Source organism: Amborella trichopoda, chromosome 13 (assembly GCF_054954075.1).
Source record: "Amborella trichopoda isolate Santa Cruz 75 chromosome 13, AtrichopodaSantaCruz75HAP2 v2.0, whole genome shotgun sequence".
Taxonomy (NCBI): domain Eukaryota; kingdom Viridiplantae; phylum Streptophyta; class Magnoliopsida; order Amborellales; family Amborellaceae; genus Amborella; species Amborella trichopoda.
Window position 1 is genome coordinate 13,656,422 of NC_142348.1, and position 144,179 is coordinate 13,800,600.

Here is a 144,179-nt window from a genome sequence, read left to right on the forward strand (position 1 = left end):
TGAGTCGTTGATCACCATTACACTGACCGTTTCCTCTGGGAGGTCAGAGCTAGGTGACGCAGCGGATTGCCGAGGCAAGCGAGTCATGCGTGGCAAGTCAAGTCAGTTTGAAGGGGCTTAGCTTGCCTCGACTGGACTCGAGCTTTGGATGTCGATCTTGTCAGGACCGGTTCTTATAGTCTTGGGACCATGACTTCTGAGCAGTGATGACCGAGCAATACTCTTGGACCTATTCAGGTTCTGAAGTTTGGAGAGGGAAAAAGGGATTACGAGGCAGGAGGTCATCGAGAGCGGTGACCTCAACTGCCTTGGAGGCTTCCCTGGTCAGGATTTGCAAGCCTCTTTTCTGCTTAATCCTGAGGCGGCTATGGAACTCATTCCATAATCGAGCCTAAGACCTGGACTGACCTGCCTTCATTGAACATGCAAAGGTTGTGTCTATGAGCTGGAGCAGGGAGTGGGGCCCAAGGACAGAGGGAAGCTTGGGTTTCTGCCTTGGAGGCTGGAGGCCTCTGTTTGACATCAGGCTATTACCCCGAATTCCTTTGTGGGGTCGAGGTGCACGGCTGACCCGAGGCTGGCTCAAGATGGCACTCTTAAGAAAGACGTTTGAGTACCACGGCTCAGGGTTCTTGCCTGACGTCAAAAGAGCGATAGAGGAAGGAGCTGGTTCATGACTCCGCTTGAGTCTGGATCTGAGAGGGACCTGCAAAGGTGGTGCATGTGCACCTTTAGGGTTAGCTGTCTGAGTGACTTGGGGGTCGACCCAAGCCCAGTCAATGGGTTCGACCTGAGGAGGCCGAGACCCACGAGCTTGTGTCTGTGAGGGACGAGGCAGAAGCCCATCTCTCACAGGGTGAAGCGTATGTGTTGGGAGGGTAGACAGAGTGGTCGACCCTCATGTGCTCGAGGTGGTGTAGAGCTAGCGTTGCCTCGGGCTGTAGAAAGCTAATGCATGGCACATGTCGGGTTCGTCACGAGAAGGCCTAGCCCTAGATGCGAGCTCAAGGAAACGTGAGCGTTGCCCCAAAATGTGGCTCGAGCGGATAGACCATGAGCCTTTGAGTGTGTGTGAGGGGTGACGACCTTAGGACCTCCTCCTCTGTGTACCGACCCTCCAAGTGTGGAGGCTCGGAGTGGTGAAGGAGCATAGGGGGTTGCCTTACGACAAACCTCAAGAGCGATGACAACTCACTTGCCTTTCGCGGGAATGGACAGGGCAGCCTTCCGGCATACCTCAACAATATAACTAGTAGGATATTTGCCAGTAGCAAGGTGCGTGGCAGCAGAAGTGCTACCCATGCAAGGGGCCTTGGTGGAGAGTCCACCACGGCGAGAAAGCAGGGAGGTAGGGACCTTTAAGTGCCCTCTCACAGCGATCCAAGTGAGAACCTGAGATCCGGACCGTGAGTCCTGACTCAGAAGGAGGGTGGGGAAGGAGGCTTGAGTAGCTCGCTTCCTCGAAACAGCCACAAGTGCGGGGATTAGGAAGTCCCTGACTCGGATGAACAGGTTGAGCAACCCAGATGCCATATAAAATAATGCAGGAAGTAAAAGAGGATACTGATCAAATAAGAGCGAACCGACTAAGGGGTAGAAAGTCCCCGGTGGAGTCGTCAAGCTGGTTAGGTGTCTCGATCTCGCCTTTCAGATCTAGATAATTTGGCGGTACATATCTCGGGTTTCTAGTGAACCTGGGATTTGAGATCGCTCTCTCATAACCTTGCTTGAGGGCAAGGGCAGGTATACCAACCGATAAGAAAGGAATTTTAGGTGGGTTCGGGACTTCCTCAGGCTGGCTCGGGTGGGTGCTCTCTTAGATCATGAAGGAAGCCCCCTAACTGCTTTAGTTGGTTCGGAATCGCCTCCCTTGACCTGCAATTCTCTTGTTTTCTACACAACACTTCTATGGTTAATTTGCAAGACAAGTGGGTCAAAGGACCCACCCTTGTCTTAGGGCAATGCACGTTCATATGAGAATGTGATGAAGTGCAAGGTGTAATTAAAGATAGAAAAGAGGAGAGAACTTGACGGAGGGGAGAGACTAGCATGACGGTCGAAAAGTTACTGACTCGTAGTGGTAACAAGACGGGCATGGTTCACATGACCAGCACAGCGGCAATACTACTCGAAACCGAAGTCGATGTGGCAATGCTAGACTAGGTCTACCCTCAGTCAAATGAGAAGATAAAATGATGAAGAGAAGAGAGTGAGACGGCAGACGGAGGAAGAATTCAGACGGCAATGGGCATCGCCATTGGCATCATGAGAAGACACTGTGTCCCTTGAGGATGGCGATGACTTTTAGTAAGGCTCGCGACGATAGCTACCCATGAGCCACACCGCACCACATGAGAGACCCGTAGAGAGCAATGAGCATTGCCATTGGCGTCATGAGGAGGCAACATGTCCCTTACGAACGGTGATGGCTCCTAACGAGGCGCACGATGATAACTTCTCATAGGTTACGCAGCGATTACCTCTCATAGAGCCCACGTCGATGGGCGTAGGGAAGCACAGAAGAGGATGGCGTGCGGCTACTGGTATTGCCTCGACCCTTTGCTGACGGCGATGGGCATCACCGCCTGCAATGGTCACGTGACAAGGTGAAGCCCCTACAGACAACAATAGGCTTCCCTGCCCGCGTTCCTCCCTGAGGCACTTAGGATACGTCTGCAGACGGCAATGAGCAGCACCGTCTATAAGACTCGCTAAAGAGATAGAATAGAGGAAGAAAGAGGCACGTGCATAGAGTTGTCATTGCTATGCGTGACGTGTGAGACTACCAGAGAGGCATGCACGGCACTGCCACTACAGTGCATGGCCTTTGAGGAGAGCTCCGATGGGGAAGAAGAAGAAGAAAGAGGAGAAGAGAGAGAATAAAGGAAAAAGAAGAGAGAGAAGAACTACCTTGACCCTAAGGGTACCGGTCCAAAAGTTTCTATCACCTTACTCTTTCTCCAAACGTGACACAATAATGGGAAGAAAGAGAAACTGTATTCAATAAAAACTCTCTTTTGCAAGGTTAGGGATCCTGTGTGTGCGCTTGTTGTGCGTACAATGATGGTACGTATATATATAATTTGCCCCAAACATAGGTGGATGATCAAAAGTAACCCTAATTACTGGAAATTAAGAATAAATTGAATTAAAAGAAATCATAAAATAAGGTGTAAAATGATAGATTTGCCCCTTTTGAATAATTCGTGGAATTCCAGAACAATCCCTATGTTGCCCTAGAACTTACAGGATTTTGCATGGATGATCCGGGGTCGTTCTGATGCCCAGTTGATCATAAGATGATTATTTTCTTGTAAGGCTCGGCATGGCGATCGATTTGATACCGACTTCGAGCCATGGATCGTGTTTTGAGTGCATGATCATGTGACTTGAAATTTGAATGGATATTGAAACTTTTGATCGATAGTGTACTCATTCCTGATGCTTTTCGGTGATTTCTTCACTAGATTACACTTAACATACTGTTACAATCGCGGGGCAACAAATACAACTTGATTTCGTTCCCGAACAAAGATTTTGTAACTTTGGAGTTTTGGCTGCAATCAGGAATTTTGGCTACGGAATTTGCTGTCGCTTCGTCGGCTTCGTGTGCAAAATCTAACCTTTCATCGTGTACAGGGTTCGGGTCAGTGATAGCCCGAGACCTTACGCACACAATGGAATTAGTCTCACGTTGATATGGCTCATGAGCTGTATGATTCGGCTACTCAAGCAAGGCACGATGGTGCTGAATTTCCTGTACTTTCTTCACGGATCAGCAACTCTCTCTAGCTTTTCTTCCCGCTCTGGTGTCGTCACGGGGTGTACCACATATCGAATTGCTCGTCTTGATTAGACGAACATGCTCACCAAATTTGAGCGCTATCTGAATTGGGACGGGTGTGATATGAATATAAAAATTCATTGTTCGTGATTGTCCCATCAATTGTATGGAGTTGCAGGGTGGCCACACGGGAATAATAAGCGGCTTCTCATGTTTTACTCTTTTGCCTATAACTTCTTCTTGGAGTGTTCGTTTGAGCTGAAATTTAACCCCTGTTAGTTTTCAACCATGCCGAATTTAATGGTGGTGGTCTCACAAAAATTTGAGACACCGAAAATGTAGCTCTAGTTATAAAGTCCATTTCAGGGTGTTGGAGGCTGATTCTGCTGGAACTGTTTCTCAGTCTGCACTGCCTTAGACATGTCGGATTGCGACGAAACTTGGCAGGAGACTCTTGATAAACCTCATGAAGATCTTGGCCGATTCTAGGGCTATTTTGAGACTGTCCGAGTTTCCACTGGCCCCATGATGATGAAAAATATCTTCCAACATATAATATCATATTACTACTAATAAAATATTATTAGCATATTGTTTAAAAATAATAAGAATATTATTATTATTTATTATAATAATTATAAAAAAGATTATAATCGCTATAATAATAATCATATAATAATAATATTAATATTATAATAATCATATAATATTAATATTAATATTAATATTATAATAATCATATAATATTATTATTAATATTAATATTATAATAATCATATAATAATAATAATAATAATTTCTATAATAATAACATATTGGTTGATCAGAAATGTGTTAGAAAATATATTTATGATATTATGACTCCATATTCGATAATTAAACTAGAAAAGTAACACAACTGGGGCCAAATTCGCCCTTAAATTTCATATTATGGAAACAAAATGGTTTTTATATATATATTGGGTAAGTGAGGAGTTTCGAGAACTTCCAATTATTACTGCAATTTATGTCAACCCAATATACAGGGTCAAACACTATTGATTTGGGTCTTGAAGCATTCACATATCTAAAAAGAAAATATGCAGATAAATGAAGAATATCAGTACCAAGGGGCGTATGGGGCCCGTATACCTGACTATACGTAGGGGTATTATCTACGGATATGCTCCTTCTCAAATGGCGGCTTCAAGTGAGTCAAATAATTAACAACTTTCTCTCTCTTTGATGACGATTTCTACACTCACATAGTAGAAGATAGCGCTTTCGGGGCTTATCTTCTTATTGCAAGTGCAAGTACTTAGTGATGTACAACGTCACTTTCGTCTCTCTCTCTCTCTCTCTCTCTCTCTCTCTCTCTCTCTCTCTCTCTCTATATCACGCATACGGATGGAAATGTTAAGGGGTGTGTATGGATTCAAGGATCAGTTCTTCTCTCACTGAGAAGTGGGGTTTAAATAGGTTTCCAGATATAATGAGGATGAAGGTTCATGGTACTTATCCGAATCGTTGACCACAACAATCATTTCTCATGAGTTGGTTCAATATGATAAGCACATACCCATGTTAGAATTTAAAAACATCTCCAGGTGGTTCTAATGATAAGCTCTATCCCAATATGAACTCGATTGTATCCTGATATTTGAATTTGAACATGTAACTGTCGGGATCCTTTGAGATATTCAAGGAGAAAATCAAGGGAAGTAGTTATTCTAAACCATCATCAGCCAGATTACATAATGATTCCAACATGTCTGAGTATTTTCAATGCCGTTCTTCGATGAAGAATCCTTTCACCGTGAAATTGTGATAGAGGACACAAAAACAAATATAATGGTTTAAACCTCACGTAAAATGGATCACTGATGAAGGAGATATGGCCCATAAAAGTGAATCCATTTCTGCTGCTGAGTGCAACAATAGATCTGAGGATTGCAAGCACAATCGCTCTTAGTATAGGGAATTAAAGATCCTAGGAGTATGATAGTTTTGTAGAGGGACTATGACATACATCTCCATAAAATTTGAGCTCAAAACTCTTCATATATTAAGAGAAATTATGCAATGGCAACCAATCTTCTGCACAATTTTAGCTCAAGACTCTTCATATACAGTTGATAGGGAATTGAGTTAGAAATCTAATAATCTAGGTCCCATGAAAATACTCCTTGTAGATTGGGATAAATCTTGAAATTAGTATATGGAGGTCATCTTAACTATTTGCCTAACAGACAATGTATAGGGGTATGGCTGCTGATAGATATGGTTGAGGGGTCATACCTTCTCTAAATGACTTGAAACTTTGGGAAGAGGTATTCAATACCTTAAATATGATTTCCCTAGAGTTTTGGATCAATATCCAAAAGATTGTGTTTGGGGTCATCAGTCAAAGAATATCATGGCCGTTGAAGAATTATGAATGATGAGCCAAATAATGTCCAATTTGTATAATTCTTAGCATAAGAGGCTTTATATATATATATATATATATATATATATATATATATATATATATATATATATATATATTGAGCAATGATTTCATGCAACCGTTGTATAGTAATATGATGCAACAATCTTAAAAAACTATCTTATGGTCATTTACACTCTTTTCATTTTAATGAACAATCACAAAAAAAGAAAAAAATGAAAACACAACCTAGAAAGTAATTTTTTTAGCCCAATTAACATAGGCCGTTCATTTTGGTGAGATGCTTAGATCTAGGCCTTAGAAGGATTTTTTTCATTTTCAATTTTTTTGGATGGCTTTATCATCATTAGATGAACACTGTTAAAAAAGAAAAAAATGATTTTGAGTTTATAAAGGCTAAGATCTTGAAATTCACAAAATGAATGGTCTAGATTTGTTTTTGAGGGGACTCATTTTGACTATATCTAAGGTTCAAATTGAACCTTTCTTTTTGGCGGGATTGATTATTGAGATGAAGAGACAGTGTGTACAAAATTTGGGGTGATACAAATACCACAAACATGATTTCTAGAAGTGACGTTGGATTATACTATGATACAATCGTTGCATTGGATCATTGCTCTCTCTCTCTCTCTATCTCTCTCTCTCTCTCTTTATCTATATATATATATATATATATATATATATATATATATATTAAGGAAACACCTCAATGCGATCTATCAAACACCCGTTCTTGATTGACGACAGATTCAAAGTTGTATTGTTATGTATCTGAACTCTTCCAATATCATGTGGAAAGGTAGATTAGGGCCTTAGAGATACATGTCCCAGAGCATGTCTCAATAAATTGAGATGGTTGGGCAATCTTTTGCGACCGGCCGTCAGCCGATACTCATGTTTAACCGATGATGGGTTTATTGTTATTTCATACCATATTCAAACTCTTCCAATATTGTGTGGAAAAACATATAATGGTCTCGGGATATATAACCCAGAGCTTGTCTCAAATTAAGATGGCTTAGTAACCTTTGCGATCATTAGTCGTTAGCCAAGATACACGAATTGACCGACGACTATGACTCTCAAGACATATAAGAGCCTTTATATGATGAGTTTTAGGCTCACCATACTTCACTATCATACCAGGAGCATGCCTTGCAAACAAATTCCAAGGATTATGTCGATTGGTCTTGTATAATGACTCACTTTCTACCCAAATGTATAGGCTTGACGTCTGTTCCATGCTCATTCTGTCCATTACACCTTAGAGTTTATTTACATATTTTTCCAAGTGTATTTAGCCTAATATTATGACTAAAAATAATCCTAAAATATAGTAATAATAATATTACAATAATATAGCAATAATAATGGTTATAATAATTATAATAATAATAATAATAATAATAATAATAATAATAATAATAATAATGATGATGATCTTATTATACTATACTAATATTGTTATGGCCGTTTATCCTAAGTTGAGTCCGATGTTTCCAAAAGCCTTTGCTATTAGGAGATGTTTGAATGCATATGTTTCGTGAAATGTAATGTTGGAATGAAGGAATCTGACCTTTGCAAGTATGGATATTATATTGAACTTGTTGAAAAACAAATATTCAGTTTTCGCTTCAAATTTTGGTTTTTGCTGGATATATTAAGACAGACTCGGCAATTTTGAAATGTCGCCATTTATTCAGTACTAAAAAGGATCTAAATGATTCTTAAGTAGAATAATCACAATATTGATAATGGTTGTTTTTTTAAAAATAATGACAATGAAAATTTTTGAATTTCCTGAAGATATATCTTCTAGGCAATCCACATAGTGAAGATGCATCTTTCAGGTCTCTGTGAGAAGTTATCTAAATAGCATACACCCATTTTCTAGAAAATGCCAATTCCAGGATATGCATTTGCTTAGGATTCCTATTTTTAGGGAACAAAACAAGGCCTAATGGAAAAAAAAAATTCATAATACTTTTAGTACGATGGATGAACAATATTTCTTGCTATGGTCCCAAACATACAATGTCTAAATCCAACCGGGTCAGTCGTATAAGATGGTATCAAAAATCTTATGATGGTTTGAAAATCTATTTTTTGTCCCTATTTCTAAAATTTAAAAAATAGTATGGGTCAAATATCTTCCATCTCAAAATAGCAGTGTTTAGAAAATCCCCAGAATCGGAATCGAAAACCATTTTGGGAGATTTAGATCCCCTAATACATGGGGATCCAGCCGAGTCCCTTAAAACTGGCATGTTCGCACTGTTTTTTCATGTTATCGAGATCCAACTGAGTCCCCTAGAATTGGCATGTTCGTATCATAGTTAGCAAGTCGGGGACTATCAAAGAATCAGCTCACCATAAAATCGGAAAGAATTCATTTTTACTTTAAAAATTCAAATGAGAAAATCAGGTAAAAAATATGGATCGGCAAAAATACTTTATGTAAAGATATCGCCAATATATCAAATTAGGCTCAAAAAATAGGAATAAAAAAATTGGATAATTTTAAAATATTAGAATTTTTGAAATTCTAAAAAGTAAAGATTATGTCAAAACCATCTATAACTAATCCATCCATAAAAATATACCATATAAATTTACTCATTAAATAATTAACAAACACCACACCTACTTAATAGGTACCAAAAAAAATACACTAATTGTTTTTTCTCATTAAAATGCTTTAACTATGGTCACTCTATAACTACGGTTAAAGTTTATATGCAATTTTTTAATGGGTGCGGTTTGTATAGAGCCAAGGCTCTAAGCAATCAAAATACAATGCATCTTCAAATAGTATCGAGAAATATGATTTCAATACTGAAAATCTTTGTGATAATTTTAAAATATATTTTTATCTTTAATTATAAATTTTTAAGCTTTAAAAATAGTGTGGATGGAGTAGATCTATGAGAAATTGAAAATCTTGAAAACTGACAGTCAAAAATGCATTACAAGATGCACTATATCCAAAACTTGAAAAAAAAAATGTTCATGTCCATGGATCTTGATGTCGAGATGACCAATTTGAGGATATTCGGCATCAAAACAACCTCTTCTAGTAAAATTTTTGAGGTGGAATTTAGTTTGATTGTTTACCGCCTTCCGCTCTATATAAACTTTTTCCTTCTTGAATTGAAAACCGGGCTTGTTAAATACATATTTGGGTTGAGTTCGCTGTTTCAAAAGGATGTTTCTAGAAAGAGAAAAGGGGTTCGAGTTCTCTGTTTGGGTGCTCTTTGATCAGCTTCACCCCTAGCAGTTATTGCAAATCTATTCATAGAGAGAAGAAATTTGAGTGGCTGCCACAATAGCCTTTACAGTTGAGAGATTCATGACTAATCTAGAATTAGGAGTTATAGAACACAAGTTCCTATCAATTTCCCCACCCTTTAAAGTTGAGAGATTCATGACTAATCTAGAATTAGGAGTTATAGAACACAAGTTCCTATCAATTCCCCACCCTTTCTTATTAGAATCACTATTATTTGTGAAAGGAAAGATAGGGTTTGTGCACTGAGCGCATGCACAAACAGGCAACCTTTCAAGAGAAACACAGGTTTGAGCAGTTAATGCCATCAATTAATGGCGTCTCCTCGGTGTAAACTTCTAAGCAAGTAGAGCAAAATAATTCTAAATGGGATTTCAGCAAACAAGAAGTGCAGAAATCGCAAAAGGTACCTTTGGGCTCGGGCAAGATTTGGGATGCTGATTTGATTTTTTAGTTGGGGATCTGATTTTAGATAAAGAAAAGGAAGATAACTCGAAAAAAAATTACGATTTTTTGGTCTTGTTTAATCGTTTTGTGAAAAAATCACGTTTTAAACGTTTTTATGACAAAATCGCGATTTTTTCCTGCCTTTTCAAATAGTCTCAGTTTTAAACGATTCCAATAAAGTCTCCGACTTTAAAAAAAATCACCGATTTATCCGCAATTTGCTAACTATGGTCCCGATGTGGGACTATTTTTCTTCCCCTCTTTTGCCACATTTTTATTCAGATGGCCTTTGTATTTAAACCACGCTATAACGCATTTAGTTTAGTGGAAAAAAAAAGACCGAACCGCATGTAACATGTTGAAAACATAAATTTCATGTGATTTTTTCCTAAAAAAACCCAACAATTAATTGCTCAAAGAATGTTTTGGAAAAGAATACCTTAATACTTTTCTATTCCTTAATAATTCAATAAATATTTTGGCTCTGTGGACTTACTTTTTACTTTTTGGGAATACTTTAATACTAGATTCTTTATGCCCTTGATTTTTGTTGGAAATACCTTCATGTTAGATTGTTTTTGCTTATTTTATTTCTATTTATTGACTTTCAGTTTTTTTTTTTTTGAGTGGGATTTAATAGCTAGAACAATTACACTACTAAATTCAAAGAAATTGTCAAACGAAAAGAAAAAAAGTTTAGAATAAACAAAGCATGGGTGCGAAATCATAAAGGGAGTGTCATAGTTTTTTCCCGATTGTCAATTGGTTTAACAAAACACAATAGCTCATTGTGAGATTTGAAGCCTTTTTTTTTTGACAAGAAAATCAAAAAAGAATTACTTTTAAATTCAAAAAAATTGTCAAAAAAAAAAAAACTTTGGAATAACAAAAGCATGTGGGTGTGAAAGCATAAATGGATTGTTATAGCTTTTTCTCCAACGGCCATTTGGTTTAACAAAAACACAATAGCTCATTGTGAGTATCATAGCTTTTTTTCTCTCTAAATCAAAAGGTTCGAAATTATTGTACAATTCCCTTCTTTTTTTTTTTTTAACTATAAAATTTTAGGTTAGAGATATCTATTTTATTGCAATGAGTTGTATTTAAATCTTATTTTGACCATGAAATGAATATAATGGATAACAAACACTCAAACTTGAGACTGACTCACTATATTTATGTATTTTAATTAAAATAATGCAATACCGTTATTTTGTTTGGAAACCTAAAAAACTAGATTTTTAACAATTCTAGTGATTTTTTTAAACTATATTAATTACAACTCTTGTTGATCTAGTCGCTTCTTAGATTCAGTTTGTCGACCCACCTATCTGACACAATTTTTGGGGTGGCCGATCCAAGTCCATTTCTTTTAAACCTTGCAAAAAAGCTTTGACCATGGAAATTGGATTTTTTTTACAAAGGAGATTATGAGGAACATCTCCATGAAATTTGGTAGCAAAACCCCCATGGTTTAGGAGATATGGAGGTCTGTTGGTTAAAAACTGATGGTTTAATTGCTTTCACATGGAGGACCATTGGGATGTCGCTCTCTAATGGACGATAGGACTTTGAGTCAGGATTACAATAATTTTGGTTTCATGAGAAAACTCCTAGATTAAGAAAAATCTCAATTTTGGCATTACACGGACAATGCACATACGTCCTTACTGTCGGAGGAAGTTATACAGATATTGAACTTCCTTCTATAAGACTAAAACCTTGGGAGAAGGGTAATGGAACCTCAAATATGATCTCCCCGATGGTTTCAAGCTAATTCTCATATATCGAGGGTGGGTCTATCGGTTCAACATATCTTCACCGATAGTGGATCAGGAGATCTTATCAAATGGTGTCCATTGATCATATATGGAAGGGGAGCATACAATGGTATCTATAAAGTTTTACTTTATTTTGATATGATATTGCAAGGTTTTCAAGAGTTCAGCAATTAAACTCTGTTAAACAAATGGAGTTTCCAAGTACTTATCAATCTATATCCACACGTCTCCAATAATGTGTGGAGAGATATATTATAGCCTGGGAATATAGATTCGATAGTTTGGTCTCATATCGAGATGTTTTGCAGACTTTCAGTCGGTATGCCGGTTAAGGCACAAACTATGAGGACTTTCAAGAAATATCAGGCTTCGGATGGCAAGTCTTAATTATATTAGCCCTCTTGATATGATATCTGAGGTATATTTCAAGTCCTAATTATATTAGACCTCTTGATATGATATCTATATTAGACCTCTTGATATGATATCTAAGGTATATTTCGCAAACGTATCCTTTAAAATCATATTTATTGACATCTTACTGGATCCCTCCATATGTTAAGCTTATAGGAGCTTGATTGCCATTCGATCTTAATCTCTCTAGTCCATTGATTGATCTTGACCATTGATCTCATGAATTTGCTTTTGAGTTAGGTGTCTCAAAAATACACCCAAAATATGGTGTATCAAGAAAATAGTGGAACATCCGCTCTATAAGAGCAATGCATGGAACACGTTAAGATGAAGTATCTATAATAAACCTAAGTCTAGTTTTTGCTCTCTCTAAGAACTTTGGGGGTTTCGCTCCCTTTCCAAAAATTAAGATTTTTTCACTTTATCTAAAAGAGTCTTAGTTTTAGTTCTCTCTGTTAAATAAGTCTTGCTTTTGTTCTCTTTCTCTAAATCTATAGTCAAAATAGTATTTGCTCCCCCAGGTACATGCCACTTGGGTAAAACCTTCGTTAGGAATATACTAAGGAGCCTAAAATTTGGGAACCCAGCCTCTTAGTCTCATGCCAACCTACCAAAAAGAGAAAAGGACCAAAAAGCATTTTAAGAAAATATCTTGAGATTGAGTAGAACGGTGTGTTCTAAGTGTTAAGAAATTCAAAAATCCAAAATTCTAAAATAGATACTAAAATATAGATGATATACTACCCTTGTGTGAGAGAGTAAATATGCAGTATGCACCCACAGGACTATGCGACATGAGAATGTAGCATATTTAAATATAAAAGGTGTGTTTCTCAAAGAACTAGTCCAAAAGTCTTATTGGATTATGGGTGCGGTTTGTATAGAGCCGAGGCTCTAAACAATCAAAGTAATACACACCTTCAAATAGTGTCGAGAAATGTGGTTTCAATACTCGAAACCTTTGTGATAGCTTTTAAAAATATACTTTCATCTTTAATTATAAAATTTAAAGTTTCAAAAATAGTGTAGATCAAGCAGAGATCTATGAACACTTGAAAATCTTGAAAATTGGCGATCCAAAAATGCGTTACTAGACGCACTATTTCCAAAACTTGAAATCTATTTTTTTCTCATGTCCATGCATCTTGATGTCGAGATGATCAATTTGAGGATATTTGAGCATCAAAACAACCTCTTGTGGTGAAATTTTTGAAGTGGGCTCTAATTTGATTGTTTAGAGCCTCATCTTTATATAAACTTTTTCCATATTTAAAGAGGAAGAGACAAATTTGTTACAATTTGAAATAAATTTTTCAAATTGATAAATTTGGAAATCACCATACCCAAGCTCTGAACCTGCAGAAAGCATTAATGAGTGACACTTTGTGTACGATCGTATTTTGCGTTAGATATAGTAATATAAGGTGTAGTGTATAAGGTTGCAAATTTATTTGTGAAAATAAGGTTGTGATACTCGACACTATCTATTTTATTCTGATGTTATAGATTCCACATATCTTTTAAGATAGTGTCTAATCCTTGCGGTGTAAATAAAATAGACGACAGACCTTATACAGACCTTTTCCTAGTACATATTCTATTTATAAATGTCAGTGGATTCGATGCTCTTGTTGGAGCATATTGTGAATCCACTCGGGTAAAAACCCAATCCATGGGTATTTTTGGGATCCAAAATTTTGAGCATGTAACCTCTTCAACATTGCACCTAACTTCAAAGGGAAAAACAAAATCATGCTCCGTATGTCCCAGACAGGAATAACACGCCAAGATTGAACATAAATCATCCAATATATGCAGGGTAAGATCTTGAAATCCAAATTTTATTTTTAAGAAACAATCATTTAATGTATAGATCACAAAAGTTTAGATCAAGAAAATCCTCTCAAGTAGCAACTTTTACCAGAAGGGCTATAACAGATGAAAGTAGCAACTTTCTACCATGCTCCCATGGAAGCATATTGTACGGGCTCTTAGGAAATGAGCGATTAAAATGCTATATAGATACATTGTATAACAGTTTACCATAATGAATGCTTAGGAGGTATCTACCATACCTCCATAGCCATCCAATTTCTACCAAAGAACTCTATAGTTTTTATATTTTTGAAAAATAGATTGCATGCTATAAGATAATTGGTTTTTGATACAAAGAGAGCATAATTACTTTTCAGTCGTCAAATGTCAAATTCCATAGCTTGTAGTGTTTCATAAAACTTGAATTTTTTTATTCAAACTTTAAGTCTGGTCAATGACATGCCCAACCACCCGATTTTAAATAAAATAACTGAGGGTTATATTGACATCCTTGTACAAGATAAGCAGTTTTATTGCACATAGAGTTGGCAACAGGCCAACCTTGGCCCTAGCCAAACTTGACCCAGCCTAGACAAAGCGAAAGAGTTCTTGGGTCAGGCTCAGCCCTAGCCCTATCAAGACTAGGCCCAGCCAAATACAACAAAGAAAAATGAAAGAAAGAAATAAAGAAGAAAGGGTCAGGCCGGGCTAGGATCAATCTAGGCATGCCCTGTCGTTGCCCTAGCACATCTAGCCCTGCCCTTGGATCGTGGTGGCCCAACCTTGGCCTCGCTCTCAGTAATATTGCCCTGGCAGCCTTGGATGCACATCTAAGAAATCATGTTTTGGCACTTTGCTTGGTTGGTTGAGAGTTGTGGAGAAGGCATCTGGCTACTCCAAAAAGAAGAGTCGTTTTTTTTTTTTTTTTTTTTTTTTTTTTTTTAATTTGGATAATTCAATGGGGAAGATAGGCCTGTAATTCAAAATCTTTTTTTTTTTTTTTTTGGGTAATTCAATGGGGAAGATAGGCCTGTACCCTTTTTCTAAGTAGATTAGGGGTTAAACTTTTTTTTTTTAAGGTATTAGTAGGGTGGTGTTAGCGGTCAGAATAGAAACCACAATGTGGTAATTAACGTGTAGGGTGCTACCACCACAATACCAGCCCACTCCTAAAGTGGTATGTCAACAGGGATTTGGGTCCTTACCTTTTAGTGAGCATGGAGTTAGAAACTTCACTATAGGACTTGGCAATACTATTGTTAAGGCTTCAAGTCATTCTCAAAAAGTAAGTCCGTAGGGATTTGGGTCCCGACACCCTTTGGGGCAGTCAAAGACATCATCATAAGACTCTTTGAAACTACTGCCAAGGCCTGAGCTCATTCTCTTTGGTTTCAAAATCATTGAACAAAACATAATCCATAGTCTTTAATGAAAATAACGGAATAGCAACCATTGATTAAGGTCACAACCGCATCATAAATTTTATGACGGTTAATAAGGTACTCAAATATTAATTTTACCTGGTTTAACTTTGAGTTAAAAAGTGAGCCACCATGTGGAAAAGTTAAAGCATTAGGGACTATTACACTAGCCTTCAATCAAACCATTAAATATTTCGATAGATATTATAATTTACAGTTTCTTAAAGAATAAAATCTGCTCAAGATCATAAACAGCTTAAAATTTATATAGAATTCCATAGATCATTTGAAATTTTTTGTCTGAAAAATCTATACAGCAAGGTGTGTGGCCTGTGGGACCAATTGTACAATTTGGCCCCATAAGACTACATACCCATGGAAAAGGCATCAGTGTTCCTGCCTGAACAAATTTTATATTTGAGTTCTTAAAATCCTAGATTTAATTGTGCATCAAGGTCTATAATCAACCTTGGGGCAAACTAAATTTGGAGTATTTTTTGTGATTAAAATTGTTCTCAGAGTACAAAGAAAATGTAATATGTGAGATTTGGGTCATACCAATCCCTCTAGAGCGGAGCTTTGTCTGTTGGACCAAATGTACAATTTAGTCCCATAGAACCCCAAATCTTTGTCCATCATCTTTTTTCCATCTTATAGTATTTTTTAAACAAGAAATAATTTGGAGCTCAACAAATACTATAAAGCAATTTCCACTCCAAGTTTCACTATGAATTATCCATTTGATGGATGATCAGTTCTAAGGTTTTAAAAGCTCAAATATTTTAATTTCTTACTAGGTGAATCAAAGATTATTTAAAAACCACTAAGGAGTTTTGCTTGAATAAATGTTGTCAGATTCGCGTCGGAATCTTTTTCAGTTTTGTGAGAAAAATGAGGCAATTTGGTACTTCGGCTTATTTGGGGGAAGACTTTGGAGTTTTTTTATTTTAATATAAACAAATTAGATATTTATATATAAAAATATATAAAATAAAAAAAAATTAAAATTAAAATTTCAAAAAAAATAAAAAAATACTTTTTATAGTTATTCTTTGGTCAGGCCAAAGCTTCAGCCTAATCGGCCCGAAGCGACCCAAATCTGATCGAAGCGACAGCACTAGGCTTCGCTTCGCTTCAATGTAGGCCTAGAATGCAAAGGCTTCGGTTCTTTCGTCGAAGTAAAGTGAATTTGACAACATTGACCCCAAGGGGCAAAACATATTATTGTGCAGGTGTAATTTGATAATCTAGGAGAGGACTCATTTTTGCTAGCAGCACCAGCACCACAAGCACACGTTTGGAGAAAGACAGCAAATGCTTGCTTTGCTTATTAGTGTTACTAATCATGTTAAGTGGGCATTTAACTTATATTTCCTCTTAAGTATGAAAACTTCTATTGGGAAACTTATCAAAATATACTTTAAAGCATAAGTTATTTAACATTCAACTCGTTTATCAAAATACCTCTGAAATTTCAATTATTATTATAATCATGATCAATGTTCTTTGATGGACCATTATGAAACTTAATAAAGAAGAAGGGTTAAAATTTCAATAGGTCATCTGTTGTACTTTTTGATAAATTTTCTATTTTTATTATACTCGTTTTCTTAAATGAACAATATAAATGACATGCAAAAGGAATTTAAAAAAAAAATCAGATGATATTAATGGAGACAATGTTTTTCTTTCTTTGAAAATCATGATACAGGTTTCCTAAATTTTGGAAAAATTGAAATTTGCCACTTATTGATCCAGCCTAGAAAAAACAAGAGAAATTTCACCGTTACTTTTAAGTGAATGAAAACCAACAGATTTTTCTCCTGTCCCTGTGAAAACTCTCAAGCCAATTGCATAATTATAACTTAAATGGAATCTAATATAAAACAGTTAAGAGCTTTGTACAGAAAATCGACTCGGCTGAGTAACTCGGCCCTTGGCCAAGCCGAGTAATTCAGTTGAGTCCTGAGGACAACTGGAGTCATGCACAGCAGGGCTGAAAATCCCTCAATAAATTAGAAAAATAACAAAAAATTCAAAGAAAATAAGAAAAATGTACTAAAAGTAAAATAACACAAAAAAAACAACTTTAAGGAGCCTAAATAAGTTTAACAAAGTATTAGAAACATAGATTTAGAGAAAATGGTTTTATAGTGGAGGTATTTTAAAAAATTCGGAAAATGGTAAAATATAAAAATATGGACTTATGGCGAATGCTTCCTAAAAACATGTAAATCAGACACAAAAAATCGATAGACTGATAGAGAAATCTTACGATTTTTCATTTTTTTTAATTTTTTTTTTTTTTAAATGATAATCTTCCCAAGTTGTACACAAAACTAGGGGATACTTAGAGTGGACTCGGCCCACTCCTAGTTAGTAGGGGTTATAATTGTCGTCCTTTTGGATCATGGGCGCATGTATTATACTCCCATGGGATAGTTTACTTTTACTCCCTCCGTGAAAAAGACCAACTTGGGAAGATTTATTCAATTCGAAATTTTAAGAACCACTTAATAACTACTAATAACTACTAGATGATTACTCTTTAAAAAATTGAAATTTGAGTTTTTTAGTACTTTGGTCGGATGGTCTCTATTCAATCTCGAGACATGATTTTTTTTAAAGTACATAGAGGATACAGGGAATTTCTTTTATTGAAGTTAAATCTATGAGTTGAAGAAGTTACATCCCTAAGTTTGAGCATTTTAAAATTAATTCTATTCTGGATAAGATTTTACATGAGGGAGTAAATGAATATTCTACTCCCGCCTGAGTAGAATAACTATTAGCTCCATTATTAACATACTCTCTCTCTCGAATTGGTATGAGGCTCTAAACTATCAAATTAGAGTGTATATAAAAAATTTTACTAGAAGAGGTTGTTTTGATGCTCAAATATCCTCAAATTGACCATCTCGACATCAAGATGCATGTGCATGAGATAAAGATGGATTTCAAGTTCTAAAAATAGTGCATCTTATCATGTATTTGTTGACTGTCGATTTTTAAGTTTTCATAGATCTACACTATTTTTGGAGTTTTAAATTTTATAATTAGAGATAAAAATATATTTTAAGGTTATCACCAAAATTTCAGGTATTGAAACTACATTTCTCGATACTATTTGAAAGTGTACTGTACTTTGATTGTTTAGAGCCACGGCTCTACACAAACCGCACCATTTAAATAATGGCAATTGGGGGACTAGAATTTTTCACGGAAGACCAACGATCAGTGGAAGTCAGGCTGGCGAAAGGGATTGATGTCTGTAGGGGCAGAATTGTGAACTAAAATAATGGCCCATCAATATTTTTGTCTTCCAAAAAGCAAAGAAGACAAATTGGAAGAAGAAAAAGTGCAGGAAAAAATTCCTGGCTTTACCTTAAGGACAACGTTTGCTGAACAAAAGTCACAAAACCATGCCTTCTCTCTTTATTGTTTTTCTTTATATTATTTTAAATTAGGAAAAAGCAAGGTCTCTACTAATGCCAAAAATTCTATACTTCCACGGGAGTATACTATCAATTTACTCCCGCGAGTAAAATCAGTGTTAGAAAGTGCGACTCGGACTCGAGTAATCGGTCTTGGCCCAAGCCGATTACTCAGGCTGAGTCCGAATAACTCGGCCCGATTTTTAATAAGTATTGTAGCAGCAAAAAAAGGTCAACAAATTATAAAAAATATAAAAATCTATGTAAAAAATAAATGTATGTTTAAAGTAAGGGTGTGGTTTGTTGTATAGTGCCAAGGCTCTAAACAATCAAAGTAAAGTGCACTTTCAAATAGTATCGAGAAATGTGGTTGCAAAACTGGAAATATTTTTTATAACCTTAAAATATATTTTCATCTTTAATTATAAAATTTAAAGTTTAAAAAATAGTATAGATCGAGCAGATCTATGAAAGCTTGAAAATCATAAAAATTGACGGTCCAAAAATACGTTACAAGATGCATTATTTAAAAAACTTGAAATCCATTTTTTTTTCTCATGTCCATGCATCTTGATGCCGAAAAGATCAATTTGAGGATATTGGGGCATCAGGACAACCTCTTCTAGTGAAATTTTTTAGGCGGGCTCTAATTTGATAGTTTAGCGCCTCAACTCTAGATAAACTTTTTCCTTAAAGTAATATTAAGCAAAATACTTCAAAATGATGTTAAAAATTTAGTACAAAAAAATAGATTTAAATAATCAACTTGTGATGATGGGCATTTTCAAAATAATAAAAAAAAGATGGAAAAATGTAAAAATAAGTATTTATGACATGAACACTTTCCAATCTTTGTCAAAATAATAGAAGACATAAAATAAAATAAAAAATCCCAAATAAATTCTTAATTGTTTAGGATTTATTTATTTATTTTATTTTTTTAATATCCCTGAGTTGAAAACCCAAGTCGGGCTTGGCAAAGGCACGAGCCCCAACTCGGGCTCGGGAAAGGCATGAGCCCCAGTAACTCGGCCAAGTAGAAGCTACTTGACCATTTTTTCAATCACTCAGTGAAACATAATCTAGGATTAACTTTAAGACCCCAAATCTGGGAATGGAAACTCTTCCAGCTACATGCTAATCCGAATAAAAAAAATTCCTAATTACTATATACTTGAAAAAACAGTTGTCTCAAGATTGAACACAGGCTCTCCAATTTGTTTGAGAGTGACATCTAAGTATTAGAAAACTCAAAATTTAAATTATTTATTTTAAAAATAATCATTTAGAAATTTTTGAGTGACTCCCAAAATTTCATATTGAAAATATCCTGGTATTCCAAATGAGGTAGTAGATGTACACTATGCTTCCACGGGAGAGCTTAGTATATAGTTTCTAAACAACGATAAAATGACAGTTCAACCTTTTGGCTTTAGGGAACAAACCCACCCGCCCAGCGTCTTTTCGCAATTAACAAGGAGGTAAGGTATGTCATGAAAGGCCCCTCTGAAGTTTCGGAATGACGTTCTCATCCTTGAATTTCTGAAAATATTGAACGGCCACCGTGCTTGTGAATGGGTTCTCACGGCCTCGTAAAATTTGAGAATTCATTGTGTTTCATTCCCATAAGAACCTTCACTATGTTTAAGAAAAGGGATAATCATTGGAGATTATACTGTAGCTATACTCTTAGTGAGCTTCCATCGTCCAACAAGTTTTGGATGGTGGGTGCTCACTGGTGAGCAGATTTCACTATTGATATGGACCGGTCTCAATCGGTGATCTAAAAAATATTATAATATAAATTAAATACAAAAAAAATTAAATAGAGATACAATAGACAACTTAAATAATAATAACATAAGTGATGGCTTTTAGGGGAAACTAGGCTGCGTCCCAATACTATCCCAGTTCGGTCCCGATTGATTCTCATTCGGATTGAAAACCACCATGCCTTAAAACACTAGCCAAATATCAACAATCAACAATGTATTGAAGTATCTCTTTATATCGTCCCACATATTAGCATAGATGACATGGTCCTACGCTCCATTCACACCATTAACACTTCAAAAATAAATAAATAACATTGATGACATAACGGCCTTTGATGACATGACGCGGTATAAAATTCACCAGCATAATAACCGCGTTTAAGATAGAGAAGTAAAAATCATGAATAAAATCGTAAAAAAAAAGAACACAACGCATGGATACGAGTATTCCGACATGGGTCCATAAACACAAGAGAAAAAGGGGCACCCACAAAAGTCCACTTTCTCTATCTCTACACGATCTATAAAGATCAATTCTTTTTCATTCATAAAATTCTCTACACTAAAAATAAAAAATGATAACTAACTAAACTAAATCTATTTTAGATTCTTTCCAAAATCATTATAAAATAAAACTTTATGTTCCTAAAGATTTGCTTACTAAAAAGAAACCTCTTTTCCTACCCACTTTAATCTTAGGAAGCAAACTCTAGAATGTGATCTAAAGATTTGCTCCAAGATTTACTACAATATACTCTAAAATAATAATCACCTATTAAAATTTAGATTGACTTTATCAAACTAAAGATTGGCTTGCACAAAAATAAAATATGGACACGTGCTTAAAATATATAACTGTTATAAAAGAAATCCATATTAATCGTATTTCTAAATATTGATCCTAATAAATAACAATAAAAGTCTACTCAATCTCGAAAAATCAAATTAATAAAAATTAAAAATTTGAACAACCAAATCTTGATCTGCTTTTTGGTCTGCATCATTCTTCCCTGGTTAGAAAAAACTCCTCATCGAATTTTGAATTGTGCTAAGATGAAAGCTGTATTATTCTCACTACCTTATTCGATCCCAATATTGTGAAAGAACAAAATGCACGGATACAAGTATTCTAACACCGGCCCATAAACAAAAGAGACGAAAAGACACCTACAAAGGGCCACTATCTCTATACGATCTATAAAGATCAATTCTTTTTCATTCATAAAATTCCCTACTAAAAACCAAAAATGATAACTAACTAAACTAAATCTATTTTAGATTCTTTTCAAAAATTTTCTAAAATAAATCTTTATGTTCTTAAAGATTTGCTCACTAAAATGAAACCTCGTTTCCTACCTACCTTAATCCTAGGAAGCAAACTCTAGAATGTGATTTAAAAATTTACTCCAAGATTTACTACAATATACTCTAAAACAATAACCACCTATTAATATTTAGATTACCTTTATTAAACAAAAGATCGTCTTGCTCAAAAATAAAATACTGACACCTCCTTAAAATATATAACTTTTATCAAAAAAATCATTACTAATCCTATTTCTAAAAATTGATCCTAATAAATAAAAATAAAAATATCCTCAGTCTCTAAAAATAAAATTAAATTTATAGCGAACAGATTTTCATCTGGGTAAAAACGCATACTTAAGTCATAGCAGCGCCCCAGGGTTTAAGCAAGGTAGCACCAACATGAACTTCTGTTTCTTGTGAAAGCGCTTTCATGCGTCGCACGAAAGTTTACTCAACGATGGAGCTTTTACTAACGACCAGCATGTGGAAGCGCTGCCACATCTAAATAAAAATGAAGCCGCTTTCTCGCAAAATATACAGAGGTCCTGGAAAAGGTTGTGAAAATGCTTTTTCAGCTCCTACATTTAGTGTCACTTTTCCACAAACAAACCGACTTAACAAATGTTGGGTTGGCAAGGAATCGCCCGGTCGGGAATCGGTCACTTAGTACCGATTTTGTCAATATATAGCAAATCATCTAGGTCTAGAAGAGAATCGGTGATTTTCTACGGTAAAACAGTATTTTTCTATAATAAAAATGCTTTTTTTTTTTCTTTTTTTTTTTTTTTTTCTATGGCCTTTAGCAGTAGTAAAAACGCCGTTTTGCTACAATAAAAATGTCGTTTCACATATCCATACCGATTTTTGGCTGGTTCCCTGTTTTTGCACATGTTTTTTTTGCCGATTCACTATATTTCCTACGCAATAAAACAACGATCCGGATCGCCGATTCACCGATCTGGACAGATTTTTACAATGCCCAATCCAAGTCATCAATCAGTTTTTTAAATCACTAAAACAAACATAGGAAAGTGATAGTTTTGCGAGAAAGACATAACTTTCTCAGGAAGTTCTTTCCTAGGTCAAGAAAACAATTTGGTTGTATCTTGGGAGGTTCCCCTAGATTCGGGGCAAAGGAGCATTCACAATTTCATCATAGGGGCGGTGCATCATGACCGGACCACCCAACTAACCGGTGAGTCAAAAACTTGTCCGACAAGTGGAATGGTTTCTTTTAAGATAAACAAACATACAAGGAATTGAGTTAGAAAAATATGGAATGTAATACAATTATCAAAGAAGGAATAACTTTCCAAGCAAATTCAGTTTTGATGAGTAAATAAACTAAATTTGATGAGTCGAACGAGTTAATTATAGTTGAATAATAGTTTTGATTGGTATAGAAATTATCATCATAATCATTATCATCATCTGAGTCTTATTCCAACTATTTAGGGCTTACTACACGAAAAGCTATTACTAAAAATAACAAGAGCTAGGCATTTGATTTTTAAATGACAAACTAAAATTGAACAAGACAGAGGATGGATCATCAAATAAAAAATAATTGATGCAACGAAAACTAACAAAATACAAATACAGATAAACAAACACAAAATTTACTACCACCAAGAACATTCAAGCCTTAAGATCATAATACAGAAAAATTGACAAACTCCACAACAAATGAACAAGAAAAACTTCAATAATTCTTATGCTATGAGCAATCAATTGAGATCAAACGACATAAGGATTTTCAATCTTCCTAGACATTCACAACTAAGAAATAATTGATGCAAAGAAAACCAACAGAAAACAAATACAGATAAACAAACCCCATATTTACTACCACCAAGGACATTCAAGCTCTAAAATCACAATAAAGAAAAAATGACAAACTCCATAACAAATTATTAAGACAAACTTCAATAATTCTTGAACAATAAGCAATCAATTGAGATCAAACGATAAAATGATTTTCAATCTTCATAGAGATTCACAAAAAAGAAACCATTGAGGCAAAAAAAATCAAATGAAAACAGATACAATAAAACACACCCAAAATGTCCTACCACAAAGAACATTCTAACCCTAAAATGACAATAGAAAAAATGTCAAAATCCATAACAAATTAATAAGAAATACTTTAATAAATCTTAAGCCATGAACTTTCCATCGGTTCATAGACAACACATTTCGACAGACAATAACCCAACAACAGATTCGGGGCCGAGAGATCGAGCAAAAAATCTACTATATATATATATATATATATATATATATATATATATATAAATGTTGAGATATGAACCCAACGGCCTAGATTGAATCTAGGCCAATCTGACAGTCACGACGTCATTTCATATTTAAATTTTAATTTTTTTCAACAAATCCAAATAAATTGAAATTTTATGACGTGCGTTCTTCAAAAATAGGATAATCTAATAAAAATGTCAAAAAATAATTTGCAAGAAATAAATTGATCAAAATACCCCTGAAAAGTTTCATGGGTATTTTGGTCATTTTATTTTTTACAAATTATTTTTTTATTTTTATTAGGTGTGTCTTGATGAGAATAATAGACACTTAAAATTTCAATTTATTTAGATTTATAAAAAAATAATTAAATTAAAACACAAAACGAGATCGTGAACGTTAGATTGGTCAAGATTCAATCTGGGCCGTTCATATGAGCTAGTGGGCTAATTTTAATATTTGTAATATATATATATAATATATATATATATATATATATATATATATATATTATATATAATATAGAGAGAGATCAAGCCTTGGATTCAAGGAAACAGTAAAGAGAGAGGGTAGAACTCGGGCCAAAAAATCCTTCGAAAAAAGAGAGAGCTTAGGCCGAAATGGAGCGCAAGGAAGAGAGAGGGAGCTCGGGCCGTGAGTATGTCTGTAGACTGTAGATCCTCTTGCAGTAATTTTTTAGGTCTAATGGGGAAGAGGAGAGAGAGAGGCGCGGGTAAAAGATAAAAGGGTGAAGTAAAGGATGAGAGATATAAAAGGTAAAATAAAGGTCGTTTTGCCTTAAAAAAAAAGTGAGAAAAAAAGATTGGGGAAAAGTTAGATGACAAGTATGGCCGTGGGAGTTATATGCAATTTTTTTTATGACGTCTAAGGGCATCCAGGTCATTGTCATAAAGCTATATTCGCTGAACCTTATCTTAGACTTGTATATAAGGACATGAAAGGCACCAAACTTACCATTCCTCCCTCTCTCTCTCTCTCTCTCTCTCTCTCTCTCTCTTTCTCCGAACTCCTTTGCGCTCTGTCTTCTGCAGCTCATATTCCAAGAACCAGATTGCTTTGTTATGGTAGGGATGGGTATAGTTATAGGGAAGATGATGTGGTTCATGGCCATGGCCATGACCATGGTGGGATGCCATGGATCGAATGACAAGCTGCTGAATGCGTCCTTCCTTGAGATGTTCGTCGATGACCTCCCGGACATGCCGAAGCTCCATGCTTATGCCCTCAGAGATGGAACCCCATCCCCCATTCATCTCACCATCGGCATGTATGAAACCAAGTGGGTATGTTTTCTCTTTACTTTAGAGAAACAGCAACAATGCTAAGATTAAATTTATGGGTTCCCTAGAGTTCACTCCTGGGCTCAAGCCCATGCCTCGGGCTAGTGACTCTGGGCCTTGACGGTTCAAAGTGACTCGTGCGAGTTTGAATCCACTCGCCTGAAGCATTGCCCAATGGTTAATATTTTTTTCAGGCTTTGATTTTGAATCTTGTGAATAAAGAAAAGTCAGGGGCTCGGCTGTAGAGCTATGACGGTCCGAGTGACTCAGGGGAGCTCGAGTCCATTGGCCCCGAGTTTGAAGCCCCTCAATAGTTAATAAAAGTCTTTGACTGCTCCGTCCGAGTCCCGAGTACTCGGACATACCTGCGAGCTTCCCCAAGTTCGATGTACCACTCAGGAATATTAAAAAAATTCAAAAAAATATATAAAAACTTATTTTGATATGTTATTTATGTTTCCTATCATTTTAGAAAAGATTGAAGAGTTTTTTTGGCCATAAATACTTATTTTTATATTTTTCAATCTTTTTAAATTATTTTGAAAATACCCCCCAACCACAAACTATTTTTTTTTCACCTCATTTTGATCTTTTTTCTGCTGCTACAATACTTAGGCCCTACTCGGACCGAGTTACTCAGACTCGGACCGAGTACTCAGATCAGGCATGGCTGAATACTTTCGAACGCTGGTTAATAATTTTTAAGGTTTTGGGTTCAAATTCAGCTAAAAAAGAAAAGAGGTTATTCATTTCAAATTCGAGTGGTGGAAGTCCAACGTTTGTCTTGACTTTAACTGGTTGAGGAGTGTCCAAAAGTAATTTTGTACGGAAAAATAAATGTCGAGTTACCCTATTCATGTTCTATGAACAAGACAGAATAGTAAATGGGTTACAGGATCCTTTTTCCTGTAATTCTTTCCATCTCTCTCCCATTCTTATTGGCCTCTTAACGGAAAAAAAAAAAGTTCATATAAGGTGTCAACCTTATACTGTACGAGTAAGGTGTACTTAAACAAACCACTAGAGAAAGTTGTTCATATGCTGGAAGGCCTCAAATGGATCATCTTGACCTCAAGATTCGTAGATATGAAAAAAAAAAAAGAATTCTAGTCCTAAAAATAATTCATCTTTTAATACAATATTTGGACCGTCTATTTTCAAGTATTTATAAATTTACGTGATTGTTACTATTTTTAGAACTTTAAATTTCAAAATTAAAATAACAATAGATTTTCATATCATCGCAAGATTTTAACGTACCGAAACTGCCTTTTTTACGTAATTTTAAGGTGTACCTTACTTCAATAGTATAAGTGACAACCTCTACTTTATACAAGCCTTCCTCTTAAAGAATGAGTGCATTTTGAAATTATTTGAATTTTTTCTTTTTTTTTTGTTGATTTATTGTTTTACTCATGAGAAAATTCAGGAGCCACATTCTCGTACTTTCCAGCTGAAGGACTGACTCGTATTCCCACTGTTTCTCTCTCTTCTTACTTAGACGACAACTCATCATAATTTTCTCTCTCTAATAATTTGGACCGTGCAAAATTATTGTGCGCGTCTCGTGAATCATGGACTCGGTTTTCAGGGTTTGGGCACTTGCTCGACTCGAGCAATTTACACGGACTTACCCTATTGCCGTGATCGAGTTGGTGCGCATTCTACACAAACTCCCCCCGCTCTTATTAAAAACGAAAAAGTATAAAAAACTGAAAAATATCACTATATAAATTATAAATTTTTTTTAAGATTTTGATTTTTTTTAAGGGGATTTAGGAACTTTCTTATTTTTTCCCTTCTTTTTAATTTTTTAAAATATTCAACCTCTCAATCAAAATTTTAATAAAATGGTTTTTCCCTAAAAATGTATTTTTTGCGAGGGAAAAATTATTATTCAGTAATTAGGCTAAACAACTCCCCTTTAATACAAATTTCTAGTAAAAATTTGGTTCATCCTAATTTAGGGAAAGCAAGATTTTTTAACTTTTAAGTTTAGCTATACGAAAAGTATGGAATGTGACCATTTACGTTTGGTACAAGGTAAGAAATTAATCTTGACAATTGGATGTGAAATTGAGTGGCTGGAATTATGTCATTGACCATGCTAAAACTTCAAAAGAAATTTTCTTGAACTTTATTGACACATCCAAGCTATTAAACTTTACATCGGATGGTTGTAACTAATTGTGACCACCTTGTATCAAAGGTAAATGATCTCATTGCATACAATCCCTATATATATATATATATATACCACTTGGTGATGTAGACTCTTAAAGTGCTCAATAATAAATATATATATATATATATATATACCACTTGGTGATGTAGACTCTTAAAGTGCTTAATATTTTTTTGCCACTAAAATACCCTTAAATTGTAATATAAAATTTTTCAAGTAGGGGCATTTTTGGTAATTTAGAAGGGTAGAATGGATATTTTTATAAAAAAATAATGGCATTATGTTAGTAGTTAAAACCAAGTGGATGACATCACACACCATATCGGTGATGTTATTTTCCATTATTGTTAATATTTTTTTTTTTTCTATTAAGAATTTCTAGTTTACCATTGACTAATTACTTAAAATATCCATAAACAAAAAGTTACTATACTATAGAATAAGGGTATCTAATGTCACAAAATGTTGAGCATTTTAAGGGTCTACACCGTATTGTGGTGTAACATAACAAAACCATATATATATATATATATATATATATATATATATATATATGGGAAAAGTTTATAGAGAGTCGAGGCTCTAAACAATTAAATTCGAGCCTACCTCAAAAAGTTAACTAGAAGATGTTGTTTTTATGTCCAAATATCCTCAAATTGATCATCTCAACATCAAGATGCATGGACATGAGAAAAAAATAGATTTCAAGTTTTGAAAATAGTATATTTTGTAACGCATTTTTGGACCATCAATTTTCAAGATTTTCAAGTTTTCATAGATCTCTCAATCTACACTATTTTTAAAGCTTTAAACTTTATAAATAAAGATGAAAATATATTTTAAGGATATCAAAAAGATTTCCAACATTGAAATCACATTTTTCAACACTATTTGAAGGTAAACTCTAATTTGATTGTTTAGAGCCTAAGCTCTATATAAACCACGTGATATATATATATATATATATATATATATATATAGATATATCATGTTTTAGCACGCCTGATAATATTTTCAAGTGGAAAAATTCATGTGATTTAGTGAGGGAGTTTTTTTTGCATCAAATGGCTGCTAATTGATGTGAAAAATGCGTCGAGAAGAATTGGTGCAAAAAACCTCGCACACTAAGTCACATGAAGGGTTTTTTTTTACGTGAAAATCCTCACGGTAGGATTTTCCCACGTGCCATACGTACCCTAAATTTGCTGCAAATCTATTTCTGCTTTAGATATGTTGAGTTTGGAATTCTAATGACACTGCATATCTCATGACTTTCAAATACTTAGAAACGAACGATCCCAATAAAAGAGTCTAAAATGGATTGTTTTAAAGCTCAAAATTCTTATTTTATTTTTTAGATTCATGTTGAAATAATAACTTTCAGAATTTTTTTATCCAAAATGAGTTTTGTAATGGTGGATACTGCAATAAGTGCATCCGGGAGAGCACCTTGAGTTAAAATGTCCCTACTTTGTTTAGAGAAAAAAAAGATTTAAAAATGATTTTGTGCCAATTAAAATGATCCTGAATGCCCTCAAATACTGACAAACATATGCTGAAGCTTTCACTATATTTATAGCTCTCTTCCCTTCTCTCTTCTATATAATTAGAGTTTGTCTATGAATAGATTGTGAGCGTTAATATTTACGACTATTTATTATACGTCGAAAATGACCGGAGGGTGGAATCAGTCAACCATTAGTTTCGAGTGAGCTCAGATCGGTCTAAGTGCCGGTTTTCAATTTTTTTTTTCCTATATCGAAAAATTAAAAAAAAACTAAGAACCACTAAAAATGGGGCAAAACCAGGGGTTTTAGGATTCAGGCCGGTACTCGACTGATTCATAACTGGTTCGTGCAGTTCTGAGGGAACTCGGTGATTTTTGAAACATTAAGAATGGCATTGCATCCAACATGTGGTGGCGATGGTCCGTTTTCAATAAATGATGGCTGCCATGAAATTTACTTTGGCTTTGTCTATCACTGCCCATCTCTCAAAACTAATAAACTGTAGCCCTTTGGGACAGAAATTTCACAGGGACCTCTCTCCGACCCCTGTCTTCGCCTTCGGCACATCTAAGGGGAAGGCAACCGTGCCGGGTCCCACCATCGAAGCCCTCGTCGACATCCCAGCATACATCACCTGGGAGAACCACCTACCCGCCCACCACATCCTTTCCTGGGACCCCACCATCCCCATTGCCCTCCCTGCCAGCGGCTCCGGTGTCCCCACTGTGGTGCACCTCCATGGTGGCATACACCACCCTCAGAGTGACGGCAACTCGAATTCGTGGTTCACAGCCGGTTTTCGAGATACCGGACCTGCTTGGACCAACAAGACCTATGTCTATGCTAACAACCAACAACCGGGCAATCTCTGGTAATCCAATCTTAAAATCGTCATCGTAATTATCATTGGCACTATCTTTATTAATCATTATTGTTATTACTACTAAGTGGGAGTATATCATTATCATTGATCAACGTATAACTCCATCTGGTGCCAATGCCATCGTCCATCCATTAGAGCAGTGGACGGCTGATGTGAGTTGGGACCTGGTAAGCACAATACTCTTGATGCCTCGTTAATTGCTAAATATTCAACGTCCTAATTATTTGGCTTTCAAATTGGGATTTGCCTAATGGATTATTTTGATACATAATGGATATCTAGTGGACTGCAATAAAGACTTTGATAATGTAAGAGAATGATTTAAACGTATTTTATTCCTCGAGAAAATTCGGAGTTTTTCTTTCTTCACCATTCTAATCATTGTTTATTCCATAAATTCAATGCTTATTTTGGTCCCTAGGTCCCATCTGTGACATCTTAATTACATCATAGGCCTTGACTTGCCTTTAGGGTGCCCCTGAAAATAGGTACCCACAGCTTACCATAAGCCGCTGCCACATTATTAGAATTTTTTTATTTTTATTTTATTTATATATTTTAATGTTAGAACCCAGACTACTCACCACCACTCCTAGGCAACATCTCTTCCATGATAAGGTCACAAGCCAAGGTTGGGGTAAAACTGAAACACTGAAGTGCTTAGACTAAAAACATCAATGCATAACATGAAAGCATCTAAAGAAGCAACTAGTGACCGAAAAGTAAAGTTTAAAACATAGGCAAGAGAGAAGACCGTCGGAAAAGAAACAATAAGGGTAAAGACAAAGAACAAAGACATAGTTATAGGGGAAACGATTACATACACCTCCTCTTAAGACACTGTATAAGGCCAAGAAAAAGATATCATATTCCCATAAAGAATACAAATCTTTACAATAGGGCTCAAGATGATGACCGACCTACCCCATCATAGATGCTAGCCTTAGATGGCCGAATGCTCTCTCTCCCAGGAAAATGTAAAGAGGAGATAAAAAAAGACCTTGGAGAAAAGGTGAGAGAGACTTGCCTCCCAAAAAAAAAAAAAAAAAAAAAAAAAGACCTTACGCCTAAAGAAAAAAATCACATATCTGGAACAGTAGGTTGAGATACATTGACGGAAAGCAACATGACAGAGAAAAGGTCATCCAAGCGGCTGGTCATCCAAGCGGCTGCTTATTGCTGGCCACTGCTCGCTACTTGCTGAATGGGTGGATGGGGTGCTGTCACTGCCCCCTCCCCCTCATTCCCTTCATCCCTCTTACTTCACCTTTCGTTGGAGCCACCTTCTCTTTTCCTCGACTCTCATCTCTTTTAGAAAGATTAATGTCTAAAATGGGGTTTTCCCTTCCACTGGGGTGTGGCTCCTTGTTATGATTTTTTGGAGCCTCTGAGTTGTTCTCATAGGTCTGCCAATCCCATGTATTTGGCTATCTAAGGTTAACACCTAAGACAAGGTAGGTCTACTTGAGGACCATCTTGAGCCCTGTCGTCGAGATTTGTGTTCCTTATGGGAATATGATCCCCTTATGTTTGGCTTATACAGTGTCCTAGAAGGTGTGTCTGCATTCTATCACTATATCTTGGTTCCTTGATGTCGCCTCTCTCTATTTTCTCTTTTGCCCTATTTTTTGAACTTTATTTCTTTATGACATGTTTCGTCGACACTTTTTGGATGTTGCAATGCTCGGCATTGATGTTTTTGGTCTAACCGTAGTGAGTGCTTACCCTGGCTTGTGTGCTTATTGTGGAAGGGATGCTACTTACGAGTGGTGGTGAGTAGTCTTGATTCTTTGTAGAGGACGGCGCCTAAATGGCTTAAGTGGTTAACGAAAGATCTAAGGTTGTTGGTAGTGCAGGTCTTCAAGGTTAAGAGTTTGGTTGTGTTTTGAGAATGTTGGTCAGTCTTTTCTTCGTATTTGTAATTGTAATTTGGAGCTTGCCTCATTATTAATGAATACTTATTGTTAACATTTAGAAAAAAACAAAACAAAGGCTTTTCTTCCTCTTTATAATTGTAATTTGGAGCTTGCCTCATTATTAATGAAAACTTATTGTTAACATTTAGAAAAAACAAAACAAAACAAAACAAAACGGCGGAATCTATTTGGGTGTTGAAAATTCTTATGGCTTGAGAATCTATTTTTTTGTCTCTAATTATAAAATTTTAGATTTCAAAAGTAGTCTATAAATGCATGAAAATAGACGGTTGAGATAATATGTCACAAGACAAATTATTTTTGGTACATGAAACCTTCTTCTTCTTTTTTTTTATATCCATATATATATTGACTTCGAGATGATCAATTAGATGGTCTTTCAACATCAAAACCACTTTTTCCAATCGATTTTTGAAGTATACCTTAATTGTACAATTCAAAGTGCCGATCTTATATAAACGTTTTCCAGGTAAAATCTTGATATTGGAAGTGTATCACCAATAAGCAGAATTGTACTATTAAATTTGGATTTTATAAATAATCGAGTGCCAAGCTATTATAAAGACGGTCTTGTGATAATGGATACCAATTTTATATTAGGACCGGGGCGGAAGCAACAAAGAATGAATTTGTGATTTAGATGGTATGAATAAATATTTCTACATCACAGGTACCATGATCATGCCCTGGGTCTCACACGTGTGAACCTCCTGGCCGGCCTTCTGGGCGCCTACATCCTCCGCCATCCCTCTTCGGAGGTGGCCTTCCGCCTCCCTTCTGCTCCCTTCTTCGACCGTCCTCTCGTCATCTTCGACCGTAGCTTCACAATCGACGGCTCCATATTCCTCAATTCCACCGGCAACAACCCCTCCATTCATCCCCAATGGCAACCAGAGTACTTCGGCTCCGCCATCCTCGTTAACGGAAAGGCCTGGCCATATGCTAGTGTCGAAAAACGCCGATACCGATTCAGGATCATCAATGCCTGCAATGCTCGTTTCCTGCATTTATATTTTGTAGATGGCAAGTCTCGCAGCGGTCGCCGCCTGCAATTCGTCCATCTGGGTTCGGACTCTGCATACATAGGCAGGCCTGTGAGGTCCAAACATGTGCTGATCGCCCCTTCCGAAATAGCTGACGTAGTCGTCGATTTCTCCGAATCACGCTCCGATTCTGTGATCCTTGCCAACGATGCTCCGTATCCATTCCCGACTGGTGATCGGACAGACGCCCTGAGCGGGACCGTGATGAAATTCTCGATTCGGCAGAGGACGTCTGTAGACCAGTCGAGGATTCCGTCACAACTTATGAATTATCCGGCAGCCGATCCACTTGTCGCCACCACAGTGCGCCACTTGGCAATGTATGAGTACACTACCAGCACTGACGAGCCCACACACCTTTACATAAACGCCATGCCCTATGAGGCGCCTGTGACAGAGACACCGAGAGCGGGGACGTCTGAGATTTGGGAGTTTATTAATCTAACGGGCGATAATCATCCGTTGCATATACACCTGGGCTTGATAACGGCGTTAGAGCAGAGGGAATTGGTTGACCTGGATAATCTAACGGCATGCATGAATAAGTGGAACGATTTTGACAAGTGCCACGTAAGTGATCATGCACGTGGAAAATTGCAGAAGGTGCCACGTCATGAGAGGGGCTGGAAGAACGTATTCAAGATGAGGCCGGGTTATCTGACGAGGATCTTCGTCCGATTCTCTCTCATCCACGTGGATCAAAAATATCCGTTCGATGCGACTGAAGAGCCTGGTTACGTATACCATTGCCACGTAAGCAAACAGAACCTCTTATGCTTCTTTTCCCAGTGCACACCACACACACGCTCTCTCTCTCCCTCAAAATTCTATGTTTATCATGTTCATGCCTATTTTTTTGTTTTTTTTGTTTCTTGTTTTTTGTTTTTTTTCTTTTTTTTTTTGCAATAACCAAATTGATATTACTTTGGCCTTGAAGATTGCAAAAATAACCAAGTTTAATTTTGCATAATAATAAAAAAGTATACTCCAGACCAGGAAGATCGAAAATTCAACTTTTGTGAAGTGCTTTTTAATATTAATATAGAAAACTTGAACTTCAAGCTTTGAATATCCGAAGTTTTACTTTTTTGAACTGTTTTTTTTTTTATCAATAAGAAAAACTTCAAACTTAAAAGCTTGAAGGTATGAAATGTTCCTTTTCAATTTTTGAAATGATTATCGAAAGTTCAAGTTCAAAAATATATATAAAAAATGGGTATGAACGTAATAACATAAAATTTTGAAGGAGTTCTTAAATATCAGATAATTGAGGGGCTACACGCGCACAAATTTCTCATGTTCAAATTTTTCGGATTTTGGGTACTCAAAATTTTCTCGAACTTGAAATCTATTTTTTTTCACTTCTATACATCTCAAGGTCATAATGATCAATTTGAAGGTTTTTGTACATCAAAACAACATCTTTTAGTGAATTTTTAAAACACGCTTTAATTTGATTGTTGAGGGTGAACTTTTTCCGTATATATTTATTTTCGTTTGAAGATTAACTTAAAAAGATATTATTTCCTTTAGGAAGGAAATGCACTTAAAGCCTAAACATTGTTTACATTTATAAAGGACGATTAGGTCCTTACTCCTTGGTGGTATAACCATGGAGCATGATTCTTACAACTTGGGGACAAAAGAAAAAGCTGTCACGGACATCTCGAAGAGGGTGTTTTTCCACTTATCAAGAATGCTCTTATTTTTGTCTTTCATTCTCTGTTGCCAAAAGTTGGTGTTCCAACGATTTATCTTTAAATTTAGGTTTTTATGGTTAACTTTGCTTTTATTGTTTATATTTTATTAACTTTTCTCAAATAGTATGTAGAAAAATATCATATAAGCCGGAAGCACTTTGTGTTCAATTCATTTTTCTGAAAAACAAAAGTAGAATAGTAGAGTTCAATGGACATAGCAAATGCCCTCATGTAGGCACCCTAAAAACAAAAAAATTAAAAAAAAAAAAAATGATCTTTACCCCCTCCCTTAAATTTTTATTTCTTTTAGCTCCTTGGGATCAACCAAATTCCTTGTACCCCTCAAGTTTAAAACTTTGGGACCATTAGCCCCCTAATTAAGTTTTTTTTGTTTGTTTTTTTACAAATTTAATCACAAAATGCCAAACTCATATACTAGTCATCTGTTTTTTTTTTTTTTTTTTTTGTGTGACTTGATATACAAATTTTATTGATCATGATGATGATGAAAATAATAATAACAATTATAATTAATAATAATTTAAATAATAACAATATATTAATTGTTAAATAATTCATCTCTTATAGGTATTTTGAGAAAAAAATTTAATTAAATAAATAAATAAATAAATAATCATAATCCATAAACACTATTAATAACGATCTTAATTAATCATTTTTCAAGTTCAAAAGATATTGATGCAATTGTAAAATAGCTCATAATATTAAAAAAAAAATTTCATTTTATTTTCATGTCTAAATTTATAGAGTGGGGTCTACAGAGGTAAGATTGGTTTTAGGCCACGGATGAGAAAGGATAGGAAGTTGACTAATGGAAGGGTTTGGCATTTTATAAAATAAAAATATCAAATTTTATAAAAATAACAAAAAAAAGCATAATTAGGGGGTTAACGGTCCCAAAATTTTAAACTTGGAGGTAGAGGTCCTATAAAAAAAAAAAAAAAATGAGGGTCATGGTTACGAAAATGTGTGCCAAATGTGTCCAATAGTTTTTGTAAATGTAGGTCTTCAAGATAGCGTCCTCTCCCTTCAAACTAACCCGTCCCACCTATATTGCTCTATAGTCTGGTCGCCATTTTGTCAATGCAAGGGATAATGCAATAATATACATCCAATAGCCCAGATTGAACCTGGGGCTGATCGGATAATTATAGTTGTGTTTTGTCTTTGAATTTTAGTTATTTAAAAAAATCTAAATTATCAAAAATTTTAGTTGTCTACTCTTGAAAAATAGGTTCACCTAATAAAAATATTTTAAAAATAATTAGTAAAATATAACTTCATCAAAATACCCCTAAAAGTTAATGGGCTATTTTGATAAATTTATTTTTATATTTTGTATAATATTTTTATAGATAGAGCCGAGGCTCTAAACAATCAAATTAGAGCCCACCCTAAACATTTCATTAGAAGAGATTGTTTTGATGCTCAAATATCCTCAAATTAATCATCTCGACATCAAGATGCATGGAGATGAGAAAAAAAAAGGACTTCATGCTTTGAAATAGTGCATCTTGTAACGTATTTTTCGCCCTTCCACTTTCAAGATTTTCAAGTTTCATAGATCTACTCAATCTACGTAATTTTTAAAGCTTTAAATTTTATAATTACATATGAAAATATATTTTAAGGCTCTCACCAAGATTTCCAATATTGAAACTACATTCCTCGATACTATTTGAAGGTGTGCTTTACTTTGATTGTTTAGAGTATCGGCTCCATACAAACCGCACCCTATTTTTATTAGGTGTGCTTTAATGAGAAGAAGAAGTTCTAAATTTCAAGCAATTTGATTTTGTATACAAAATACTAAGATTCAAATACAAAATATAATCGTGATAGTCAAATCGACCCAAATTTAATTTGAACCATTGGATGTATACTATTGCATTAAGACTTGAGTTACTATATATATATATATATATATATATATGGGATACTTTAAACTTCATAACCCTTCAAATTACAAAGGTTCAAGATAGAGAGAGTTGTGAAAGGTGGATTTATTAATTTTGTTGTCTATTCTTTTAAAAAAGTTACTTTTGTGGGGTAAATTTGTAAGTATTACTACAAGACAAAAGGTAAAATTGAAATTTTAACTAAAAGACAATGACACTATACAAATAAAGTTTTAGGACACTAACATTTAAAATGTTATTGTATTACCATTGCATAATGGTAAAGTTACCTTTTTAAATAATTTTTTAATGAAAAAATAATGATTATTTTGATAAATACACCCATCACAACCCCTTCTAACTTGAACCTTTGTGGTTTGAGGGGTTGTTAACTCTAGACAAACCCATATATATATATATATATATATATAGGGGGTGATATTATAATATAATGAAACAATCTTCAAAAACTATGTTAGGGCTATTTGCTTGACTTCAATTTTTAAAGGAAATAGTTTATATAAGGATGGAACCTTATAATGTATAACTACGGATACACCTCAAAAATCCTTTAGAAAAAGTAGTTTTAATGTTGAAAAACCCTTTGATTGATCATCTCGACATCGAGATGTATGACCATGAAAAATAAAAAGATTTTAAATCTCAGAAATAGTGCATTTTACAACATATTATCTACACCGTCCATTTTCATGATTTTCATATGTTTATAGATCTACTAGATTTTAGCCATTTTTAAAATTTAAAATTTTATAATTAAATATAAAAATAGTTTTTGAGATAATCCTAAGAACAATTTACATAAAAATTATATACCATGATAAAATTTGAAGGTGCACCTTACCTCTACAGCTACGGATGCATCCATATGCAAACTGCACCCATTTTTAAATTTACATTCTTGTCATTCTTATAAACAATTACAAAAAATTAAAAATTAAAAACATACCTCAGAAAATAATTTTTTTGCTCAATTATTATAAGTCGTCCATTTTAATGAGACGCTTAGATCCAATCCTTAAAAGAATTATTTACCTTTCCAAAAACTTTGATGACTTTTTTATAATTAGATCACCAATGTTAGTATAGTATATATCATTTATGCTCAGGAGTGTGGCAAATTACGCGCTTCTAACGAGTGTTTGTCTATTGTGATTTTAATGATTATTGTGTGCAGATTTTGGACCATGAAGATAATGTGATGATGAGGCCACTAAAGCTTGTTCCATGAACTGGGTCGCCACCTTCAATTTTGAATGCATATTTGAAGAAAGTGGTCTATACGTGGCTCAATGCTGTTCTTGTTGGGCTCTAACTAAGCTGGCAATGAGCAACAATCACGCCTCTATTTGTAGTTTTTTTGATAAAATATTTTCGCACGGTTGTCCACTCCACTTTTAAACTCGCATATCCAAAAAACATGTAAAAAAAAAAGTACTCTTGATAAATAAAATAACCAAAATACCTCTAAAAATTTTAGGGGTATTTTTTTTATTTTATTTTATCAAAAATATCTTTTTAAATGTACCCTGTTGGGATCATGGCATGTACCAAATTTCATATTCATATGATTTGTAAAAAAATAATAATAATAGAATTCTATGAAAAGTGACTCACTTGATCTAAATTAGATGGCTAAATGGTGTAGAGAAGTATATCACTTCTATACAGTAGGAAACGTGTAGAAAGATTTCCCATTATATTATAGGAATGCCGTCGATGGCATTGATTTCCTCCACTAGGGCTGTTAATGGGATCAGGTGGTCAGCGGGCTTTTGGGACTAGATTTGGGCCACTATAAGCCGGCAGCCCAAGCCCAGCAGGCCCGAAATATTTTCTGGCTGGCCCAGGCTAGCCCTTACCAAGTCCAAGCCCGAGCCTGGCCCAAAATGTTTTAAATTATATGTTACACTTTTTTTAAAAAAAATGTTCATTTATATAAAGCCCCTTTTTCTCAAGCCAGACACGGACCAAGGTGGCCCCAGCCCAAACCTGGCCCATTAACAGCCCTAGGGCCCTCTATCCATTGTTGTTGATCATAATCGTGGCTCATGTATCTTAATACTGTTCAGATTAGCGCATGTAATATAAGCGAACACAAGGCCTATGTCAAAGGACAACGTTTTTATGAGTCCATGAGTCACGTCTTAAAAATTTATTTTTGGGATCGAGTTTTGGACTTAATTTTTAAGAACATATAATCTCTAATTTAAAGATCATGAATATGAAAAACTAAATAAATTTAAAAAATTAAAAATAATAATTCTCATAGTTTCAATTGTTTTTAAATAGACCACCTATTTGCATCCATCTTAAAATAGATGCTTTATACCTCAGGACCGCAAATGTAGAAATGCGGCTGCATGAAATGTTAATTTCAACTCGAGTAGAATGTCACTGTTAACACCCATCTGCAGGCTAATGTATGTTACTTGTACCAAACTGATTGTGGAAGCCTACTCAATAATTAGTGCTTGAACTTGACGAATAAAACAAGGTTTAAATTGCAATGGAGGTCAAAAGCTTTTGCGATATACTTAAAAATTTACTTAGAGATGAGGTTTTGGTGTCGAAAATCTTTTTTCCTACTCATTAACAAAATTTAAAATTTCAAAAATTGTACAGATCGAGCAAATCAATAAACATTTGAAAATCTTGAAAATAGACGGTCTAAATAACTATTTTTTTAATTTGAAATACTTATTTTTTTTCTTCATGTCCAATCATCTTGATGCAAGTTGATCAGTTGGAAGATTCTCCGATGCCGGAACATTCTCAATTATGGTGCATTGGGATCCACCACACGTCCACGTTGATCGATGAGGGAGATTAACAATGGTTTGATGTGTTTGTATTCATGAGCATTACGTGTGATTCAAAATAGCTGCGGTCAATTCAAATTTGTTTGGGTGTGGTTGGTATAAGGTTGCAACTTTTAACGATCAAATTAAAGGGCACCTCTAAATTTTATAATAAGTATAATTTTGGTGTCAAAAATTGTTATGACTTGAAATATTTTTATCTTTAATAATAATATATCTGTGTCAAAAATTCTTATGACTTAGAAAATCTATTTTTATCTTTAATAATAATATATCTCAAACTCCAAAAGTGGTTCAAATCAAGTACATTTATAAATACTTGAAAATTTTGAAAATGGACTGTCCAAAAATTGTGTTGCAAGATACATTATATATAAGACAAAATATTTTTACTCTTCATATTCATACATCTCAATGTCGAAACTCATACATCTCAATGTCGAAATGATGAATTAGAAAACCACCTTTTATGATGGATTTTTTAGGTGCACTTTGATTCTACATTTTAAGATTGCAAGCTTATATAAACTCTTATCGAATTTGTTTAGAATAAATTTGTTTCAAATTAAATGTCGTTATTTTGAAGCTTGTTAACAGCCAATGCGCGCGCATGTACCAATGTGAAATAGCTGGGGGGTGTAAACTAGTCGGGACTGGGTTTGAGTCGATACGATTGGGTCTTAGTTCTGCCCGGTCAGATTGGGTCAAGTCGGCTCTTTGGAACCTAAAAAGCCAATGCCATCAACGGCATATTGCTTGTGTACGCCATACATTCCCTTCCCATATCTACATCTCAATGTCGAAATGATCAACTAGAAAACCACATTTTTATGATTCTACATTTTAAGGTTGCAACCTTATATAAACTTTTATCAAATTTGTTTCAAATTAAATGTTAGTTGTTTTGAAGCTTGTTAACGACCAATGCACGCGCATGTGCCAATGTGAGTCAGCTTAGGGGTGTAAATTAGTTGGGCTGGGCCTGAGTCGATCCGACTTGTTCCTAGTTCAGCCCGGTCAAATCGGGTTAGGTCGGCTCTTTGGGACCCAAAAAGCCAACGCCATCAACATCATATAGCTTGTGTACGCCATACATTCTGTATCTACATCTCAATGTCGAGATGATCAACTAAAAAACAACCTTTTATGATAGATTTTTGAGGTGCATATTAATTCTACATTTTTATGTTGCAACCTTATATAAACTTTTTTGAAATTTGTTCAGAATAAATTTGTTTCAAATTAAATGTCGCTATTTTGAAGCTTGTTAACGTGCACATGTGCCAATGTGAGTTAGCCTAGGTGTGTAAACTAGTCGGATCGGGTCTGAGTTGACCCGACTGGGTCCTGGTTCCGCCCGGTCAGATTAGGTCAGATCGGCTCTTTGGGACCCAAAAGCCAACGCCATCAACGTCATACAACATGTGTATGCCATACATTCCCGTATCTACATCTCAATATCGAGTTAATAAACTAAAAGACAACCTTTTATAATGGATTTTTGAGGTGTACCTTAATTCTACATTTGAATGTTGCAACCTTATAAAAACGTTTTCCAAATTTGTTCAGCATAAATTTGTTTAATGTTGTTATTTTGAAGCTTGTTATTGGCCAATGCGCACATGTGCCAATGTGATCAGCCTAGGGTTGTAAACTAGTCGGACTGGGTCTGAGTTGACCCGACTAGGTCCTAGTTGGCCACGGTCAGATCAGGTCAGGTCGGCTCTTTGGGATCCAAAAGCCAACGCCACAGCTTGTGTACGCCATACATTCCCGTATCCTGCTTGATCCTGGTTGGCCAAGTGAATGGATTTGCTCAATGGGATCAGCTTCTAGTTGGGAGAGCAAACAGAAAGTAGGCAATTCCATCGAAACCAAATGAAGTTGACTTAGCTTGGTTTGGTTTCTTCTGCAACGGAGTTCATGTGCAAAGTCCACAAATCTCTCTATTAGGCCCAAGCATTGTTTGAAAAAACTGTCCAACTAGTGCCTGGATGCCCGTCTAAGGGTCCGGAGGACCTCAGCGCCAACGTCAGGGCTAGGCAACCCTCCCTAGGTGCCTGTACCTAACCGAGGGCCCTTATTTTTAGAATAAAGTGCCCCATAAAGGTCCTTTGAGTCATTTTTTTACCCATGTTTTTTTTCATAAAAGGCTATAGGGGTATTCTAAACCCCCGAAGTGGAAAAAAAAACTAGATCTCAAGTCTATTGATTTTTTTGATATATATATATATATATATATATATATATGTGGTTTCTATAAGGTTGCAACATTAAACCATCTAATTAAAGCGCACCTCCAAATTTTATCATAAAGTGTAATTTTGGTGAAAGAATTCTAATGATTATCTCAAAATCTATTTTCATATCTAATTATAAAATTTTAAACTCTAAAAATGGTTAAAATTAAACAGATCTATAAACATACAAAAATCTTAAAAATAGACGGTCTATATAATATATTGCAAAATACACTACTTCTGGGACTCTAAATCTTTTTTTCTTCCATATTCGTACATCTCGATGTCGAGATGATCAATTAGAGGTTTTTTTAACATTACAACAACCTTTCTATATATATATATATATATATATATTCAAATATGAATAAAGTCGTGACCGTTAGATCGGCTCAGATTCAATCCGGATTGTTGGACTCATATGTTAATATGAGCTAATGGGCCAATCTCAGCATTTTTCATATATATAAAATTCAAATACGAAATGATATCGTGACCGTCAGAATGACCAGATTTAATCTGAGCTGCTGGGCTCATATATTGATATGAGCTAGTGGAAAAGATGGGATTAGCCACTGGCTCATATGAACATATGAGCCCAACGTCCCAGATTGATTCTGGGCCGATTTGACGATCACGGATGTCCGGTAGTATTTGAATTTTAGTTTTTTTATACAAACTCAAATCACTTAAAATTTTAATCGTGTGTTCGTAAACAATAAGTGAATCTTCGAAAAATATCAAACAAATGTTTTACATGAAATAAAGTGACCAAAATACCCCTGAAATGTTTCGAGGGGTATTTTGGTTATTTTATTTTTTGTGGATAATTTTTTTTATATTTTTATTATGTGCTCCTTGATGAGAAGAACACACACCTAAAATTTTAAGTAATTTGTATCAGTAGAAAAAAAACAAAAATTCAAACACTATCAGACATCTGTGATTGTCAGATCGGCCTAAATTCAATCTGAACCGTTGGGCTCATTTGTTCATATGAGCTAGTGGGCTAATCCCATATTTTCCAATATATATATATATATATATATATATATATATATATATATATATATATATGAGATTTAACGAAAATTTATTTAACATTTTGGTTATTGGTTTTATACTTCTCTTTTGCCTTTCATCTTGTCCAGTTATGTTCAGATGTAAGTATAGAGTCATACTCAATTTGGATCGGATAGTTGGAGGTTAATGCATCTGGGCCTTGTTTATGTTTTTGAAATTTCTCAATGATTTAAAGTTTTGAACGTGTTTCAACATTATATATTTGAGTGGAAAAAGTTGGTTAGAATACATATAAATACAAAAATAACAAGACATATATGTAACTTTTCACCCAAGGAGGTTCTAGGCCGCAACGTAGTGCCCGGGGGGGCCAAGGGGATTGGTTATCAAAAGGGACTCGATCAAATGGAGGAAAAAAATTCAACTATACTTTGAGACCCATCCATTTTATTGGCATGCTTTTGGGATCTTCAGGGAGTTCTTGTATTGTTCCATCTTCACCGATACATAGAAAGCTAGTCACTTTCCCTTGTTGAAGATTCCTCCTCAATGGCTGCCTACCAAAACCTTTTTCTATGTGGTTGTTCTCGTTTGGCTTCACCATATAACCTCATACTTGCAGGTTGCCCTTCCTTTTGACAGGTCCTTTTCTATCTTTTTCATTAGTCCCTTTCCACCTTTCCTTGTGCCTATTTTTCTCTCTTCTACTCATGCTCATTTCACTTTTGTTCTCTTCTCAATTAAACACCCACTCCCACTTTTGTCCTTTGCTATGCTTGATGGTCCTAGGGTCATATTATCAATGTTCACACGTGCATGCATGTGTTCACGCACAGCATGATACAAGTAGGAACAACTTCTTTTCCGAACTTTAGCTTGTAATTTTTTTCATTACTGTCGACAAAATTGATGTACAACGAGCAAGATATACAAAAAAAGTGATGGTAACAATGGTACACGCAACAGCTTATTAACTATTAAATGGGAGAGTCTGAGGTCAACCTACTAGCTCATAGCTAAATATTCTTAAAACATAGATGAATCTAATAAAAATATTAAAAAATTAATTTATAAAAATTAAATGTATCAAAATATCCCTATAAGATTTCAGGGATATTCTAGTCAATTTAGTTTTTTAGAATAAATTTTTTAATATTTTTATTATATGTGCCTTGATAAGAAGAAACGACGCCCAAATTTATTGTGATTTGGATTTGTAAAAAAACAATTAAAATTAAAATTAAAATTAAAATTAAAATTAAAATTAAAATTAAAATTAAAATTAAAATTAAAATTAAAATTAAAATTAAAATTAAAATTAAAATTAAAATTAAAATTAAAATTAAATTAAAATTAAAATTAAAATTAAAATTAAAATTAAAATTAAAATTAAAATTAAAATTAAAAATTAAATTTAAATTAAAATTTAAATTTAAAATATAATCGTGTCTGTCAGATCGACCAAAATTCAATAATAGACATCATTGTTCCATCAGCCTATAGGTTGACAATATCTTTTCCCCTATTAAATAGTCCAACTCGACATCATCTCTAGCCAAGGCATATGCCTCTTGCGGTTCTTTTCTCTATTGATGTGCTAAGTAAGGATTGTGATGCCACTTATCCTCCATAATCTTGCCTAAAACTGATTTTAGAAGACAAGGGATCTTTTGGGAGCCTCTGACATTGGAAGAATCACCTTGCACGACTCTTCGTTGAGTACTGTCAAGAATAGCATGAACACCTTCAGATTCCTGAATTGTTATAAATTCCATTAAAATAACAAAAGACTGGCACCTCGACTCTTTGTTGGGTACTGTCAAGAATAGCATGAACACCTTAAGATTCCTGAATTGTTATAAATTCCATTAAAATAACAAAAGACCGGCACCTCTAGTTATTTGGTAACATAATAAAACGTCATGCCAAGGGGATTGTTGGATAGTGCCTTCTTATGATGACTCGGGACGGGGCAACCCGAACATATATGTTCTTCTCATAAATTACTTTTCCACCTTCCCTTCACTTGGAATTGGCATCAACTAGAAAACCCACGCCCCTTTCAGTATAAGCTACCGGCCAAACACTATTCTTCCAGCTGGGGAAAGGTTACGTCCATTTGCTCATTGTGGAGGGTGTCCATCTTAGTATACTGCCGACAATCTCTAATAAACTTGCGGGACAAGTCCATACTTCAATTGCTAATCCCATATTTGTGAAAGGAATAACTTAACCTTGAAATGTATATTATTTTAACGTTGAAAATGCTTTTTATTCATCGTCTCCACATCAGGATGCATGAATAGGAAGGAAAGAAAAAAAAAAAAAAAAATTGAGTCCCAAAAATAGTGCATCTTGCAACACATTATCTAGACCGTCCATTTTCAAGATTTTCATATGTTTGTAGATCTACTTGATTTTAACCATTTTTGGTGTTTAAAATTATATAATTAGATATGAAAATCAAGTTTTAGATAATCCTAAAAACATTTTACGTCAAAATGATAAAATTTGGATTGTTTAAGGTTGCAACCTTATAGAAACCACACCCTTTGTGAAAAGGGTCGGATAATTTAATCTCATGAAAAAAGATGACACCCAGAATCCAAACCAAGCACAAGCAAATAATACACTCAATACGGTGGTAACATCAAGTGGGTCAACGCTAATAGTATTCTCAAAACATTAAATGTGTTGGCTTCTATAACTATTTGACATGTTTCATCACAACAAGTGTGCTGCCTCTTCCCACGAAAGAGTCTTCTCCAGTAGAAATTAGGAGGAACCACAACAATAGTATATTCACGATGACCAATAACTAGGAAATCATATGCACCAAGTCCTTGGCAAAACTCCATCACGATATAATAAGTGGTTAATGATCATAATCTACTCAGCTTTTTGTGCAATATACTGACACCTTGGAGACCTCATTTATGTTTAAATTGACTATTTCAAAAACGGGTAGGGGTGCATCCTCCTGACTTACCCCCCACCCCCAAAAAATGGAAAAAAAAAAAACCCTCATTTATTGTATACATTGTTTCGTTTTGTTACATACAAGCACATGTGCAAGGTAAAGTATTGATACATCACATAACTTATCTACTTTCCGAACATTATTTTTACATAAGCACATGACCAAGCCAAACATCAGGTAAACTATGTTTTTAATATGAAATTAATCCTCTCAATTAAAGGCATGGACTTTACCAAAAAGAATTTCCTACATCAGAATAGAAAGTTGTAATGCTTGTGCATCAACTGTTGACATACAACTAGTTTTTGTTCATTTCTTTGCCTTGCGAGCTAAAAATTTTTGCTTCGGATATCCCAATGCAAGCCTGACTGAATATTTTTAACTAGTGAGCTTAGTGTCTTATGAACAGAGTAATCACCACCCCCTCCCATTGTAATGAACAATTAAAATTTGCCAAACATGGCTCTGAATAATAGCATCTAACATTACGTCTGTGAAGCACATGCAAATAAGGAGTTTTTTACAAAAAGAACATACGTTTTTCAAGTATCTGAAAATGTTTATTATCAGGTATACTTTTCTGCAAAGTAAGTAACCTGGGGTAAACGAATATCATCCTGGCTCTGAATTAAGCGGATCTCTAGGCTACTTGATTGGGGATCAAACCCTGCAGCCTTGTAATCATCCACAGTTCTGTGTAGTAGTGCCTGCATTAAGATTAAAAAATGTTCAGATAACAGGAGAAATAACTTGAATTTTAAACAAAAAATTCATTTCAAATGTGAATGATCTAGGGTCGATTAAAATGGACATTCCAGAGTGCATGTTGAGATGACATTCAAGATTAAGCATTTTTAGTGCTCCAAATCTATTTTCTTTCAGGATCTTGGTCTTAGCAGCCAAGAGGATGGACTTACAAAATCTTTGGTCCTCAAACATAAAAAATATGGAGAAATAAGAAGGTTCCTAAGGCCTCCACCTCACAAACTTCATTATATGATACTTGTTGACTCATTGAGCATTCATCACATCTTAATCTTTTCTAAAACAGATGTAATTGTAGTACTTCCTTTCCATACAAAAAGTTCAGGAAAAATGACTGAAGGATGTTGCATTTTGTCTGCATCAAAAAATATATTAAGCAAAGGGCTGGTTCCAATATCTTCATGTATAACAAATTTTCCTCAGGACCCCAACCCTAAAATATCAGTCCATCTGTGGCTACAATCTATGAGTCATTATCCTAATCTAATGCTGGATAACATATGCATAGCCACCTACGTTGTTTTCTTCAAGTCATACACAACTTACCGCATAGCACATGTAGCAGATTCAGTATTGAAGATATCAAGAACAGTGACAACACATAGTCCAAAGCATTGGTTTAAAAAGCGGATCGGTGACCCGGATTGAGCACCTCAAAAACCGATCCGGATCGGCGAATCGGGGATCCGGATCGAGAATCGGCTGAATCGGTCGGATTAAAGCTTCAAAAAAATCCGAAAAAATTATTAAAATTCATTATAAATGTTTTTTTTAGGAATCCAATAAAAAATGAAGGTACTACACTATTAAGTTTCATTTTTTTTATCAATTTGTGAATATTGAGATGCTCTTTCCCTGTATAAACTTATTTTAACTACTAATTTGCATCACATAAAAGAAAAATCATAGAATTATCATGGATAAAATATATAATTATATATGGATTTTTATAAAGTGTAGACTAATCAATGAAAGAATGGCCATTAAAATCTCGTTTTGACGAAAAACCCTAATCCGCTAAAAAAACCCAAACTATTACAGCCTAACTAACTATAATCCAAAATTATTACAACTTCACTAATTATAATATTATATACTGAAATTATAATTATTAGTTTACATTTTATAATTATTTTATTAGACAAATAATAACAAATTAAAAATATTTTATTATATTATCTAATTTAAAATGTATTATTGACAACTGTAAGAAAAATAGTACATTACATGATTTATAATGTAAAAATTTATAAATAAAATAAAAGATTTGGTTATCAATGTAAAAATTAATAAAATGCGTACAAATTTTGGATATAACACTTCAATTTTTAAAAAATTTATTTTTTTAGGTTTCTATAATAAATTTAGTAAAAGAGATTGTTAGTATAAAGATGGAGATTTCAAATAGAATAAACTTTTTATTTTTATTTTTTTTATACCTTTTATATTATTTACAAAAATAATTATACCACTATATACAACAAAAATTAACTGTTATAGAAAAAATTAATTTTTTTATTTTTCATTTTTTTATGTCTTTTATATTATTTACAAAAATATTTATATTTATACCAACCACTATATACACAACTAAAATATTTATATTTATACCAACCACTATATACACAACAAAAATGTAACACATGCCCAAAGGGATTCGAATGCAACACATGTCCAAGGGGATTCGACCTTGGGACATCAAGTAAAAAAACAAAAGTCATAACCACCAAACCATCTAACTACATGTGATTATAAATTGCTGATTAATAGACTATATTTACATTTCGTTTTCATTTAATGATGTTTGGGAATTATCCCACATCGAAAGATGGGTATTCAACTTTGGTATATAAATACCTATATAATATAAACTATAATATGTATGCAAAAATATTAGGGCAACCTCACACGTGCGCTTGGATACACGTGTGCACGCGTGAGTGTGCATGGGGGCACGCTCGCACGTGCGCTTGGACACACATGTGCACGCGTGAGTGTGCGTGGGGGCATGCGCGCACGTGTGCACGTGTGAGTGTGCGTGGGACACGCTCGCACGTGCGCTCGAACACACGTGTGCGCGTGTGAGTGTGCGTGGGGCACGCTCGCACGTGCGTGTCAAGCGTTACGTGTGTGAACCGAGCTGAACCGGATAGAACCAGATGGGAATCGGCGGTTCTACTCTAGAACCGGGCGGTTCCCGGTTTTGTGCTAGAACCAGCAAGAGCTGTGCCGGTTCCCGAGTCGAACCAGGCGAGTCCGGTTCGACTCACTGTTTTTTAAAACACTGGTCCAAAGTAATATGCGAGAGCTTATGTTAAATTTAGGAAACCCTAAATCTAGCATGGGATGGGAGGAAAGAAAAAAGGAAAGAACGCAACAGAATGAAGGAGAGAGGTGAACTCCATTGCATATACAGGACAACATCTCTACAAATCCATTGCATATACAAGACAACATCTCTACAAATCCATTGCATATACAAGACAACATCTCTACAAACTTCAGACAGGAGAACTGCCCTTCAGAGGGGCTTGCAAATTTATCAAGACCCCATCACCACGTGTATTGGCTAAATGGGGAGCGTCCTAATTGCAGTTTATTGCACACTAGAGCAATTTACCTTCATAAAGCCTACTCAGTTAATTATTTAGTAAGAAGGTTATCAGAGCCACCATTCACCTTGAGCTCTGACCCTGTGGAGACAGAATAGCTCAGTAACGAATACAATTGCAAAAATCAGACTCTAAGTTGAGTTTTACCCTCTTTTACCCATGACCCTTTCTAGTGAAATAAACAAATAAACAATTTATGATTGATGTGTTTCCTGATAATTCCGTTGCAGCTGCGTTAGGCAGCTCACCCTTAGAATTGCTATGGAAATTGAGAGTCCATGTATTTTATCATTCTGAAAATTACAGTGCTTCATTTCAGAACCTACTGGTTTAGCATGGCAGATTTTCAAGTGTTTTTAGCTGTCGATGGGCACTTAGGCTTGGACATAAAGGCATTCATGACTACCATTCACTTTTCAAGAAGAATTTATTACAACCTCGGATACCAGGATAACCAACTTGGTAGTGATCCCATGTTCCTAGAGTGGAAGCTTGGGTGCATTCCACTCCCATATGAACACAAAATCATTTAAGGGCGGTCGGTATAATTCGCAATCATGCTAGACAAATCTCAAATGAATATCAGTTAGAAAAAAAGTTATGTTGCAAAACCATGTTCTGTAAATTATTCAAAGGAAAAAAGATATCTCATCCATATCTATTAAAAAAAAACGTCTTAAGTACATGTCAATCAGAAGAAACAAATATTGATGCAAATCCTAGTAAAACATACTTTTTTAAGGGAAAAGAAGATGCGTAAATCCAGACAAATTTTAAAAAAGAAAGCCCTAAATGCAATGGTTTCATAATCGCATTAAAGAAAGAATAATGGATCCAAGTTTAGCAACTATGAAATTCATTTCTTTTCATCTCTTTGTGTATGTATTCATGTTCTATCTATTCTATAATTTCTTTTTTAATTTATAATATAAGGGTAGAGGAAGAAAAGGGCAGGACTTATTTTTGACATAAATCAATCAATTTCTTCTTCTTTTTTAATGTGTAACTATCAAATCAATCAATATCTTTTACTAAAGTTTGCACCATATTTATCAATTACTATGCAAGTTTTTTGCATGATAAGACTTGAATAAATAAATACAAGTTTTAAAACTTACTTGGAGGAAATAGATTTGTAAGTAAAATATACATATTCCGAATATATTTGATGCATATCTAAATGTTATTTATAAAAAATTTGTTTTTATTTCTCATTTTTATAATAATTATTGGAAGAGCAAATTAGATGACACTCTCAAACAAGGGAGCTTCTTGCCACTGATGAACCCCCACTCCTGCTCCTGCTTCTGCTTCTAAAAACCATGATTCCAATATACAATTCATCGACATCATAAAGACATGCATATCATTGATGTAAGATATATCTATTCAAGGAATCCTCATGATATCTTCAGATTTAGATTAAACTAGAAGTCATGTTGTAATCTAGTGTTTTAAAAACTGGAATAGGTGGCCGACTAAGTCAGGTAGCAATCTGATCACCATTTCCCATCTAAGAACTCCAATCCTGGGTTGGCGGAACAAAAAGTACGAAAAAAAAAGTAATGATATTGCATCATCTCCATTCTCCCTCTAAACTTTGATCTTTACATTGTTCAACTCGCTTTTTGCCATTTTCAAGCAAATCATGAGCATGAAAATGGAGATAAAACATTGTCCGATTATGAAAATGCAAAGATCACAAAAAGCCAAATTGATTTTTCTCCATGTTCAACTGATTTTTCATCCGATTGTGACAAATTAGTCATAGACTTAATGGCAAAACAGTCCCATTACTATTTTTTTATGAAAAATAAGCTATGTTCTTTTGAATTTCGCTGAAAATTTTGAATTTGGTGAAAATTTTGAGTTAATCATTTTCCCTTGATTTGCATCACTATGAATTTCAATCGAAAATAGGTAAAGCTAGATTTCTTCACCTGATTCAAAACTTTTCAGCCTGTTTCAAGCTAAAAGTTTATTTGAGGCAGCTTTTACTCCCAAAAATCTACCACAAAATTTTCACTCTTGAAAATCAAGGAATAGGTTAATATTTTCTCCTAAATAATATGAATTTGAATTATAAAATGTATAATGATCAACTTAGATGGTGATGATGATGATGACGATGAAATTAATAATGTTAGAAAGTGGGAGAGAAATAGGCTTTAGAGAGAAAAAATTTCGGGGGGGCGGGGGGTTGGTAAAAAAGACCCGAAAAAGGGTGAAACCTATGGGAGAACTGGGCAATTCATTGAATTGCCAGATTCGATTTTCTGGAAACTGCCCAGTTCACAACAGTGAACTGGGGATTTCATGCAAACTGAGCTGGGTCACCAGTTCAGAGCCATCAGGAAGCAGCAAGCCCCCAGTTACGAGTTGATTGAACAACTACAATCCGGCTCAACAATTTTTCAAACATGGATATAATCATTGTTTTTTCTGAAACAAAAAATACCGTTATTGCTCAGGAATGAAACCTCCTCATAATAACAAAGTCGGCTGAATAGACCTGCAAAGTCTATGATATGATAAAGTTCATACCTGCAAACTTGAAACTGCTAGCTCTGCTGCCCTCTCAAGGTTGTCAGGGTATTTCTAAACACGAAAATGCAGAAACATAAAGAGAAGAAAAGTATTTAATGAGAAACATTCCATTTTTAAAGTTACAACATTACTGCAGACTAGGCTCCTTTCAAGCTATCTAACTTCAAAGACTTACATTGCTCCAACCTAATAAGAGCGCAGTTGTTAGATCACCTGTTCCCTGCAAAACCAAATTCAACTCATATCGAAGGATGCCACAAGAAAATGTTCTTTTATTCGTAAGCCACAGGAAAAATATTGAAAGGACATCAGCAACAAGCGTAACGAGAATGAGAAACATATAAGATGAAAAAATCAAGAAACAATGTTACATGCCAACACTATTGTCAAGTCTCCACAGAAACAAAAAAAAAGTACAATGGAAGACATACAATAAAGTTCAAATATCATCTTCCTTTTTGAGGAAAACAATTTTTGGAACATAGACTAGCCCATAGACACAAAAAACAAATACATGATGGAACACGACCATAAAGTACAAATATCATTTCATGTTAGAAATTATTCTAGAACTTCACGTCTCAATAGTGCACAGCCGCCGACAAAGTAAAAGAACCATTTATAAATGTTTTATCCGTAGTATGTATCTCATTGTAATGCTCTTTTCTTATTCACACGCAACTGTTTTCATCAACCTCAAATTGATAGAAAATTCATACTCCTCGGAACATTCACAATCTATGGAGGGTACAATGAGTTTCAAGAGGTATTTCAAATGATATGTACTGTGTTGACCTGCTACCTAGCTAACGTTCTAAGATTTGCATTTCCAAGAGATAGTTGCGTTGCTCATTTCCAAAAGAATAAAACCTTGCATGAACAAAACTGGATGAGAAACGAGAAGAGAAGACCTCATCCCATTGAAGCATGAAAATTAGATCATAGCGGAGACAAGTATTAAGAGAGAGTTCACTACACTACCCTATGCAAGACAACCCATAATTTGCACCAGGAATTGGGGAAGGTTCCAGTGATGATCAGCAGAACGAAGAAGATTCCTGAAAATCCATGTACTCGATCGATCCTAGAAATGGGAAAACTACATTCCCATGGATAAGCATGTCATGAATTCCCCGCAAGACTATGTCTAAAAGCAGAAGCATGGCTCCCACTTCCCAGTGCAACATGGGCGACAGAAGAAGACTCCAACCAGCAGACTCAAGCCTCTCCAACGATGATGAAGTGATGAAGTATAACAATAAATGAATTCAATCTTCATCTTAGTGATATGAAGCAACTAAGCCCATCTATACACTCAAAAATATAAACATAAATAAATAAATAAAATAAACAACTAAGCCCAACTACGACCTACACCACTGATCACACCAGCAAAATTCTCAAAATATCATAGCATGTCTGAACATATTTCAACATTAGATCAATGATACCATAGACAGATTGTACCAGTTGATCAGACTGGTAGGAACGGGAACCAGTGTCCACACTCGTTGGACATAAGGTCGAGCATCGGTATGGACTTTAAACCGAGTCAAATCTGGAGTATTTCTAGTTCCATCCATATATCCAGCAGGTTCGAATGCTCCAAACCATAGTTACCGGAATCTCTCCTCAGACCCTGCGATTCCGATTTCGAAACTCGTTTCCGTTAAGGAAACTCCACGGAAGCCATTTTTTTGAACCAATGAAACTCGATTCCTTTAAATCAGAATCTTGATTCCGTACCTAGGTGGGAACCTTTTTTTTGCATTATAGGAACCTCGATTCCTTAATTTCGGAATCTTGATTCCTCACACATGTGGAAACCTATTTTCGGAACCAAGGAAACTCGATTCCTTAATTTCGGAATCTCGATTCAACACTTCTTTTAAAAATATTTTTCAAAACCAAGGAAACTAGATTACTTAGTTTTGGAATCTCGATCCAACAGATCTAGAGAAACTTGAACCCCCTTATTGTGAGTAGACGCTCCCAAATAGATTGAATCTGGCTTCCAGCGAGGTTTAAATCTTGATTCCATATTAAATGATACACGATTCTACATGTAATAGAACTCGTTTCATCAGGGTTATGAATCATCTACACCGTATAAAACATTGGTTTCTTGTACACAAAGTCATGTTTTATTTTCTAGCAGATATATTGCTTTAAGGTCCCAAACAATAGCATTAGGCGGCATGTGTACTATAAGGGGGTATTATTATTTATAAGGCATGTATTTTAGAAGGAATTTAATGAGATTGTATTGCTTTTTTAGTGATCTTTATTATGTTTCTTATATTTGCGTTGATGTAAACTGCTATAGTTTCTTTACTTTGCTCATAGCTATGTGAATTACTTAAGTGAACTTGCACGACGTCTCCCCTTGCAACATTGCTTGGTATTGTACTACCGATTGCAAAATGGTTATTAGTAATGTTATATTTTTTTCCTGATTTAAATGCCTATAGAATAATGTTCCTTATATTTGCGGTGATGTAAACTGCCTTGGTTTCTTAATCTTGCTCATATGTTATCTGAAATTATTAAAGGGGCCGTTTGGGTACCTGAAAATCTATTACATGACAATAGATTACAAGGAAATATGACATTTCCACTGTTTGGGTACACTTTAATAGTAAGGAAATGGAAAGAGATTACCCAAGATTTCCCAAAAAGTCACGAAACCCATTACGTACGGTGAGGGGTGAAAAATCTATTACGTGTCTTGACGGGTAATCTTTGATAAATCTTTCGCACGCGTCTCTCGCTACCCTATCTCCCGTTTAAAAAAGTGCCAACCCGTCATTTTCCCTAAGCCTTATTCTCTCTCTCTTCTTGAGCCATGATAACTGGTTTGCATAGGTACTCCCCCCTATCTAAACCTGCCCCCTCTCTCTCTTGAGCCGTAATAACTCGTTTGGTTTGCATAAGGTGCTCCCTCTCTCTTTAAACCCCCTTTCCCTTTCTCTCATCTGCCATAATAATTGGTTTGCATAAGGTGCTCTCTCTCTTTAAATCCCCTTTCTCTCATCTGGACTTTTTTCTTTCAGCTGCTAACCTGAAGAGAGAGAAGCAGGAGAGTCGTTGCTGCTGACCTCAAGAGAGAGAAGCAGGAGAGACCTAGTAAGCCCTATACAATCACAATAAAAAATTTCACACAATATAATCCTCATAAGAGATTAGTAAAAGCTCAATTGAAATAAGATACCTCTTTAGTCTCCTCCAATGCCTCAAAATTTTCTACTACAATTACCAAACCTTCTAGTTTACTAATCAAACTTCTTCCCATTTTTTAACTTGTACTATAAAGATTTTGAATTTGGTCCCATAAATTTATTGTTTATTTGAAATTATATAGAGAGACATTTGAAAGACTTCTATAAAAAATAGATAAAAATAAAGCTTATCACAATAAAAAATAGATAAAAATAAAGCTTATCACAATAAAAAATAGATAAAAATAAAGCCTATCACAATAAAATCATGTTATTCCAATCATATTAATCCAATGACTTATCATGTTGAAACCAAAGTCTAATCATGTTAGAAGACATGTGATTCCATGTAAGTGCCAAACGCATGCAAAATAAGTAGGAAATGGTATCATCATGACTTTAGAATGGTACAAGTTAATATCAGAAAATCTTTTTGGAATGTTGATAATGTTATTATTAGAAAATCTTTTGGAATGGTGTGATGATGACTTTAATTTCGCATTTCAGTGGAATTTTGTGACAAAAAAAGAAAGAAATGATAGTTTATAAGCACGTGTTGTTAAAATGTTTATAATGCATTTCTCATATTTCTTCTAGACATAGCCAAACAATAGCAATGTATTTCCCAGGTTGCATCTAAAATCCTACCCAAACAGTAACAATCCATTTGCAGGTAATGTATTATGCAATAATGTATTACGCCAACAATATATTTCATGGACAATATATTTCCAGGTATCCAAACGACCCCTAAATGGCCATAGAATAATGTTTCTTATATTTGTGGTGGCGTAAACTGCCTTGGTTTCTTTATCTTGCTCATATGTTATGTGAAAAGACTGCTTAAGTGATCTTACACCACGTGTAGCCTCGCAACATTGCTTAGTATTGAAATACTGAATGTAAAGTGGTTATTAATAATGCTAATTTTATTTATTCGACTCCAATTTAAATGCTTAAAAAAATATTGAAATCATTTAATAACATATAAAGCAAGACACATGGATTGATAATTGAAAGTTTAGAATTTATATATTGTGTAATAAAAAAAGTTATAATACTTCATAATAGAGAGAGAGAGAGAGAGAGAGAGAGAGAGGGGGGAACGGGAGGGGGAGGAGGGGGGCTATGACTTGTTCCTTCTTCCACTCTTTTCGGGTTGCTGCGAGGAGCTTTTGTGTAATGGTAAAAGATGTTGGAGGAATTTGAACTGTAGCAGACGATGGAGACGCTCTTGGGTTGGATGATGGATGCACTCTTGGGGTAGCGCTTGGAGAAGGCTGGCTGAGGACGCGCTCGATGGTACCTTCAATTGCCAATACATCGGGGTGGCTTAAAGTACTACGTGACTCTCTTGAAGTACCCGATGGAGTGACAAATCCCAAAGGCAATGCAGACACAACTCTGACATCATCAACATCGAGGCGTGTAGACAACGATTCGAGAGCCTCTATGTCATCCTCGAGGTGATCGTCTTCAGGATGAGAGTCCCAGTTCTTATATTTCTCGTTGTGGTCTACCAGCAATCAATTCAACAGTTTGTCATTCTAATAAACATACATCAATGATTCGGAACGATCCACATTCACCCGATTTCATTTAACATTGTACAAGTAACTATACACGCTCAAACATCTCTCTGCACATGAGGAATTAACACTTTGTGACAACACCTTCACCGCAATTGCATGAAATTCTATACAACCACCATAAATGTCCCACCATGACACTGCTTCCATAGAACCCCAATCAGCAATAGATGGGGAGAGGGCGAAACCCCTTTATTCTCAAGAAAATCACCAATTTCATGCTGCACCCTTCCTCGTTCCATATCATCTAGAATCAGTACATCAAGGGAAGTGTGGTAACATGTAGAAACTTATGGGTCATGGTGGGGATTCATCCTCCTTTCATCCTCAAGCAGTGATTCAAAAAGCGGACCGCCCAGCGCCTAAGCGGCCGCCTAGGCGGTCCAGAAGGCCTGAGCGCATCGCTCAAGACTAGGCGGCCAATCTGGGCGGCTGCCTAGGCAGTACGGAACCCGCCTAGGCAGGCGTGTAGCACCACGCAGAGGCGGAATATTTTTTTTTTATATTGATTTTTATAAAGAATATAAAAGGTTAGAAGGATAGTTTTAAGTTCATTTGAAACCTAAAATTTATTGGAGCCCATTTTAGAGAGAGAAAGCCTCAAAAAAACTAGTTTTTGATGATTTTTTTAAGAACGAAGGGTTTCTCAAAGTTGACAAAAATTGATCAAAACATCACCCATTGATATTAGATTTAATTTTTAATGTTTTATAAATCTATTGGGGGGTTTTTAGACGATTGCGGGTCATTAGAAGCAACTTTGAGGTGGAAGTTTGAAGATTGAGCAATCAAACTCAAAGTAAGTGCCCCAAATACCTAATTTTTATTTTTTATACTATATATCCTTTTTTTATTCAAATGGGTATCCTTTTTGGATTCGACTGGGCGGCCTGGACCCCCAGACTGCCTAGGACCCACCTAGCACCCACCTAGCGCTTTTTGAAACACTACCCCCAAGTGCTAGTGTAGCCAACCTCACTCGTGAATAATATTTAGGACTAAGAAGGAATGCCAATCAATGCAACGAAAGATTTGACTGGTCCCAACGAGCTACGAATAAAGTCTTCATCATTTGAAATAACACAGGATCGTCATATAGGGCCACCTCAATTTCCCCCAACATAGTATCCATGCGCTCCCACGACAGCCCTGTCGCTATTTTATTGTCTTCTATATTGGCCTTGTAAAAGATAATATCAATTTATTCATCTTCCAGAATTCGTCGTCCATGATAATATCACGGACGATACCATGTTGATTATCTGATGTGCCTCGTTTCAAACCTTCCCACTCCCTATCCAATACTAAAGACGTCAAGGCAACTCTCACTTCCATCAATCTCCTCAACATGATATAGTGATACCCAAACCTTGTCTTCTTAGACTTAAGAAGTTCTAAGTTAGAATGGGTCCGAAAAATGTATAGGCATCTTGTATGATTATGAATGTACTTCACCACTGCTTTTGCTTGCTTATAGTAATTGCGAACGAAAGAAAAAGATGGATTTTTCTTTTTTTTGTCAACAATATCCTTTATTAACAGACTCAAAGTATGAGCCAAGCAACCTGACCAAAAACTTTGGGAATGACGACGTTGAATTATAGCATCTGCACCTTTGCAATTGGCCGCATTGTAGGTTACGACTTGAACCACATTATACGATCCAATCGACTCTATGGTTTTCAAAAGGATATCAGCAATCACTTGACTAGTTTTTCCAATAGATGAACAATCGATGCTATTAATGAACATGGCCTTCCCAGCTGATACGGCCATGACAATAATCAAAGACTCGTTCTTAATCTTACTCCAACCATCATATATAATGGATACATCATAATTTCCCCACTCACTCCTAACTGCACCCAAAGCCTGATCGATCCTACTTCCCTCTTTGTCAAGCAATGTTGTTTGGAACGTTTCGTACTTAGGTGCCACATAGCCTCTTGGGCCGTTATTAACAGCGTAAATCATTTCATGGAACCTTGGTCCCTTTGTAACATAAAAAGGGATGACGTGGGCATACAAGAAACGAGCCACCGCAACGTCCACATCATCTCTTGCCTGAACATTAAATAAATGTGGGATCTTGGCTTGGGTATTACCCTTTCTTTTTTTATCAGGACTTTCGGTTTGCACTAATGATGGAAACAACGATGTATCCACCAAACATCCAACATTTTTATTTCCCTAGATAATCTTGGGCAGCTTGATATCCCCTTAGACCCCTTAACAAATGATGGTCCCAATACATGCGCCTGCAGAAAAAGGGGTTTCTCTACGATTGAAATTACATATCCACTTCTTAGTACCATCGATCCCCTTGTCATAATTACCTACAACTGTCACATACTTCCACAATGGAGTGGAAGTAGGCATTTCGACTTCTTCCAACACCACAGTCGCATTATCAGACCCAAAAAAATCAGCATACCCAATTTCCTCCTCCATTCCAACACCCAAATACAAAATTACCTCTAAAAACAAGTTTAGAGGTAGAATTAGTTAAGTATGATACTTTCTAAAAATCAACAAAATAAAAATAAAAATAAAAATAAAAATAAAAAACAAGTAATTTGCATTCTTTTATCTTTGCACAACCCCATTCGCAATAGAATCCAAATCAGAATCCATTTTAATCTCTAGAAATCATATAACAAAAAGAAGTAAAACACAATTGAGTCTAAGTTACGTAGCTCCCCCTCTCGGATCTCTCTCTCTCTCTCTCTCTCTCTCTCTCTCTCACACACACACATCTACCCACTTCCAACTTCCTCGACCCCAATTTGGATCTCTCTCTATCTCCCCAATTTGGATCTCTCTCCCCCCCCAATTTGGATCTCTCTCTCTATCACCAATTTGGATCTCTCTCTCTTCCCCCAATTTGGATCTCTCTCTCTCTCTCTCCCACATATCTCCTCTCTCGTACCAAATTTGGATCCCCTCCCTCCATATATAAACGGGGAGTACAAAATTCAAATCATTCACAAAGATAAGAAAATGTAAAGAATTAGATCAATAAGTGTAAAAACAAAAAAAAGGTAATCTATATTAACTGATGGCATCATCATAAAAAAAAAAAAAACTGATGACATTACTTGCAATTTAAGCCATAGTAAAGCAAGTCATGCTGATGACATTACTTGCAATTCAAGCCACAGTAAAGTAAGTCATGCACGTGCAAACCATAAGAGAGTGTCTAAGTCATGCACGAGCAAATAAGAGAGTCTGATATACAGAGCAAGGGGGTGAAAAGATGTCTATCGGGCCCAAAAAGCCCATACACCATTCAAAGAAGTCCACAAAAAGGATTCAATGTCTATCGAGCCCAAGAAGCCCATGCACATATAAAGATCTCCACCAAAGGTCAAAAAAATCCTAAAAGAGGAGGCCGAGGGGAATGACATGAACTGAGACTAGAGCCAAAAAAACCGCACAGTTCACGAATGACGCAAAAAAATACCCAATCATAGGTCAAAGGTTCAAGACAGCCAAAATCACGCCTATGGCCATATAATATCCTAATTTCAACCTAAGGCACTAAAACAAACATGAATTCATGAACCAAACACCTGTGCTGCCCACTCAAAAAAGGCCCAAAGAAGAACAACACAAGCTTAACCCATCCAAAAACGCCCTTCAACATTGAAAGCCTAAGACAATGGGCTATTGATCCTCTTCTATAAACCTATGAACGGCCCCGCTTGTTTCCCCTTGCCCACTAAGGAGCGATTGGGGATAAACGGGTATTGCACTCGTGTGATTAATAATAAAGCGTGAAGAAATATCGACTTGGGCCTCACGAGCAACCCATAATGTAGACGTGAGCTGTTCTAACTGGGAGGTGAGGCTTAAAACCTCATGCTTTAAGGGCGATATCTCTTTGTTGGCCCTCCGGGTATTAGCAACTTCCTGCACTAGCCTAGCACTTAGGTTGTTATTATCAGATCTAAGACTCTCCTCGGGGGTTGGATCAAGCCCTACATCTTTAGCATGGATGTCAGCTTCTTTGTCGGTAAACTGCTTTGCTGCCTTTCGTGAAAAACATTAGCCACCACTAAAGGTGTGCCACCGTACAACCACCGAAGCCCTAAAGATGCGACACTGAGGGGTGAGGAGATTGATGGAAGTGAGAGTTGCCTTGACGTCTTTAGTATTGGGTAGGGAGTGGGAAGGTTTGAAACGAGGCACATCAGATAATTAATATGGTATCGTCCGTGATATTATCATGGACGACGAATTTTGGAAGATGAATAAATTGATAATGTCATTTACAAGGCTAATATAGATGACAATAAAATAGCTATAGGGCTGTCGTGGGAGATGCATACGAGCGCATGGAAACTATATTAGGGGAAATTGCGATGGCCCTATATGACGATCCTGTGTTATTTCAAATGATGAAGACTTTATTTGTGGCTCGTTGGGATCGATCAAATCTTCCGTTGTATTGTTTGGCATTCCTTCTCAATCCTAAGTATCATTCATGAGAGTGGTTGGCTACAACAGCACCTGGGGGTGAAATGAGGATGAAGCCCCACAAGGACCCAGAAGTTTCTACATGTTACCACACAGCCCTTGATGTAGTGATTCCAGATGATATGGAACGAGAAAGGATGTAGCAACAAATTGGTGATTTTATTGGGAATAAAGGGGTTTTCACCCTATCCCCATCTATTGCTGATTGGGGTTCTATGGAAGCAGTGTCATGGTGGGACATGTATGGTGGTGGTACTCCAGAATTGCATGCAATTGCGGTGAAGGTGTTGTCACAAAGTGTTAATTCCTCATGTGCAGAGAGATGTTGGAGCACGTATAGCTTACACAATATTAAATAAAATCGGTTGAATGCAGATCGTCCCGAATCATTGGTGTATGTTGCAGGCGAACTACAAAGAGAAATATAAGAATTGAGACTCTCATCTTGAAGACGATCACCTTGATGACGACATAGAGGCTCTCGAATCGTTGGATGCACACCTCGATGTTAATGATGACAGAGTTGTGTCTGCACTGCCTTTGGGATCTGTCACTCCATCGGGTACTTCAAGAGAGCCACCTAGTACTCCAAGCCACCCGATGTATTGACAACTGAAGGTACCATCGAGCACGGCCTCAGCCAGCCTTCTCCAAGCACCGCCACAAGAGTGCACCCATCATCTTCCACCCCAAGAGCGTCTCCATCGTCTACTACAGTTTGAGTTCCTCCAACGTCTTCTACTGTTACACAAAAGCTCCTCGCAGCAACTCGAAAGAGTGGAAGAAGGAACAAGTCGTAGCTCCCCTCCTCCCCCTCCCCTTACCCTCTTTCTCTCTCTTGCCCTCTCTCTCTCTCTCTCTCTCTCTCTCTCTCTCTCTATTATGAATATTACACAATATATAAATGCTAGACTTTCAATTATAAGTCCATGTGTCTTGCTTTATATGTTATTATATGATTTCAATATTTTTTTAAGCATTTAAATTGGAGTCGAATAAATAAAATTAGCATTATTAATAACCACTTTACATTCAGTATTTCAATACTAAGCAATGTTGCGAGGCTACACATGGTGTAAGATCACTTAAGCAGTCTTTTCACATAACATATGAGCAAGATAAAGAAACCAAGGCAGTTTACGCCACCACAAATATAAGAAACATTATTCTATGGGAATTTAAATAATTTCACATAACATATGAGCAAGAATAAGAAACCAAGGCAGTTTACATCACCGCAAATATAAGGAGCATTATTCTATAGGCATTTAAATCAAGCAAAAAAAAAGTAAAAATAACATTACTAATAACCATTTTGCAATCGGTAGAACAGTACTAAGCAATGTTGCAAGGCGAGACGTCGTCCAAGTTCATGTAAGCAATTCACACAATTATGAGCCAGGTAAAGAAACTATAGCAATTTACATCAATGCAAATATAAGAAACATAATAAAGATAACTAAAAAAACACAATCTCATTAAATTCCTTCTAAAATACATGCCTTATAAATAATAATACCCCCTTATAATACACATGTCACCTAATGCTATGGTTTGGGACCTTAAAGCATGATATCCACAAGAAAATAAGACATTACTTTTGTGGTTATATTTATAAGAAACCAATGTTTTATACGGTGTAGATAATTCAAAACCCTGACGAAACGAGTTCCATTACATGTAGAATATCGTGTATCATTTAATATGGAATCAAGATTTAAACCTCATTGGAAGCCAGATTCAATCTATTTAGAAGCGTCTACCCACAATTAAGGGGTTCACGTTTCTCTAGATCTGTTGGATTGATATTCCGAAATTAAGGAATCGATATTCCAAAAGTAAGGAATCGAGTTTCCTTGGTTCCGAAAAATATTTTTAAAAGAAGTGTTGAATCGAGATTCTAAAATTAAGAAATTGAGTTTCCTTGGTTACAAAAATAGGTTTCCACATATGTGAAGAATCGAGATTCTGAAATTAAGGAATCAAGTGTCCTATGTTGCAAAAAAAAAGGTTCCCACCTAGGTACGGAAACGAGATTCCGAAATAAAGGAATCGAGTTTCATTAGTTCAAAAAAATGGTTTCCGTGGAGTTTCCTTAATGAAAACACGGAAACGGGTTTCGAAACCGGAATCGCAAGGTCCGAGGAGAGATTCCGGTAACTACGAGCTGGACCTACTTTAACAAGTGTAGTGTTTAGTGTATAGGGCACTATTAGACAAACCAAGATTATCAGATGATGGAAATATACGTAAATCAAAGGCACGACTAGAAGCAACAAGAAATTCTAGGCACATCAGTGTTTTCTCTTGAAGATGAAAAATACATAAGCATGATGTATCAATTTGTGAAATGCAAAGAAGAAATTACCTAAATCCAGTAACAATACATGCACTCAAACATTTCATCCTGAAAATGAAAGACTTTACACACTAAAAATAGTTGTCCTTAAGTTCCAGATTACCATAGGATATCATTCCTAAACATATAATGAACTCCCAATTATACGACAATGCCTACTTAGGCAAAGGAGCATTTTCGAACTATCTTCCATGTCAGTAAAACCATATTCATTTCCATGCAAAAGAAAGGCTTACAGTGAAGTATGAGGCTTACAGTGAAGTATGCAGGTATTTTGGGTATCACAATCTTGAACTGTTTAGGAGCCTCTCCCTATAAGCATAACTCCATTATTATTTTATCAGAATATAAACTTGGAAAAATTGATAGAACTTGATAAACAATTGAAGCATCAGTTATTCATGGATAACCTGAAATCATTATTCCACTAGATAAACATATGGCTGTATCCTATAAGAGAACATTATCAAAACGTTGACTTTCAACCCTTAAAAGTTCAAATTATATGTATAATATATAGAAAATTACAAACTAATAATTCAATCTAGACAAGAAACTATAGCATTCAGTGATTAACTCAACAAAAGAAATAGTACACAACTAAGGAGCAGTGCAGCAAAGATAAAGACACTTCAAAAGAACAATTGTTCTTTCAAATAAACTTAGCCTGTCCAAAAAAAACTACAGTACAAAAACGATTGGAGAATTCACATCAATGTTTGATTCCATCGCTGGGGGAAGGTACCAAATTGACTCTCACAAAGTCCTGCCCAACCTCGAAAAAAGTGGACAAAAATTGACAAAAAAAAAGTAAAAAAAGGAGAAAATTATTAAAAATCAAATAAAATCTTTATATAAATCATTAAATGGGAAAAAAAAGTTTATGTTATTGGCTAGAAAAATCCAAAAATCCCCAAAAGGTAAAAAACACAAATAAAAATTAATAAAAATCACGAAAACATAAAAGTATATGTAGGGGTTCCCTGGGATGCTCTGTGGGAACATTGGGGTGGCAGGTATATGGGGGGCTCCTTAGAAACCACGAGGGTGACACCTTATCGTCCTTTATCAAATAAATAGGTATCTCAGACTCTGCCTCTACAAAATCTATAACCATTTTGGAAGGGCTTTGGATGGTATCGTCCTTAGAATTTAGAACTATGGTCATCATGGTGGAAGAAGATAAAAGTATGTTATCGAATGGGCATCACACAAGGTTGAGAGCCATTGGCGTCTCCACCAAATATTTGACAATATACACTCTTTGCGCATGGATCCCAGTGGTTGGCCTACCGCATAGACATGCTAACTAGGTTCCGGAGTCTTTGGCCATGCCAGCGGCATTCATTCCAGCCAATGAACGAAACAACAGCCGCCTTGCCGCCAAGGCAGCTTTTTCTCAAACGGCATAAAGGCACCTACCTAGGCGCCACCTCGCCCAATAAAAGGAAAAATAACTCAGGAAATAGATTACCCCCTAAAAAAGGGGGGAAAGGTGTTTTGGGAGTCATTCCTGCTCCCAAAAACATTGTTAGTGAAGTTTAGAGTACGAAAAGACTTAAAAAATAAGATTTTGAAGATTTGTAGAGAGATCAAATTTTTTTTCGACCTCCTCGAATGGTCACGAAATTAAAGGATATTTATCCCCAATCTTTTTGAGGCTTTTAGTGGTTGTTAAAAAGGAGATATTGGAACCAAAACAGTTGGATTTGGCCCGATATTGATTCCACTTCAAGAAGATTGGTACATTTTCAATAGTTTTTATTATGGGTTATGTATTTGCTTTTTCCACAATGTCTTATGATGTTATTTTTTGCTATTTGTATTTTTTTGTGATACTTTATGCTATATATTTGATATGTTATTAACCATTTGCATTATTATTTTCCCAATTTGATACGTAGTTTGGTTCTTTGGGAAAGCAATTAAATAAAAAAGTCCGTTGGCCCCAAATCGTATGAATATTGTTTTTTTACCTTTTTCTTTAGTTTTATTATGTTTCTTTTGAGTTTCAACTATTTAATTTACAGTCTAAAATCATAAATATTTATGTTAGATCTGTACTTCTGACTTCTTCGTTGCAAACAATATATTACAAAACTTACTTATTGAATAAAACAAAGTCATTTCTATATACAATGAAATGGGGGGAGGTGTGGGGGGGCAAAAAATCCACAAGGATTTGCACTTCCCCAAAAGACAGGCCACCTTTGTCTTTGGGCTTGAGCGCACACCTCGGCGGCCGCCAAGGCACCTAGGTGACCTAGAGACCAAACCGACTAGGCGACCGCCCCAGCATTTTTTAACATTGACTGTAGTCAACACCGCAAACCAACAACCCCACTTCTTCAATCCTGCTTTTCTCTCAGTTTCAACTTTTACCTTTTCTTAGCTTTTTATTTTTTCTACAATAGTCACGAGCACCCATTTCCTCAACTACCTACACTCTCCCGATCCCACACTCCATGTCTTTACCATGGCCCCACCTACACAAGGTTCCTTTAGATGTTGTCAAATCTCTCACTTTGCTTCAGCCCTAGCCGCAAGCAACATCACTTCTTTCATACCTTCGTTCTTGTCCATCATCTCTCAACTGCTCTCAACTCTTAGCCCCTCACCTCGGCAACCTCCCGTTACAGCTCTATTCTCAGGGTTCTCATTCTGTTACTGCTCTCACTCTTAACTTCTCATCTCGGTAACCTCCTGCTACTGGTCTCTTGAGTATAGGAGAAAAACAGAAAGGAAAGAAAATAATTAGAAAAAGAGAAAAATCAAAAATAAAAAAGGAAAAGAGGAAAAAAAAAGGAATAGAAAGAGGAATAGATCAAAAAGAATGATAAAACAAATAAGAAAAAATAATACAAAAATATTTTAGAGGGTTATAGGTGCTTGTACAGCCCACACCTATTGTCTTGGGGTGGAAGCTGCAAGCCTTGGCCAAGGGCTGCAACCATCCTCTACATCAGGAGTGCACCTCGCACTGCACATGCCCTTTAACCCTCACAGCATATCTCTTCTACACCCCAGAGGATGCTTTATGACATAACCCGTCGTGTGGCTCATTTTGTCCCTCTATTTCTCTCTTTCTCTCTTTTACTCTATGTCTTTTTACACTCTCTGTTACTGTAATTTCTCTTCTTTCATCGTAAACTCACTTTACATGACTAGTGCACAGTGCACAGCACACACCCTTTCTTCTACACCTCCAAAGGAAGTCTTTTGACATAGGCCATCTAGTGGTTTAACATGCCCCTATCTATCTTTATTTTGTCTACTTCTCTTACTCCTTTTACCTCTCTCTTACTCAGTACTTTATCAAAAAAAAAAACTCTTACTCAGGTCATTTCACTCTTTCTCTGCAAACCCTCTTCCTTACTCCTCTCTTTATTTTTATCTTTCATCCCCCGTCTCCCATCTCAATTTTTACCCCTAACGATTACGTATTACCCTATTGAATAGAGCTTCTGACATGTGGGTAGCCATTCGAGTGACGTTTGTAACCTTTTCAGATCACAGGAAACTTTCATCCTCATCTAGTCAACCCATGATCCTTCGCATCGACTGAGTATCAGGTAAGGCTGTTGAACAACAAGATGTACTACATCAGAATGTCTACCTTTGGAACGATAGCCTCAGTGTCTATGCATCTCTTTCTTCTGCCCTTCTTCTCCTCTTTTCTACCTGACGTGCTCTTATTCTCCTCCTTTCCACCCCAGGTATGTACTCTTAATCGATCATCTCCATCCTAACTTCATCTCCCCATGACCAACCACTCATGATTACCTTGCATACAGGAGCGTAGACGAATTTTTTGTAACTGGTTCATTTGTACTTTGTGTTTGTACAGGGCCCTCTATGCACATTTATTTATAGAAGTTCAATACCCTTTTGTTGGGTCTATATGAACCCTCTTTTGTATAGATTTCCCACCTGTGGGAAGCCATTTCTTATTATGTATCTATCATACTTTAATTAATACATTCACCCAAAAAAAATACTTTAATAAATACAGTCAAAAGTATATGTAAAATGAGTTCTAAGTCAATTACAATTGTATAAATGAATTTTATGAATTTAAATTGAAGAAATAAAACATACCCAAAATTTTGCGGCCAATCACAGGATCTTTGCGCTCGGGGCAAATCGAAGCCAAAAATATTTGTCAAAGCTTCCTCACACAATCCCAATCAAAACAACCAAATCAGATTTGAGTTTTATGTTCAGATCTAGGAGATCCTAGCTCTTGAAAAATATGGATGATAGTAAATCGAAATTTGAGATCTCTCAAATCATAATATTTTTGTGAAATCAAGCCTATAGTTGGATGGAAAACACAAATAAGCTTGGGAATCAAATTCCATCGAAGATCGACCATCTATTCCAAAGACATTGCAATTTTTCATAATCAGGTAAAACTTTGGCCGAATTTTTTATCTTATTAAATCTGATGACTTCTTCTCAAATTTAAAGTTTTTAATAGATAGCTCAGCCAAAAGTCTTGTTGAATGCACAAATTTCGCTCAAATCACAGCCTAAAATGAAAAAGAATGGGGGAACAGATTTCTGGGCCCCCTTTTAAACTGATTATACCTACTCATCCATTTACTGTATAAGCTTGGGGTAGTAAATCCAAGGTCGTACAGTACTCGAGAGAGTCTGTACATCACTCCCGAGCATTGTACAGGGTACATATCTATCCTGTGACTGGACGCTGAGCCTGAGTAACTTACCCTAGTCCAATTTGATTCCCGCGAATTTTCAAATACTGCTTGGAATGAATGCTAGGCTGAATAAAAGAGTGATCTTTCAATGCATCAATGTTGTGCATGAGGCACCAGTAAGGTCAAGTCATAGTGGCATAAAGGTTTCATGGAGTAAGAAATGCGGCTTTCAGTAGATGGAGGAACAATCTGTGAGTAATGTGCTAGGGTTTTGATGGCTTCCTCACCCCCTATTGGTGTTCCTCTCCCTATGGAGGGGAAACCTCCTAATCCTCGGGAGCTTCTTTCTCGCTTCTGCAATTGTAGCCTTGCTTATTGTTTCTGCTCGTATTACCTTTGTTTCTTATGGTAATACGACCAGATCTGCTCGTATTACCTTTGTTTCTGATGGTGGTCATCATCTCAGTAATGATGGGGATGGATCTGGTTATGATCCACTAATTTATAGTCACAAAAATTTTGGTGGAGATGGATTTGGGTCCAAAAGATCTGCTCTTTTGCATGTGGATAATATTGATAATCAAAGATCCTCTTTTATTGGTGGTGATCATCTTGAATCTGATAATGCTCTTTTGCATGCGATTGATATTGACACCATTATTGGCGGAGATGAATCTGGGTCTAAAAGAGCTGCTCATGCTATTTTACATGTGGATAATATTGATAAGATAAGATCCACTTTTAATGGTGCTGATCATCTTGATGGGGATGGATATGGTTATGATCCATTGATTTCTGGTCACAATATTCATGGCGGAGATAAATCTAGATCTAACAGATCTGATCATACTCTTGTGCACGCGGATGAGAGTGGATCTCATTTCATGAGATCTGGAGATTGCAGAAACGACGAAGAGGCTATGATCCTTGACCCTGCACCTCGGGATGGAACTGGTATTAAAGGTGTTTCTGGTGATCTAGTTTCAAAGGTAGATTCTGGTGCTCCCTATCGTGTGGTATCTAGGTCTCGTTATGCGGAGATGCATGCGAAGGATAATAACATGAAGGAGGATAATGGTGCTGCCTTTCATGTGGTATCTGCCTATGGCGGTGACTTCAATTCTGGTTATTCTCGAATGCTTGAGAAGGACAATATCTCTTTTTGCATTGATTTACAGAATGCTTCTTCTGTGCATTCTAGTTCTTGCCTCGGTGTGTCTCCTGCTGGTAATGTTTTATCAAAAAAGGATGGCTTACTTGCTAGCCATGGTAATGTGCAAGCTAAAGTTATGGGCCACAATCTTTTGGGTTGTGTTTCTAGTTCCACATAAGATAGTCGTGAAGCTGCCCACATTGGGAAAGTTTTGGTGTTCGAAGTTCTGCCCCTTGCAATGATATTGATCATGTTATTGACTCTGGTGGGCTTGCCAATGATGCTGCGTACGGCCAAGGTCTCAGTTATGTTATTCGTGATGGTTATGGGTTGCATGCACCTACGATTGTCGGTGAGCATGCTGATCAGCCAGCTCTTTCTCCCTGTGGGGATATTCCTAGGTCCATAAATTCTGGTCTTGATGGTATGCTCAAAGTATCATGAACCGAGAGACAATGATTGTTCAAGATTCTGGCATTGAAAATCTTTGTATGGGCCCTGGCCCGAGATCTACTGTTGTTGATCTTGATGGGGTCATCAGGAGTTCTGTAAGGGACGCCTTTCCACCCTTGGTAGTTGGTTCGAAGCATACCATAGATGGCAACATATGAAGTCAACCTATTGATGGTTCTGGCAAAGGCAAGGAGATGGATGTTACTCCTACTTGGAAAAAAAAATTTTGGTAGTAAGAACAACCTAGGAACTACTTCGGGTTCTCAGAGTGAAGGTGTCGTAAGGGAGGAGTTTCCATCCTTGGCTTCAAAGAACAAGAATGGAAGCTTAGCTAACAGCTGTTGGGACTTGGGTAGTTCCTCAGACCTGTTATTTGGTGCCAAGGGTGTTCAAAACGGAGTGTTTTACTTCGAGGAGATGGATACCTTACCTACTGAAATTATTAATGGTAAAACATTTGTCAAAATTGAAAGAAGTTGATGGACTCATGTCAGAGTAGGTGGGAAAACTGCTTATTGGGGTAATTCTTGGGCCACCGACCCGATTCGAATTATATGAAAGAGATGTTGAAGAAAATGTGGAGGCTTGAGCGTGATGTTGAAGTATTCTCCACTGATGAGGGCTTCTTGATTTTTCGATTCCGTTCTAGGAAGGAGATGGAGGTTGCCCATACAGGGGGGGGGGCATGGTTTATCAACAAAAAATGTTTGGTGCTTCAAGAATGGAATCCATCAGTTCAACCCTCTATGCATACTCGCCAAACTGTGCCAGTTTGGATCAAATTGCCAAGGTTTCCAATGATGTATTGGGAACCAAAAATTCTGTTTTGTATTGCCTCCAGTGTTGGAAAGCCCATCTTCATGGACAAACTGACAAAATTAAGATCAAGGGCTGAGCCAAGGGTATGTGTTGCATTAGATCTAGATACGATATGCTCGACTGAAGTTTGGCTGGACATGTATGGGAAGGATTATAGGCAAGAGATAGTTTATGAGTTCATACCCTCAATCTATTCTAAATGTCGGAGGGTGGGCTATAAGCCTGAATTATGTCGAACAAATTTAAGGGCAAAGGCTCCCATCAGCTAGTGCAACAATTGTTCTTAATCGAGGTACTTCTATTAAGTTACCCTCAGGGGAAGAGGGTTGGAAGGTAGTCAAAGGGAGACAGCAGCTAGTATATAAAAGGAGGGTGAAGGAAAGCACTAATGGTTTTCTAACCCTTCCCAATGTGCCAGAGGAGAATAATGTGCTGATTATCGACCACTCTGCTGGTTCTCACGGTAATAATAAAGTGGACCCGAAGGATATCATTTCTAATGCTTTTGAAATTCTAGCCAATGTTCATGAGGATAACGATGTGTCTCGTATTGAGAAGGCAGTTAGCTCTTATGAGCAAAATACAATCGACACTTGTATTCCTATGGGTGATTCTAATGTGCAACAGGAGTATGAGGTTACAGTTATGACTAATGTCGATAATATTAGTGTCTGGTAATGTTGAGGATCTGCCGCCAGTGACTGGGAGTGTTTCATCACCAGTTGAGGATGGTGAATCCTCGCTCTTGCCACAAAATGCAATTCTGAACCGTGAAGCTTCGTTGTTGCCTATAGACAACCAGGCTGATGTAAAAAATGATGTCCATTCTATGACCACACAGGTTGATATCATTACGATTATGGTGACCGATAAACCAGCTGTTACACCTATAGTCATGCGTTCCTTAGTCCATGGCCCTGATCAGATGGAATGTGAACACAGTCTCAAGAAGGTTAACATCACTGCTGACATAGAGAAAGTTGAGGAGGAGTATGATGTTGAGGGCAGTTTGGATCCCTTGTTTATAGAGGTCCGAAATCTGTGGTAATGGCAAGGGTGTGACTGAGCCACAGGGGGACACGCTAGAAGATGGCATGGGGAATATTGTTGGTGGTCACAATCCCAAGCAGCAAGTCGAAGTAAGTCATAGCAAATCACTGGAAAAGGAAGTTGATAAGGTGGAAGGTTCTAGTAAGCGATTGCAAGATCATGAGAATAGTGAGAAGCTTCTTCAAGCTCGAACTAGATTGCAATGAAAAGCGTCCTTGGCAGCTACTGGTGACAAGAAGGGACATTTTTTATCAGCTTTAAGTGATATGAAAGGATTAACTCTAGTAGCTACTAGTGACAAGAAGGGGTTACCTTATCAGGCTCAACGTGCTCCAACAACTTCTGAAGGTAAGGCTTCCCTTACCAAACGACCAAACCTTTAATTTTATTTATGCCAATTGCAGCTTGGAATGCCAAGGGTCATCAGGGCCGGGGCATAATATCGGACATTGGTGTTTTAAAAGGATAACATAATCTTGGTCTTCTTTTCTTATTGGAAACTAAGCTTCATGTGGAGTTGAACCGTATTTGGTCTAAAAAGTTGGGATTTTATAATAACTTTATTGCTAATGAGAACGAGGGTAGATCCATAGTTGTAGTCCTATCGAATCCTTTAATTTACTCAATCAAAATGATTGATGTAAATGATCAGATGAAAACTATGGAGGCCACTTGTATTTGTAATGGAAACATCTCAGTTGTTTCAAGAATTTATGCATCTAATTATGTGTCCCAAAAGGCCATGCTTTGGGACCATATGAGGGCTTTAGGAGCAACTTTTATTCTTCCCTGGCTGGTATTAGGAGATTTTAATACTCTATTGGATTCCTCGAAAAAAGTGGGGGTAGCAGTTATTTACCACCAGATTCAGGCGGTTTTGCTCAAGTAATGTCGGATTGTGCTCTTGCTGATCATGGTGTAGTCAGAGGGTGCATTAGAAGAAGGCAGTTGAGCAGAAGATGCATTAGAAGAGGTTGGACTGGGCATTAGCAACTACTGATTGGGTTTTGGCCTTCCAGCAAAGTTTTTTGAGTATAAACAATTGAGTGTGGCTCTCCAATATTTTATGACAAACTTTCTGAATGTCATGATTTCATACATGCTACGTAGTAGACAACTTTCACACCTTTTGAAATGTGATTTGTCTAATTTCAGAGAAAGGCAACCAGAGTGGGCAAGAAGAGAGGAGGAAGAAGTTAAGAGGTTGCGGTTTTATAAAGAAGTAAGGTCGCGATCAACAATGTTTAAAAAAACGGATCGCCCGACGCTTAAGTGCTCAAACACTTTTTTTCCGCACGCCTGGACCTAGGCGCCCCAACACAGGCGGCTGTACCTGGGCAAGCACCCAAATGGGTGCCCAACACAGTTTACGAATTATTTTTTTTTTAACTTCGCCCAAAAGGGCAAAGGGGGTCATTTTGACCCCCAAGTTTGTATAAAATAAGTTCAGGGGTTTAGTTCTCAACCCCAAACTGAAAATAAAAACAAGAAACGCTCAATCTGAAACTTATTTATGAGAATCTAAAGCAATTGCTGAGAATCGAAAGTACTTCTTGTGGATTGAAAAAGTTTGTTTTTTTTATTGAAATTATTTTTAGGGTGCTATTGGTGGTATTAGAAGACTTTTAAGTTGATTCGTAGCTCGATTGAGATAGCCAACATGAAGATCAGAGATTGGGTAGAAAAGGTCAGTCTGTAATCTTTATTTGAGATTTATTTTTTCAATTTGAGATGTCTTATGCGGGGTCTATTAGGGATGGAGATCCGGGATGGAAATATTGTGTGAACCCGGATAAGAATGACAGAAATAAAATTATGTATAATTTCTGTGGACATGTTTCTAATGCCGACATAAATAGATTTAAGAAACATCTTACCGGTATTATAGGTGATGTCGCCCCATGTAAGAAAGTTCCAGATCTTGTAAAAAAAGAAATTTTGGAGTACATTGAAGCTGAAAAGAGTAAAAAAGTTGCAAAAAAAATGGATATAGCAGAATTAAAGTCAGGAGTTTATATTTTTGATGATAATATTGAAACTGAAGAAGAGGATGATGAAGAGGGGGAAGAAGAGGTAGCCATGGTTGATACTCAGAGCTCTAAGACCAAGAGGGCTTTTGGGTCTAAGAAGGCTTCCTTACACTTAGCCTTGAGACAGTAATTGAGAAAGGCAAGGGAAAAGGAAAAAAGCAGGTGACCATTGAAAATAGGTTTAAAAGGAAGATGTGCCAGGGTGATTCAGTATATTGCTCAGTGGTTTTATCATGCGGGCATTTCTTTTAACACTGCTAGTTTGAATAGCTTCCATACAATGTTGGAAGCAATTGGGCAATTTGGGTCAAGCTTGAAAGCTCCAACTCCTTATGAGATTGGAGAGCCATTATTAAAGAAAGAAGTCGAATATACTAATGAATATCTTAAGACTCATAAGGAGGGATGGGCTAAATTTGGGGTTTCTTTGACGACAGATATGTGGAGTGATAGGAGGAGGAGTAACATGAAGTTATTAGTAAATTGTCCCACGGGTACAGTTTTTTTTTGGGCTCAATCGTGCTTCTAATGATGTTCATGATGCGCATTATATATTTTCTTTCATTGATAAGGGTATTGAGGAGGTTGAGGAGGAACAGGTAATTCAAGTGGTCATAGATAATGCTGCTCCCAATCTAGCTGTAGGTCATTTGCTTCGACAAAAGAGGCCTCGCATATTGTGGGCTCCTTGCGTTGCACATTGCGTAGATCTTATGCTTGAGGCAATTCGTGAATTGCCTCCTATTAAATGAATTATTTTGAAGGCTAATGAGGTTACAATCTTTATATATAGTCACATACTTACCCTTAGCATGATGCGCAAGTTTACAAAAAAGAGAGAGCTAGTGAGGCCTGAGGTCACTAGATTTGCCACTGCCTACCTTAGTCTATGTTTGCTTCAGAGGAGTGGAGTAGGTGTAAGTGGTCTAGAGATGCCAAGGGAAAGAAGACACGAGATATTATTCTTTCGAAATATTTTTGGCACGGGGTGAAGCATGCGATATTAGTATTTCTTCCCTTGGTGAAGGTCTTGCGCTTGGTTGATGCTGATAAGCCCTCCATGGGCTTTATATATGATGCAATGAAAAGGGCTAAGAATGAGATTGCAGGGATGTTGGGCAATGATGCAGCGAAGTATGCCCCAATTTGGGAGACTATAGATGATAAATGGGATAGGCAGCTCCATAGACCATTGCATGTAGCAAGGTACTACTTGAACCCCAAATTCTTTTATGCAGATGCAGATATAGAGTCAAAAGGGGTAATTATGGATGGTTTTAATGAGTGCCTTGATAAATTAGTTCCTGATCCAAATATCTAAGATAAGATATCAATTGAAGAGCTAATTTTGTACAAGCGTTCTTTGATGTCATTTGGGGAAGATATGGCATTAAGGCAGAGAAACAAAGACGAACCGGGTAATATTCTTTTGACTTATGTACTTTTGTTTTATAAAATATAAATTTATAATTTTCTTTCAAGTTCTGATAATGTTAAATACCTAAATTAATTATAAAGGTTGCCCCATATTGCAGCCCAATGGTGGAGACAACATTGGAGTAGCGCTCCAAACCTCCAGAAGATGGCTATGCGGATCTTGAGTTTGACAACTACCTCTTCTGGTTGTGAGCGCATTTGGAGTTCGTTTGAGATGGTATTTTACTATTTTTAAGGAATAAAATTTTATATGCTTTTTTTGTTTATAAGTTCATATTCATTTTGTAATATAGATTCATAAAAGGTAAGAAGATCATAGACCTATAGTAGTTACTTATGCATTATTTTTCTTTATAGGTGCATACATAGAGAAGAAATAGGCTTGAACAAAGGAAGCTCAATGACTTGGCTTTTGTTTGAGAGAATCAAAGGCTCAAGGAGAAGAAAAACTAGCCAAAGAAGGACTCTATCTCTTCGAAAGACATGGAGAATGCTTCAGATTGGCTAGTTAGTGACCCTGGTACTGAGGAGGTCTTCCTTGGAGAGGGTTTGACATGGGACATGGTCAAGGAGGCTTCAGGGCAAGCTTCTGATCCTAGGAGGGCCACTGGAGCAACTTCTTCTGCTGGTACTTCACGGAGGGAGATAGAGGAAGAGGAGGCAGATTCAGAAGAGTCTCTGGAAGAAGAGGAATATGTTGAAGATGATGATGATGACGGCCTCAATTCTGATGCAAATGAAAGCAATGAAGATGATGATTCTGATTCTTATTGATGTCTTGATTGTCTTCTCTCTTCTTTTGAAGTAACTTTAATACTTTATTGCACCATCATGGTTTGGGCTTTAAACATTTGGAGTTTGAATGATTTTTATTTAGTTATGTGGTTGGTAATTTTTTTTGCCTTTGGGGACTATTTCGTTGTGTGGTTTGCTGGTTTTTTTAAATGCCGTGAAAGGATATCAGTAACTCGGGATGGAATCAACACCATCAAGCAAACGTGAACTGTATTCTCAACTTTAATTTCAATTAATTTAGCCCTAGGTATATATGGGTTCTTATAGAGATTTGAATACCTTGTTCTTTGGCTAAGCTTGGGATTCAAGCCATGTCTACTTCCCTTTACTTTCTGGTCTTTTACTGGTTTATTGTCTACTTGAAATTGGAATCGAATTTGGAAATTTCCATTTGTGGAATTTTCTGATTTGGGTCCGGTTTTTGATTTGGGTCCGGATGGGCCCAAACCTTTTTAAGTATTTCTCTATGTGGGAGCAGCATCACGGTTTTTTAGATGTTATCTGTAATTCCTAGCAAGGCCAAGTGGGGGGGACACCCATGTATCGCTTTGTTGCTAAACTTAAGAGGCTTAAGGCTGACCTTCGGTTATGGAACAAGGATGCGTATGGCTATGTTCGGGACTCAATTGCAATAATTCGACATCAACTATAATATTTGCATGATAGCATACACATGGATCCTTCCAATGAGACATTCATTTCTGAGGAAAAAGTGTATTCAGAAATTGCAAACTCTTCTGGGCCATGAAGAAAGATTATGGAGGCAAAAATCACATCAAAACTGGTTAAAAGACGGGGACTCCAATACCAAATATTTTCATCTATCAGCTGTGGTGAGAAGGAGGAATGATAGAATTATCTCTTTGAAAGATTAGCATGGGAATTTTTTGTCTACTGAGGCTAACATTGAAAATCATATGATTGGCTATTTCAAAGACCTATTGGCTCAGGAGAGCAATATTGACCTGCACATGGTTGATCAGTTCTTGCCGTCATTTCATCTCAATGCTTCTCAGAAGGACAAATTAGTGGACGCAGTAAATATGGAGGAGATCAAAGAATGCATTTGGGATATGAAAAATGAAAGTGCCTCAAGTCCTGATGGGTTTTCAGTGGAATTCTACAAGTTTGGATAAGAAGTCATTAAAAATGATCTTTTTCTAGCCCTTAAAGATTTCTTCACTAAAGATTTCTTCACTAAAAGTAAGCTTCTCGAGCAAATCAATTCCACTTTTATATGTTTGATTCCTAAAGTGGAGGCACCTAGGGTGATGAAAGACTTTCGACCTATAGGGTTGTTTAATGTCTTGTACAAAATCATCAGCAAAATAATTTCTAATTGGCTATGAGTTTTTCTTGATGTTTTTATCGACTATAGGCAGGCTGCATTTTTTAAAGGTAGCTTATTACAGATAATATTCTTATGGGAAATGAACTTATGTCTCTTTAACATAGAATTCTGAGGGAGTTAAAGTTTGTTGAAGGAGTCCTCCCAGTCCGCTATTTGGGCTTACCATTATTTCGTGGACATCTGAAGCACATGTATTGCCATAGTCTTTAGTTGCTTAAGTCTGTACTCGGAGCATCAGCGGTTTTCTGGTTGTTATATTTCATTCTTCCAAAGAAAACATGTAATATGATAGAGAGACTACAGAGGAACTTCTTATGGGCCGGTGAAGCAGAGAAAAAAGGTGTTCATCTTATAAAATGGAAAACAGTGTGTCTCACACTGGCTGAAGGAGGTCTCGGGGTAAGAGAAATGGCGGATTTCAATATCGCAGGAATGATGAAGTTAGCATGGAGGATTTAAGAAAATCCATCCTCGTTGTTGGCACGGTTCTTCAAACATCGATATTTTAGAAATTCCACTATATGGGAGGTTGAAGGAAGAAGATGATGTTCTCATGCATGAAAGGAGATTTTACTTTGCTTATTTCACTTGAAAGGCAATGTACAGTAGAATATCGGTAATGGCCACATGGTAGATTTCTGGGTGGATCCATGGTTAGCAGGTCAGTCGCTTTTAGATTTGCATGATAATGACATTCAAGAGGATTTGGGGGCTACTACAGGGAGGAGGGTTTCAAACTTTATTAGAGGTTCACCTCAATCTTGGTTTCTGTAACATCCCACATCTGATTTTTTGAGAAATATATGGGAGGTTGAGAATTATACTCTTCTTCTACAGCCCAAAAAGGATTTCACTGGTATGGATTCACTCTGCTGATGACCTATTTTCTATTAAAGGGGCATGGGATTTTATTAGGCATCAAGGTTCATCACAACCTATTTTCTATGCACTTTGGTCCTCTAAATGCCACCCACGGGTGAAATGGTTCTCATGGCTGGCCTTGCATAATCGATTGCTCACCTCATTTTTATTGCAGTAGCAGGGTATGCAACTGGACTCTTTATGTCCCTTTTGTAGCAACCATGATGACAGCCTTGTCCATCTATTATTCCAATGTGCTTTTGCACAGGGTGTATGGAGATAATTAGCTTGGAGATGTGGACAACGGTTTGTCCTCCGTACTTATGTCCCAGATTTACTTAGGTGCTGGTTACTTTTCAGGTTTAAATCACATGGACTTCATAATATTTGGTCTTCCATCTTTTTTACTGCTATTTGGTTTCTATGGCAAGAGAGCAACATAAGAGTCTTTGAGTCAAGACCCACCAGGAGAGAGCTTATTGTGAAACGGATTATCTTACATGTTCAGGCACTAGCAGAAGTTAAAAAATGGTCTTTCCATTTATCAGAAAAAGCCACAATTGGTAATCTTCAGATAACTTGGCGTCAGTAGAGGTCAGAATCCTTTATTCCGGTGGCATGGTCTTTTCCTGAAGTTCAGAACTACAAGCCCAATATTGATGGTGCTTCCTTGAGAAATTCAGGTTTAGCAGGTGGTGGTGGAGTCATTAGGAACATAGAGGGCGGTTTCATTACTGCACTTGATGAAGGAATTCAATTGGCTCATCAAAGAAATTACTTTCCAATAAAGATAGAAAGTGATTCGGCCTTGCTTGTGAATGTCATTCAGAATCGATGCAGTGCTCCATGACGGCTAAAGACGATTACAGATAATTGTTGCACCAGACATTCTTCTCATCGATGGTCTATTACACATGTTTTTCGGGAGGCAAACATGGTTGTTCGCTAAGAGGGCATCTCTTGGCCCCGGTTACTATGTGGCGCCCTAGACCACCAGATTTTCTTTCCTCTCTTTTATTACATGATCTGGCGCAATTGCCCTACTATAGGGTTGTACGTTAATTGTTTTTCTCTGCTCTTTTATTAATGAAAAAACGGGTAGGGAGCCATCTCCCCCACTGACTTACCCAAAAAAAAAGGTCAAGTCATAGTGGATGAGGGGAATGGACTTTCAAAATGATGGAGACCACATCGAGGATTTTAATGATTCTGGTGGGATTGGAGGTAGTACTGCCTAGTCAGATACCAAGTGTCTTCAGATACCAAGTGTCAAGAACTAACGTGTGTCAGCCAACCTGATGGGTATTAGCCCACTTGGTGGAATGGATGGATCACCTTTCCTTGACATAGATATTGGATCAGCAGGTGGATCATAGTTACCAAATCTCCCAACATAGGTGGCAATCCGGCTCTGGAATCTTCCTTCAGCGTTTAGGGAAAGGGATCTCGATTTTTAAATTTTGGGACCTCGATCTCCACCATTAGAGATCTAGATTCCTACTATTAGGGATCTCAATCTCAACCTAGACAACAATCAAACTAATGATATTCTTTATTTATAGCCAGCTAGCAACACGGCTATACTTTCAACATAGTTACATTGCTTTTTAGCTATAAATAAATAAATCCCTAATTTAAAGAGTATATATAGTCCTAGACTATACATACTCTTTAAGGTTGGGAGCAAGATACCAAATGGTCGGGACTAAGATCCAGGAATCTAGATTCCTCATTGTATAGATGGCAGTCCCAACCATATGGATCTTCTAACATTTCCCAGTCCCCCGCTCCCGATCTCGATTCCGCTCCCAATCCCAGTCCCGATCCCAACAACTATGAGATGGATCAAGGCAAATAAAGAGAGGACTTCGTTTTTTCCACATGCTCCAAGGTGGAGGCAGTTGCGGACAGATTGCAGGTCCTGTTTAAAAAGGTTTATGCATTGGTTATTGATGGCATTGGAATGTGATGCACATAGATCATTATCTCGCATGTGGATTTAGCAGTGAATAAAAGGAGGTACTGATTTGCCTGGGTGGATGCAACATATTGAATGCTTAGGTGATTAAACGCGCCTTGAATTTGGCTAAACAGCATAAATTATTTTGCACTCTTTCACTTCAACAAGATAAATTCAGGACATCAATTACTCTGGCCAAGCTAACACTGCAAGGCTTCTTGTGAATTTGGTTAACCAACAGCAATTGCTATTAATGATGTTATTGTTTAAGTATGAAAAAGGATTGTAACTTTCTGAGAAGGGTGAAGCACAAGACAATAGGACTTAAGAATTCCTTTTCTAATATTCGACCTTTTTTTTTTTTTGAGAAGTACTATCCAAGAAAAATTTTCCTTATTCCAGAAGAGACATCTTGTTATTCTTTCAATATAAATTATTGCAAAAAATCAAAATCTTGGGCGACAGTGAATGCAAAACTGAGTACACCCTAAGCTAGAAAACACAAAAAAAAAAAAAAGGTAGAATATTAGAAAAAAGCAGATGATAAAGATGGAAATAAATTGGAAATTATGAAAATTAATGTATCCAATATACGTTTGATATATCCAAATTCTACCAAGAAATGTCATCTCATTAGGAGACAAGTCAGAAAATAAAGTACAAACAATAGGCACCATATCTCAAAGGTGGCAAAAAATCATAGTTTTTGTAATTGCTAAAAGGAAGACGAGAACTATCACTATTCAACAAGCTATGACTAGTCAAGCATAATTCATTGTCAATAGTTGCTCAAAGATAAGCTCCTTTTTGTTCAATTATATCCTAGATCTAGAGAAACTTGGAAGGTTATAAGTCCATACATTTCAACCCTATCTAATGGAAAGATAGAAAGGGAGAAAGTAAACAAGATATTGTGAATTATAGATACAGATGTACCTTAGTTTTCTGATGGCTGCCTATAAGGAGCAAGGTGTCATCGACAAGCAAGCTTGTTATCACAACCTGCAATTTTTATGTTATTCCATGAACGTTATGGTAAAACCTGATTCCGAGATAGGAAGTATATTTATAACATACAAAGAATGCAAATAATAGAAACCAAAAAAACTCATCTTACACTCTAAAACAGAAATCTTTACTAGCACGAGAATCCATTATTATAACTGACATCCTAAGAATAAGTAATCAGGTCATAGTTAAGAGGGAATGATTTTAAGGACTTCGTATAATGGAGAATCATAAACAATTACAATAGCAAGGTTTAGAACCCCAGAGAAACTAGAATTGTGTGGACATTGATGCATCCATTTTATCCAACTCCTCACGAATTAAAAATCAAATGAAAGAAACTCCAATACTATTTTCCGAATAGAATAATCAAAATACCCCTTTGGGATGAAATATAAACTGAGAAAAACCATAACTATTTCTGCATGAATGATCAGTGTATTCGACGAACACCACACCAACCAAACATGCATCTGAGCTTCATTCTGACAATTGCGGCATCTTCATGTTTTCAAATACTTGATAGCAAGGACGACAAGTTTACTTTTGAAATTGTCTCATGTCCTCAGGGATCATTGTAATGAACAAAATTTCTGAGTTTAATAAATGGAATATCAGGCTACCTAATTATAAAGAATTGAATATACAAATCTACTACAATAAGGAACTAAAACTCGCAGAAGCATAACAATTTACTAAAGGGCCGCTGATGAAAGAAAAAGAACAATTGACCTAAGGGCCGCTCTAGAGCTGACACCTTCCAAAAACAAATGATTCAGAAGTTCAATGATTCTACCTTTTGGAATATCAGATTTTGAGATTTTATATACATCTGGCATCTGAGTCGTCTCGCTTTATGAAATTCCAAATTTACAGGTCATCTAAAACCCAATATAACAGAAAGGAGAAAAATTAAAAGGATTCTTTTTTTTGAGAATAAAATTCAAAGGATTCTATAAACACAATGCACTCGAAAACCCATTTTAGATTTTTCAAAGGAGTTCAAGCAGTTTTATAAATGAGAAAAGATCCTAAATATCTCAATTGTAACCATCACGTTAGTGCAGTACAGGAAAGAGGCATCATCCAAGGATTCCCAACATATATATTAATTGAAAAGCTAAGGAGAATGGAGGCTTTAATCACTCAACCAATGAGAGATCCACCAATGCACCAACAAACTTCATTGAGAGATCCATCGCCATTAATGGAACCATTAAATAGGTCAAGATGTTATATATTAATGCTTTAATTTGTGTAGTGCAAAGCAACTTCAGTCACAAACAACTAAATGGTCAAAACAACACTACTCAAATCAGCCAAACAGTTGAAATATCTTATCCACAACAACATTAGGCTAACATTTGTTATGTTATGAGTGCATCAAAATCAAACTTCCAAAAATATTTACATCATATTGAATTGAAATTTAGTTACCTTTGAGGGCCCAGTAGCATGAAGTAAGTTACAAGCTTCCAAACCGTCCTGTTCTGAGGTGATCCTACAAATGCATGCATTGTTTGTTAAGCAAACAATGGCCATAGCTAAACCCTGGTAATGTCATCGCGATATCTCACAAATAAAGTTGCATGGAGCACAACAATTTCATTTCAAAATGCCATAAGTCATCATTATGAACAGAAAAAAAATCTACAAATCATGAATTTTATCCAATCTCAATGAGAAAAAAAAAATTCTGTTCAGCAAAATGAACCAGTAGTTTAACCTACGTATAACATCCTAGAAAACCACACAGTTTCCCTTTAACATACAATGACCAAAAGGGAATGCATACAGCAACGTAAAGCATAAATAACAGCAGGACAATATGAATACAAAAGAAAGAGTCAAAACGGCCATTAGGCAGCACAAAAGAGTCACATTTTTCTGGGAAAACATAAATGAAGAGGACATCAAAGATATAAGAAAATAGAAAATGGACATGTGGAGTTACAAGTAACATGAATGAAGTTCACTACAAATCTTAGGAAAGACCACATCAGTGTGCCAGGTTCAAGAGTGGTCAAGAAGATCAAAATACCAGTAAGAGTTTTCAGTGACAAAGAACCACTAAAATGACCACATCCCACATAAGTCATGCGATTCATAACATGAACAATGTGTGCACTGCACACTCTCTAGTGAGTGGTAAGTATGGAGTGGTGACTAGGGTTTGCCAACAAGTGTGAGCTTGACAGTGTCGTCATATTGAGGATGACCTGTCCTAATGAGGACAAATCACTCACTGGAAGCAACCAGAAAAATTTTGGTTCTCACACCTTATAATTTATGCTTCTGGCCAATTATGTGGTTCAAAATTGAGTTTCTAAGCAACAACATAAAGCAATACAAATTGTTCTATCAGATTCCAGATTCTTGATTGAAACAAACACGCACCTATGTTCATGTCATAACACGCATGTCTGCCAACAATCCCAAATTTCGATTCCAATGTATTATTAGCTAAAAACAATAAGCTAATATCACATAATTAACATCAATGTTATCTGAACCGGACTGGAAACCAGTGAACCGATGGTCATTCTAGTCCAATTCGACCGCCTAGACCGGAATGCCCATCGAACCAACCATGAACCAATGGACCGACCAGTCCAATAACTAGACCATCCGGTCCACCAGTTCATGGTCAAACAGGCCAATTCAATGATGTTAAAAATTTTACATTTTCTCCATTATTTGTCAAGGCTAGTATACAATGAAGCCATTTACCTTTGATACAAAGAGGTCACAATTACTTTCAACCATCCGATGTGAAATCTAATAGCTTGGGTGTGTCACAAAATTCGAGAAAATTTCTTTTGAAGTTTGAGCTTGGTCAGTGGAATAAATGCAGGCATCTAATTTCACATCCAATGGTCAAGATTAATTGTGATCACCTTGTACCAAAGATAAATGGTCTCATTGTATAATTTTCCTCTTTTCTTTTCTTTTTTTGGGTTGGTTTTTTTTGTCTTTTTCATTTTTTATTATTTTGGTTTTTTGACTAAAATGGGTAGGATTTGGGGCTTTAAAAACCATTTTTTAGAGAGAAAAAAGAAAACTTTGGCAATTTTTCTCACTGCCCCACTCCATAACTAAAAACACCCCAACCCTAACCGTAGTTACAGGTGATTTCCAAGGAGGATTCCAGCCATAATTCTGCCAGATTTGAAGCCCCAAGTAAGTCTCTTATATCATTTTCTTGTCCTTTTTGTTCAATATTTAAATCATAGAAATTTTTTCATATTTTTTAGCGTTTTTGCTGTATGAGAATCTCTTCTTTTTTTTCCAAATCAATGGAATATATTGTTTCTTTTGTTCTATCTAATAGTTATTTCATCTTTGTTAAATTTATTGTTATATGTTTTTGCTTTTTAGGAAGGCCTATATGCAATTTTTTTAAATAAATACTAGGTTTTTTGGTTTTTAAATTTATTTGATTTAACCCTTTAATTTCAATAAACTATGAAGTATCAAGAACATCTATACTTGAAAGATGCTATTTTTCTATTCCTAATATTTTTCTAAAATTTTATATGACTTCTCTATAGTTTTCTTATTTTTCATATTTTCTATTTTTCATTTTGTATGCATTTTTACAATTTTTCTAATTTTAAAATTATGTGACAAGTCAGACCGGTGAACTGATCCCGTTGGGCCAGTCCAACCAGACCAGTGCCCTCACCAGTTTGGTCACCGGTTCGGTCCTAATAATATCGATTAAAAATTCATTGAGAAGCTGTTAAAAATAAGAAAAACTTCTTTATGCTCCATGATATTGAAAATATAACTCAAAGTTAGCATCAATACCATGTAACTTTTAGTAGGTTATGCTAAACAATTTCTCAATAAATGAGAACAAACTATAGTCCTTATATACAAGTATAAGAGTTGTTACAAGACAAAAAAAAACCTCATGAGTTCATGGCAATATAAAACTTATAGGAACACCAGAGAGGGGTTGAGGCCATAAAAATAATCATCATGGTTATGTGTATACCTCACAAGTAGGAACCTTCTACTAGCGTAACAGTATTGCTCCCAAATCTAAAGGTCATGTGTTGACCCCTACTAAACTCATAATCATCACAAGCATGTCTTGAGACGAACAATTTTGCACTTCAAGTCTGCCACGTCTCGGAGAACTCATTTGATATAGATACCCTGGTACTGGCAGTTTATTTCTTCAGCATGACAACAGCATCCTACAAGGACGACCTTCAGGACCTCTCCCATCTAAACTGCTAATGTTCCTCAGAGTTCAAGGTGAAAAACTTAGGTCAAATCAGGAAATGGTTCTCCCATAGTACAATGCTTTTTGAACATTCTTATGCAGGCCAGCAAGCTTGACTGCAAACCCATGGATAATCCAACCAGTTTCAATGTAAGCTTCCAACAGTCAAGGTATTCCACTTTTACATTCTTTTTCTTATCACAGTAATATTTAGGACCCTTCAGATCCATTCTTTTATCGGAGTTCTATTGCCCAATGATGTTTCTAGCTTGTTTGGCTATGCCTAATGCCATATGCAGGCAGTTAAGCCCATCTTGATTTAATTATAACGAGTTATGCTCATTCTTTATGAGTTCTTAGCATTTCTTTTGCCATGTCAATTGATATGGAAACCTTTCTAATGCATATTACGCCAGCCTTCCAGCACATTTTACCACTGCATGATGTATCATTCTTAACTGTGATTTCAGAGCTTAGAGTAGCAAGAAGTAGCCTACTATTGCCCATTATAACCCTGCAGCTAAGTATCCATCATTAACATCCACAGCTCTTGAAGCCGCAGGGATCATTTGTCTCTTGCAAAACCATGGAATTCACAATAACCTCAAATTTCATATGCTGCCTAAGAACCTTGCATTTGGTTACCACTTCATACGAGATAAACTGCCTCAATGGGTCATGGAGAGATATTGCTACCAGAAATTTAATAAATTCCTAACAAAATTCCTAGGTCTCAAGAGCAATCTGACCATTCACAGGGATTAATCATCCAGATTGTCGAAGAGTATGATAGGAAAAGAGATAAGTCCACATATTACTTATTTCCTCTTCGTTTTACTTATTTCCTCTTTGTTCTTTCTTTTTGATCTCATGTATTATAGTAGTACATCCGAACACTAGTGCTGTTCGTCTTCCATCAAGGATCATATTTCCCTTTTGTAAATGATGCTATGTACTTACAAAACACCACATTAACTAGAAAAAAGTATATAACTAAAAGCAAACTTCATCCTCTCCCTCATCTGAGAAGAGGAGCACACAAATTATACAGACCACTGCAAATAGTGAAGAGGAAAAGGAAGCACGAGCGCCCGAATTCGTATCAGAAAGGTTTTTGGCCTGGTCAGCATCCCTTTATGAGTACTCTGCTGAAGAATCTCTCCTGAGTAGTCTCCCAAACACGATGAAAATATCCCTTGACCGGTGTGGCTAAGCCAATCCATAATCACCAGATATGAGTGACGAGGGCTCCCTTCGGCTAAGAATAGAGGGCAGCATACTAGTTCGCTATCTCAGTATTGGAATAATCCCATGACATGTTCATCCAAACAGGGAATTGTGTTAGTGGAGAAAGACCTTATTTTGACCTCCTACCCGCAGCCATGCACTTAAAAATTCAATATCTAGGAGTAGTAGTGCTAATCGAAGCATCAAAGCAGAAGGAGCTTGACACCATTGAATCAAGTGTCGAAAGACTACGTATAAAACAAGAATCCCCAGAGGGGGCCCCAGGTCGGGCGAAGAGGAGAAAGCCCATCAAGTAAACAGGTGAAAAGACCACGGAGTATCTGGTCAGCTTCATAATGAAGATCTCGTGTACTTAGTCAGTACGAATGAAGAAGACCCGGCAATGATAGCAAAAAGCCACATTCATGAATCTCTAGATCACATGTTCTTAGTCAACAAGCGCGCTAAAGCGAGACGAGCACTGGAGCCTGTGAAGAGTATTAGCGAACGCAGTGCGGAGTTAGGTGCGAAAGGAAGAAGGAGAGAGCCTGCAAGCGGAGTCCCAGGGGAAGCAAGGATGCTAGTTCAGATTGACTACTCCACGCATACATTTCCAACACATGCTCTTTCGAGAATCTTGAAAAAAAAAATTTGCTTATATCAAATTTCCCTCGTAGATTGGGATTAAGCAATTCATAGATTTGGAAAAAGACGAAAGGTTATTTCAATCTGATAGCTGGAATTTTTCATCTGCCATTTCCACGTGCAACTCGCTCTCAAAAAAGGGATTTCCTAATTTCGATTAGCGAGTAGAATGTGGTACATGCTTCTCAGAATAAATGGCAAAGTGGAAATTTTATTTTCAAATTGAAAGCTAGGAAAGGGAACTACTGAATGAGACTTTGGTGCTCCTACTAGTTCGATTCTTCCTTCTTCTGAGCCCTCTGGGGTATTTTACAGGATTGGATGATCCGGGTATGAATCATGTCTCTCTCATGCTTTCAAGCTCATTCCGAAGCTGAGACATTACATTAGCAAGCACGCCCGAAGCAGCTTAAACATCTTGGTTTCGGGAATGATTCTCCAATCGTACATAATAGCCACCAAAACCGATTTTTAAAGCATCTGATCGGGAAGACGGTGAAGAAAGAATAACAACAGGGTTGTCAAGCATTGAGAGGACACATGTTAAATGGTCTACCTACTTCGTTACAATGGTTCCTGATGAGAACTACCTAGATGCTGCATCAAGGTTGGTTGTTAGGGATGGGGTAGAAATGTAGTTTACGTTTCAACTGAATCAGTTCGCCCGCAGGGACGAATGAATAAAGCTTTTCTTCGGACAGAGAAATCCTGTTCCCGAAGACCGCGCTACTTGGCTTGAGCGGTACCTCATAGGGCTACTGCTGGACATTACAGTCGGCCGGTGGATTGATCGGCGGGTTCGCGCTTTGGCGAGCGAACAAATAAAGTGCATTTTGAGCAAAATTCTCGTTCTGGTGGAACTCTCTCAACCTAAAAGAGACTTGGTAGGTGCAAATTGAGTTGTCGTCGTTGAAAGGCAAGATCCCCAAAATCTTCTTTAGGGCTCGAGCCTCTATCGAAGGATCTTGGAACTGACTCAGGCCATAGACTAGAAGTCTGGTGTCCGATAAGGCTTCTGCTCCCACTTTGCCTCGGCCCTCTTCTTCCTTGGTCCAAACGTAAGATCTAAGGATGCATGGGTCCGGGTATCCTTTTCCCAGTTTTGAACTTTATTCTCAATTTCCAAGCCCAAGGTTAAGGAAAGGAAGTACGTCTCGTATATATATATATATATATATATATATATATATATATATATCTCATGGGACCGAAGTTGGCTTCGCCAGAGATCATGTGCCCGACAGAAGAAAAACGTAAGCCTTCTTGTAGAATATATAGAAGCTACCTGAAAAGGACCTCCATTTGGACCCTTTTTGAACCGAGACCACGTGAATGCGGGTTATCCTGTATCCTGACGAGACAAGGCTCCTGCATCGAATATGGGTGGAGGGTGGGGCAATTCAAGTAATGGCAAAAAAGCTAACTACCTTGCCCTCTTACCTTCAGGCTGAAAAAAGCTTACTTATCTCATCTCTCCCACCGCCCTCCGTTTTAAACAAAAATCCTCGGTAGCGGCTTTAGCTGGCTAGCCTTCTATCTATCGACAAATCTGCTCTCGCACGGATACTGGTATGCTTATTCACGACTAGCGAAAAAAGCTCTGTTTACGTTATTTTGATCATCCAGTAGCGCAATCATCAAGCTAAGCTGGATTTAAGAATGTAAGGAGACGAGAAAAAGGGCTGAAAAGCACGCTTCTTCGCCCTAGTAGCTTCATTGGGAACGGAAGGCTATGAGTTAAGCTAACGCCCTCTGTTTAGAAGTAGGCAAACCATGCTAGAAATCAAGAGCTAGGATGGCTACTAAGCCTTCTGTGTGGAAGGAAGCGAAGGTCTCATTCCAATGAAGCACGAAGAGATCGCTTCTTTCTGTTAAGCGTAGACCGAAAGACGAGGTCTTGAGAGGGGTCTTTTTACAGCCTTAGCAAAGCTTAGGGCCTTATTAGAGCCAGGCCATTCTTTGAGGCAAACTTTCCTATGAGAGGATTCTCGATTTGAGGTCGATCTATTACCTCCCGCCAATTAAGGGAACCAAGCAGGCAGGATTTACCCTATTCCTTAAGAAAGAAAAGACACGGTTTTGGAGAACCAGTCAACCTCGTAGCAAGGAAGTCAGATGATTAAGATAGGTAAGTGGAAGAAGATAAAGCACGCAGAAGACTAGACTACAAAGTCGAAGATCGTACTTCTAATACCTTGCCTAAGTTACACCTACAGCCCCTTTGGAAGAGGCACGTGCCATAGGGTTGTCTTTGAGTCGGCCCAATGTCACACCAACCTATCGGATCATTCTTCGAAGTTATGAAACTTCACCCCCCTTAGATCGCTCCACAGGCACGATTAAATCTAAATGTAGTGTGACCAGCTACATCGACGAGGGAAAGGTCGCGATGCCATCTGTATTGTCTTGCTATTGTTCTTTTCTCACAATGGGAGTACTGCTTTAATAGGAGTAGACTTAGTAGGACTAGCCTGGGATAGTCCTTCCTGTCATAGACGACTGGAACAGACCTAGCGCAGACATCATGGTCCCTTCTTCTCGTTGCATTGCGCGACCTTGGCAAGCTATACTTGAAACCTACTCACACGAGTTCTTACCCCATAGAACCAATGTCTCCCCCTTCTTTCTTTCGTGTCAACCAGCTTCATATTTTGTTGGAAAAGACACTACTCCGCCCTTCCTCTTCTCTTCTTATGGTTTTAGACTCCCTTCTTTCATGGAAATAGGCTTCTTCAACCTGATAAAAAGCCTTTTCGTCATCACCCTTCCTTTGCCGATTTTGATTTCTATTGGTACAAGCGATTTGATTCATTTATGGCAGCACATGGGTCGTTATGAATAAGACATTAAGGATCAGACTCTTCGAATCGGACAGAGGGTGATCAAATGAGAAGGACACTACACAGTCTACGATAACAGGCGTTTCAATTAATTCAGAAGCAGGAAGCTCGCTCGATTCGCAGATTGAGTAAATATTTTATATAAAAAGCGAAATAATCCGCCCCCAGGTTGATTCCCCCTCCCGTACAGACTGGGACGACGTTAGCAAGCCACTAGGGATACGGTACTAGTTCGATAAACCCAACGTTGAATAGCTTCTGAATTTCATCCTTGATTTGGAGTTCGAGGTGGCCTTCGTCGTGGTTGTTTGCGCGGCTGGTGATCAGAATTGATGGCAAGTGAGTGTGTTACAACCTGTGGATTGAGGTCAGGCATTTCGCTGTAGGTCCACGCAAAGCAATCTTTGTATTCTCGTAGAAACTTGACAAGATTGTAGGCTTCGAGCTTCGGAAGGCTTGCAGCGATGAATGTTGGTCTCAGTTCCTCCGATGTCCCAAGGTTAACCTCTTGTAGTTCTTCGATGGCTAGCTTGACTCCATCTTCAAAGCAGTCTGGTGCCGATAACAAATCTTCTATGCTGATTGTGGCCTTATTGATCAAAGCTTTATGGTCTCATTCATCCTTTCGCAAGCTCATCAAGTGGGCTTGGAAGCCCCAGTTGGTACTGTCGATTGATGTACCCCATCCGAAGCTCCGCTAATCTATCTGAATAATTGACTCTCAGTGGCCAACCAACGGTTTGCTACGCTTGTTCGTTTTGTACACTCCCCTCGCTTCAGTACTCGCTTTGCTACCATTAGTATACAAGGGGCTCTAGCCTAGAAGAGGTTCCTAGTGCAGAAGTAGAAAATTCAAGTAACAAAGCACAGGCTCAAGATCGTCAAGTACTTCTCGATCAGTCTCACTAGCGCAGCAGATTGCTCTTTCTTTAGTTAGGACCGCCATTGAAGATGGGTTAATCCAAGCCTAATGGTCGACCACATTCAACGATAAAAACTCATGTGAGGAGCTCCTTTTCTTAGAGAAGAAGTGACACTTTGAAGGATGGGCGAGCGCCCTCTTTGGGGTGCAGGTTTCCAAATCCGAAAATGGGTCTCTCTTTCAATCTCATTTATATAAGATTACAGGTCAAAGACAGTCTCTGTAGATTCAATTCCAATTGTTTGTTCAGCAGAGGCACTCGCTTAAGCCGAATTTTCTTAGTCAAATCATCCCCGGCAAGAGCACCCAAAACGATATAGCAGGCATGTGTCGAGCATAAAGATGAGGCCTGAGACCAAGAAAAAAATTCTTAGTTGTTTCAAGATCGATGAAGGTGGATCAACAATCTTCACACATAAAGATAATTGAAGATATTCCAAGTTACCAGCATTCAATCAGCTACCAACATCAAATCTAATGTGTTGCCATGACACCCTAGAAATTCTGCACGTTGTAAAAGATCTGAAACCCAATAGCACACTAGGAAATGAACATTTTGTAACCGTTAGCCTAAAAACCAAGGACAGAATCACTCTCACTAACTTGAGAGAATTGCAGCAATGCAAGCAAATTAGGAAGCATTTTGCAGGTATGTTGTGCAATCAGTAGTGCATTCATACTGCCCCACAGTACATGATTTCAGGTTGGTCCCCAGTGCCCCATCAGCCCCTATTTAGTGATGCAGTTAGCACGGCCAAGATCTAGAGTGCCAAACATATTATATAACCAAAGCTATAACAGTGCAGCAAAATTGAACGTGCCAAGATAGTAGGCAACAAACCATTGTTGTTTCGAAAATCAGTAAACCTCTCCCATGATGGCCAAATAAACATAAAATAGTACTTTTTACTAGTACTTCGCCAACAATCCTTTCGGCAAAAGGGAGTGCATTGAGGCTGCCCAACAGCACATAATTCCAGGGTGATTTCAGGCTGCCCAACAGCACATAATTGCAGGGTGGTTTCAGGCTGCCCCATTGTCCCCCGCCCCAACTGCAACCTCCATTCATTGATACAGTAGCCTTTCGTATAGCCAAGATCTAGAATGGCAAACATATTATACAACAAAGAACAGAAAAGTGCAGATAAAGTACAATCAAATTGAACGTGCCTATTCACCCAAAAAAAATAATTGAACATGCCCAGATATTGACAAGGTAGTAGGGTATTAAACCATTGTTTTTCAGAAATTAGTAAATCTCCCCCATAATGGCAAAAGAAACATAAAACATAGTACCTTTTACCAGTACTTCGCTAACGCTTCTCTAAGAATTGGTTTGAGCATTAATAAGACTGCCTTTCCACAATCTAATGTACACGACAAGCTGATAGTCTAACAAAGCAGGAAAAGCACAATTTGACAACAACATTCTGAACCACCCAAAAGCATAAAATGCATTCCTATGTGGTGCTACACAAGGTATGAGTTCGGCACAGTTACCTTAATCCAGTTAATTGCTCTACTTCAAATTGGTTGGGAGTCAACATTGAGGCAACTGAGACAACCTGTGGAACCGACAGTAAAACACTGAGACACCTGGTTGTCAAATACAATTGTGAAGTACAGGTCAAACAACTTAACCAATGTCCTCCTTTGGCAAAAGAAAATCTATCATGTTTCATACTTCAACTTAACTGAGTAATTATCTTGTAGATTAAGAAAAAATTTTAGAAGACACAAGAAAATTATTGCTAAAATCAATGTCATAACAAAAAAATAATTAATAATCAAAACAAGTGACAAGAGAAACTCTGGCTACAAGGAAACAAAGAACATGGGAATTAATGCCAAGTGGTTACTCTTGCTTCAAGGATCGCATGTGCTATGTTTCTCCACTTTGCACATTACACTAGAGCATTTCAGTGCCTGAAGCATGGATTCAAAATATCCCTAGGAGTACCATGTTCTAAGTAAATGGTTATGAAGGAAAATATCTTAATCATCACCTTTTGGAGTTCATAAAGCAAAGATGCTTCATAGTTGGCAAGCAAATCTAAGGGGAGGAACCACAACGTCATTACAAGCTCACCTACAAGGTGGGTCACATAAAGTTCACACCACAAAGCAAAGTTCCAATCATGAGGGACCAATGAGGAGGAAGCCTTGGGAGTAGAGAAAGAATAATCGGAAGAGGCAAATTAAACCAAAATGGAAAGTATCTATTCCATCTATCATGTAGAAGATTTGGAAGAACAAAGAGGACATTTAAGGAGTGATACGGATCCCTGTAACTGTGGGGATCAACCTGAGGGTGATCAAGAATGAGAATAACTGAGTCACAGACAGAGGAATGTTTATTATGGAAACAGCATAGTAAGTGGTTACATTTGCATAGTGAATGAGCAAAAACTTGATGTTAACAACTGTTAGTCACATAGCACTTTGGAACAGGTGACATGGATAGTGCATAAGGAGGATGGAGATGACCTAAACTGGTGTAATACCAAGGGAAAGCCCCTCCTAAAACATGGTAATAGACTATTCTTGGAGGTTGGAGCATGATGCAGACTTCTCTGTCGTCTAGAAAGACCCATCTTCTAGAAGATTGTGGGCTCCATAGATTAGTAAATTTTTCTCTCCTTGTTTGGCAAGTTAGTTTTCTGATGTTGTTTGAATCCAGAAATATTCTTTCCATGTTTCATAAGGACCTAGTTTCCTAAACCTACAAATGATTTCCTTAGCTGATTTTGAAAGAATTTAGGGGGCCATTTGGCAATTAGAAATTTTGGTGCCAGAAGCCAAAATTTCTTGGATGATGTAACAATTCCTAGTTTGGCTACTATGAATGCTACAGTGAATGGGGAACTGGAAGTCCCCCCCTCCCAAAAAAAAAAAAAAGTAGAACTTTCGTCATTTAGAAAATGTTGGAACCTTCTTCCTCTATTTTTCTAAAACTTTTTACAGATCCAGATCAAGATGAAATTTGGAGGGTGTGTATGCCTCATTGGGACCCATCTTTAAAAAAACATAAAAACATTCAAACTAAATACAATGACCAAAACACCCTAAAATTTTAAGAGGTATTTCAGTCTTTTTATTTTTTACATAATATTTTCTATAGTTTTTACAGATACGTGAGGGCGAGAAGTATAGGCCCCAAAAAAAAACTCTCAATCCAATGTATAGGGAAAAAATTACATTGAATAATTGATGCATGCCAATTTCAAATTAAAAAAATAAAAAAATAAAAAGAATAACTCATAATGCTTTCAATCGTCCAATCAAAATCAGACTGTTGAGATCGACAATGTTTTCGGAGAAAAATAATGTACAGTTTGAGGGGTATTTTGGTCATTTTATTTTTTCAAAATATTTTAGTATTTTCTACATGTGCATGAGTTGAGAAGTATAGACACCTAAACATCACCCTCACATCAATGAATTAATTAAAACAGGTTGATTTCCAGTCTCCAGGTCTACAAAATTCTAGGTGAAATAAACATAGCTTCAAGAATCCCTAGTATTCCTTATAGATTCATCATCATCATCATCCAGCAACGCGCTGTATCACTCAGGTGCAGTGAGTTCTGCTTGATCATGGAACCATAATTTTTAGCATAGGCATCTGGATCCATTTACATGAAATCGAGTTCCCTAATTTCCCGAATCGAGATCCCAAGTATCAAGGAATCGCCCGGAATCGAGATCTCGTGTCTTGGAGGGCAGTCTCGAGCTTCCGGAGCTGAAGCCAACCCCTACTTAGACGATCCTAGTAACTATGGCGCAAACTATTTGTTACCTAGACAGGAACCTTTAATAACATGATAAAATTTTCAATCTACAAAGTTGAAATGAGAGAGAAAAATTTCTTATGCTTGTTACATATCAAATATTCTAATGCACATATTCTAATAAAGAAGTATTGCATTTTCTATATCTCCCCAAACCCCAATATCCTTCTTTCTTACTATGAATCCTTGTTAGATCAGAAATTTCATGTGAAATATTAGAAACATAGATAAGGGGAACAAGAAAAGTACCATAAATTTCTTGGGTATAAGAAATCGGTCCATCTTTTCTTAATTCATTTGTCTGCATCACCAGTATTTAAATTTACTTAGAATGGATCTACCTTTGCTTTTCTTCTAAACAGAACAATTAACAACCTGAGCCCCGCTGATCGTAGATAATTTTTTATATTAGTGCTGGGAATTACTATCTGGGCAGCTATAATAATTAATAGAAGTGCTGGCAAATACTATCCGGACAGCTGTAATAATTTTAAACATCACCAAGAAATCTTTAAGCAGACTTTGTTCTCAGAGCTGGAAAACATTTTCTGCAGCAGTGATCAAAACTATGACATGGGCGCTCTCCTGCTTTTAGGATGCCAGAGAAACTTGTTAAACAATGCAAGTTTGCAACTAGGAAACAATCAAGCTGTAGGCACAAAGACCATTTTATGTATAATGTATTCTTTTATTTCTGGTACCCAGGCTGTACGGCGCACTAATTGGTTTGGACGAAGCAGTTTCTAATTCATTATCATTACATACAACTAAAGAATATTGATAAATTTGAGTTCACAAGTATTTACATTGATTGCAATTATGCCAAAAAAAAAAACAAAGTAGACATGGATTATGCACCTTCTTATATACAGATACCAGCTCCTGGGGTACATACAGCTTCCCTTCATCACCAAGGACAGGATCACATACTACAGAACAAAGCTTTGATAAGTATCAAAAAACAATTACGCGGAGCATTTATGATTGTTAACTATTAGAAAAATTATCGAGGAATATATGCCTCCCAAATATTTTCTAAAGCAAAAAAGAAAAAAGGAAAAAATTAAAAAGCTTTTTGGCCCATCTGGAGGAAAACAGAAGTCTTAAAAGAAGAAGCCAATTGCGTTGTATACCACACACAGGTCAACTAACAAGAGAAAACATGTGCAAGCCAGATGTGTACTATGACACAAAGAACGAGAGAAAATGGTATATAAAGGCTAAACATATTATATATCTAAGATGAGGAGGAATTTAAAAAAAAAAAAGAGCAAATTCTTGGATGTTCTAACCATCAAAATATTAGCTAAAACTAATAGGCAATCATGAATGATGCAGGTCAAAGCATGACATTGAAGCATTAAAAAATAAGCACAATGTTGTCAGTTTTTAATACGCTAAACTGCTGAATCACAGATTCAAAAATGACCCATGCTCAGCCATCACATGTCCAGTCCTTAATCCAATTCAATATTTTCAATTATTGTTTTCCAAATCCTTTCATTACTAGCACATTTCAGATATGGATCAAAACCAAGGGGCTTAAGGACAAGGAGGGGAGAGGACTTCAAGCCCATTGGCAATGACACAAAAATTCAGAAGGGAAGCCCCCCAGTTGCTAGAAAGGGGAGAATCATTTCTCAATACACAGTGACCAAAGTGAAAACACGGTACATACGACACTGCACAAATGAAGTCAATGGGAATTTCAATATCAAATTACAGCTACATGGGGCACAGAAAGGTCTTACGTAATGTGTACTAGTTCCAATGAAGTATCAGAAAGGATGTTCTCCAATTTGAGTCTTAAGGAAAACCCAAAATGGTGGATATGCGAGCAATTTCCATTGCTCATTAGAAGAGTTGGTGAAGAAGCGGTGATTTTTGGTTCCTTCTGAAGAAATATGAAAGAGAAAATAACTCAAATCAACGCAGAGAGAGCAAAAGAGAAAAGGTCAACTGAGAAACTTACTTTGGGAATATATTATAACAATTCCAAGAAGGAAAAAGAAAGGACAATAAAAGTGAGCACCAGGAAAGGCAATATCCAAAGCAACATAGTTTTTGAATATGAGGAGTTTCCAAAGACAATTATGCACCATTAGACAACAAGAATTCAAAGTATGGATGTCTACGTAGAGCTCAAGAAGCACAATTTGGGAGGACAGGTGAACAAGGTCTTGTTAAGAAACATCTCATATGAGCTCAAGGACCTTTCCAGCCAAATGGGTATAGGGGATCAAATCCCTAACACAAATTTCAACCTTCCGATGGCTTGCATATATGAACAAAATCTTCACAGTAGATCCCTTGATATATGCTGATTATCTAAGGAGGCTAAAACATATAAAGGAACATTTGTTTGTCTAGTAGAATATAAGTTGGGAGGTGGATAAGGATAGTTCCACTCCAATATCCAGTATTCATTGGGTAATTCCTAACCCCCTTATATGGTTCCTTGCAGGTAAAGGAAGACTCCTGATGTAACAAAAAGGGTACAACCATGCCAAGGGCAACCTTTTTATCAAATGTGTGGTGACTATGTAAAGAAAGAAGCAATAAAGATTATCAGGACAAAGTATAATATAAGGGAAGGTAATCGACATAATATATAAGTTATACAAAACAAAAACAAGAACAAAATCCTTGTCATAGATCTATTTCTGCTACTTCTAGAAGAAGTGATCCGGGTTGGAAGTATGGGTACAACCCAAAACCAAATGATAAAAGCTGTATAAGGTGTAATTTTTGTGAAAAACATACCAATGGGGATATTAGCCGATTCAAAAAACACCTTGCTAGTGTTAGAGGTAAAGTTGCTTCTTGTATAAAGCTTCCTGAAGCGATTCGGGATGAGATTAGACATCTTCTGAATTAGAAGAACCAGAAAAGGTTGAAAATAAGCCTTGTTCTATTGAAGTATCTTCTCTAGGTTCTAGTCGGAGTGGTGATCCGGGTTGGAAGTATGGTTATAACCCGAATCCAAGTGATAAAAATGTGGAAAGGATATTAAGGAGGCATTTACCGGTTTAAAAAACACCTTGGCGGTATTAAAAGGGATGTTGACCCGTGTAAAAATGTTCCTGAGGCTACCAGGGAGGAAATTATACAATATTTAAGTTTAGAGAAACACAAAGAAAAGGGTAGAGCAGCCAAGACTCCTAAGGCCTCATCTGCACAGACTGCACATCTTAGTAAGAGGAAGGTAGAAGAAGATGAGGAGGAAAAGGCAGATTCAGAAGAAACAGAGGAAGACGAGCATTATATTGAAAAGGAAGATGACTCTAATGATGATGGCCTCGACTCTAATGCATATGATGAGGCTTCCCCTATCGATATTCCTTCTGATGATGATGACGACTGAAGACTCTTGCCTCTTGGTTCTGAGTGTTGAGTGTTAACTGTTGTGTTGAGTCATGAGTGTTGACTGTTGTGTTAAGTCATGAGTGTTGACTTTTGTTAGACTGTATATTTTCTAAATTTTTGCATATTTTTGTTGTATTGAGTGTTGACTTTTATATCCTACACTTGTATGGTTTTACAGTTTACTGTTTTAACAATATAGATTACCAAAATTCTCTTCTCGAAATCTATCTTTTTTTTATTCAACATGGAATATGGTATTTGGTAATTTGGTATTTTTTTTCAACTGGGCGCCCACCTAGGCGCTGGGAGGCCTGGACCCCCCAAGCTGCCTAGCGCTTTTTGATACACTGCTATGATGGATGGCATCTATAATGTACATCTTAACTCAGCCTTGACTAGCATTATAGGGCAAAGGCAACTTTTTGCCAGACTTATTCATGAGTGGGCAGCTGGATGTCTGAGGGAGGGGTAGTTAGAGATACAAAGAACCCCAATGGACATCATCATAACATTTCAGTCATATTTATAGGTACACCCAAACTTCAAATCCCGCTCAAAACCAGATGGTCACAGGCAACCAATCTGCCTTGTATTCCCGCACAAAAGTACCCTAAGAAGTAGACACAATGGACCACCCAAGCTTCCCTAATTCTGGGGCAAGGATTTTGGTCACAATGTTCTAAGAAAAGTGTTCACCAGTGGATTGGTGAAAATATTTAACATAATCATGACCTTCTACATCAGACACCATGATGGTGAACATTCCCTTATCGATAAGGACCCTCTCATGTGGATTTGCAATATCTTCATATCTCACACCTCACAATGCCCTAGATAAAATGGAAAACCTAAAAAACTAGGGTAAACCCATCAACAACTGGGGCCAAATTAAGAAGCCTGAAGATGATATGGCCTCATAAACTTCATCACTCTAAAAACCCAGTCGAGCCATCCAACCAACAGACATCACTCTAAAAATCCAGTTGAGCCATCCAACCAACCGACTTGATTACCTAGTCGAGCCATCCAATCATATCCACTGATCAAACTCCGGACTAGGGAATGTGGATTCAACATAGAGAAAAGGTTGGTCGTCAAACTGAAAAAAGAAGCTTACGATCACCTCAACTCACCTCCCTTACTCCCTATCTCCCTCCCTCCATCCATCCTCAAACAAAGCATCCTTGTTGCATCTCCTATGCACATTAGCAATCATGTGGAAGAAGCTAGTATATTGGTCATCCTCCTTGAGCCACTTTACTGTGGACTTCCAATGTGAAAAAATTTCCTTTTTGGGGATCCCCTGATAATCTAGTTTAAGTTCAAGATTTCTGCCCCTTTCCTCCTTGGTAAGTATCATTCCTCCACTTTGTGATCCAATTCTGCCAAAGTACTAAAAAATGTAGAGCTTCTCTAAGACGGCTATTCTTAGTTATATTTTTCCAAAATGAAAGGTAAAATCAGAAGAGCACAAAACGGTCCCAAGTCATTAACTAAAGAACGCAATTGTTTTTTGGACGCAATATATTACAACAAAGAAGAAATCATTTACAAGCAACAAATTCAAAACAAAAATATATTGCATCTAACAATATGAACTTTCAAGACAATCCAATGACTGATGCTGACCATATATGAGATCTGGATTGATTGAACGCAGCTTGTCAACAACTTGGAATACCATGTTCAAGAATGAAACTGACCCAATATAACCTGCAAACAGAGCAATATTATATAATGTCAGATGTAAGTGACAGAAAGATGACAGTGACAGAAAGGGCACATAATGCACAGCGAATTTATTTTTTGTTTCAGAAAAAGTAGATTATGTAAATAAAATAGATAAAATGCATCTGTAACACAAAACTTGTAGCTGCATAAACAGTGGTCTATGTGAAAGCTGATCGCTGGACAAAGGACTCCAAATGTGATATAGATTCCAGCTGTATATACGGAGTTCCTTAGCATATGCTTTCCAGAAAAAAGTGTCAAATTTAAGATGAATACAAAAGACATTGGGAACATATCGACAAGGAGATATGGGTAGAATGTAATACTGATATGGATAGCATGGAACACAATGTTCATTAAACAAGGTGAACCTCATAAAGCATAAACAGCTCATAAAGCATAAACAAAGATACAGAAAGCAAACTGAGAATATCACTTCCCAAAGGCATGTTGAAATGGGGCCATTTGCAGAAGAATGGTTCAAGAAAAACAGCAAGTCAAAAGAACATGTCAAGAACCAAGAAAGCATAAACTTTATGATTGATACCATAAAATCATTCAACCAGGGAGCACGGCAATTGTTTACAGAAATAGGAAACTCCAAAGCAGACAACGAGATGTAAACAAAATGATATTTAGAACGTATGCTGATTTTTTACATTTAATAAACCACAAAAACTAGATAGAGAAGATTGATGCATCAATGAGAAAAGAAACCAAGCGGAGAATCATAAGTTGCAGTTCTTCTATTACTACGGAAAAAATTGAACAGACTACAGCTCTTATATTACTATAGAAAATAATTGGACCATTATTGATGCTCAAGAAATTGTGAAACCCAATGTGCAATTCTTCAATTATCAAGGAGCAAGGGGAGAATTTACCAATTATTTTCCCATATATTCGACCACTTTGTTTCTTTTTTTGTTTTTTGCATTTTGACCAGCTGACCAAATTTCTTAAAGAGCTTTGACACACAAAGGCCTACATCATCTTGATATCTCCATTTCAGGGAGTGTCTTTCAATTCAAATTACCCCCCTATACCATCTTGGTAGTCAATGTTTTCAAAGGTATGACGTGGCGCCTAGGCATCCAGGACACTACTTAGGCAGCCACCTCAAATCAGAAACAAATTACTACACATGGGTTTCTTTTTAAAAAAAAAAGCTCATTTTAAACAAAAAGGTCAAATTGCATATATATTGCCGATTCTGTACCTACAAGGCTTTGAGAGTAAGCATGTGATTCTTTTGGTGTGAGTGATCAGATCTACAATATCAAAGTGTGACATAGCATAACCACACAAACAACCCTAAGAAGAAATGAAAACTATACACGTGTTTATGCCGTAAAATACGACTTAGGGAGACCTGAGGAGTTTGGAATACCCCTGTAGCCTTTCTTACCCCTTAAAATCAGACATATGACAATATAATCCTTCTCCCAAGGGCATTTCCACCCTGAGGTGAAGCTAGGCCAAGGCAGGCGGGTGCTAAGGCTCAAGGCAGCTAAGACTCGAGGCGCGGTTTAAAGCATTGCTTGGTATACTCAACCAATCTTAGTAAGATTGCCGCAATTAACAACTATTAGAGGTGAATCTGATACGCTAAAGAACCATTCCTCGTAATACTGATAATAATAGCATGTGCTACTAATAAATCCAAAAAAAAAAGTAGCAAACAAAACATGCATGGAATATTTTTCACATACTACTTTAAAAGTTATGAAGTTTATCACACGTCATAAAAAAGTGACTAAAAAACTATAGCAGAGAAAAATAAACGAAATAAACATGCAAGAGTTCCTTGAAGACACATGAAGAGAATTCTCAAACCTGTTAATAAATGCGTATAAAAAAGCAGACCATTTGCTTCAAGACCTTCTATTAAATCCCAAAGTTGCTGACCGTCCAATACTTGGCCTCGAAACGTTGGATACCCTGCACCATCCCATTTTCGCATACTATGTTTCATAGAGAAAAGTTGGAGACCGATACTTTCCAACACTCAGATTAACCAGATATAAATTCGCACCATATATATATCGGGGCTCTGAGTTGTGAGACTGAAGTGATATAAAGCTGCTTGCCTGTGTGGTTAGAGAACTGAACCGAGTTGATTGGATCCACATCAAAGCCGAGAAGTTGCAAAGGAAAGATTGCTGATTTGTTCCCAACATATCCCTGTGTTTTACAAAAAAAAAAAGCATCAGGTTCTGAGTAAAAAGCAATCTCATCCACTTGAAGTCTTCAATGCAGTTAAGTAACCAAACTCCCCATTTCTTCTGAACATCCAAGTTACAAAGAAAAACACCCTTGATTCATCAATCTCCATAGCTGGAAAGGCAGCATGGACCAAGTAATTGAGAAATTGAAAACAACAAAGCATTCAAATTAAATTACTTTAAAAAACAGAAAAGTTCAAGAACTAGTATTGTACGTACCTATAAAAAAAAAAAAGCAATTTATGGAAAAAAAAACCAAAAAATGAATTAATAAATACATAAATAACCAAGAAGACCACTGTTATATCTTGCATTTCGGATTCTTGAATGAAACTGAGAAACAAACGTCCCATCTTTCCAAAAGTCCTACCTCCAAGCCACAAAACCTAATTTCATCAACTTTGATGGCACAAATGGTAAAGCATGCAACAATAGATATCTATCAATCAAAAATATCAGAACATCTCCACTTACAGTACTTAAAAAAACAGTTAAAATTTTTCAAAATATCAAAATTACAGGAGCAGCTTTACCGACTAAAAAAACAGGAAAACTAAACATAAATATCGATAAATAAATACATAAACAATGGAAAATGTCATTGGTACAAGACCTGTACAGTGTGAGACTGTATGCTAAGAACACGACCAGTCCCTGATGGAAGAGCTAGAGAGAGGATCGGTGGCGCCATTGATGACCTTCGAGAGATTGAACTGCTAAAATATAAAAAAAAAAAACGGAATATAATCGGTTAATCCGATCGTTTTCTATCAACGAAAAGCAACATTAACGCTGATAATAATAATAAGAACATAGAAGAAACGAGACTACCTGCAACTAAGAGGAGCGAGGTAACGTCCTGCTTGGGGAAGAATTAGACTCTGCAAATTAAGCATGGAGAGAGAAGAAAACCATTTATTGGGTTTTTACTTACTTATTTTAGTCTTTTACACTACACTGAAAGCCGTCGAATTGGACTCTGCAAAAAGTTTATATAATCTTCTACTGGTCTAAAAAGTCCCTCAAACAAAGTTGTTTTGTTGCTCTCAAAAAACAATTATGTGAACCTCGGTATATACGTATATAGGGTGTCGTTAGCATGCAGATGCATACGTAGCGGTAGAGGTGATGTCCACCTTCAAATTTATCATAGTATATAATTTTGAAGTAAAATGTTCAAAATTTATTTTTATATATAATTATAAAATTTTAAAAATAGTTAAAATCAAGTAGATTTATAAATATATGAAAATCTTGTAAATTGACCATGTACATAATATGTTGTAAAATATATTATTTATGAGACTTGAAATCTTTTTACTTTTCATGGTCATACATCTCGATATCGAGATGATCAATCAAAGGATTTTTCAACATTAAAACTACTTTTTCCAATGGATTTTTTAGATGCATCCGTAATTCTACATATAAAGTTGCAACTTTATATAAACTTTTTCCTTATTTTTTAAGCTTCAAATTCCACTAATTGAATTCTGAGCGTGGCATAAAATTGAAATAAGCGATTGTGTAAATAATCGTGTAAATATGCAATGAAGCGTCTAATATTGTAATGGCCATTCACGTAAATCATCACAAAAATATGCAAGGCACGATTACATTGGATATGTGATCAAGGATCATATAAAAAATATGCAATGGAAGATTACATTGATATGTTATCAGAGATCATATAACTGATGACATGATTTTGCAATGATTTTGGAATAAAAGAGTGCATAGATATGGAGTGAGAAATATATTTATTAGGCAAAAATCAGCCATCATTATTTGACTTTAATATAAGATATGTAAGAAATGAAGACACGACATGTATAATTTCTTGGTAATAAAAATATGTAAACAGGTGAAATTCGAAAGAATATTCAATAGGAATAGTACTTTGATTATATATATTAAGGAATGACTCAAGGCTAAGTAGTCAGGGTATTAAGTCACCACAATCTTGCATCTTTGAGCTCCAATCCTACCATGGTTAACGACCCCCATCCCCACTATACTATCTAAAATAATATCCCTTTTTTTTTTTTTTTGGAGGGCCTTTCATTGTAACCTCATTTGACGATTATTTATATAAAAACATCCCAATTCCTATTTTTTTTCATTTTGATTAATTGAAATTTTTTATTTATTTTTAAATTTTTCATCCTGCATATTCAAATAAGTCATACCCATAATTGAAATTTCATTTATCATGCTTACGGTTTAACTTTATTTTTATCCTTGCAAAAGCACATGCATCGGCACATCCTTTACATTAATTGAAACTTTTGGATTTACAGCTTTAATAATTTTATATATGTATATTTGGGATCATCCCCCATGTTGTTGCTCATTATATACAGGAGGCGGTATCTATGCGGCCAAGCCCGCATATGTAGAAATTGGGCCTCATAAAAAATCTATTTTTGAGATGGATTTTAAATTCTAAGGACATGTAATATCTAACATGGAGATATGAATACGAAAAAATAAATAATTTTTTAAAACTAAAAATAATAATTCTAGTAAGAAAACACTTGGATTGTTAGTTTCCATTGTTTTTAGATAAACACCTACTTGCATCCATTTTTAAGATGGATGCTTTATACTTTCTAGACCGCATATGTAGAAATACGGTCCAGCCCACATGAAACAATTTCCTTGATATACAATATACATAGTTTTTACAATTAATATAAGGATTGTCTACAAAGAGACCATTTATTTTTTGTACATGGAGGTCACAATCATTATTGTCCCTTAAATTTCAAAATAAATAGTTGTAAGAGTGATTGAATAGACACAAATTTTTTTTAAAAAAAAATCTCGAACTTCGTGACTCACCCCAAACCATCCAATTTGACATCTAATGAGCATGACTAATTATCACCTCCAAGTACAAAAGATTTATAGTATATTTGCATATAATCCCATTAATATGTCTTTCAAGTTTCGACTTTAAGTTTATTGAAATTGATTATGACTATTTTCCCTAATTTTCTATTACAAAATTCAATTGTTTTCTAATTATTATGTGCTATTTTATACATAAATAGAATATTGAATATAAGAACTTTTATAATTTTAGTTTAAAATTTATTCAAATTAAAAATTACTTATGACTAATTTGTCAAATTATCTAGAAAACTTTTAAGGTAAAACTGAGAATATAAAGTTCTTAGAAAATTTAAAAACTAAAAGATGTTGAATTCCTTTATTTGTAGTAACGATATCACATATGTACTTTGTTGTTTAGAAATCTTATAAAAGCTTGTAATATAAACTAAAAAATGTTCATAAATAATTCTCAAGATCATAAGTTTTTGTAACTAAGAAAATAAAATTTTCTAGAAATGAGTATCTCTTTTCATGAAAAGGACAATATAAATTTTAAAAAATATTTACAAATTTATTACTAAATTTATGAAAATTAGGTCACTCACAATTTTTAAAATAATTAACAATAACTTATAGAAGCACTCTAAAATTTAATAAATAAATAAACAATATAAATAAACAATATATCTTTATATACATATATGAGCAATGTTATACGTAACAAATTTAGAATGAATACCTGCACAATAGGAAAATAATTAAATGTAATTATGATAATAAAATATGCAGGATTTGACAAAAATAATTTGAAAAACGAAGAATAGATGAAGATGATATATAGTTATAAAAAAAACAAAGAACAACAATAATAATGAATCAAAAAACATTTTATAGAGAGGGCGATGATTGAAGAGAAGGGAAGAAAAAATGTATAGTAATACGTGTAAGGAGAGCTCTACTCTCTTTATATCAATGAAAGCTAACTGTTTGTTTATTTTTTATCTGTATGGCAAGACTTTGGATAAGAATTTGCTCAAAGGTTTTACGAGGTTATGATATGTTTTAATTGATTTAATAATATCTCAAAGGATATCTTTAAATTTGTCTCCAAAAATCTATCTATCCATACTACATTATTAAGCTTGAGTTAAAGGATGGACAAATGTTGCGAGAATAAAACGAGACTCTATGCATAGAGATAAAATAGGGTAGAAGTCTTAAAAATAAAGAACTTTAAAATAAAATAATTACTCTCTAGAAAAATACATATTAATTAATTTATTTAAAATTACTTTAAACATTTATATTTTCTAAATTAAACAGAAAGAACATTTAGCAAATCTGTATTGTGATATATATAATGATGTAAATCATGAGCTTTAAAATACTGCTATATATGCTCCTTTAATAGATTTGCTAAATCTTCTCAATTATAGAATTCTTTTTTTAAATCGTGGTAGAATTTTACTCACTTTTCTAAATAGAGTACTCCCCTTAATTAGATTTCCCCCTAATCCCATCTATAAAGGAGAGAGACATGCCAAGGGGATATAAAGGGAGAAAGCTACACCAAAGGGATATAAGGAGAGAGAGATACGTCTAGAGAAGAGAGAGAGAATAAAAAAAAGATACCATTGAAGACTATCTTAAATAAGGGAAATGACTTTGTGAGATCCTCCCACATCAGTGTGTAGGACCTCAAAAAATCACTATTAAATTTAGCACAAATCTCTAGAAAAATCAAGTCTCATACCCCCATATAATAATTTTTTTAAAGATCTGTATCAAATTTAATAGTGATCTTTTGAAGTCTTACACACAGGTGTGTGAGGATCTCATAATATCATTACTCCTTAAATAAATATGTAAGTTTTCTTTCTAAGTCTAAATAAAGATGATATCTTTTTTTTACCTTATTTATATATCATTAAATAAGTAAACTAAACCAAAGAAATACCTAATTGTAGAGAGAGAATATCCTTAGAGAGAGCAAATTTAAGGAAATTTTTATTCTTAAATTTCTAATGTCTCCAAGAAAAAAAAAAATATTGTAAAAAGATAAATTTTGAGGGAGGGTTGTGCAGGGCGTGACACATAGAATGGGGGCATGAGAAAGGGGGAGGGTATGAGAGAGATAAAGCAAGAGAAAGTCAGTAAGGGCGTCAGAGAGAGGGTGCATGAGAGAGAAAGGTTTGAGAATCGAGAACTCTCTACATTATAAATGTTTTAAAAGTTTTTGTTATTATTCTTATATTTCAAAATCAAATTTTTACTGATATATGATGGTTGCGCATGTATTCTCTCCCATATGTGAAGCGTAAGAAGATTCAGATTTATTTCAATGGTAAATTTCTTTATAATCTTTTTATTTGCTTTATATTGTACCTTTAGTGGAATCTCTTCTTAATATTACTAATTGATCCATTTTTATTTTATTTTTTGACAATATCCAAAACTTTATTGATGAAATAAGGCAACAGCAAGGAAATTACATTTTCGGATATAGCAATGGTAAAGCCGCACCTCTTTTAGCAAGAGAATCCACTATATTAGCATATTTTTATTTGTTAATTCTTGCTTTTCAAATTTCAATAATATTAGTAGAAATTTTATTCTAACATGCTTTTTTGCTATCTTTTTTTTCTCTCTTTATATTTAATTTTGTCATTTGGACAGGGACTTAGATATTTGAGCAATTAGGATGATCTCACATTCTCTCCAAAGCCAATATTTAAATAAGGTATACTTCATTTTTATCCACCTTTTTAATTTTCTTGTATGGATTCAAACACGCTAATAGATTGGATTTTGATTTCCTATGCTTCTAAAACTAGCGAATTTATTTACCCATAAAATAAAAACTCATAAATTTCTAAAACATTTATGTACAACTGTATCTTATAATTTATTATGCCTTTAAAATAAAAATGTTGTATCTACTAGAAAAAGAATACAAGTTCTAGAATCTTTTTAAAATTTTTATTATAAATTTCATGGGTTTCAATTATTGGACATGACACATGTAGATGTCTAAAATTAAGTTCTGCGATATATTAGTAATATCTACTATTAGAAGTTTTTTAATATTATTTACATATTACACTTCAAAGTCCATGTTACAGAAAAATGTGTTATTATTCAATTTCTGGTTTTATTGGACTTCATTCATATATCGTTCTATAGAAGGGATTGTCTAAAGTTTCATACAACGCACGAGCTCCTTACTAGTAGTAAGTTAAGTTTTAGATAAGCTTTAAGGTAAAAGTTCTAAAAAAGTTAATCATATACTTAGTAAACACTTATAACTACCATATAGATATTATTAATAAAATCACCCTTCTCTCTATTTCAAAAAAAAATCGACGAAAAAAACCTATTATGTTAAAATACAACATCAATGAGTAAGCCATATAAAATAATTATAATAGTTCGAAACTTGTGTGGGCTTGAGTAGCTCAATGAGATTTAAGATGCAAAGGTTTAACTCTACCTGTTTATAGTTATGATTAGCATAGATGGAGTCACCAAATATATGTAATCGGACTAAGGTGTGACTATTATTAGCTATGTGGTTTTAATTTTTATTAACAAACCCTCACCACAGATATGGGGTTTCACCTGTTGGAACGGTTTAACCTGTGGAGGGGTGGTTTCATCTTGAGATGAGGTTTTCATCCAACGGTCAAGATCTAAAATCACTATAAAGCTGTATAATGTAAATACATATAATCATTCCCCAAATAAAAAATCATAAAAAATTTTTATGGTAAAACTAAAAAGATAAGTTGTTAGAAAATTTTAAAATTAAATGATGTTGGATTCCGTTTTTGTACTAAAGATATCACACACACACACACACACATATATATATATATATATATATATATATATATATATATATATATATATATATATATATATATATATATATTGGAAATCTTGTAAAAGCTGGTAATAGAAACTAAAAATTATTCATAAATAATTCTCAAGATCATGAGTTTTTGTAACCAAAAAAATAAAATTTTATCGAAAGGGTATCTCTTTTCGTGGAAATGACAATATAGATTTTAAGAAGTAGTTACAAATTTGTTACTAAAAATCATGAAAAATAGGTCACTCACAATTTTTAAAATAATTGAAAAAATCATAAAAGCACTCCAAAATTTTATAAATAAATAAAAAGATAAAATAACAATATACCTTTAAATATACATATGAGCATTGTTATACATAACAAATTTAGAATGAATCCCTGCACAATAGGAAAATAAGTAAATGTAATTATGATAATAGAATATGTAGGATTTGAATAAAATAATTAAAATAATGAAGAATAGATTAAGATATCATATAATTATAAGAGTAATAATCCTATGGGACCATTTCCCACCCAAATGTGTAGGACCTCAAAGGATCACCATTAAATTTGATACGGATCTCTTATAGAGAGGGTGATGACTGATAAGATGGGGAAGAAGAAATATATAATAATATGTATAGGTAGATCTCTAGTCTTTATCATACTACTCTCCTTCTCTCTCAAATCTCTATAATATCTATTCTGTAGCTAGCAAATCCATTCTAATTGTATGGACACTTTCTATATGTACGGCGGGACTGAGGATAAGAATTTTCTTAGAGGTTTTAGGAGGTTATAATATGTATTAATTGATTTAACGATATCTCAAAGAATATCTTTAAATTTGTCTCAAAAAATCTCTGTCTATAGTAAGTTAAGTTTGGATAAGTTTTAAGGTAAAATTTCTAAGAAGTTATCCACATACTTAGTAAGCACTTATAATTATCATATAGAAGTTATTAATAAAAAAATAAACACCCTTCTCTCTATTTCAAAAAAAAAAAAAAAAAAGACAAAAACTTCTTATGTTAATATAAGGCACCCTGAAGTATGGCCCACTAGAATACAACACTAATGAGTAAGATATAGAAAATAATTATAGTAATTTGAAACTTATGTAGGCTTGTGTACCTCAATGAGATTTAAGATGCATAGATTCAACCCTACCTGTTTGTGGTTCTGATTAGCATAGATAGAGTCACTAAATATATGTGATCGGGCTTTGGCTATAAGGTGTGACTATTATTGGCTATGTGGTATTATCAAATATTTTCAAAATTATCTGTCCCCTAAAAATTTTCATTCCTAAAATATTAGAAGCACACACGCTCTCAATGGTATGATGTGTATTATCTATCTATCTTAGGATACCGTTCAAATCTAAAATTTTAGAAGCCAAGGTACGGGAAAAAAAGAAAATGTCTTTATCCATCAAATGGTAAGTCTTGGGAACTACTCTTATGTATAATAATTTCTTTTTTTGGGTAAGTGCGTATCGATTTCTTTTTAAAAATTTTAAAATATTTTTATGCGTAATCTAGGACTCCTTACCTTATCTTTTTTTATTCTTACGACACATGTTCACATCTTAACTGCGGTGTAATAATCTAGTATAGATATTAAGAGATGACAATAGGTTTTCATACCATCCTACAATGTTCAGCACCGAAACTACATTTTTTGACATAATTTTTATTTTAAGGGACGCCTTACTTCAGCAATATAAAGCTGACACCTTAAAACAAACTTATATGGGGTTGAAGCTGGTTTATTTACTCCATTGGATAACACCCAATTTGAGAGTAATTTTACGACTTAAAAATTTGGGAACATAACCTCTTTAATTTACGAAACGTATTTAATAAAAATATTTTTAAAGTATGCTTTTATGTACTTGAAAATTTTTTTTATCAAGATTGACCAAAGCTCATCCAATTTTTAGAGAGATATAAGTAGGTCTTCTGATTGAGAGAATAGATTTACAAGATGTTACCTCGAGAGCATAGTACACAAGAAGTTTTATACCAATAGTAAACATATATTTCGGCAGGCCAAAACACATAAGGGGTTCTTTTGTGAAATATTTTGATTCATATCCTCGTGAATTATTTAGAAACAAAGAAATTAATCTCGAGTCTTTAGCATCCCTGATTTGGTCATCCCTTCAATGGATGGTATGGAGTCAATGTTTTACGGGATTTTTACCGGAAGCATTTTCTAAACTTCAACGCAAATTTTCTTTTGTTATTGATATTGTAGTAAATATGACTTAACATTAACAGTTAGAAGGTACAGTTATATAAGGAAGCAACCTTACATGGGTTGTGTTGTTCTTTAGTGGTCATTATATGTTGGATAGTGTAGATTTGACACATCTTTTAAAGCATTATAAAAAAGTGAATTTTTAAATATATTGTGAAATCAACACCATTCAAATAGAATAGAGAAGATTTATCATTGCAATCTAAATCTACAATACTAAAATAAAAAAATAAAAGATATAGATTAATGCAATCTTACCTTATTTCTACGAAGAAAAAAAAAAAAAAATTATCATATCACCCTTAGGAGCACAATTAGTATCGCATGATTGTCTTTATCTTATTGATCAAACGAATGGCAAGCCATTTTAAATTTGATTAAAATACATAGATAAGATGTTAAATAATTCAAGTTTTAAATTAGTTTGATGAAGTCCTTCAATTTATTTGCAATTGTATTTGTTTTGAATTTCCGTACAATTTAACGCTTTTAAAAAATATTTTTACTTTCTACAATGTAAAAAATTATGTGAGGCTTTTTGTTACCCAAGGTCTCTCTTTTCTCTCTCTCTAAGAAACAAGTCTAGCTTCTATTATTTGTTTCTCTTACACACACAAACCCACAAACTCTCTCTCTTTCATCACGTTTATGCTTTTTTGATGTTTAAAAAATCAAAGATTGAAGCGAAGCTGCATATGGAACCGTAGGGCTGGCAATGGCCCAGCCCGGTCCGACGCTAAAAAAAAGTACGCTTGGGCCACACAATGTGGCCTGAGGGTTGGACTGGGCCGCCCGATTCAACCTAGCTCGACCCTCTTTTTTTTTTTTGTTCTTTACTTACCTCTTTGGCACGGTCTGGGATAGGCTGGCAGCCCATTACCACCCTTAAGAACTTGTAGAAGAGTTAATATGAGGATGAGATGATGCATTTTCAATATTTGATAGCCTTTAGTGTGAATTATCTATTTTTTTTGCATGTGGTCACTCCCTTTTGAAGGTTTAAAGTTTAACATTGCAACCTTAGTCTCCCTCTCTTGATTTAAAAAACTATAATAATTGATTCGCAATATAAATCACTGAGCATTGATAAAGATGACTAGAGAGTTGATACTAATTCACATAGTTTGCGGTGGAATGTATTTTTCTAGAAAGAAGGCAACAAGGAGAGAGATAGGGATGTGACGCTTTACTGGGAGTTTTACGAAGACAAAAACAATTAGGGCATGAATTCTTTTTGGGGTTGCAAAGTGCCTCTTTTTCAAGAAAGCAAAATCCCCAATATGAGTTATCAATTTATACTACACATCCTCTAAGGCCATGCCAAGGCCAAACTATCAATATACATTATACCTCCTTATTGAAGGAGACGATTTTAAAGATGCATCCAAAAGCATGGAAGAAGAACCCAACTTGTTTCCAGAGTTTCGTGTTGTGTTATTAAACGAGACAAGTGTAATTTTCTCCTCCTCTAAATGATCTTTTGGATCCAAGGATTGAGTTAGGAGAGCTTGGATTTTAACCAAAGACGTCGAAATTAAAAAACTTCCAAGAGGAAATGTGATTTTTGTTTTAGGATATGAGACCAACACTCAGAGGGCTGCTACCCAAAGCCATTGGTATGTTTAGAGGAAAACCTCTGATGCCTAATGATCATGTTGCCTTTGTTTTTAGCGAAAGGTGCACGATCGAGGTTTGAGGTATGCCTTTTAACATGTGGAATCTAAGTATTTTTTAGGTGCTAAATATTGTGGGGAGTTCGTTGACATCGATTGGAACTTTGTTGTGAGCTTGATTTGGCTTCCGTGAGAATTAAGATTCTTAAAAAATCATATGTTTATATGCCTAAGCATGTTAAGCTTGTGGTAGGTGAACATGAGTTTGTGGTTGATATTACTGAGGAGGGTGCCCCATTTCAGATAGCGCAATCCAAGAATGGTGCTCAGAGTTTTCAGACTCTAATTACGAAAATCAATCATGGCGAATGGACTATTGTTAATAGAAAAAAGAAAATATATGGGAGTCTATAGGAGAGGAGCTCAAGTAACAATGGCTTCGGAACTTGCAACACAGCCACGGCGCACTCCCTGCTCGGGAAGGAGGAACTTAGTTCTTCGGTGGATCGACCAATGGAAGGTAAGCCCTTTTCTAAATCAATTCTCTCATATTATTAAAGTATCAAAACAATTTGGAAACCTGTTAAACTATTAAATGGTCCTGCTATTTTTGAAATGCAGTTCAAATTCAAACTCGTGCTCAAATTTGCTTTCCAAATCTATTTTAAATTTCAAAGAGGATAGTCATGATCATTGGAATATGGATCCTTTTATGGGCAGTTTAAGCAATGGTGAGTGTCAACAAGAGGTTATTGGCATTATTAAGTTTTAAGAGGGCAATATTATTGACAAGGAAACTTGTGATGAAGGGGTACGTTCTCCTAGGATGGTGTGTGGGCTTATGGAAAGTAGTAATAAGGAATTTTGTGTTAGAAGTTCATATGTTGAGGTTATGTTATGTAAGTTGGTAATAATGGGGAAGATTTGGGGGCTGAAGGACATCTTATTGATAGGAAAGAAAATATTTCTTGTAAGCAGTTTTGTAAGGGGTTAGAGAAATGTGGTATGTGCATCAGTAAGGAGAAGTTTGGCTCTCTGACTAAGAACAAAAGGTTTGTTTGTTCTTTGCATAGCAGTGTTTTTCATTCCTTTGAAGTGTGTGTGGTGCAGAGGAGGGGTGTAGAGGAGTAGGGCCTCCCAATTGTTGTACTTGGCCCTAAAGAGGTGGTGTATGGTCAGGAGAAGGACATGCACTATAGATGGGGAAATAGTGGGGGAAGCTGGATTGAGCAAATGATAATGCATTGTAAGAACAAAGAGGAGGACTTTCAAATGCATGTTTGAGGATATGGATGCCGGCTTCAATGAATTGATTTCTAAGGTGGGGGAAGCCATTAAATCTAAGTTAAAAAAAAAAGAAAGAAAGAGGTTTCACTGAAGTTTGATACTATAATGAAAGCAAAAATATATTCTTCAATGGGGAAGGGCTTAGATAAACTGAAAATTATTAGGACATCGAGTAACGGCAAGGGTAAAGTGAAAATTACAGTGAAGCCAACTCGCTCTTCTTCTAGAGTGACTACTCGAGAGGCTAATAGGGGTGGAAGAGGTATCATCATCGTCAGAGAAAGAGCTCGATGAAGATTCCAATTTTTTTTCTTCCATGTCTATTGAGGACCCAGACTTTCGCGGAGCGATAGTGAGTGCATGGCAATAGTGAGCGTGCGGCGGCAGAAGAGGGCGCGGCAGTGTACGCACGACAGCAAGAACACAACGCCGCAAGTGAACAAGGGGCATCTCTATGTGCGTAGCACCGGCTGCGGTACTGTCATGCATGATTAAGTGTTCATCACTTGTCCAGCTGCATGGAAGTTGGTTGCCACCCGTCAGCTGGGGCTGCCACCTACAACTTGAGGAAATACTTAAGCCCTTCCCTCTCCCTCACATCTTTCACTTTTCACTCCTCCACATCTCTCTCTCTCTGTCTAAGACAAGTTTTGGGGAAGTTCAATCCCTCACTTTGGAGCAGCCATTGTTCGAGTTGAAGGACTGTAGACGAAAGATTGAGGGGGCACCATTGTTGGCTGTGTAGGTGGATTTCTACCCCCTTGCATCAAGTTGTAAGAGCATGAAAGCGAAAGTATGAGATTTAAGTGTGAATTTTCATGAACAAAGTATGATGTTAAGCATGTATGTTGTGTTTTGTTTTCCAGCAATGCAGTCTTCTTTGCATAATAAGTTGGGCACTGTTATCACTCTTATAGATTCTAAATTTTTTTAAAATGATGCTTGTATGAATCTAACCTAAGATAGAAAAGGTTTCATATTGTTATCTTCTATGGGTCTGAAGTAATGGAGTGGTCTTTGGAATGTGCCATGAATGTACTGTGATTTTCCAGAGAATTTACATGCTTTTGAAATAAGATTTTGACTAAGCAAATGATATCCAATTGGCTTCAAATTACCACCATTGAAAGGTTTATAAGTCTACTTAATGTTTATGTCTAGTTGAGATTCTTGATAGTTTGGAAGATGTGTTTCATTTTGTGCTCATATGCCACTGTTAGCAGACTGTGATAATTTCCATAAATATTGCTTCTACTATATTAAAACTTTGCTTGACCTATTGAGGTCCAAATGACCAAAAAACATAGCCATTTGATAGATGCATGAGTCTTCTATGATTTTCATGTTTTAAGATTGCCCAAATTTTGTGTAAATGAGGAGCTATGCAAAAAAATGCTCCAATACATCACAATTGACATATCTCACAGAAACTCAGAATTTTGGTCTATGCTACCATGAATTTGGCTGACCAAATGGAGTCTAATTACCCCGAAACCACAGCCATTTGAAAGCTCTGAATGTCTACTAAAAGTTGCATGCTAAAATTGTTTCGAAATTCCTGCTAGGTTGCAAGCTATGATTTGAATTGTGAACATATGTCACTATGGGCAAAATTCAGCAAGATTCATAACGATATGTTGAACCCTTAATTAATTAATGCTCAGTTAGCAAATTGGAATCGGAATTTAGTTAAAATTCCCCTCATAATTTGGGTGCTATGCCTCATTATGTATATGCCCATGATTGATAAGAACAATAATGAATTTAAGTTGTATATGAGTTATGCACATGTCATGCATCAATGTTTCTTTTAAACGTAGCTTAAACCCTTTTGCAAGGTGATAAGATACCGAAATGGCATTCTTATGATCCTACGAATGTTGAATGTTCCTGACCTCTTGAAAAGAGTAAAGTATAAATGAATAAATGTTATGCATGCTTGTACACGGTGCAACTGATATATGTGATTTCTGGCCACTATGTAATGGGTCCTCTATTGGTAATAGACTTTTTTATTTTGTTATATGAATATTGATATCCAACTGCTACGCAATGTGTCCTCCGTTGGTAGAAGACTTTCTGATTCTGTTATATGAATCCTGATATCTGATTGCTACGTAATGGATCCTCCATTGGTAGTGGGGTATACTGTACCTTGATCCATATGAGAGGAGTAGAGTCGAGAGGTGACTATAAATAATAGGGAGGGTCGTACCCCCCAAATTGTCATGGCACTACATTGAGTCCTCTAATGGTAGTGTAACGTCCTCTTACCTGAGAGCACAAGAGAGGGTCGTGTCTTGCAAGGCCTCAGCCTATCGAAAACCCCAAAGCATGCTGGGGATATGTGCGTGAGTAAGGATATTATGAAGTGGGACCTCCTCATGTCATTATCTTCCCTCTTGAATGAGGGTAGAAGTCTCAAGTTTCAGGATTGGCTTAGCTTGATCGATGTGGCTTCTACTTCAGGAGCAATTTAATCTTTTTTGCTTATCTGAATTGTGTATTCTGTATGAACACCTGACTGTAACTGTGATATGAATAACGATTGATGCCATATTGAGAACAAGTAATGCTCTTTTAACTAAGTCTTACCCTTTTTATACAGCAATCATATGTACTCGTATGACCATACTCTGTGTGACAAATGTGATTTCTGATGGACTATTGGCATGTTATTATGTATATACTGATAGTCGAGAATGCAAGGGCAGTGATCTACTTACTGGGCTTATTGCTCATTCCACCTATTTCATTTGTGTAGAGTGTTAGTACCTGACCGCGTGTGGCGAGCAGCTGACCGGTGATAGCAGGAGTTCGGAGTTCGAATAGGTTCAGGATTTCTTTTTGGTTTTATAGTTGTCTTGTGGCTTTACCACGTGTTGTTCTGTTTGATGTAATATTTTGAGATGAATGTTAGGCTTGCAAGCCTCAAACTTTATTGTAAACACTTTTGAAGAAAAATGAAGTTAATGGTTTTAATGTATTCAATTTTCAGTGCTTGTTGGAAGAGTTTTTATTTATTTCTTATGGTTTGCTTTGATTCTGCCCTCTTAACCCGTGTTGATGCCACTCCCACCTGAGTGACATACGCGACCTCCGATCGCGATCCTGCACTCTATTGCCCTCTAGTTTGGGACGGTAGGGGGGCGGGGTTGCAGTAGGAAAATCTAACTGTGGAATAGTATGCAGCGAAGTTTGCTGAGCTGTACAGGTATGCGCCACATATCATCAATACTGAGGCGCGGAAAGCAAGTAAGTGTAAGAGGGGTCTTAGTTCAGACATAAGGGGGACGGTGATATCGGCAAATCTTAAAACCTTCTCCCCATTAGTGGACTTAGCTATGAAGATTGAGAGGGATTGTGAAGAGTCCCGAGTTAGAGGAAACTGTAGAATGGGCCCAGCCTAATTTGGAAGTTTGGAAAGAAATGCTCGACCGCCCCAAGGAGGAACTTCAGGGGAAGAGATAACCCAAGGGGTAGGAAGATTCAGAGGACCTTGCCAAGCGACATAAGGGAGAACCGATGCCCAACGTGCCCACATTGCAAGAAAGATAATCACTCGGTGGCTGATTGCTGAAGAAAGACTGGGGCATGCTTTAGGTGTGGCAAGCCAGGTCACTACATTAGAGATTGCCCAGCCAGGGGATCAGAGAACAACCAAAGACTCAAGGTCGGGTGTTTGCTCTTACTGAGCAGGAAGCTAAGGCATCAACTTCAGTTATCCGAGATACGCTCTCCGTTTGTGGCATTGAAGCAAAAATCCTAGTTGATCCTAGATCTACACACTCTTTTGTTGCACCTCACTTTGCAGGCCACATAAATGCTAAACCTTCCTTGCTTGACTGGACATTGGTAGTGTGCACACCTACCGGAGAATCTTTAGAAACTAATACTATATTTAAACTCTGTTGGAGTTTTGCTTGAAGGTGTGTGCTGCCTATAGATCTAATATTGTTAGATATCCAAGACTTTGATGTTATTTTGGGCATGGACTGGCTATCCACACACTATGCTACTGTAGATTGTCGTGATAAGACTGCAGCCCTTAGATGCCCTAACTAGCTTGAGTTGAACTTTTTTGGCGTCAAGGATGTTTCCCCTCTGCATTTTATTTTGGCTATTCGGGCTTCCCGTTTATTGACTAAAAGATGTGTTGGGTATCTAGCTTACGTAGTGGAAAATCGGGATGACCGGTCTAAGTTTGAAGAAATAACAATGGTGAGAGAATATCTTGAGATCTTTTCCGAAGAGTTAACCTCTCTGCCCCCAGTCAGAGAAATAGAATTTGAGATAGATGTGGTCCTTGACACTGCCCCCATCTTCAAAGCCCCTTATAAGATGGCCCTAGCTGAACTAAAGGAATTAAAATAGCAGTTGCAAGAATTATTGGAGAAGGGTTTCATTCGGCCTAGTGTGTCGCCTTGAGGTGCACCCGTCCTGTTTGTTAAAAGAAAGATGGATCTTTGAGGTTATGTATAGATTATCGGCAGCTGAACCAGGTCACTGTGAAAAATAAGTACCCCTTGCCAAGAATTGATGATCTCTTTGACCAACTCTAAGGGGCACAAGTATTTTCCAAGATTGACCTTCAGTCAGATTATCATCAGCTGCGAGTCAACGAAGAGGATGTCCCTAAGACCGTATTCAAGACTCGTTATGGCCATTATGATTTTTTAGTGATGCCATTTGGACTGACTAATGCCCCGACTGTTTTTATGGATCTGATGAACATGGTTTTAGACCTTTCCTGGATGACTTTGTAGTAGTCTTTATAGATGACATCCTGGGGTACTTAAGGAATCGAGAAGAGCATGAACGACATTTGAGGATGGTACTCCAGACCCTGAAGACATAAAAGTTATATACCAAGTTGGGGAAAAGTGAGTTTTGGCTTCCAAACGTGGCCTTCCGTGGGCACGTTGTTTCGAAGGATGGCGTCGCGGTTGACCCTTGTAAGATTGAAGCCGTACTAAAATAGGGAAGGCTAATGAATGTGACAGAAGTCCGTAGTTTTCTGGGTGTGGCAGGATACTATAGGCGTTTGTAGAACGCTTCTCAAAGATAGTGCTTCCCCTAACTCGCCTAACCCAGAAAGAAGTGAAATTTATATGGTCAGATGATTGTGAGAAGAGTTTTCAAGAATTAAAGAAGAGATTGACTACGGCCCCAATAATAACCTTGCTTGAAGGAAACGAAGGCTTTGCGGTCTACACTGATGCTTCCCATAAGGGCTGAGGTGTATGTTAATGTAGCACGAGAAAGTTATAGCCTATGCCTCTTGACAATTAAAGCCGCATGAGCAAACTTACCCAACTCATGACTTAGAGCTTGTGGCCGTGGTCTTTGCCTTGAAGGTTTGGAGACATTATCTCTATGAGGCCCAATTTAAGATATTTACAGACCATAAGAGCCTCAAGTATTTATTTTCGCAGAAGGAGTTGAATATGAGGCAAAGGAGATGGATAGACCTGGTGAATGATTATGACTGCACCATCAATTACCAACCGGGCAAGACAAATATAGTAGTTGATGCTTTAACCCTTGATATCAATATCACATATGATGGCCCGAGAGATAAAACTGATAGAAGATGTAGTGGAGTGGTGCACGACACTACCCTCTAATTCTTGATTAGGAATAACTGCAGGTATGAGAGTGGAACCTTAACTCTTTCAACAGATTAGGGTAGCTCAAAAGATAGACCCCTAGCTTATGAAAATTCTAGAAGACTTGAAGCAGGAAAGAAATGATAATTTCTCTGTCACCAGTGATGATCTATTAAGATTTACAGAACGAGTATGCGTTCTAAATGATGAAAATATAAAGACAGCCATTTTAGAAGAGGCACACCACTCTCGTTACACTATACACCTAAGAAGCATAAAAATGTATCAGGATTTCAAGAAAACTTTATGGTGGAATAACTTGAAGAGGGATGTGGCACAATTTTTTTCTATATGTTTGACCTGTCAGCAAGTAAAGGCAGAGCACCAGAAACCTGCTGGGCTGTTGCAACCCTTGCCTGTGCTTGAAACTTTCCAAGAGAGAGAGAGATTTCTATGAGTGGGGCATGCCCCCTATGTGAGATATGACAGAGAGATAGAAAATTTAGATGTACAGAATATTGGGTAGGGTGTTCCCCTTTTTATAGTGCATCAAGGGTTTTAAGGTTTCTTTGGGTTTTCCATGGCTTGCCTCTCATGTGAGAATGAATATGCATCATTGATCATGGGTGACGTGTACGGTGAGAGATATGAGTCGTCCATTCCATAGATAGTCATCAATATCATATGGAAGGTGCTAAAATCGTTATCCCCCACTTTCTAAACCATTTTCTTATCAATTAATTCAAATAAAAAATTAATATGTGATAATATTATGCTTTCATATTTTATACTCAAGCCTTCTCACACATAACAAACATTGATTCAAAATTTCCTCAAGGCACAAGCTTTCCAAAACACATCTTTCTTTTCCGTCAAACCAAGAACTTGAGCTTTTCAAATTAGAAACTCTTCAAGGTGGGGCATGCCACCCAAGTTGGCACACACTGAACCCCACCCAATTATCATGATAGGCCATATAGCTATTGAGCCTCCCATGCAATATTTAAAATAATATTTATAATTTTAGAAATTCATAAAATCATATTTGAATAATTAAATCAATGTAAAATCAATATATCTATTTTTATAAACCAAATTTGATAAATAAAATATCTAGAGATTTAGAAAATTTTAAATAACAATTCTAAAAATCATATATCATTAACACAAATATAATTAATTACTCTAATGAGAAAATGATCCATATAGCCTAGGAATAAATATACACTGGGGCACTTTATTTTCAATTGTGGACCATGATTCACACTTGCTTTCTCAAACTAACTCAGCGTTGCCCATGACCCACAGTCCATGAAGGGGATCATTAGCGGGTCATCAAAGTCTAGCCAATGGGCAAGGGGTTGTGGTCTCAGTTTATGGATTTCAGGTTCTCTCCTAGAGACAAAACCAAGGTCACTTAGACCTGATGCATTCCACTGCTAGATGGTGCATAGGGGTTATCTCTCGTACATGCACACGCTTCACCCTGAAAAGTAGTTCGCTTTTCCAAAAACAACTATCAATGTGCATGTCGTGTAATGGTACACGGATGAGGCTGTGGACCCGTCTCTGAAGGGCTCCATCACACACAAGGGTCACAAGTCTCTTGACTAACCGAGCGTATTCTGACCTCATCAAGGGATGACCAATCATAACTTTTATCGATTTGTTTTCTATGCCCAAGTAACATGGGTTTTTCCCAACCAGACTGACCTAGCTCGTAAAGCACAATTTGGTATCAGCAAACATCGTTTTCTTAGTATAGTCTACACAGGACCACACTCCCACTAAGTTCATTGTTTCACTATATAAATTCATTTATAAGCAGTCATAAAACCTTTAATGGCCACACACATCCAACATCTCTCACTTGGCCTTTGAAGGCCTTACGTTATCTTTTCCTCACTTTTTCTCATCCTCATCTCTCTTACATATCTCACAAAAACATTAGGGAGAACCTCCTATAGGTTCTGTAATCATCAGCTCTGTGGATATACAGTTGATCTCGATCTCCCTCAATCACACCTTGTTCCGCAGGTGATAGAAGCACGACTTTATATGCTTGGAGTTCTTATGGAAACGTGGCTCTTTTGACACACAAATCGTCATCGTGTTGTCGCAGAAAATCCTTAATTCCTTACAACGTACGGTTAAAGTCAAGTCGATTAAGAAAATTCTTATTCCATACGGCCTCCTTGGCCACCAAACAACACGCCACGTACTTAACCTCCAAGGCGAACAAAGCCACCACATCCAGTTTCTTTGACTTCCAAGAAACTGTATCCCCTCCAAGCATAAACATATATTCAGATGTGGACTTCGCATCAGATAACTTGCATCCAAATACCCATCAATTGCAATTTCAAGTTCTCCTCTACATGTAAGCGCATAAGTCATGGTCCCTTTCAAATATATGAGGATTCTATTAACCGCCTTCCAATACTCAACATCAGGGTTGCATTGGAATCGGCTCATCATGCTCATGACAAAAGATAAGTTAGGCCTTGTTGTAGTCATAGCATGCATAAGGGATCCCACCGCATTTATATGACACTCTCTCCATAGCTTTTATTTCTTCATCTTCAGTAAGATACATTTTATTACTGAACTTCGTCTTTTTGTCTATTGGGATAGACATGGGCTTACATTTATCCATCTCAAGCTATTGCAGTATCCTCTTGCAGTAGGTTGCTTAAGAAAGTCGGATGATTTTCTCTCTTTTATTTCTTATTATCTTGATGTCCAACACATCTGAAACTTCTCTAAGATCCTTCATAACAAAGTGTTGTGCAATGAATTTTTTTGTCTCTACTACTAGAGCAATTGAGCTATTAACTATTCACATATCATCTACATATAGGGAAATAAATGCCACATCACTCCCACTGATATTTTGATAGATACAGTAACCTTCATCCTTCGTAGAGAACCATGCAAGAACTAGGGTCTCTTGAAATTATATGTATCACTAGAAATTTTATGTATCACTGACGCGATGTTTGTTTTAACACATAGAGGGATTTATTAAGTTTGCACACTAGGTTTCCCTTTTCTTTTTTCTCAAACCCCTCAGGTTGTTTCATATAGATTTTCTCTTCTAAATCATCATTAATGAATGTCGTTTTTACGTCCATTTGATGAACCTCAAAATCAAAATGGGCAGTTATGGATATTAGGATTCGAATAAATAGAAACTTAGTAACTGGAGAAAAAGTTTCATCATAGTCTATCCCTTCCTTTTGGGTGAATCCCTTGGCTACTAGTCTAGCTTTGTATTTTTTTATTGCCCCCTCTTAGTTCAATTTCTTTTTTAAAGATTCACTTGCATCCTATAGCCTTACAATCCCAAGGCAGGGGTACCAATTCTCAAACAGGGTTATGGTTAATAGAGGCATATTCGTCTTTTATGGCTTCTACCCAATATTTTGTTTCAGAACAGGTCAAGACTTCATGGTAAGTTTTAGGCCTGGTATCATGATCTTCCCCAATCCTATCAAAGTATTCCCCTAGGCAGACAAAGTGTTCAAGGTATTGAGGTGGTCTAGTAGTTCGATGACTTCTTCTTGGTTCGAGTTTAGGTTCAAGTTGATTGGAGGATAGAGGTTCAGGTTCAAGTGGATTAGAGGTTTCAGACTCAAGTTCTCGAAACACACCCTTGTTTATTGTCTCTTCAAAAGAAGTTGGCTTGTTTATTACTCAATCTTGCTTCAAAGAACTCTTCCTCGAAGAAGTGACTATCGTAGCTTTCAAGCCTCAATTTCAAAGTTGTAGAATTGATACCCCTTACTATGGTCAAGGTAGCCAATGAATGTGGATTTCACAGTTTTGGATTAAAGTTAAGTTTTGTTTTGATATAGGATTAGGACGTGGGCCAAACATCCCTGCACTCTAAGTGGTCAAGGGAAGGAGTACGACCAGTAAATATTTCGTGAAGAGTAAGTGGGGTAGCTTTTGTGAAAGTCCTATTAAGGATATAACATGTCGTCAATACGACTTCTCTCCAAAATTCAAAGGAGAGCATAGCATGCCCCTTCATACCCCTTACCATTTCAACCAAGGTCATATTTCTTCTCGTAGCTACACCATTTTGATGTATGACATACTGTATTGATGGTTATTTTTATTTTCTACACATAGGTCTTTAAAAAGCTTGGATGAGTATTCTCCCCCTCCATCGATTCTTAAGACTTTGATTATCAAGTTTGTTTGGTTTTCTACCTCGGCTTTATACTCCTTAAATCTTTCTAAGGCTTCGGATTTAGTGTGCATTTGGTACACATGGCCATGTCACGAGTAGTCATCTATAAAAATGATGAAATATCTTTTGCAGCTTTTAGTAGCCACATTCATAGGACTACATATGTCACTATGAATGATTTCTAATAAGTTAGTAGCTCTTTTTGCCCCTGTGGCATTTTTTTTTGTTAGTTTTTCTTGCACACAAGACTCACACACTTTTGATAAATCTCCCTTATAATTTTAAAGAATCCTATCTTTTTTTAATCTTTCTATTGTTTTGAAGTTTATTTATCCTAACCACATATGCTATAGGGTGGTATCCAAACCATTTGGGGATGAGATATAAGCAACATTTTATTTCATTTCAATAGAATAGACTGTCCACAAGACGTCTGGCCATAACATGGTTACTACCACCTTATCTTCAACAAACGTGGTGACAAAACCCGCTCTAGCCATCTTGGGAACCGAAATCAAACACTTCCACCTATCCGAAGCATAAATTACTTGCTTTAAGATCAAGACACTCCCACTTTCAATTTCAGCTCATAATCCCCGACTTCTATTACAACGATCTTTTGGTTTCCTCCCATATAAATATGTTGCTCACCCGGCCCCATGGGAGTAAAGGAGTGGAAGCCATCCTTGGTGTTTGTGAAATGAGCCATGACTCCCGAGTCAAAACACCAAGAAGCACCTTTGGGGTCGGTTAGCAATGTCTCAAAGACCACACAAGCAAGTTCATTGTCGATCCCACCAACTTTATTGGACTGAAAAAATTTGGCTATGTAGCCCACCTTTTTACAAATAAAACAAGTCATAGTCTCTCTCCTCTCCTTATTTCTAAAATCTTTCTTCCTATCATCATGTTTCTTTCTAAAATTGAATTTAACCTTTCCTTTATTAAGTTTAAAGAATGGTTGTGATTTTACTATGTGTATGACCTTCATTTGAGTTTGTGTGGAGATGAGTGTTGGTGCATGCTTTGAGTTCCTCCTCTCCTCCTCGCCTTTGAGCACCTTGATGAGTTCTTCTAAGTTTTGAGCATTTTCTCAAGCTGAGAGGGAAGTGATGAAAGTCTCCCATGAGTTAGGTAGTGAGTTCATGAGATGAAGCACTTGCATGGACACAATGGGTTTCATACCCGTAGCCTCCACATCTTGGACTAGTGCACAAAAAGCATGCACATAGTCCAATATTGTTATCCCTTGGGACATCTTCAACTCATTGTATCTTGTCATGACCATGGCCTGTTTCATGAGAGAAGGATCCGTAAACTCCCTCTCAAGCCTATCATAGATCTCCTTAGTATTGGCAATGGACTCATATTCGGAAGCATATGAGTCAGTCATTTTACACAATAGGATGTTCCTACACTTAATGTTTTTGTGCTTCCAAGTAGCATACTCATATCTAATTTCTTGAGATGAGTCGTCATTTGGGCTAAGGGGTGCTCAATGAGCATCTCTTGCAAGCCTTCCTCATGGAGCATATACCCCATTTTTCTCTTCCAAAAGGCATAGTAGGTCCTATCAAAACTTTTGGCTTTAGGATCTTCGAGAGAAAGGTGCTGACAACCATATATTATTCCCAAGTTAGATCTGGACTCGAACAAAAGAAAATACCACTAATGGCAACAAGTATCAATAGCTCTGAAACCAATGAAAGAACGACTCGTGTGCTCAAGTTGGAGTATATATATATATATATTTCTTCTTTTATTCATGGCGTAGATCACTTAAAAGTTGTCATTTTACAATAAAATCAACTTCAAATAAAATAATGAAAATAATACAATAAAATCTCAAAAACTTGAAGCCATTCAAAACTTTTCTTTCAAAAGCAAAGAAAAGACATCCTATGCTTGGTAATAAAAGACACAAAAAGTAAATAAGCAAAAAAACAAAAGAGGGTACCAAAGATTACTTCGACTGGCCTTTTTATACCCCACAACGAGTCACCACCTTCCGATGATACGAGATCAATGGTCAACCTTCAATCTCAACCGGGAAAGCAAGTTTAGGCCAAGCCAAACCAATGGAACATGAACCCTTTTCAATCACAAGACTCAAAAACCTAGGTGAACCACCTTTGATAACCTAGTTTGAGAGGTAGCATCTCTCCACAGCCTAAACCCTTAACTTCTATCACAAGGTGGGAGAGAGAGAGACCCAAGAGATCAAGAGAGTGGGGCGGGCCTTTAGTTTGTATAAGGGAGAGAGAGAGAGAGAGAGAGAGAGAGAGAGAGAGATTTCTATGAGTGGGGTGTGCCCCCTATGTGAGATATGAGAGAGAGACAAAAAGTTTAAGTGTAGAGAATATAAGGTACGGTGCTCCCCTTTTTATAGTGCATCAAGGATTTTAAGGTTTCTTAGGGTTTTCCAAAGCTTGCTCTTCATGTGAGATTGAATAAGCACCATTGATTTTGGGTGATTTGTGAAGTGAAATATATGAGTCATCCATTCCATAAATATGCCATCAAGATCATATGAAAGGTGCCAAAACCATTATCCCCCACTTCCTAAATCATTTTCCTATCAATTAATTCAAATAAAAAATTAATATATGATAATGTTATGCTTTCTTATTTTATGCTCAAGCCTTCTCACACATACCAAAAATTAATTCAAAATTTCCTCAAAATACAAGCTTTCCAAAACACATATTTCTTTTCCCTCAAGCCAAGAGCTTGAACTCTTCAAATTATAAACTCCTCAGGGTGGGGTGTGCCACCCTAGGTGGCACATATAGGCCCCACCCAATTGTCATGGTGGGCCCATATAGTCGATTGAGCCTCCCATGTAATATTTAAAATAATATTTAAAATTTTAAAAATTCATAAAACCATATTTGAATAATTAAATCAATATCTTTGTTTTTATAAAACCAAATTTGATAAATAAAATATCCAGAGATTTAGAAAATTTTAAATAACAATTCTAAAAATTATATATCATTAAAACAAACATAATTAAATACTCTGAAGGGAAAATGATCCATATGGTCTAGGAATAAATATACACTGGGGCACTTCACCTTCAATTGTGGACCACGGTCCACACTTACTTTCTCAAACCGACCCAACATTGCCCATGACCCACAGTCCATGCAGGGGATCATTAGAGGGTCACTAAAGTCTATCCAATGAGCAAGGGGTCGTGGTCCTAGTCTACAGATTTCAAGTTCTCTCCTAGAGATGAACCAATATCACCTAGATCTGATGCAATTCATTGCTCGATGGTGCATATGAGTTATCTCTCGCATATGCACACGCTTCACCTTGAAAGGTTGTCGCTTTCTCGAAAACGATTATCAATGTGCATGCCATGTGATGGTACACAGATAATGTTTTGGTCCCGTCTTTGAAGGCCTCCATCACACACAAGGGTCACACTGTCCCTTGGCTCACTCTTTTGGGCATACTTCAACTTCATTAAGGGCTGACCCATCATAACCCTTATCGGTTTGTTTTTTATGCTCATATAACATGGGTTTTTTCCAACCAGACTGATCTAACTCGTAAAGCACGATCCGATATCAGCAAACATTGTTTATTTAGTATGGTCTACAAGGGACCACACTCCCACCAGCAAACATTGTTTATTTAGTATGGTCCACAAGGGACCACACTCCCACTAAGCTCATGTTCCGCTATATAAATTCATTTATGAGCACTCGTACCTTTAGTTGGACAAAACTTACGACTTTGAGTATATTAGGCCACAGACAACATGCACATTCACTCAACAAGGTTTAAAGAAATATCAATTTTATATTGATTTTTGGGCTTTAGGACTAATAGCAGCATGTTATTTATGATTCCCCACATTTTAGTGAGTGTTATACCTCTGATTAGCACTTGAAGGCGTTACGAGACCATGGAGAATTTGAAGTTCAAAGACACAAAATTACATGACCTACAAATTATATAATTTTGCTTACCATATGCTTATAATGACAAGGGAGCTTATGATTTGCTCTTGCTGTTCTCCCAGATTCTTGAATCACTTAGAGGAGGCCTTGTGTTGAAGTCTCAGTAAGAAGAAAACCCCCTTTGGCAAGGAAATTAGCCAACATATTAGCTTCTCTATAAACATGAACAAACGAAAAGTAAAAAGTCCAAAGAGATCCAAAATTTGTAACAACATCAATCTCAACTCCCAAGGCGACTTCTGCTCCCCTTTACCCCAGTTAATGACATTCAAGGAATCATCTTCAATAATACAGTAAGCACCTAAGTTTCTCACCACAAAGATACGCAGGCCATGTACGAGAGCATAGAGTTCGGCATAGTTTGCGGTACGCTCCCCAAGAGGGCCTACATACGTAAAGACAATATTCCCAATCTAATCTCTAACCACACCTCCAAATCCCACTGGACCAGGGTTCCTCAATGAACTACCATCAAAATTAAGCTTAAAGACCCCTAAAACCGGAGCCACCCACCTTCCTTTAGGTCTACATTTAATAAAGCCCAACTGGAAATATCTTGGCCAACTTTGGTAATCGACAGATAAAGCCAGATAGCATGCAAAATCTTCTCCAACATTCTCTCAAAGGGCAAGCATATCCGATCGAATACTCTTCTATTTCTCTCTTTCCACATTTTTCATAAAATCATACCTCTCGTGATTTGCCAAATTACCATACCTGTAAGTGGTAAAAAACCAAGCGTCATGTTCAACAAAATTCCCTCAACTTTGACGGCATTATCATCGCAGTCCCAAGTTGAGCAAAAAACCAAGTCCATATACGAAGCAATGAAGAAAAAGATGATCACCAGATTCCCATCCTCTTTGCATAGTAGACAAACATTTGGCAGTATCTTCCTTCAATTATCTACCATCAGCACCTTGTTTTGAACAGTCAGCCATAAAAAGCCTTGTACCTTAAGTGGCAAAGGCCATTTCCAAATAATGGCTACTTCTAGCATAGACCATCTCCATTTGTCATGGAAGAGCAACTAATATATTAACCGAATACACTCCATTTTTATCTATATCCCAAACAACCTCATCAATAGCATTATGAGAGATATAAACTTCATTCAGCAGTCTAAGTAAACTAGAGAGTTCAAAGAAGAGGGAACCAGGAATCCTATCACAAGGGAGATTGATATTCCAGATAATTTGATCACCCCTACGCTCATAATAATTAGAGACTACAACATTGGGGTTATTCATTCTTTGGAAGACCAATTAAAGACTTGTTTCAGCGGTGACTCCCCTAACCACTTATGGTGCCAAAAGGAGATATTGTTGCCATTGCCTAAGGTCCATCAAATATCTCTGTGAATTAGAGCTTCACAAGAGTAAATAGACCTCCAACAATAGGACATACTCCTGATCCCATGCCTCGCACCAATCCACATACCAAACCTATCATCACCATACTTCGAAGTAATCACTTTGTACCACAATTGATCTTTGAAATTTAAACTTCTCTACCACCATTTACAGAGCAAGGCTTGATTGACTGCTTTTAATTTTCCTTATCCCGAGTCCTCCCTCCCTTTTGGATGTACACACCCTATCCCATCGAAGAAGATGGAATTTTTTCGTCTCCACAAAGGAACCCCAAAGAAAGTTCCTCATAAGAGTTTCAATGTTCCTTGCCACAGATGAAGGGATCTGTAAAATAGACATCTGATATATCGATAAATTTGACAAACAAGCCTTTATCAAAGTTATTCTACCCCCAAACGAAAGGTATTTGAATTTCCGCAAGTCAAACTTCACTTGGTTTCACTGAATAATTTTATCCCAAACCGCAATTGGGAGTCGACCATTTGAAATTGGCAACCCCATATACATGATTGGAAACTGCTCCACCATGCACCGCAAAACCTCTACCACTTCCCTAATCACATCGTCATTACAATTAAGGCCAATTACAGTTGTTTTCTCAAAATTAACCTAAAGACCTAAGGCAGCTTCACAACATCTTAACAGTATAACAATATTGCTAACCTGATCAATCTCTACCTCACAAAACAACAAGGTATCATCTGCATACTACAAATAAGAGATACATGGTCCCCCATTTGGCATCTGAAATCTCGAAAAGTGTCCACTCCTTTCAACATTATTCAGTAGTAAACTGAAACATTCTGCATAAATAGTGAAGAGGAAAGGAGAGAGAGGGTCACCTTGACGAAGACCCCTAGAAGGCTTAAAGAGCCCAATCGGATTTCCTTTATACAAAATAGTAAAATGCATTGAGGATAAACAACCAAATATCCATTGCCTCCATTTGTCACTAAACCCCATGTTCTTCATAATTTCTAATAGAATACCCCATTCCACTGTATTATATGCCTTTTCCATGTCCAGTTTAACAACCACCCCAGCACGTCCATTTAGAATTTGTGAATGAATACACTCCTATACTATCATAACACTGTCAAAAATCAACTTATCTTTGATGAAAGCTAATTGTGGACCTGATATAATTAGCGGTAGCAGCGCCTTTAAACATTCAGCAAGGACCTTAACCACTATTTTGTAGAGACTCGTCAAAAGGCTAATAGGTCTAATGTCTCCCAAATCTGCAATAACTGACTTTTTCATAATCAAAGCAATGAAGGTGGAGTTCACCTCTCTAAAAAGTTATCCCTTTTTAAGGAATCCCCTAGTCATTTCCAACAACTCATCACTAATCAACTTCCAGAATTTATGGAAAAAGACTAAAGGGAATCCATTAGGACCACATGCCTTATCACCTGAAAGAGCAAAGACTGCTTTTTTTAATTCATCCATAGAGACATCCCAATCCAAAAAAGAAATCAAGTTAGACGGTAAAACCTTAAACTCCACCCTACTCAACCGGGGAGTGCATTTGACTTCTGAAGAGAAAACTTTTTGGAAGTGATCGATAATAGCTTTGAACATTCATGCGCTATCATCAGGATCCACTCCATGGATCAAAAGTCCAGAAACATCATTCTGACGTCTCCGTGCGTTGGCTATAGCATGAAAAACTTTGGTATCCAAATCCCCCTCCTTCAGTCATTTAACCCTAGATCTTTGTTTCCAATACACATCTTCTAGTCTTCTAAGCTCCTGAAGCACATTAGTTTTCGAACTTCTCGCAACAATCAGCTCCTCAAACAATACCCTAGACTGTTGCACAACTGCATCAATCTCCTCTATATTTCTTAAGACATCATCAACTTTCCTTTTGACAGAAAAACATTTTTCTTTTTTCTAATCCATAAGATTGTGTTTAACATTCTAGAGCTTCTTATGAAGTTGGAAATCTAAAGAACCAAAGGAGATAGAATTCTCCCAAGTACTTTTAATTAGGTCAACAACTTCCTTCTCTAGTAACCACCCAATTTCAAACCTAAAAGGTTTGAGCCCCCATGCCAAATTTAGAACTAAGCAAAATAGGGGTATGATCAGAGGAAAGTCTAGGGAGAACTATAACAGATGCTAAGGGGGAAAATTCTGACCACTCACCAGACACCAAAAACCTGTTAATTTTGGACATTGACAAATTTGAAATACTTCCATTATTCAATGTAAAAACCGTGCCTGAAATTGGCACGTCTATAAGAGCATGGGATTCTATAAATTGGTTAAAAAGACACATAGTAGATGCTATCACCCCACCATGAGAACTTTCTTCCGGGCATCTAATAAAATTAAAACCCCTCCCTAAACATATCGGATAACCAAAATTAGAAATAGCATTTGACATATCACAAATTAAACTCTCTTTCAAAGCAAGAGTATGGGGTCCATAGACATTCATAAAACCCCATTGAAATCAGCCTCTGGTCCTACAAAGCCAACCAATAGAAAATTGTCTTTTTTAACCACACAAAATGAAAGTAAAACAGAAGGATCCCACAATATCCATAGACCCCAACAGAGTCAATACCCACAAAATCTACTGTTCCAGGACCCCATACTTCCCTGACACCAGATAAACTGGGATTGAGAAGTTTGGTTTCCTACAAAATAAGAACAGTAGGTTTATACTTACTAACCAAATAATGAACGTCTTTCTTACGTCTCAGGTCCTCAAGCCCTCTTACATTCCTGGAAAGGACTAACCTTAAAAAAGGTTTAGAGAAGGAAGAACCTGACCCATCCCTACTGGTACCAAAATAAGCCTCTTCCAATAGCAAAGCTTCCTCCATAGCATCATCAAAGACCTCTTCCAAAGTTGACGATGAAGGAGAAGAGCTCACTTCAATCACCTGTTCATCGCAACTAACAATACCAGTAGCAGTACCAGGGCAAAGTCCCCGGGCCATCAGCAGGGCCGATGACCTTGTATCCTTCATCGAGCTTTTTCCTTTCTTCTTCTTCCTACCTACATCCTTTGCAGGAGACTGATTTCCACCGCAAGCGACCTCCTTCTCAGCAACAATATGTTTGTCTTTCTCCACCCTTAACTTCTCCACTATTTCTCTAAACACCACCCCAATAGGCAAATCAAAGTCCAACCCACTATCGTGCACAGTAGAGGTTACCTTATCCCCACACGGATCCTTCTGAGCCAAACCCTCTGGACTCAATTGAATTATCAGCAGCCAAATGAAGAATCAAAGGCCGGTCGTCGTCAAGTATCACATTAAGAGGGGCAGAAGCATCAGCTTCCACCATGGCTAAGCCCTCCTCCAGAGACTCAGTATCAACAATCCCATCACCATCTTCTACCACCGCTTCAGGGATAAGCTCATCTTTGTCCCCTTCTTCCACTGCGATATGTTTTTGTGCCTCTTCTACCACAATTATGGCCAGCAGATTGATAGCCAAATGATCAAAGACTGGCCTCTAGGATGATCAATTTTTCCTGGCTACTCAACGATGCCATAAAGAATACATTGTTCTTAGCAAAGCTAGGACAACTTGGAGGGCAACCGTCAATCGTAGACGATGACCTGCGAGTAGAAGTACAGAGGCCAGAAGAATGGAATTGAGAGAGACGAACTCCACCGCCTTCATATCAGCCACCGGAAGCTTGGAGAATAAGCTACCTACCTTCACGCGTGCCATCGCAATGCCCGTACATGCTACCATGTTGCAACCCCCAGCTATCACCTCATTCTTCGAAAAACGAGCCACATATTCTCTATGCAGAGATACGTCGTTCAACTCCCCCATTTCGGCGGTATCTCATGCATGCAAAACTTTCAGTGGTCTCTCACACACCAAAACCTCCCGTGGACCCTCATCAACTCCAGTAGCGTTAGCTAAAAGTTAGCGGAACTATTAGCAAAACAGCCCACTGGGATCCATCTTTTTCGAATTTTCAAAGTTGGAAACTCCTTCTTCCTTGTCCTAGAATTCCGGGGATCAACCTCAAGCAAAAAAGCAGTGCCAGAATTAACCCAGACCGTATTAGGCGATGCTCGCCGTCGTCGATTTACCATCTCCCATCCTTCATCCTCCACCAATGGAGGCGCACCCCTCTTGACGCTAGGAGGGCCACTTCTAAGATCCTTTGTTTCTACCGAAACAACTATGGAAAGGGACTCCTGGCCCACCTGAAGTCTCAACCTATTTGGAATGGAGGCCCCACACAATTTCCAGAAATGGATCCGAACATAACGTAAGTCCACCCCTTCAAATGCCGCCTTATCAATGTCACAAAATTCCCCACACCTATATGCCAGCTTACGAAAAGTAGCCAATGACCATGCATAGAAGGGAATACCTGACATCATAATCCATTGGCTTTCCTTTCGTAAATAAGAAAGATGAGACGCAGGTTTCCAATAGTCCAAAGACAGAAGCTTACATCTAATTCTAACAAATCGATTCTTCAAAGCCATCACAACTTTCTCCTCATATCGAAGAAAGAAAACGATCTTATTATGCCCCATTATTTTAACCTTCGGAGCATATGACAAGCTCCAACATCTTTTAGCCCAATCAAAGAGACCAAATATGTCATTCGAAAGGGGGGAGAAAGACCCCACTACTAGAAACTTCGCATTTGACAAAAGCCCACCTTATAAATCGTACCTGATAGTAACCACAGGGTCTCCATGGTCTTCATCTCCTACTCCAATCTCCCCAAGCTCTCTCTCCATGCTTTCTTCTGAGAGATCTTAGTCTCCACTCTATAGGCTTAGTTTTCATACTTATTTTACCACTTTGGCATGGTTATGGACAAGATTTATCCCATGGATTGGTGGATAATTGAGTTTGGCATCCTATGATTCGAACGCTGTGCCAAAACTTCTTATATTTATATAATTATGGATTAAAAATAGCTTAATGATCACTCTGCAACAGGTTATATTTTCCCCAATCAACAGAAGTCAACTTGGTCCAAGCAGCATGCATTTTGCATGGTCATACCTATGAGGAGCAAAAAAATGTTTCGCCTTTAAAAAAGTACGAACACAAAGAAGAATAAAGAGGAGGGAAGAAGAATCAAAAGTCGTACTGCTTCAGAAGTGGATTAGTTACAACCTCCATTGATTGATGAAAAGGAAATTAGTTCCAATCAAAGGGAAGAAATAATTCCGCCTCCCATTTTACTAAGAAATCCTTAGCCTTTCATCTAACATCCTTGAGAATCCAAAGTCTTTATCTCTGACTACAAATTAGTCATGATCAGGGGCTCAGAGGTTAGTGTTAGGGTCAGGGGAGGGAGAGCTTATGTGAATCCACTGATGTGAAGGAGAACATCTTTAGTTCAGAAGAGTGAGCGCTTCTTTGCGGCAATAGAGTGGAGGTCAACAAATTAAAGGTGCCTTCCTCATTCTAAAGACTTGTTATTTAGGGTTGTAAAAAGTTTATTTGAGGTGACAACTTCGTCCTAGAGCAACAGAAAAGGTTGTTCCGAATCTTAAAAGCCCTCCAATGGATACATTTCAACCTTGAGATATATTTATATTAAAAAAAAATTCAAGTAATCCAAATATCACAACCTAAAATGCATTATCTCAACCATTTATTTTCAAGATTTTCAAGCATTCATATAGCTCAACCCGCATTGTTTGAGGAGAGCTTTAAAATTCATAATTAGGGGTCGAAACAGACTTTCAGGCCATCAAGAGAATTTCCAACACTATAATTATTACTTTGATTATTTGAGGTGGACATCTTATATACACTGCACCTAGGGAATTATTCGACTTTTTTATGTCTCATGAGGGATCACACGTACCCCTATTTGGTATTACGACCCCAATGCCTTCCCACGTCTTGCGTTGCATCTGTTCTTACAATATCCGACATTACACGGGGATTTCGAAGAAGGCCTGAAGACAAGTATTCTAATACACAAGAATGACAAGAAGTAGAAGATCAATTATGCACATGAAGTTCCAAAAGATTCATCAAATAAATAATAAATATTGGCTGAAGGGCAACAGAGGTACCACAGCTATCTAACTCGAAATAATTTTTTACCAGTTATGAAAATCAAATAGAAATTTTGCCAATTACCAATGTTTTAGAGCCCAAAGTGGGCGAGCGATCCACGGCAATCCAGGTCTCTCCCCAATCCCGTAGAATTGCCCGATAGCATTTTTTATTGGTTTTCATTTTACCGATTTGTCACCGATTCAGCTGACCTAGATCGGTACAGTGGGTGGGCAATTAAAAACCCAATTCCGGGTTTTAAAACACTGACAGTGACAATTGTCTGAAGATCGCAGTGTACCTCCTCTAATGTCCATTGCAAAGCTCTTATAGTTTCACTCCAGAATGAATTGCAACCACCCCACCAATAAGATTTTCATATTCAACCTTTTGAAATCTCGCATCTGCAATCATCTGTGCAAACTTTTCCTGCAGGAGATGAAAGAAACTCAATTTCCAATATCTGGTATTTCTGTGTACAAAAGATTGACAAATCTCTCTCTCTAGAGAGAGAGGGAGACCTCGCCACTAAAACATTACCTGCGAGGGGAATCGGCGAATGCTTTCGACCAAATACTGATAAGAATCTCGATCACCCGCTACGAACTCTCCAATTGCAGGAATGATTGAAAATGAATAAAGATCATATCTGTGATGTAGCAAGAAGCAAAGGAAGTACGTAGTTAGCAATAAAATAATTTAGCCCCTTGACTTGCTTCGTTTTATTATTTTGGGTAGTTTAGTGGTAAGAATCAAACTTTTTTTTTGGGACAACGTTACAATCTTCAATAACTAACCAATCAAGCCCAAACCTGATTCCTAATTTTTTTTCTTCATCTATAGACCAACATGTGGAGATGCAAAGCAACACAAGATTTCTACATTTAATAGGGAACCAAACAAGCATGTCGTTTGATTAAGTATTAAATAAGAAGCACAGATTTTCAAGCAAGAATGGAAAGGCAAGGTAAGCCAATCCAAAATGAAGCAACATATGGCAATATATCTTAAGTTACAGTGGTGGCATAGCTAATATATGGAGATTTGAGTGGGAGAAAATACTTAGATGGAGAGTTTCTTCAAATCTTGAGACCAAAACCATATAAAGAATGTGAACTCACATTTGCTTGAATACTGGGACTTCCACATGACTCAGCTCAAGACAGAGAAATCTGCCACCTCGTTTGAGCACTCTGGAATTGCACAACAAAAATCAATATATGTCCTTACATGGTGTCGGAAAATCCAAAATTAAAACATATTAAAGATGGATTATCATTATCCGGCATATTTAGGGGAATAACATTTCTAAGGAAACACCGGCATCATTGTAAAACAGACCTCAAATCAAGAATTGAGCAGGCAACCAAGTACAGCAAATTGGAAAAAAAAGGGGGGGCAATTATGTTTGTGCTCAGAGCTCAGACCTTCCAGTAGGATGAGTTTTGAAAAACAAATCAGAAGTCTCATCCATTACTTATTCTCAAACAAAAGCTAATAAAATTTTCGGAAAATATAACATTCTAGGTAAAAACACTTTCGTTTTAACTCCTTTTACTGCAGGGGTTACAGAAAATGTGTAGAAGCATTGCTCACCATCGAGCCCATGGCCTAAATGGTCTACATCAAAATATACAAATATATAATGGTTTGAAGCAATGTTGTCAGATTTGCTTCGGAGTCTGCTTCGGTTTGGTATGAAAAATGAAAACAATTCAGTGCTTCGGCTGATTTGGGGGAAGACTGTGGGTTTTTTTCTAAATGTTTAAAAATAAAAATGTATTTTTATATATTATAAAAAAAAATGAAATTGAAAAATAAATAAATTAGTTATCACTTATCCATTCAATCCAGTTAACTTTTGAGAGAGAGAGAGAGTAAATAAATTATTTACTAGCTATATACTCAAAAGTTAACTTTTGAGAGAGAGAGAGAGTAAATAAATTATTTACTAGCTATATACTCAAAAGCAGTTAACTTTTAAGAGAGAGACTGAGAGAGAGAGAGAGTATAAAAAGTATAACCGGTTAATGGTAAAACTAAAAGCTAGGCTAAAAAGTACAAAAGGTGACGGTCAAAGCAAGCCTTTAGTAAAACTTTTAAGAGGTTGAGAGAGGAAATTACCCTGGGAAACATGGGTACTTTATAAACTACTGATTTTTTTTTTTGATGCCCTCGTAAATGTTACCTATTATCATATTTTCCCTCAGCCGAATCCACCCGAATCTGGCTGAAGCGGGCCGAATCCAGCTGAAGCAGTTGATTTTTTCTTCATTTCGATTCGGTTCAGAGTTAAAAACCAAAGGCTTTGGCCTCTTCAGCCGAAGCGAATAGAATTAAACAACATTGGTTTGAAGCTATACTGTTTGCCTGAAGTTTATTATATTCTCCCAAGTGCCCAACAAGCCCATCTCAGACTTTGACGGTGGTCATGGACTAGTATATAACCAACGATAGTTCTTACATCAGTTTCAAATGTGAAAATCTTCTATAACCATCGACTATGAATTTAAGTAAATTACCTGTAAGCTTCTGCAAGTGCACGTTCTATATGTGTTACATTCCTGATCCCAAATGCTATTGTGTAACCATCCATTGAGTCATCATCAAAAGTGAGAGCTTCTGCATCACCTTCCACCCATACAAGTGATTGAGCTTCTCCAAGACCTACAAGGCAATGAAATTTTGACATGATTGATGAGCTTCACTAGTGACAAGGCATAATCTATAATGTAGGAGATAATATGCAACATCCAAATGATAACATTCAATACAAAAATCCACAATCTTTGAAGCGAATCTTTTTATCTTTATTTTTTATGAAAGAAGTATATGATCTTAGCATCATGCCTCCACCTCTCTCTATGGCATGCTTTTTGCCGACACTCAACATGGCAGGGTTGATGTCGCAGACAAATACACGAGTCTCATCCTCAGAATTATCTTCTAAGCCATCTTGCAGGGCTCTCCTTTTAACACCATTGATGGACTCCAAAACTCGAAATGCAATATCACCTGTATGAACAACAATTGAAATGATCTTGTCAAAAAAGCAATAAAGAAATGCCAAGAAATGGTTGGTTTCATATTTCAGCATCTTTCAGGTTTCTATATAAATTGGCAATATTCACTGCCAAATTACTTGTAATGTATCTATTTTACCCTTTCAAGTATATAAACCGAACTGCTCCATGTTCATAAGATAACTAGATAATTTGCACTTGCTATTCAGTTCTTATGAAGCAAGAACAAAAAAGCATAAGATTTTAATGAAGATAATATAACCCTATTATCATTTATTTCTCTTCTTTATTAACATGTACCTCATTTTCTTTTACAACACTTTAATCCCTTTTACTTTATTTACTAGTGTCCCATTTCATCGTTATGGTTTTTCTTTTTCCCAAGTCTCTTTTGTGAAAAAAGTATATGTCCTTCTCAGATGATTGTTTCCATCCAATGAACTTGTCTACTATTTCTATTCAGTGAGCCTGCCTTACTAACACCCATTAGAGTGGGGATCAATGGGTCCACCATGGAATGCTATAAATAAAAGAAATGCTTTCTGCTGAGAGAGACTGCAAGATGCTAACCTGTTCCACCGGCCACATCGAGATGCTTCATCCCTGGAAAAGGAGCCAGTTTGGAGACTAACCTGTAAACAAGCCATTGCAGAGAGCAGCTCAAGGATAGGAAATATTTAGCAAGTTTTAAGCAAAATATTTCTAGATATATATAACGTACTCAACCTGTCTTTCCACAATCGATGTAGGCCGACACTCATCAAATCATTCATAAGGTCATAGTTGGGAGCAACACTACTAAAAACATTCCCAACCAGTTTACTCTTTTCCTCTTCCCCCACTTCTTTATATCCTATCAAACAATTAAACATCAATATTAACTGACCTCCAAGAAGGCACAAGTAGCAATCAATTTCAGCCGCCTAAACTGAATCCAGAACTATGCTCATACTTTAATCTTTTCCTGTTTTGAACAAGTAGTTGCGTCTTTTTTTCTTTTTTTTTTTGAGAATGAAGTTGTGTCGATAACTTTAAAATGCAAAAACAAAAAGAAAAAAAAAGCGTAAAATTTCATATATGTACACTTTTTCTGAAATTCACAGCCATAGCTTCAACCAACTTGGTTAGAAAGCAGTATTTTTCTTTTCCACAGTTGCATAAGTTCTTTACACTCATTCTACTAATAAGAAAGAGGGCCAGGTTCAGACTCCAGCATAAGTTGTTAGAAATGGAATGCAAAATTACCTTCAACCGACTTTCTTAGAAGCAGTATTATGTGGAAGTGAATGTTCTTTACCTCAACAGAAGGCCAGTTTCAGACTCTAGTCTATGACTTCACGGTATATTAGAAATGGAATTTCAGACTCCAAACACCATATCAAGCAATTAGAAATCGAATTTCAGACTCCAGATACCACAGTAAGCAATTAGAATTTGAATTTCAAACTCCAAACACCACAGTTAGCAATTAGAAATGGAATGACGTAAATACCAGTTCTTCAGTAAGGCAAGCTCAGAAACTTCGGGTTCATCAATCAAGCCCCTTACATTTAGGCATATTATCTACATCTACAATTCATTCTGTGGATAGCTCATTCTTTTGAGTCCCTAAACAAAAGAAGGTAAACTACCCCATTATTGAAGGAAAATTCAAAAGCGGAACTTAACTTCATAAGTCAATATCCAGGACACCATCTTTTCTTCTTCATAAGTACACATGGGACAGTTTTCTAACTCATAATAATGCTTAGTTTTCAGATTACTAATAAAATATCTTTCAAAAACCACGTTATTAGCATAGTGGTAAACCATTTTACCCTGTATTGAGAGGCTCTGGGTTCAGGTTCAATAAAGGGCATGTATCTTTCATAGTATACATCTATAAAGTATAAATACTCTGTGTCCAAATAACGGAGATGCTTGACATAAGTGTCAATGCTCCATTTTGGAGCACTGCATAGTCCAAACATATAACCCACATGTCTGGTCCATGTCAATTTGTGTCACCATATGTCAAAGTTTTGATACACGCAGACATGAAACACAAAAGGAAGAAATTGGAGTACTCGAATGACATTTTGATGAGCACAAAAAGTCTCCCATGGAAATCTCTAGAAAAGACAAAAACGCTGGAGAAAATGCTTCAACTTGAACTCGACTATAAATCTTTTGGAACTCAACTAGAGCTTCAGAATCACAATACTTAATCAGACAGAACTTAAGCAAAACGGGGTTGAAAATCAAAAGACAAGTGCCAAATGCACCTCTAGATACAATTGATCTATTGGAGATCATATTATAGCTCCTACCCACTTGAATACACTATTATCAAAAGGTCCTTTGTTGAGGTGGCATCCACAATGTTTGTTCCAGATAGACTCCATAAAAAGGAATGTACTATCACATCTCTTACTCTAACCCGATTGCCCTCACATCCTACCCGACCTTCCCAATCCTGTTTTCTTCCCCCCCATAGAGTTCCTATTTATCTGCTTGTAAGAGTGTTGGGAAATATAGTCAAACTACTGATTCTATGTGGATTGTCTCGGGCATCGTTGTTTTCTTGGAGAATACTTCAAGCCAATACACCCAATCCACATAAGACTACTAATGGAATAAAGCAAACTACAGGAAAGGTTATTTCCTGAAACACCTATCATTAATAGTAGAGAATGTTCTTTCTAATATTTCCAGATAAAATTTGTGTAATCATCATTGCATTCTGTTGATTCTAAGGATCAGTGGTTTACTCATTATAATCTATATAAGAAAACAAGGAAACACACTGAATGTAGTGGAATGATTCCATCACAAGTCTGAAGCTCCAGATACTTGCATATCCATTCCATTTGAGAATTAACCATGTTCACAATCAATGTGTTGACAATACGCCTAGGAACTCTTTAAAAAACGGTATACACAGCATTCCAACCCCTAAGGAAGGAAGAACACCATGAGAAACATGTCTACATTCACCTCTTAGGAAGTATAATCCTCAGCAGATATAATATAACAAGCCAAACAAGTCATCAAATACCATGGAACAAAAAAAAAGCAGTGGGCTTCCCATTCTAATTCCTACCAAAATGAAAATTATGTAATTCAGTGTTTCAAGACTTGGGTGAGTCTACTCGGACTTGGCCGAGTAACTCGGGGTTGGCCTATGGCCAAGGGGAGTTCCAGTGGCTAACTCATACCCATTAAAATATTAAAAACCCAAAAATTTAGGTAAAAAGAGTCTTCGATATATGCTTTAGAAATACATTTTTTATATGATGTATGCGCATTTTATGATGATTTGGGAACTTTTCTTATTACAGGCTCCAATTCTTTATTGTTCCCTGTTTTTTTCATTTTTCAGAAATATTTCAAGGTACAATTCAAAAATTTCAATAATATATATTTTATATACTTTTTTGGACTTTTAATGATTTCAATTGCTTCTTTTAATTCTTCTCTCATTTTTAACAGATTTTTTTAAATTTTTCTGAATTTTATGCTTTTCTTGACTTGTACAAGACTACTTTGACTCAGTCGAGTTACTCAGGCTTGGGTCAGGACTGAGACTGAGGTCCAAGCCAAGTTTGAAAACATAGATGTAATTAAAAAAACCTTACAGATTTAAATTTTGAGTCATTACATTTGGTTTCATTTCAATCCATCTATAGTTTTTAGCATCAAATGAGTAGAGCAATAAAGCCAAGCCATCAAACTCACTCTATAAAGTATAAACCAAAGTGTCAAAAAACATAAAAAACAAAATGTCTAAAGCCAGAGCTTTGAAGAAGGAATTTTCTCTTCACAAAATCCATGCTTGCTTTAAAAATCTAAACAGCGTAAAACATTCAATTAATATGACAAAGGCGAAAAATCCAAGCACTGCTGCTATAAATCAGGACCCACAAAACCTTTGCAGGAAAACCTAAAACATGATTTATTCAATAAAACATGACTAAATTGAGCATTCCTCTCAATAATAATATCCATTGCACAAAATGGAACAGGTATGCAACGTGACCATAAATTGATATATGCTATGATGTATCGGATACGATTGACTGCTTATAGCACTCAAGGATTTATAGATCTTATAAGCGTGTCAAATCTTCCATTAGTAATGAAGACGATAGAGAATAAAGGACAAGTTTTACAGTAACCACAACTTTCATTATTTATAGGATTAAACGTATATATAAAATGTTTACTATTTGAAATGAGAAACAATTAAAACAATAATTTTACATAGTAACTGATTTCAAAAAATTAAACGTATACATAAAATATAGACATTTATTGCTTATTTCAAGACTTTAGAAGACCTACCGAAGCTTGTAGCGTGATCATGGAGAAAAGAAGAACTAAGAAACATTGACTGGAGCCTGTTTGTTAAGATCCTGGCCCGGGTTCTTATGGCCATGGCTTCTGACACTGGCTTTCTTCTAGGGTTCGTATTGATTTCTACGGTTTATGTCTTAAGTTTTAGAGGTTCAGATGAAGCAGCGGCAATGGGGATAGACTGGTCTCCTCCCTGAAATGGAGATTTTTGTGGGAGCGTGCATTCTAGTTTTGGTTTGTTTGAAAGGAATCAGTTCAAGTTTTGGGGATTTTATACTTCTTAGTGAGAAATTATAAAAAGCATATATTAAAATTACAACTAACTCCCTAAGAATAGGCTTCCTATGCAACTTACCTTAACCAAATTTTTTCTTTTCACTTTTTACCCCAAAATATACTTTTTTAGCGAATACTCCAAAGTAAAAAGAGGTACATTTTTTAGAAAAATACCTTTTTTATACATAAAAATTTAATTTTGGCTGGACATTCATGTTGGCTTTCGCACAAAACCATAAGCTACATGGGTTGCCGGACCGCAATGTACCAATTGCTGGATCTCATTAAACTAAAAAAAGTGTCAGACCGCTCTTTAACATTTCCAAACCGTACTTTGGACTTGCTGTCGAACCGCATGGGCCTATTGCCGAATCGTTTCTTATCAGTATCAGACCACTTTGGGATATTGCCAAATTGCTTGTTATACTGTCGGACCGCCTTTTTGTGTGTTATGGGAAAAGTTAAGTAGTTGAGATAGTGACGTAGTATTGATTGGTGCTGGCAAAATATGAAGATGAAGATGATGAATCACTAGATTCAGAGAGAGAGAGAGAAAGGAACGTGAAAATGGTGTGTAGCACCTGAACTGATGGATTCAGTGTTAGATTCTTTCCCTAAGGTGTGTGTTGAGGTAGAAAGTGGCTTTGGGAGGAGGCCCCACCAGATCTTGGTAGGCTCCTTCTGTCCTCCGTTAGATGATACTTTTGGCCTAGGGGACTAGGCCAAGAGAGGTTGGGGTTTGTCGTATGTGCCTCATGTTTTATCTTTGAGCAAGGGGTAGAGCTGCATTTGTTTTTTCGTCGAAGAGGGATGCGGATAGGGATCGTAGCATGAGATTCTATAGAGTGCATGGGAGACTTATGACTTTGATCGACTAGAGCCCCTCGGTACATCCCTCTTATGCGTAGAAAGTTCGTTCTTGGGTGAGGCTTTGGGGTGTCGCCCTCCACATGTGGGATGTCTCGGTTCTTAAGCAGATTGTCAGCTCTTTTGGTTAGTTTTGTGAGGTTGATTATAAGTTGCTAAATGGTTCAAATGCTTCCTTTGTGAGAGTCTTGATTAACCGTTTCTTGGGTATCCCTTGCCTTAAGAAAATCTCTGTACGAGTGGGAAAATAATTGTTCTAGATTGACATTACTCTGGAAGGGCATTGGTTGGAGGAAATGGATACAAAGGATGCTCTGGAGGGTATTGGTGGGGCTCAGCCTCATACAAATTTTGAGGAAGGGTGGATTGAGGTGAGGAATAGGAGGAAGAAGCAAGTTCCAACCACGTTTCTGCCAGCTGGAAGGCGGAAGAATTTTTTCTCGAATAATTCCAGGGGCTGTTACAACCAAAAAGCTCGTTGGTGGAACAAACGGCAAAATTTTTGAAATTAGAATTTAAAAACCTAGAAAATGTGGGCAGTGGGAAGGTTTCCTCCTATTAACTTGGACGGGTCATTTGACGGTGATGAATTGAGTCATGGCAGGGCAACGGTGATGAACATGGGTGACTTAGAGCTGGAGGTGCACCGTGTGGGTTCATCTACTCAAGTTTTCGATGACAGCTGCCATTCCCTAGAGGAGGCTAGAATGACCACTGAGTTGGCAAAAAATATGGAGCGTATCTGGCACTTTGATCTTGTCAGTGGCTCCTGTGGGCAGGCAGTTTCGATCTTTGAGAGGAA

General features: G+C 36.6%; 3 protein-coding genes across 51 annotated transcripts; 1 reads left to right on the forward strand and 2 right to left on the reverse strand.

Annotated features, from left to right (window-relative positions):
- The first annotated feature begins 25,115 nt into the window (after window positions 1–25,115).
- Window positions 25,116–38,040, forward strand: LOC18435170 (multicopper oxidase LPR1). Its single transcript, XM_006845221.4, has 4 exons — window positions 25,116–25,456; window positions 29,665–30,017; window positions 32,637–33,762; window positions 37,824–38,040. The coding sequence occupies exons 1-4, from the start codon at window positions 25,235–25,237 to the stop codon at window positions 37,875–37,877; spliced, it is 1,755 nt and encodes a 584-aa protein (XP_006845284.2). The 5' UTR covers window positions 25,116–25,234; the 3' UTR covers window positions 37,878–38,040.
- A 7,899-nt stretch (window positions 38,041–45,939) lies between these two features.
- SOS4 (pfkB-like carbohydrate kinase family protein) lies at window positions 45,940–102,805 on the reverse strand. Of its 48 annotated transcripts, none has more exons than XR_016047011.1 (14): window positions 102,671–102,805; window positions 102,453–102,552; window positions 101,705–101,798; window positions 101,451–101,555; window positions 99,513–99,596; window positions 95,376–95,446; window positions 94,767–94,818; window positions 92,227–92,322; window positions 82,296–82,359; window positions 80,787–80,852; window positions 63,536–63,592; window positions 51,811–51,855; window positions 51,633–51,686; window positions 45,940–46,418 (listed from the first exon to the last, which is right to left on the reverse strand). XR_016047011.1 is itself a non-coding variant. In XM_088855052.1 (13 exons), exons 1-13 carry the CDS (start codon window positions 102,733–102,735, stop codon window positions 46,278–46,280), a joined length of 1,011 nt encoding a protein of 336 aa, XP_088711178.1. In that variant the 5' UTR covers window positions 102,736–102,805; the 3' UTR covers window positions 45,940–46,277. The 48 variants fall into 48 exon arrangements, 27 of the variants coding, with proteins under 27 accessions (XP_088711178.1, XP_020523371.1, XP_088711195.1 ...); XR_016047014.1 differs by having other exon boundaries at window positions 101,650–101,798; XR_016047013.1 differs by having other exon boundaries at window positions 101,650–101,798; window positions 102,453–102,555.
- Window positions 102,806–134,802: 31,997 nt separating this feature from the next.
- On the reverse strand, window positions 134,803–142,476 carry LOC18435168 (S-adenosyl-L-methionine-dependent methyltransferases superfamily protein). 2 transcript variants are annotated; one of them, XM_006845219.4, is made up of 8 exons: window positions 142,223–142,476; window positions 138,626–138,752; window positions 138,470–138,531; window positions 137,733–137,891; window positions 137,399–137,543; window positions 135,998–136,069; window positions 135,417–135,525; window positions 134,803–135,305 (listed from the first exon to the last, which is right to left on the reverse strand). In XM_006845219.4, exons 1-8 carry the CDS (start codon window positions 142,314–142,316, stop codon window positions 135,204–135,206), a joined length of 870 nt encoding a protein of 289 aa, XP_006845282.1. In that variant the 5' UTR covers window positions 142,317–142,476; the 3' UTR covers window positions 134,803–135,203. The 2 variants fall into 2 exon arrangements, with proteins under 2 accessions (XP_006845282.1, XP_020523310.1); XM_020667651.2 differs by having other exon boundaries at window positions 137,727–137,891.
- Between the last annotated feature and the right edge of the window lie 1,703 nt (window positions 142,477–144,179).

Coding starts and splice junctions, on each gene's coding strand:
- LOC18435168 (XM_020667651.2), bottom strand. CDS start 142,316: ATGGCCATAAGAACCCGGGCCAGGATCTTAACAAACAGGCTCCAGTCA. Junction 138,753..142,222: donor TGATCACGCTACAAGCTTCG/GTAGGTCTTCTA, acceptor ATTGTTTGATAG/GATATAAAGAAGTGGGGGAA. Junction 136,070..137,398: donor GCACTTGCAGAAGCTTACAG/GTAATTTACTTA, acceptor GTGCAATTCCAG/AGTGCTCAAACGAGGTGGCA.
- LOC18435170 (XM_006845221.4), top strand. CDS start 25,235: ATGGTAGGGATGGGTATAGTTATAGGGAAGATGATGTGGTTCATGGCC. Junction 25,457..29,664: donor GCATGTATGAAACCAAGTGG/GTATGTTTTCTC, acceptor CCTTTGGGACAG/AAATTTCACAGGGACCTCTC. Junction 30,018..32,636: donor CAACAACCGGGCAATCTCTG/GTAATCCAATCT, acceptor TCTACATCACAG/GTACCATGATCATGCCCTGG.
- SOS4 (XM_020667706.2), bottom strand. CDS start 102,735: ATGCTTAATTTGCAGAGTCTAATTCTTCCCCAAGCAGGACGTTACCTC. Junction 63,593..80,786: donor GCAGCCATCAGAAAACTAAG/GTACATCTGTAT, acceptor TTATGCTTATAG/GGAGAGGCTCCTAAACAGTT. Junction 51,687..51,810: donor TCTTATTAGGTTGGAGCAAT/GTAAGTCTTTGA, acceptor TTTCGTGTTTAG/AAATACCCTGACAACCTTGA.